The following is a 110,877-nucleotide window of genomic DNA, read 5'->3' as shown; positions in this document are numbered from 1 at the left end:
CAATTTAAAACCACTTCCATCTATATATGTCCAAACCTATCATTATTATAGTGAAAAGCATAATATTGCATAAGATACTTAATACAAAATATTTTTCAAAGTTGTTATTACCAAATATATCATTCCTAAATTTGAAAATAAAAGATCTCATACAAAAACATTTAATATAAAGTAATTTCAGAGTCATTATTGTAATATGTCTTTCATATTTTTTCAGGGACTAGGCATCTTAGCTCCTAGGTCTCTTCCCTGGATTCATTTTTCGAATTCATCCTACATTTCAAGAATAAGAATTAGGCAACGAAATAAAAACCATAACAAGACACACAAATGAAAAAAAAAAAAATCAGAAAACAATAAAAGTATTTACTAAGTTTATCTAACATACATAATAAGAGTAAATAGCCAAATTGGTCCCCGAAAGATAGCCCATTCTTCAAACGAGTCCCCGTAAGAAAAAGATAATAAAATTTGTCCCCAAAAAATTTAAAATTGGTAAAGTTAGTCCTTCCGTCAGTTGGATGATGACGTGGAGGGCTAATGCCACGTGTCACAATATGATTGGTTGACATGTCAGATCGGTGACACGTGGTGGCACTTGACATGTAAAAAAGTTATTTATAATCAAAATAGTCCTTGAAAGTTCAGACGTAAGTCATTTTCATCTCTAAAATTTTAAAAATTAATCAAATTAATCCTTATATAATTTTTTTTATTTTTTCTTGATAATATTAAATTTAAAATATTTTTTTATACTACTAATTTTAATAGAAATGTAATTGACAATAAAAAAATTAGTAATTGTATATTTTCTTCTTAAAAATTTGTTCAATAAAATTATCTCTCTCCTCTAATTCTTGTCAAAATCTCTCTTATTCTTTTCTATTCTAAAACCTTTTTCTTACATTATTACATTTTGCTGGAATATATATAATCAAAATTGAAATGTATGTATTTGTTACCCTAAATAAAGTTATATGCTCAAAATAAAAATTTATGTATGTTAACCTAAACAAATTTAATAAAAATTTATACATCTTTTTTTTCATTACGTTATTACTTTCATTTAGATTAACATACATAAATTTTGATTTTGAGCATATAACTTTGTTTAGGTTATATATATATATATATTCCAACAAAATGTAATAATGTAAGAAAAAGGTTTTATAATAGAAAAGAATAGAGAGATTTTGACAAGAATTAAAGGAGAGATATAATTTTATTGAACAAATTTTTAAGAAGAAAAGATACAATTACTAATTTTTTGATTGTCAATTACATTTCTATTAAAATTAGTAGTATCAAAAAATATTTTAAATTTAATATTATCAAGAAAAAATAAAAAAATTATATAAGGACTAATTTAATTAATTTTTAAAATTTTAGGGATGAAAATGACTTACGTCTGAACTTTCAAGGACTATTTTGATTATAAATAACTTTTTTACATGTCAAGTGCCATGTGACATGCCACGTGTCATTGACCTGACACGTGGCATGCCACGTGTCACCGATCTGACATGTCAACCAATCATATTGTGACACGTGGCATTAGCCCTCCACGTCATCATATGCCACGTGGCACTTAACGTGACACGTCATCATCCAACTGACGGAATGACTAACTTTACTAATTTTAAATTTTTCGGGACAAATTTTATTATCTTTTTCTTACGGGGACTCGTTTGAAGAATAGACTATCTTTCGGGGACCAATTTGGCTATATACTCTACATAATAATTGGCCCCAAACAAGACTAGAAAGAGTTTCCTAGTAACATGTTAGTGTCATTGTTGGTAGGAGAATTTTTTTCTAAAATAGATATTTTATTTATTGATATAAATAGTTTGAACCCAATTTACATTTTCATATCCTATTAAATATGACAAAAAAAAAAATTTTAATCACGTAGGAGTACGTAGTAATCAACATGTATTTTTGTACAAAAGCCATTTGGGGCTCTATGGATTATTAGTAGACAAATAAATATAAAATACAAATGCTTGTTTTGTGTGTGATTCATAACTAACCAATTGATAAGATCAATGACAACAAGGTCAAAGTCTCTTTTGTTTTAAGCATTTTAAAAGAATGTAGTGGAAACTGTTGTTTTATTTCTAAAAATGTTGCTAAAATTTGTACATAATTTTCTCTACTTTCAAACAAAAGCAAAAGGATCAGCGGGTGGAGGTCCCAATTCGGGATCAGGGAGCATTACCCTGTTGGGCTCATACAAATTCACCTCTTCTCCAAACAGAGGTGCATATACATGTTCCACGTTATCAAACACTACCACTCCTATGCCATTTTTTCCGAAGGTACTGTTCCAGCTATTAAGGTATCGAAATATTTCTAATTCCATATTAAATCCAATAATCAAAACCGCATAGTAGCTCACAGTTTCATTTGATCTTCCTTTGCTGGAATAGATCAGACTTTCATGGTCAAAACTGTGGAAGTCACCATATATTCTAAGGAGCCAATATACTTATTTTATTTATTGATATAGATAATTTGAACCCAATTTACATTTTTATATCCTATTAAATATGATAAAAAAATTTAAACACGTAGGAGTACGTGGGAGTACGTGAATAGAAAAATAATAAGATTGAAAGTTGAATATTTTTTGTATCCATTACAAATTTAAAAATAAATTTTAAAAAAATTGTATGTACTCTTAATTATTAAAATTTTGGTGATTATTTTAATAGTAATTTTTTTGTTGCTTATATTTTGTTTGTCTCAATGAAAAAATAAGAACATGCTACTAAAATGGATTGGATGAAGAAAATATCTATGATTATAAATAATCTTTATTCTCTAACAAATAACAAGTGAAAGATTATTTAAATAAAAAAATTTTATATATATACATTCACATAAGAATTCCTGAATCATCAACAAAATTACTATATAAGTCATAAAAAGTACATAAAAAATTTTAGACTTAACTGTAGAAGGAGCATCTTTAGACACAGCCTCCCAAGAGACATGACTAAGAAAAATAAAAAAAACAAGCTTGTAAAAGCATATTATTCTGGTTTTTTTCATAATAACCAAATTTAAAATCTTATAATCAGCTTTCAAAAAAAAAATAAAGGTAAAGATCAATAAAAAATATTTTTTAAATAAAAATAATATACTTTGAGAAAATCAATAAATTAAGTACTTTATTATCTAGAATTTTTGTTGTAATAATTCATAATTAATACATGATAAAAATGCCTCTGTTTTAAACATAATAAATTCTTAAACATAATTGATTTTTTGTTTTGTGATATAAAACAATTACAAAAAAAAGTAGTTATAGAAAAACAAATTGATTCATTAATATTAATATACTTAAATAAAATAGCGTGTAAAGATGTACTCTCTCAGTTGGCACATAAGTACGTGAACAGATTATAAATTTACTAACAGAGAAAATAGTTATACAAAAACAAATTGACTAATTAATATTAATATTAATATATTTAAATAAAATAGCTTGTGAGAATGTACTCACCCAATTGGCACATGAGTAGGAGCCTTAGAAAACTTGTGCAAGACAGTAGTTACCATAAGTTCCTTCCAACTAAGGGGACCAGAAGTCCGCATCAAACAAAAAAAAAAGCATATTGTCATAGTAAATTTTAGAAGGTTAAATTTAACAGTATTTATATAATTTTTTGGAGTATTTGAGAATGCTCTAGATGGTTTCAGAATGTTCTAGAATGTTCTAGAAAGTCCCGGAATATTCTAGAAAGTTCTAGAAGACTCTAGAAGGTCATAGAGTATTCTAGAAGAGTGTAGATATATATAGAAGTATAAAGAGTGGTATGGAATAATCTAGAAACATTTAGAAAGTTGTGATAGGATAGATATTTGTAAAGAAGGTTCTGGATGATTAATCTGGACCGTTGATTAGATTTAATCCTAACTATCCATTGAGGAGGTGGATGACTATAAATAGGGGTGAGAGTTAGAATTTGTGTATGGGTGAATCATTTGTAACAAACACTTGTGCAATAAAGTGTTCTTTCCACCAAAGCTTCCTTTCTCTTGTGTTCTCTTGTGTTCTTAGATTTCTTATTAAGTATTGAGGGTGAGGCTGACTTGGTCTTAGCTCAAGAGGTTGAGTAAGTTTGAGTGCCAGCACGGTAGCGTTGGAGTGTGTCCAAGGCCGTAACAATTTGGTATCAGAGCCTGGTTCAAGAGGGAGCACAAGTCGCTTATGGGTATGGCTTCTAGTATCACCATGGAGCATGTTGAGTCTCAAAGGGGAAAGAATGCTATTCCTTCTCAATAGGGAGGCAAGAAGGTCCGTTTTTCAAGAGAGAGTTTCTGTGTTGGAGAATGTTCTATCCTCTATGGATGAGCGTTTCCAAAGGATAGAACATGATAAGGGGACCCTTGAGGCTCACGTGTTAGGAGAACTAGATGCTTTCAAAGAAAGCATGCTCCAAATCGAAGATAAGCTTGAGAATTCCTTAAAGCTATTTGAGGAAGTTCGAGTTTAGTTCGAGGAGGCAAAATCTCGACCAACCATTATAAGGGAGACGACAAAGATTGATCTCCCCAAGCCAAAGGTGTTCAAGGGCGTAAGGGACGCTCGCGAGGTGGAGAACTTCCTATGGCAAATGGAGAGGTACTTCAAAGGCCAAGGGGTGGTCGAAGAAGCAATAAAGGTACGCACTGCAACTCTCTACCTTTCTGATAATGCTACTTTGTGGTGGAGGAGAAAGTGCGTAGATATGGAAAATGGTACTTACAACATAGGCACATGGGAAGATTTCAAAAGGGAGTTGAAAAGACAATTCTTCCCTGAGAATGTGGTTTATGAAGCAAGGAAGAAGTTGAGGGAGTTGAAGCACAAGAGTACGATTAGCGACTACGTAAAGGAGTTCACTACTTTCACGCTTCAAATCCCCAACTTAGCATCAGAGGATGCATTGTTCTTCTTCATTGGTGGACTCCAACCTTGGACAAAGCAAGAACTACAAAGAAGGAATGTTAAGGATGTCGATGATGCCATCATGGTGGCCGAATCACTCACTGAGTATTATAGGGGAGACTCTAAACCCAAGTCTTCCTCCAAGCCTAGTTCTGCTAAGGTGGGGGAGACAAGGGGAAGAATTTCTCAACCAAGAAGGAAGAAAAATACTCTTCAAAGAAAGAGTACGAAGAAAAGAAGAAGGCTTTCGTGCCCAAAGGAGGATGCTTCGTGTGCAAGGGACCACACCAAATGAAGGATTGTCCCAAGTTAGGGACTTTGACATCTATCGCCGAGGAACGAGAAGCTCAAACTCAAGTAACTGAGTGTGTTGGATCTATCCAACACATAAATGCTGTGAAGGACAAAGAGGCAAGCACTGCAGAAAAGAAAGGATTGATGTATGTCAAAGCCTTTATCAATGAAAAACTTGTCATGGCTATGATCGACACTGGTGCTACACACAACTTCATCACGCCTGATGAAGCAAAGAGGCTTGGGTTGAAGATCACAGAAAAGAATGGCTAGTTCAAACCCGTGAATACCAATGGTGAACCCCTTAAGGGAGTAGCAAAAGGGGTTGAGATGACTCTTGGTTCTTAGAAGGGCCTTGTGGATTTCTCAATAGCACCCATGGACGATTTTAAAATAGTCATCGGGCTCGATTTGCAAAGAAATGCAAATATAATACCTATGCCATACTACGATGTAGTATGCGTCATGGAGAAAGGGTCTCCATGCATGGTCCCTACAGTCTTTAAAGTTAGCAGAACACCGATACTTTCTGCTATGCAACTCAAGAAAGGGTTCAAGAAGGGAGAGATTACATATTTGACTCTATTACAAGAGGAGTCAACATCCGAAAGAGAAGACTCCCTCCCAAAATTAAGGAATTCCTTGAAGAAAATAAGGATATGATGCCTCCCGAGTTGCCAAAACAACTACCACCTAGGAGGAAGGTGCACCACAATATTGAATTGGAGTCAGGAGCAAAACCGTCCGCCTCAACACCGTATAGGATGGCACCGCCAGAACTCGAGGAGTTGAAGAAGCAACTCAAGGATTTGTTAGATGCTGGGTTCATCCGTCCATCGAAGGCACCTTATGGCGCACCAGTCTTGTTCCAAAAAAAGCATGATGGTTCATTGAGACTATGCATCAACTATCGAGCACTTAACAAAGTAACCATCAAGAACAAATACCCTATTCCTTTGATAGCCGAGCTGTTTGATCAACTTGGTAGAGCCAAGTGGTTCTCAAAACTGGATTTGAGGTTAGGATATCACCAAGTGAGAATTGCTGATGGTGATGAGCCTAAGACCACGTGTGTCACGAGGTATGGATCGTATGAGCGGTTGGTGATGCCTTTTAGCTTGACCAATGCTCTTGCGACCTTCTGTACCTTGATGAACGAGATCTTTCGACCTTACCTTGATCGGTTTGTAGTGGTGTGCTTAGATGACATTGTTGTCTATAGCAATAACTTAGAGGAACATGTAGAACACTTACAAACCATGTTTAAGATCTTGCGAGAGAATATGCTATTGGAGGGGTGATGCAAGAAGGACATCCGAGTGTAATGCTTAGCTCAAGAAGTTGAGTAAGTCTGAGTGCCGATACTGTAACGTTGGAGTGTGTCCAAATCCATGACAATATGCCTTAAAATCCGAAAACAATTACTACTTTAGAATTCTGAAAATATACAACAAAGTAACAAACTTACAATAAAAGATACATTCACAATAACAAATTAAAACTTGAGAATTTATATCAATAAAAGCTTCAAACTTGCAATGAATCTAATGTAAACAAATAATTCAGGAGTACATGGTTAATAGGTCAAAAAAACTAAAACTATATTTCTTTAAATATTCATCGAAAGATTTGTAATTAAACAGTAGCAAAATGAGAGAAAGAAAGAAAGAAAATACAAGTAATGTGACGTTTTTCATAAAAATTAACGTCAAATCTTTAATTCCATGATAAACACAGATGCCAAGGATCAATATATTTTATTATTGTTTTCGATAAGCAAAATGACAAGCTCAACATAAAGGGAACAAATATCCTGAATCAAACCCTAAAAATGAAGTAAGTAACACAAGAAAATCACATAATAAAACATTAACGCAAGAAAAGCACTAAAATCATATTTCTCTATGAAAGGAAAAAACTATCTTTAGATGCATATTCAAACATGCATGGTTAGATCACTTACTCGTCTTCTCCTTAATGCAGAAGCTAAATCTTAACCTCTCTTTTATTTAATATTCTTATGCCTCCACTCATCACTTATTTTTTTTTATTAACCAACCACTAAAGTTGTTTTTATAGGCATACTCTAGGTTTTGGAGTGGTTACTAAAAACCCACCAAAATCTCTTATTTAAATTTCAAATAAGATTTAAAAAAAAAGGTTAAAGATAAGATTAAAACAGTTAAGTTAGTTATAAGTGAACGCCATTATAGGTGGACCTACAACACCCAACACTCTAAAATACTCGCTGAAAGATTTCAACAAGGATGCAAATTACAGACTGAAAGGAATCATGCAATATCCAGGAATCAACATGTATTTTTGTACAAAAGCCACTTTGGGCTCCATGAATAATTAGTAGACAAATAAATATCAGCTTGTATGTTCTGATATTAGGACAGAGAAAAAGGAAATCAGAAAACGAACCAAGGAGTGTCTCTTTGATCATGCAATATCGATGTAAACATAAACAAATAAGGAGCGATCAGACAATATCAAAGGTTGTTCTTGTTTTACTTAGAAGAATAAGACCCTTTCAAGTTATAATGGAAACAGCATTTTTACTCATTTATTATATTTGAAAAACAATACACTTTTATCCATATCCTCAATCTCAGATACAACTTACACAATACTGCAAGTTTCTTCCAAAAAAGAATAGAAACAGAAAGAATATATGTAGGAAAAAAACAAAAACCAGTGGAGGCATCACCAAAATCCAAAGCCTTCTCACAAACTCAAACAACCAACAAAGGGGGGATCAAAAGAATTCCATCACCATAGCCACCAAGTAGGCTTTTTTAAGTTGTGGAATGTTGCAGTTGTAAACTTTCAATCAAATTTATGTGACTACATCAGCTGCATTTTCTTTCTCCCGTGGCAAACTGTAATCACAATTTAAAACCACCTATAATTGTCTGTACCCCAAGACAGTTCTTCCCACCACCCTGCCACCATTGTTCCTTCCTACTCCTCTGCTACCTTCACCATTGATAGCATTAGCAGTGGCAGAAGTGAAATTCCTGAGTTCATCCATAGTTGCATAACTCTTTCTTGCCATCAAAATCCCACCACCCTTCTTCTTCTCCCCTGCATTTGCTGATTTACTCCCTCTCGAACTCGACGATAACACCCCACCTGAATTGTACAAATACAAATACCAGAATTGAATAAGAGTATAAGACACAATAACACAATACCCAGAAACTCAAACATAGCAATTTGATGAAAAGATTTGGTCTTTCAAAGAGAGCTATCAGTATATTATAGAACACACCTTTGGAGTAGTAACTCTTTGATGGCGGTGTAAGCTCCATTACTGAAGGTAATGCATTCACTGGTTTCCGATTCTCCTTCCTCAAGACAGCAGAGAAATCAGGAACAGATTGAGCAAGAGCGGAAGCAGAAACAGAGGAACCTTTTCTCAAACCACTCTGAAACTTGACCTGTTTTCTTGGTGGGGTTGGTAGTTGTTTGGGTTCAAGTTCCTCACTTTCCTCTTCCTCTCGCTCTTGTTGCCTCGGGTACTTCATTCTAAGCTTCCTTTCTCTGAGTTCAGCGTATGCTTCGTATCTGGGTCCTCTCTCCATGTCCTCCATGATGATGAAGCTCTGTGTTGTGAGACTCATGGGGAGAACAGAGTGGTTCAAGATCGAAACAGAGTTGTTATTGTTATTGGGATTGAGGATGAGAGAGATTGGGTCAAGGGCGTGGAAGAGAGAATCGAGAGAAGGATTTGGTTGATGATGGTGGGTTTGTAACGTTTGTTTAAGAGAGACGTTGCTCTTTGCTATTGTTGCCATTGCTGTTTTCTTTTGTTCTCTCAGATTGGTTTATTTGATTAGGAAATGAAGAAATAAAAAATAATGCTTTGCTTTTATTAATGAATATAATATTTGATTCTGTAACGGTCTAATAAATTTATAAATCTATCTAGGCCAAGAGAGAGAGAAAGGAGGGGTTTTTCACTTTTTCAGTTTTTCTTATTAACGTTGCAAATGGGATTGGGAAAGGGTCCCATTTGTTGTTGCATTGAAGAGTCAAACTTCTATGGTTTACATTGGATTCTATATTTACTACTTAATTAATTAATATCATTATTACCAATTATTGCTACTAGATGGGAGATAATAATGATTTATGAACACGTGGTAAAAATACTAGGTCTTAAAACTTTATAATGAAATTGGAGGCATGAAATTTTTATTCATTTATGGGTTTTATTTGTTTGTTTTTTAAGTCATGTGTGTCTATTAACTCTTTTTATTAGTAAATCATTGTTGTTAAATTAAGGAAAAAAAAACCTTCTAGTTCGTGCTTTTTGTGTTGATTGTTTTACTTTTACATACAGGCTACCAATTCTGTGAACTGGTCCTAGCAGCAACTAATTTTTCTCACCATGAAGCTCAACTATCTGCTTGAGCCAGAATATAAACAACAGTGTGCTTTACAAATTTACATCTCAGCATGTGTTATTTGTATAAAATTGCTACCAAGCATACACTTCATGAATTTCATCTCTCCCCAAATTTTGTGGTTCAGTTGAGAATAATACTACATAGCTATTATTTGTTCATTTCTATAATTTATGAAAAATTAAACCTTATGGTACTTGTATTTTTGCCCTAAGTTGAATCTATAGACATGGTTATTAAACCCATTTAACACTAGGGTCCTCACTGCTTCAACTCCTTGATCCAATGAACTATCAATCTGTCAAAAACATATAATATTTTCATCAAAATTCAATCAAGGAAGGGAAAAAAAGGAAAATAAGTTGCGACAAATAATAAAATAATCACACAACTTCGAGGATTTTACTCCTCGAACTGCATCTTGTAGGTTAGATCTGTCCAAATTTGTTAGGATCCATCTATAGTCTATTAGCCAAACAAGTTCTAAACTGTTCTCAAACTGATAGAATATATTAACTATCATAACATGAGTGTAATGTGCAAAGTATTTACAAATATAAGAAGAAAAGTGTAATGCAACAATAAAAGAACTAAACCAAATCATGCTAGGTTGAAAGCCAGGAAGTATAACCTGTTTTCGCTCCAGTGAACTGAACTTCTGCAGAAGAAAAGCTTTCACATCCATACTTCCAGGAGGATTTCCAATTCCTATAAACACAATTTTAAACATACTACTAATGGATAAACTAGATACCATAGCAAGTCATCAACTGAAAGCAGATATATGGGAAGGAACTAACCTATGGAAAGCCGAGGAAACCCGTGGGAACCATCCAAATGGCCCATTACATTTTTCAACCTGTAACAATCTAACACTTGTTATGCATGATTTCCAATCACAAGACATAAAACACAGAAATATTTTACAATTTCCCAAATATATCATGATTCATTTCAGTCCATTATTGTCAATTAGTTTAAAGATGCTTGTTAATAATTAAGTAATATTGAATCATATTTATCTGATGCACGAAAAATCATCATGATCACAAATTTATAAACCATGTAATGAAACAATTCAACAAGCATTACCCATTGTGGTAACCATGTCCTCCTTTAGGTTGAAGCCTTAAAACACCATTTGGAAGACTCATTTCATCATAAACCTACACAAAATTTCCAGTAACTTTTAAGGAACTTGTAAATTGTCATCATTGACTACAACTAGAAGTAAGGTTAGAAAACATACTACTAAAATATGACGAAGGGGTACTTGATAATATGCAGCAAGAGGCCCAACCTTTAGGAATATTAGAAGTAAGAAAAATTAGGAAAATAAATGAGAAAAAAGGGGTAACAATTCATAAGTCATTTGTATGAATGTGAGACACAAAAGATGTAATACCAACGTATACAAAAAAGTAGTAAATCAGATATATTGTTGACTTGAGTTATTACCAATTTCACTAAGTGTGCATGTATGTATCATAGAAAATCTAGCAATTATGTGATGAAATGAAACTAACCGATTCACCACTAAAGTTCATGTATGTTTGAGGCTTTGCAAGCAAAATTGGTACATCTCCTATAGAACCTATACAAGATAACAGAAGAAAAGGCAAATCAATGCTAAAGTTACCAAGATAAATGAAGCCGATAAATTTGGAGGAGGAAAAGAGGGGGAAAATATTAATAAGAATAAAATCATTGCTGGGCGATGATTTACCTATTCCAATCAATGCCTTAGACTGTATTGTGTTCATCCGAATCCCTTCTGCTTTAGAAATGTTATCGATTACTTCAAATCCCACCTAACAGATAGGGAAAAAAAACAAACAAAAGATTCACACATCAAACCATGAGAAGATTATTGTGCTTAAGAACTTTCAAGAACTGCGTGGTGAATAACTAATTACATTGTGCCTAGTTCCATGGTATTTACTTCCAGGGTTACCCAGGCCTACAACAAGCCAAGGAGTATACTCCACTTTAGTAGCTCCATTCTTTGACTCTGGTACCGAGCGAACCGAAAACCTCACTCTAACCAAAGCCTTTGTTGAATCACGAGGACAATGAAGGTTCCTGGGACAGCTCAAACAAAAGCCAGGGGCAGGCGATGCTGCATGCAACATCGATATACTGAAAAAATCAAAGAAATGATACACAATGAATAAGAAACATGAAGTCCTTATGTTACTCTCAAAAAACAGCACTTAATTATCTTGAAATCATTCTAAGCTTAAATCCAAATTATGAATAGTACATAAACAAAGAAGAAAGACACAATATACCACCCAAAAAAAATGCTTTTTTTTCTTTTTTTTTTTGCAATTATACTTCTGAAATAAAAGGAACAAGAACACAGCACTCCTTAATTAGTGCATCTTTGCAAGTCCTGTTGCAGGACCATAATACTATCTATTGAACTATGAAGAAGAAGAGCTAACCCATCCACACAGTAGTTGGCCTCACGGGAAATGTATTCTACCCTTACAACCCATTCTCGTATTAAGCATTTCATCAAACACGTATAAAGCACGGCACAAACTCAAACAAGCTTCAAAAGAAAAACACATTAACTACTCTTGGAATCGTATAATCTCTCATGTCTCATCACACAGCATCAACAAGACTCTCATAGCAAGCAAAACGGCGGCGAAACATCCAAGACTTACAGCGAGGGAAGCAGAGGCAAAGAGGCAGAGGTGAACGGATTGTGAAGGTTGGAAGAAGCAGAGCGGAAGAAGGCGGCAGAGGAGAACAGAAGTGCGCTGTTATCTCCGTCGCCGGCGGTGTTGCCGTCGCCGATACTAGTTGGAGAGTGGTGGTGGTGGGTGCTTGTCTGCTTGATAATGGATAGTGGAAAAGGATGATATTTTTATTTTTTAACGTAATGGGCTCAGTTTTTTGTACTAAGCCTTGAGGTTGAATTGGGCCTTAAATTTTTAAGTATTGGCCCATTCTTTTATTTACTGTAAATGTAAATTGGGCCTCGAATATCGAGGCCTAAAGATACAAAAGATGAGTTGACGTCTGTAACATAACATGATATCTCAGCATATGCACAACGTGAATTTCTTGTTCAATCTATTATCCCACATAAGAAGACAAAAGTTTAGGCTAATTTTTTTTGAAATAGACAAACATGACCTGTTATTTATTGGTGTAGAAAAGTCGAGTGCTTTTTACTTTTGTTAATGTGGATATAAAAAATTTGAAGATCATATTTCATAATAAATTTTTACAAATTCACAAATCTAACCTTTAGATTTGTAATTTTAAAATAATAAAAAATTTATTAACACAAATCTGATCTTTTAAATTTATGATTTTAAAAAATATAAAAAATTATAAACACAAATTTAACTTTTAAATTTTTTTTTAAATATAAAATTTGATAATTAGATTTTTTCTACTTCTCTTTTACAATTTTATAATGCATTCTTTATTTATGATACAATAAAACACATATTTTTTTCAAATATTAAAAAGAAAAAGTAAAAATTTTATCATAATAAATAATTCTTGTATAAAAAAATTAAACAATAAATCATTTCGTTTTATTTTAGTTGTAATTTAATGTTGTAGTTATGTACTTAATTATGTTATTTTAAAGAAAAATACTAGAAAGTTAGTAGAATTTATTATTTTTTGTCAATAGTTAGTCATTAAAATTTAAAGTGTAAATTAAAAATATTTTTTAAGATTATTAGACTAAAAAAATTATAATAATAATAAAAAATAATAACTTCAGCTAATTTTCTAGTATTTTTCATATTTAAATACATATACTCTTTTTTCTTTAATTATTCAATATGGAATATTTATTTATGTCGCCATAAAAAATTAGGCTTTTTTATTAAAATAAATAAAAGGAAAAAATTTTAATTCCCTAATTACGCATGTCTAAAAATAATTTCAAGAATACAAAGTCTCATGCCATGTAAATCACCCACGAAATGAGTTTGTATACCAATTCAAGGGAGCCGCCCACGAAATGGGCCACGGATCCAATACACGCACCACGAAATGGGCACCTCAAGTATAGCGTCCGCGGATTGTTGCAACTCTAGGGTGGTACTCTCTTATTTCACTTAATAAAACAAGTTGCAAAGCTACACAATCCTAGTGACAGCATCTGAAGGAATAAAAGCTTCTAGTTCTTCTAACTGTTAAGTATTAACATTTAAATCATCTCTTAAAGAGGGAAGAAAAAAAGCGTTGAAGCTGCTGCGAGGAGTGATGGCGAATTACATACTGGGCTGACCCAAAGCTTCTGTTAGTGTAGTGAACATTTGATCAGTAATGTTGTGCTTATTATGTGAACTATCTTTCTTTAAATAGAGAATATTAAGGTTTGATCTTATGTTAGATTTTGGAAAGTTGAACTTCCATCATGGAAATAACAAGGAATTGCTAGTTATATAACTTAGTTCTGATCTCACTGTAAAAGCAAATCAATTTCATTTGGTGGCTCCTTGATGATGATGATTCCAAGATTTATAATATTACATTATTACCTAATACCTTCTGTTTTGTTGAGGTATATATGATTGGACTGTTCTGATTGTGAATTATAAATATGCTAACTGTCAAGTTCTTAAGTATGAATTGTAATTTTGACTAATTAAAATGAGGTATTATATTTAGGTACATTTGTTTGTTTGTTTGGAATTTTAACTGGAATCCTCCCCAAGTTAGAATTCGTTTTTGCAAAGGTTCAGACTAGTGCTTCACGCTTGTTTGACACTCCTATCTGCCCTTGTCGCACTGCCACTGTTTATAAGAGAAGTGGCATAATATTAGTATTGAGTGAAATAAGAGAGTGCCCAAAGAGACTAGGTTCCATACTACGATTCGCGCAGTTGCATCAATTCGCGGACGCTGTACCTGAGCCCTGAGGTGTTTATTTCGTGGCTGCTGTCCGTGTATTGGATCCGTGGCCCATTTCGTGGGCGGCTCTCCTGAATTGGTATGCAAACCCATTTTGTGAGTGATTTATATGACATGAAACTAGGTATTCTTGAAATTATTTTCAGGCATGCTTAATTAGGGAATTAAAGTTTTTTTCTTATTTATTTTAATAAAAAAGCCTAAAAAACTAAGGGAGTACAAGTAATCAATTTTCACAAGGGAATGTTTCTTCTTTGTGTGATTATGTCTAACTTTTTCTTTTTCTGTCTCAAAATTATTAGCCTTAAAGAGTTTATTTAGTATGCAAATGCAACCAACGCAAATGACAAATCAACCATCAATTATGACTTTATTTTCTCCAGCTGAAACTTGAATATTAATAATGAAAATGTCTTCCCTCTTCAGCTGAAACTTGAATTAAAGATTACAGCAAAATGGACAAATATTGGGTTGAATTTAATACTATATTTAGCTAGAAATGGAAGAATAATTCATATAGAAGCTAGTAATTTATGTTTGATATTAAAAAATGCAGCAAAAAACTTTCATAATTTATTACTTAACGAAAATGTACATACATGAGAGAATGGTGAATTCTGTGGTGGTTTGGATAAGATGGGTAAGGATGACCAAAGTTTGACTGACTAATGATGTGCAGACACTTGGCAATACGGGAATCTGAGCATTGTGATTGTGTAAAGTGCGGTAACTTTGAATTGTTTACCGCAAGGACAGTTTGGGAATTTTGCCTATCAAAAATTTATTTCTGCAACCTGGGCTAAGGCTTGATGGACAAAAACTAGTATCTTTAAAAATTATTGTTTGTCCAAAAAAAGGGAGGAAAATGAATGTATCTCATTTTTTAATAGAAGAATAGAAATGGAATTTTTTTTGGGTCAACGGCTATGTCCATTAACCCTATTCGGATACCCCAAACCCACCCACCCACCCACCCATTCCCCAATCCTCATCCCTTCTTCAAATTCCCTGGTTCCCTTCCCCTACTACTAGTATAAATATGGATATGTATTTTTTTTTTGTTAAAAAATTGAATTGATTGAGTTGAGAGTAACATGTGCATCACGGTGGGTTTATTGTCATAGTGGAGTTTTTACCTTCAGGATTGGTGATCACATAGGTTCACTATAGTGGGGTTATTAACCTTCATGACGATTGGTGACTCAAATGGTTCTACGCCATCTTCGTTCTCTATTAAGCTCTCATTCATCGTCATCTTAAGCTCATCTTGGGGTAGGCATTTACTCGATAAGTTACATTGTTTTATATTATTTGGTTCTTGGTTATTTTTGCCTTTTTGGAGTTTTCTTTTGAAACCAGAGTCTAATTTAAGCATTCTTACGGTGTTATTAATCTGTAGAAAACTGAATCGATTGTGTTGAGAATGAGGGGTGCATCATAGTGGGTTCACCATAGTAGGGTTGTTACTGAAGAAAATTTCATTCTCTAAGCTGTTCAATGTTGATGGTTTGATGAACCAAAATGGATTAAGAGAGGGAGAAAAATAAGTTCTTCTATTGTTGAAGAGAATAAAAAATCTCCTTAGAAAAAATTTGTTGAGTTATTACACCTTCTATACTATGTATTCCTTATGTACTCTTACTAACAAATAATTATAATGGTAAACCTATTATTGAAAAAAAATAATCTAGGTAATACCCTCGGCAAGTTAGAATTGTGTAAATCTAAATGTGAGGGAGAGAGAAAGAAAAGGAAGGCTAAGAGTTATTATAGGAAAGTTTTATTTCTATCCGTTGAAATTATAGCATATAATCACTATATAAACGTTTGTAGAATTTCAATTCAATCATCATCAACAATAACAACTACATTCATATCTTCTTTTCATATTATTATTATTATTATTTTATTTTATTTCCTTTTCTCTTTAGTAATTATATAGCGAGTGCATTATTGTGAGTAGTGTTCAATTTCATATTACTTTGTAGCTATTAGAAGTCAAAATTCTGCTGCAAACTCAACAATTGGTATCAAGAGCCAACGTTATATTATTCATTATTTGAGTGGTAAAATTCAATTTTGAATATAATGGCTTCTACTAGTAGTAATGTTAAAGTAGGCAAATATGAAATCGAGAAGTTCAATGAAAAAATGATTTTTCCTATTGGAGGATACAGATGAAAAATCTGCTTATATCACAAAAATTACACAAGGCACTGGCAGGAAAAGAGAAAAAGCCGGAGGAAATGAAAGATGAGGATTGGGAAGAATTATATCTTGAGGCGCGGGCTGCAATAATCTTATGCCTTGAGAGGGATGTTGCTGTTTTGGTAAATGAAGAAGCAGCTGCAGCAGGCGTTTGGTTAAAGTTAGAGAGTAACTTCATGACGAAGACTCTAACTAATAGGATCTACTTAAAATCCAAATTGTATACATGCAAGATGGAGGAAGACACCTCAATCCAAGAATATATCAATAAGTTTGATAGGATTATATCAAACTTAAAGGATATAGATGTCAAGGTTGATGATGAAGATCAGGCACTCATATTGTTATTTTCATTACCAAAGTCCTATGAAAATCTAGTACAGACATTGATGCTGGTGGATGACACTCTGACCATGGATGAGACGAGGGCATCACTTTTAGCAGATGATCTACGTAAGGTTGCTACAAGTGTAATGTCATCCTCAAATGGAAGAGAGTATAATGATCAAGCACAAGGATTGTTCACAGCTAGAGGAAGGACTAATGAAAGAGGAAAAGGTAATAAGCGTGGAAAGTCAAGGCCAAAATCTAGACCTCACACGGAGAGAACATGCTTTAAATATGGTGAGCCTGGACATTTCAAAGCAAATTGTCCAAATAAAAGGATAACTTTCAAGAAACAGAACAATGACAACCCAAAAGAAAAGCAAGAAGCAAGCTACGTCTCAAATGATGAGAAAGATTGTTACTCTGTGACAGAACAATCTTATGAAATCTTCGATAAGTGGATTCTTGATTCAGGAGCATCTCACTATATGTGCCCAAATAGGAAGTGGTTTACTACCTATCAAAGCATAAATGGTGGCACAGTTTTAATGGGCAATGATCATGCTTGTAAAACTGTGGGGTTGGGTACTGTAAGAATCAAGATGCATGATGGTGTCGTAAGAACCTTAAAGGATGTGAGACATATTCCAGACTTGCGAAAAAATCTGATCTCCATAGGTTTGTTGGAGAAAAATGGTTGCAAAATAGTTGCAGAAAATGGGGTACTGAAAGTTGTTCGTGGTTCTTTGGTAGTGATGAAAGGAGTTCGTCACGGTAATCTTTATTCTCTTTTGGGGACAACGGTTATAGGTGAGTTAGCAGTTGGAATCAGTGAAAGTAGAGATCAAACAGATTGTACGAGAATATGGCACATGCGGCTTGGACATATGTCAGAGAAAGGTCTATCATTGCTTTGTGGACAAGGTTTGCTGAAGAATATGAAGAAACCACAAATGGAATTTTGTGAGCATTGCGTGTATGGAAAGGCACATAGGGTGAAGTTTTCTACAAGCAAGCACAAAAGCAGAGGGTTGTTAGACTACGTGCATACTAATATTTGGGGCATTGCTAAAGTTACTTCCAAGGGTGGTTCCAGGTATTTTGTTACTTTTGTTGATGATTATTCCAGGTATGTTTGGATTTACTTCCTCAAACATAAGAATGAGGTATTCGACACTTTTAAGCGGTGGAGAGCAATGGTTGAAAATTGAATGGGTAGGAAGTTGAAAACTCTACGATCAGATAATGGCACAGAGTACACGGATGGAGCTTTCAAGGAGTTCTGTGATCGAGAAGGCATTGCAAGACACTGGACAGTTAGAGAAACACCACAACAGAATGGAGTCGCCGAATGAATGAATCGTACGCTACTTGAGAAGGCAAGGTGTATGCGCTCTAATTCCGGGTTAGGCAGAGAATGGTAGGTAGAATCGGTTGCTACAGCTTGCTACATAATGAATCGATCCCCACATTCATCTCTAGATGGAAACACACCTTATAAGGTATGGTCAGGGGAACATGCAGATTACGAGAAACTCAGAATCTTTGGATGCACAACCTATTATCATGTCAAAGATAATAAGCTTGATGATAGAGCTAAGAAGGCAATCTTTTTGGGGTATCCAAGAGGGGTTCAAGGCTATCGCCTTTGGAGTGTAAATGATTCTAAGTTTGTAATTAGCAGAGATGTTACCTTTGATGAACGATCTATGGTAGCTTTGTCTAAAGATGTGGTGCCAGATGATGGTGATGTTGGAAAAACTTCAAATACTCAAGTAGTGGAGATAGAGTCTAAATACCAATAAATAGACTCTAATAATGTTCAGGTGGAGCATCCTAATGCTTCTCGAGATGACGCAAAGGATGAACTTGATCGTGAGGAAATTCAGCAAGAAAATGCACATGCATTACAACAGCAGCAGTAGGATTCTTTGGCATCTACTAGGCCAAAGAGGAATTATAAATTTGTTCAGAAGTTCGGGTCAAACAAGCCTTTGAGACATTATGGGCAGCAAAACTTGGTAGATTATGCACTCTCAGTGGGGGATGATGAGCCGGTCACCTTCAAACATGCTATCAAAGACAAAGATAGAGAGAGTTGGTTGGTCGCTATGGAGGAAGAGATGCAATCTCTTCATAAGAACAAGACATGGGATGTGGTTCCATTGCCCGTGGGAAAGATTGCAATTGGTTGTAAGTGGGTGTATAAAAGAAAAGAAGATCCTACTAAGTCAGATGGTACAAGATTCAAAGCTAGGTTAGTAGCAAAGGATTTGCACAGAAAGAAGGTGTTGATTATAATGAGATATTTTCTCCAGTGGTGAAACACACTTCCATACGGGTGCTTTTAAGTCTTGTCGCTCATGGTGATCTTGAATTGGAACAACTAGACGTGAAGACTGCATTCTTGCACGGTGACTTAGAGGAAGAAATCTATATGTATCAACTTGAGGGTTTCAAGGTTGAGGGTAAAGAAAGTCAGGTATGTCGCTTAAGGAAATCGCTATATGGATTGAAACAATCTCCTCGGCAATGGTATAAGCGATTTGACTCCTTTATGTTAAAATAAGGTTTTTCCAGAAGTAATTATGATTGTTGTGTATATATTCGTACGCTTCCTGGAGGTGATTATATTTATCTTCTATTGTATGTGGATGACATGCTTATTGCCTCTAAGAGCAAGGTGGAGATAGATATGTTAAAGGTTCAACTTGATAAAGAATATGAAACAAAAGATTTGGGTGCTGCACGGAAAATATTAGGCATGGAAATTAAAAGAGAGAGATCAAGCTGAAAATTGTTCTTGAGCCAGAGCGGGTACATTGAGCGTGTTATTGAAAGATTTGAAATGAAAAATGCTAAATCGGTGGTAACGCCGTTGGCTCCACATTTTAGGCTCTCTGGTAAACAATCTCCCACAACAGCAGAAGATAAGTCTTACATGGAAAATGTACCTTATACTAGTGCAGTCGGTAGCCTAATGTATGCTATGGTATGTACACGCCCAGATATTTCACAAGCAGTCAATGTTGTTAGCAGGTTCATGGCAAACCGGGTAAGGCACACTGGGAAGTAGTCAAGTGGATATTAAGATACTTGAAGGGTATCATTGACACATGTTTATGCTTTAGTGGAAAATCATGTCAAATCAGTGGCTTTGTTGATTCTGATTATGCTGGTGATCTAGATAGAAGACGTTCTACGACTGGTTATGTATATAAAATACATGGTGCTCCGGTTAGTTGGCGATCGATGTTACAAGCTACAGTGGCACTATCTACTACAGAAGCTGAGTACATAGCAGTAGCAGAAGGGGTGAAAGAAGCATTGTGGCTAAGAGGTCTTCTAGATGATTTGGGGTTGAAGCAAGATTGCGTGGATCTAAATTGTGATAGTCAAAGTGCAATTTATTTGGCTAAAAATCAGGTTCATCATGCTCGTACCAAGCATATTGATGTTAGATATCACTTCGTGCGTGATGTTATGGAGAAAGGTGACATTTCTCTTGTAAAAGTACACACGGATGAAAATCCCGCTGACATGTTGACTAAAGTGGTATCAGGAAGCAAGTTCCAACACTGTTTGAAATTGCTCAATATTGTTCCATGTTAGGCAGTCATTGTCAAATGATGCAACCGAATACGAATACCATTCTTTGATCGTCCAAAATTTGTGTAGATTTCAAATTATGAACGAGGTGGAGAATTGTGAGGGAGAGAGAAAGAAAAGGAAGGCTAAGAAAAGGAAGGCTAAGAGTTATTATAGGAAAATTTTATTTCTATCCGTTGAAATTATAGCATATAACCAATATATAAACGTTTGTAGAATTTCAATTCAATCATCATCAACAATAACAACTACATTCACATCTTCTTTTCATATTATTATTTTATTTCCTTTTCTCTTTAGTAATTATATAGTGAGTGCATTATTGTGAGTAGTGTTCAATTTCATATTACTTTGTAGCTATTAGAAGTCAAAATTCCGCTGCAAACTCAACACTAAACAATCCTAACTTGAAAACATTAGCAAGAAAAGGACCCGGTGGCAGAGTTTTGGTAAGAAAATCAGCAAGTTGATCATTGGAACGAACTGGCATAAGATGAATGAGACTAGACAAATGCTTTTCACGAACAATGTGGCAGTCCACTTCAATATGTTTAGTTCTTTTATGAAAGATGGGATTATTGGCAATGTGAATGGCTGACTGGTTTTCACATAATAGAGTAATAGATTTTTGAAGCGGCAAACCAATGAAATCCATTAAAAAAGATAACCAACTAGCTTCACAAGTAGCAACAGCAAGAGACCTATATTCAACTTCTGCAGAGGACTTGGCAATGGTGGTTTATTTCTTACTCTTCCAGCTAATGAGAGAGTTCCCAAGTATGAAGCAATAACCGGAAACGGAGCAACGAGTATCGGCACAGGTAGCCCAGTCAGTGTTGGCAAATCCAGTGAGATGCAGATTAGAAGTAGAAGAGAAGAAGAGACCAGTTGCAGGTCGGCCTTTTAAATATCGGAGTATGCGAAAAGCAGCCTGTAGGTGAGAAGTAGTTGCACAATCCAAAAATTGGCTCAAACGTCCCACAGCATAAGAGATATTGGGTCTAGTGTTTGTGAGGTAAAGGAGTCGGCCGATAAGTTGTCTGTAAACAGTGTTGTCTGTTAAAATGGTACCTTATTCCTTTGAGAGTTTTTGACTATAATCAAATGGGGGTAGAGAGAGGCTTGCAATCTAGATAACCAAAATCCCTGAGAAGGTCCATGGGGTACTTCCGCTGATAAATGTGAATTTCAGAGTTAAAGCGTGCTACTTCCATTCCCAAGAAGTATTTGAGATCACCAAGATCCTTTATTTTGAATTTGTCATCCAAATTTGGCTTGATGGAATTGATTTCACCAATGTCATTCCTGGTTAAAAATAAGTCATCAACATATACTAGAATGACAGTGAAGCTTTCAGATTGTTTCTTGATGAAGAGTGAATGATCATAAAAAAACTGCTTATAACCAGCATCCACAAGAGTCTGAGTGAGCTTAATGTTCCATTACCTGCTTGCTTGCTTAAGCCCATATAGAGACTTTTGCAATTTATAAACCAAATCTGGTTGTGATACAGCCAAACCAGGTGGTATCTTCATATAAATTTCCTTGTCCAAATCTTCATGAAGGAACGCAGTATTGACGTCCAGCTGTTTCAAATGCCATTTCTTTGCTGTTGCTAATGCTAACATTACTCGTAGGGTAGTCATTTTGACAACTGGACTAAAAGTATCACCATAATCTACTACTTGCACTTGAGTGAATCCTTTTGCAACTAGCCTCGCTTTGTGCCTCTCTATGGTGCCATCGAGATTGAATTTTACCCGAAAAACCCATTGGCAACCTACAGCCTTCTTGTCTTTTGGGAGTTCAGTGAGACACCAAGTTCTATTTTGATTTAGAGCTTTCAATTCATCTTGTATTGTATTTTTCCAACATTCATGTGCAGCAGCTTCCTCATAAGTGCTAGGTTCTTGATTTGAGGTGATGGCTAGAGAAAGTGACTTATATTTTGGGGTTAGTTTTTCATATGACAAGTGTTGTGAGATAGGATATAAAGAGTTAGAGTTGGCAAAGTTGCTAGAGTGAGCTGTGTGGGTTGTCATACAATGATAGTCATTCAAATAAGCAGGCGATTTCTTGACTCTTTCAGACTTTCTAGTAATGCAGTCATGTGTGATGTCAGAGTGTTGTGATGCAGGTGCATTGTTAGTGTGTGGTGTGGTAATGGGTGCAATAGTGTGTGAGGAAATTGGTGAGTGCATTGAGTTGAGAAATGTTCATTTGAATATGTGAGTGTGGTATGTGTGGGTGATTGCAAATGATGTGTGAATGGTGTATCATATTGAAAAAGGTTCAATGCATTGTGGAGTACTAGTGGGTACCACAGAAATATCAGTGCTAGTGGAATGTAAAAAATGGAAAATGAGTTTCATAAAAAGTTACATTTTTTGATATGAAAATTTTCTTTGATTTTAAATCAACAAGTCGAAAACCTTTTGTTCCTAATTTAAAACCAAGAAAAGCTGTTTTTCTGCCTCTTGGGTCTAATTTTGTTCTTGAATTTGTTAATGTGGAGGCATATGCAAGAGAACCAAATACTTTTAAATATGAAATGTCAGGTAAGTTACCATACAAAAGCTTGTAAGAACTAGCATTATACAGGTTAGTGTTGGGCAGCCTATTAATTAGGTGAATGGTGTGAGCAACTACGTATTGCCAAAAATAATGTGAAATTCCTTATTGAAATAATAGTGTTCTAACAACACCTAAAATATGCTGGTATTTTCTCTCTACAATCCCGTTTTGCTTTGGTGTTTCTACACAAGAAGTTTGATATAAAATTCCAGTTGATGCCAAAAAAATGATTTTAGAGTGCACTCTGTCCCGTTGTCAGTCCTTATACATTTAACTTGTTTTTCAAATTGTACTCTGACAAAATTCACAAAATTAATAACCAATTGTGATGCTTCAGATTTGGTTTTCATAAAAAAAATCCAAGTGAATATGCTCTTGCCATCCACCACAGTACAAAAGTACCTATGTCCTTCATTGGAAAGGACAGAAATAGGACCCCAGATATCCATCCATATGAACTAAGTCAAAACAATCTTTTATTTTAGTTGTACTAAGATTAAAAGATAATTTCTTTTGTTTTGCAAAATGACATGAATCACAAGAAAGTTTTGAAGTAATACAATCTATAAAAGGATAATACTTCTTCAAAAAAATCAATTTATGCATGGGTATGTGTCCTAATCTAAGATGCCAAATGTTGTTGTGCCCTAAGTTGTTCAAACAGTGATATTAATGGTTTGCCCACAAGGGATTAAGAGATGGAGAAAAATAAGTTCTTCTCATTGTTGAAGAGAATGAAAAATTCCCTTAAAAAATATTTGTTGAGTTATTACACCTTATATACTATGTACTCTTTATGTACTCTCACTAACAAATAATTATAATGGTAAATCTATTATTGATAAAAAAATAATCTAGGTAACAGTTATCCTCACCCGTGGAGAAATATTGTTAAAAGAAATTTTTCATTTCATATATACCCGTGGGCTTGTTTATGGCTCACTTAGAATTTATGCGGACTATTTTAGTTTTGACCACGAACATAGAGTATATTCTAGTACATCGCAACGTAATGAGATTCCAGGCTTTCACTCAGTTTTAATTACAGGTATAATGTAGAAGAGAAAAGTTTTAGTTACCTTGACAGTTATGGGCCATCTTTTGGTAGGAATGGATTTGGATTAGTTAACTTTGATTCAGTTATTCAGATATTTACCCCTTTATTTGGGGTCGAGGTAAATTCATATGACCCTACAAGAATATTGCTGCCAAATCCCAACTTGGGACCACCACTCGAAGAATGAACCGATGCAGTTTTCTTTTTTGTTAAATAGCTATGTTAAATGCTCTTTTTTTGTTGTTTGATTTTCATTGTATATATCTAATCCCCTAACTTGCTTTATGGAGAAGTTGTGAAATAGCTGTGCTAATGCTCTCTTTTTTGTCATTTGATTTTCATTGTATATATCCAATTAAACTATGCATCCAATTTCATTGTTACCTAATTTATTTCTTTATTAATAATATTAATAATAGGCTTATCATTGTAATTATTTGTTAGTGAGAGTACATAAAGAGTACATAGTATATAAGGTGTAATAACTCAACAAATATTTTCTAAGAAAATTTTTCATTCTCTTCAACAGAGAAGAACTTATTTTTCTCCTTAAACAAATATGTACTCTTTATGTACTATAACTAACAAATAATTATAATGGTAAGTCTATTATTGATAAAAAAAATAATTTAGGTAACAGTATAAAATCTAATAGCAAAAACTATACAAATAAACAAATTAAAATAAAATAATATATAAAATTATAAATAATACGACAAAAAAATATTCTAATATAAATCTGAAAAAATACGACATCAACAAGAAACTTAAAAAAGTTATAATAATCAACAAGAAGAAATTTAATAAATCCAATAAGAAACAATTATTATTTGAACAACCATTAACAATACATAAGAAAACTTGAGTCACCAATCTTGGTGAGGGTAACTGTTATTTTTATTAATAATAGGCTTACCATTGTAATTATTTATTAGTGAAAGTACATAAAGAGTACATAGTATATAAGATGTCTTCATTCTCTATTTCTGTATTAGGCTCTCATTGTGCCTTCGTTCTCTATTTCAGTATTAAAATGATGAAAGAGAGTTTAATACAAAAATAGAGAACGAATGCACAATAAGAGCCTAATAGAAAAATAGAGAACGAAGGCTCAGAATCATTTGTCACCAATCCTCGTAAAAGGTAATAACTCCACTATGGTGAGAACCCACGCACCTCTTACTCTCAACTTTTTAATCAAAAAGTAAAATAACCAAAAAGTTACATATGCATATTTATATTAGTAGGAGAAGGGAAACTTTCAGAAGTTGGGCGATGTGGGACTAACTCCACCACCTCTTTAAAATGCCCTTCGATGTAGGGCCAACTCCATCACTTCTTCATGCAATAATAGGCTTATCATTATAATTATTTGTTAGTGAGAGTACATAAAGAGTACATATTTATTTAGGGAGAAAAATAAGTTCTTCTCATTATTGAAGAGAATGAAAAATTTCCTTAAAAAATATTGGTTGAGTTAATAACCCGGTGAGAACCTACGCATCTCTTATTCTCAACTTTTTAATCAAAAAGTAAAATAGCCAAAAAGTCTACCTCTTACTCTCAATTTTTTAATCAAAAAGTAAAATAATCAAAAAATTACATATGAACAACCATTAATACATAAGAAAGATATTTAACTATTGCTCTAAAAATAACCAGAACTAAATAAAAAAATTTATTTATGATATAATTACATTAATTAACCTATTTTTTCTTTTTTACTCTTTAAGTATCCTGTATGCAACACGCTTTACTTGCTTCGGTGGAAGCAAGAATTAACATATGGAGGCTCCAACATCAGCCTCCACTTCTAAAATGTATGATGTCTGTGACGAATTTTATCTACAAGTACAGTAGAATGTGTTCTACATGGAATGTAGATTCAAATCGTGGATTGCCTGTTCACTATGGATTAAATGCTTTGGTTACATACAAACTTTTATGTATTAAAGAAGGTGAAACACCTGTTTTTCAGGTATTGAAATTTTAATTTTTATATTTATTTTTTTTGTCCATTTTATTTATAATAATATCTATATTTTTTTTTCAGCCTAACATTGAATCCGGGCTTGGTGGACTGTTGGTTTTATATGATAAAAAATTAGTGGATATGCGAGAAATATTGTTAAAAGAAATTTTTCATTTCATATATACCTGTGGGCTTGTTTATGGCTCACTTAGGATTTATGCGGACTATTTTAGTTTTGACTACGAACATAGAGTATATTCTAGTACATCGCAACGTAATGAGATTCCAGGCTTTCACTCAGTTTTAATTACAAGTATAATGTAGAAGAGAAAAGTTTTAGTTACCTTAACAGTTATGGGCCATCTTTTGGTAGGAATAGATTTGGATTAGTTAACTTTGATTCAGTTATTCAGATATTTACCCCTTTATTTGGGGTCGAGGTAAATTCATATGACCCTACAAGAGTATTGCTAACTTGGGACCACCACCCGAGGAATGAACTGATGCAGTTTTCTTTTTTGTTAAATAGCTATGTTAAATGCTCTTTTTTTGTTGTTTGATTTTCATTGTATATATCCAATCCCCTAACTTGCTTTATGGAGGAGTTGTGAAATAGCTATGCTAATGCTCTCTTTTTTGTCATTTGATTTTCATTGTATATATCCAATTAAACTATGCATCCAATTTCATTGTATATATCGAATCCCCTAACTGCTTTATGGAGGAGGAAAGTTCGCAAAAGAATAAACAAAGACAAAAATAATAATCAACAATAATAATGAGTCATGAGTTTGTTGGTGACTTGGCATTTATCCACATAACTTTTATAATATTTATAGAAATCTAAAATCTATAATCTATAATAATTGCTTATTTGTGAGTTTTTTTATTTTATTTATTTTAAAAAGAAAGCTGAAAATAACTTTCATTTAAATTCTGGGATGGAGCTTTAAAAGAAGTTAGCACACCTTTTTTTTCGTTTGAATAAGAATAGATGAGCTAAAGAAATAAAAAATTGATAGGACCTTGTCCCCACATTTTGTATTATCCTTCTCCTCATCTAATGAAATTCTTTTTTTTTTTTTAATAAAAAAAATTGTTTTAGAACTGAAGATGGGGAAGGGCTATAAATGTAACATGTTCTATATTCCAAAATAATGTTAATTGATCCATGGATATTTTCCTTTTACCAACTTGTTACTTTTCAGGGCATATCTTTGAGTCAATTTTCTTTATCTATCAAAGACTAATACTGTTTTTCCTCTTATTTTTATTCCATGTTGCACCATGTGCTGCTAAAAGTTTTGCCAAAATGAGAGGTGAGGTTACCCCTTTTGAAGTTCATACTATGGTACAGTTTTTCAGCTATCAATGATGATTTAATATATTTATCATGCAAATTATGCTTGCCGACTATGATTCCCCCCCCCCCCTGTTTTGCCTGTTAAGCTATAATGATCATCTATTTGATGAGTATTTGCATGATTTATCACAGGCATAATTGTGATGGCAGAAGTGGATGTGCCTGGTCATGCAGAATCATGGTATAAAAACATTTTCTGATACCTTAAGTGCAGCTTGATAGTATGATAGTAATTGGCTTTATTATTGTTACACAGTAAGAGCATTGAATTTCATATACTTTTTATAGCTCATTGTAATTACTTCAAGTTTTGAAAGACAATAGTTTACCATAGAGAAGTTGATGATTATAGTTTGAAAAATGCAATATATAATTACATTAAGTCCTTCATCGGAAAATTAGATGTTGATTGACGGTATTTAGCTCAATGTATCCTCGAAGCAGTGCTATGGTTTGACATTGAATTCACAATTTTGTTTGTCATAGTGAGGAGTTGCTAAGTTTTTTTCCCCTTCCATATTTGCTTGGTCAGATTGTTACCTTGAAATCAAGAAGACAAAAGCCACATGTTAAGCATATTTTTGGCTTCATGAACATTAAGTACCTCCATAGTAGTGCTTGATGACATTCTTAAACTAGCTGTTACCTTATAGTTGAAATAGTTCAATTAATTATAATTTGTTCTGGTTTTTTGTTACTTCTTAATTTGTTCTTGATGGTTACCTTGTTAAGTGCTCGATAGTCGATGCACAGTCTCAATGAACCATCATGTTTCTTTTGGAATAAGACTGGTGCGCCATAAGGTGCCTTCGATGGACGGATGAACCCAGCATCTAGCAAATCCTTGAGTTGCTTCTTCAACTCCTCGAGTTCTGGCGGTACCATCCTATAAGGTGTTGAAGCGGGCGGCTTTGCTCCTGACTCCAATTCAATCTTATGGTCCACCTTCCTCCTAGGTGGTAGTTGTTTTGGCAACTCGGGAGGCATCACATCCTTATTTTTTTCAAGGACTTCCTTGATTTTGGGAGGAACGTCTTCTCTTTCGGATATTGACTCCTCTTGTAATAGAGCCAAATATGTAATCTCTCCCTTCCTGAACCCTTTCTTGAGTTGCATAGCAGAAAGTATCGGTGGTCCGCCAACTTTAGAGACTGTAGGGACCATGCATGGAGACCCTTTCTCCATGACGCATACTACGTCGTAGTATGGCATATGTATTATATTTGCCTTCCTTTGCAAATCGAGCCCGATTACTATTTTAAAATCGTCCATGGGTGCTACTGAGAAATCCACAAGGCCCTTCCAAGAACCAAGAGTCATCTCTGCCCCTTTTGCTACTCCCTTAAGGGGTTCACCCTTGGTATTCACGGGTTTGAACCAACCATTCTTTTCGGTGATCTTCAACCCAAGCCTTTTTGCTTCATCAGGCGTGATAAAGTTGTGTGTAGCACCAGTGTCGATCATAGCCATGACGGGTTTTTCATTGATAAAGGCCTTAACATACATCAAGCCTTTCTTTTCTACGGTGCTTTCCTCTTTGCCCTTCACAGAATTCATGAGTTGGATAGATCAAACACACTCGTTTACTTGAGTTTGGGCCTCTCGTTCCTCGGTGATAGATGCCAGAGTCCCTAGCTTGGGGCAGTCCTTCATTTGGTGTGGTCCCTTGCACACGAAGCATCCTCCTTTGGGCACGAAAGCCTTCTTCTTTTCCTCGTACTTTTTCTTTGAAGAGTATTTTTCTTCCTTCTTGATTGAGAAACTCTTCCCCTTGTCTCCCCCACCTTTAGTAGAACTAGGCTTGGAGGAAGACTTGGGTTTTAGAGTCTCCCCTATGATACTCAATGAGTGATTCGGCCACCACGATGGCCTCGTCGACATCTTTAACATTCCTTCTTTTTAGTTCTTGCTTTGCCCAAGGTTGGAGTCCATTAATGAAGAAGAACAATGCATCCTCTGATGCTAAGTTGGGGATTTGAAGCGTGAGAGTAGTGAACTCCTTTACGTAGTCACTAATTGTACTCTTGTGCTTCAACTCCCTCAACTTCTTCATTGCTTCATAAACCACATTCTCAGTGAAGAATTGTCTTTTCAATTCCCTTTTGAAATCTTCCCATGTGGCTATGTTGCAAGTACCCTTCTCCATATATACGCATTTTCTCCTCCACCACAAAGTAGCATTATCAGAAAGGTATAGAGCTGTAGTGCGTACCTTTATTGCTTCTTCGACCACCCCTTGACCTTCGAAGTACCTCTCCATTTGCCATAGGAAGTTTTCAACCTCGCGAGCGTCCCTTACACCCTTGAACTCCTTTGGCTTGGGGAGATCAATCTTTGTCGTCTTCCTTAAAATGGTTGGTCGAGATTTTGCCTCCTCGAACCAAACTCGAACTTCCTCAAATAGCTTTAAGGAATTCTCAAGCTTCTCTTTGATTTGGAGCATGTTTTCTTTGAAAGCATCTAGTTCTCCTAACTCGTGAGCCTCGAGGGGCTCCTTATCATGTTCTATCATTTGGAAACGCTCATCCATAGAGGATAGAACATTCTCCAACACAGAAACTCTCTCTTCTAAGAAGTTAGAGTCCTTACCTCTAGGCTCACTTGAAGAACAGACCTTCTTGCCTCCCCATTGAGAAGGAATAGCATTCCTTCCCCTTTGAGACTCAACATGCTCTATGGTGATACTAGAAGCCATACCCACAACCCACTTGTGCTCCCTCTCGAATCTTGCTTTGATGACAAATTGTCACGGCCTTGGACACACTTCAACACTACCGTGCTAGTACTCGGACTTACTCAACCTCTTGAACTAAGACCAAATCAGCCTAACTCTCAATATTTAGCAAGAAAGCTAAGAATACAAGAGAACACAAGAGAAAGGAAGCTTTGGTGGAATAACACTTTATTGCTCGAGTGTTTGTTACAAATGATTTACACACATTCCCACTAACTCTCACCTCCTATTTATAGCCATCCACCTCCTCAATGGATGGTTAAAATTAAATCTAATCAACGGCCTAGATTAATCATCTAGAACCTTCTTTACAAATATTCATCATACCACAACTTTCTAAATACTTCTAGATTCTTTCATACTACTCTTTATACTCCTATATACATCCACACTCTTCTATAATACTCTATGGCCTTCCAGAGTATTCTAGAACCTTTTAGAGTATTCCGGGACCTTCTAAGACATTCTAGAACGTTTCGGAACCATCTAGAGCATTCTCAAAGACTCTAAAAAACTTTACAAACACTGTTAAATTTAGCTTTCTAAAATTTACCGTGACAAAATACACAACGTGAGTTTCAATCTATTATCCCACATAAGAAGACAAAAGTTTAGGCTAACTTTTTTTTTTTTTTGAAATAGACAAACATGACCTGTTTTTTATTGGTGTAGAGAAGTTGAGTGTTTTTTACTTTTGTTAATGTAGATATAAGAATTTTGAAGATCATATTTCATAATAAATTTTACAAAATAATAAAAAAATTTATTAATACAAATCTGATCTTTAGATTTATGATTTTAAAAAAATAAAAAATTATAAACATAAATTTGATTTTCATATTTTTTTTTAATTTAAAATTTGATAATCAAATTTTTTCTACTTTTCTTTTACAATTTTATGATACATTCTTTATTTTTATGATACAATAAAACACTCATTTTTATCAAATATTAAAAATAAAAAGTAAAAATATCGTCATAAATAATTCTTGTATAAAAAAATTAAACAATAAATCATTTTATTTTATTTTAGTTGTAATTTAACGTTGTAGTTATGTACTTAATTATGTTATATTTAAATAAAAATGTTAGAGAATTAGTAGAATTTATTATTTTTCATTTTTTGTCAATAGTTAGTCATCAAAATTTAAAGTATAGACTAAAAATATATTATAAGATTATTAAACTAAAAAAATTAGATTAATAACTAAAAATAATAATAAAAAATAATAACCTCAGCTAATTCTCTAGTATATTTCATATTTAAATGCATATACTCTTTTTTCTTTAATTATTCAATATAGAATATTTATTTATGTCGGCATAAAAAACTAAGGGAGTACAAGTAATCAATTTCACAAGAGAATGTTTCTTTGTGTGATTATGTCTAACTTTTCTATTTTTTCTGTCTCAAAATTATTAGCCTTAAAAGAGTTGACTTTTAGTTATGGAAATGAGTTCACTTTCAAAAAGCATCTATGGCTTCTTTTTTTCCTATAGTAGTTTGCAAATGCAAGCAAAGCAAATGACAAATCAACCATCAATTATGCCTTTAGTTCGAAATGGAAGAATAATTCATATAGAAACTAGTATTTCATGTTTGATATTAAAAAATGCAGCAAAAATTTATCATAATTTATTACTTAACGAAAATGTACATACATGAGAGAATCTATATACTACATCATGTTGGAGATTAACGTTAAAATTTTCAACTCACAGATTATAAACTAAGATGCAAATTCAATCTTAATCCTTGTTCAGTACTATTAAGTTGACCACCACCACGGTTACCATTACTGTCAAGACTATCAAATCTTGACAGATATTGGTAACGGTGGTGGTGTAACAAATTTGTTGTGATCATGTGAGATTCTTCAAAGTAGATTTCGTCGTCACCACCACCACCATAGACACGACTTACAGGGGGAGCCATGGCTCCTCCTGAATGGTATGCATTATCACCAAAGCTGGTGGGTGTGCCACCACCACTTGTATAATAGAACCATGAAGATGCCTGAGAAGAAGGTTGTGGCGGCGGCACACCGGCACCACCACCAACAGCTAGAAGATGTGGCACCTGTGATGATGACATGATTGTGCTTTGAAAGTGTGAAGCAACAAAGCCACGTGCAGCTTGCATTTGAGCACGTTTCAGGAGCTGCCTCTCTTTCTTGTGTGCATTTTGGTGCCCACCAAGTGCTTGTGAATTTGCAAACTCTCTACAACAATACTGGCACTCATATTTTCTTGCATCCCTTGATGATGATGGTGATGAGTTATTAAAAGGGTCATCAAAAGAACAATTATCTTGTTCAGATTTCTGTGGTGGTGATGGTGATTGATTCATCAAACATGGTTGTTCTTTTTTATGAGTAGTAGTAGTAGTAGTGTTTTGATCTTTATTTGAGATCTTGTGATGAATGTTGATGCCAAAGAGCTTCAAAGATGGTGGGGTGGTAGGGGTGTTTGTGTTGGAATTTGCATGGTATTCAACAACTTCAGCCATATATGATCAATGAAGAAAGAGAGAAATTAATTAAAGCTACCAAGCAAAAAGATAGATATGCACCAAAGTTTATGTGATTTAGTGAATATGTGTGTGTGTGTGATTGAGGTATATAGAAAGTAGCTGTTGGGTGTGGTGGTCTTTATAAAAGAACAGTTTGAAAAGCATGCTAGGAAACAGGAAAACATAATCATATGAAAGCTAAACTAGAGTTTGTTGGGAAAATTCAAAATAAAGGGGAGAAGAAATAAAAAAAGGTATCAGATTTTGTTTAATAATGGAGAGAAGCAAAGTGTACCTTAATATTATTGCATTTTGTTTTTCAATTTTTTTTATTGTTCACGATATCTCCCAACTCGACAGGTTAAAGATTAATTCGTTGCGGATCGGATCTCTATTTAAAGGTCTGCTGCTGGTTAATAGATTGTTGCATGCACAAGGAGGAATTCGAACATCCGACACTTGCTTAAGCGAACGAACAAGGTGATTATTCGATTAACTCAAGTTGATTTTTTAGAATTTTATTTAATAATGTGCAAGGAGGAATGGTTGGACGATGATCAAAAGAGCGGAAAAAAATCAACTTAAAAATTAATAATTTAATGTGTCATTCTAAAATAAAAATTTTGAAAACGATATTTTAGTAGTTCGTTTTGGTATTTTTCAATGATGATTTTGAGTTGTGGGAACACATACTGTAGCTATAATGTTTATTATTATGTTATTAATTAGGTTTATATAAAACACATAACTGATGAATAAGTTTAAGTGCATCATGATACCTTAGATTTAATTTCTTAAAAAGATACAAATTGTATGTCTTGCTTTTGATTTTAATTTCTTTTGGATTTTAGCAGAAAGAAGAGAAGCTCAATCTTACAATGAAGTCCTAAAATTGGTCATTGGTATAAAACCAAGGGAATACTAGAAAAATAAATATAAGTCTAATTATAACTGAGGGCGGTTTACAGATAAAACAAAAGGGTATCTGCTTCTTTGGTTTAAAATGCTAGATACGTTTGTAATCTAGCTGAAGAACATATGTGTATATATAATAATATATATTATCATCTCTGAATTATTGGGCCAAAATAATAGATCAGCTCAATTAGATAAAGTGGGGGGTTTTGTATAATATTAGCTTAAATACATGAAATCCTAGCTGGCGTGTGATATAATATATTGCAACATATATATAACTCTTGGTAACTTTTCTTAGAAAAAATAAAAAAAATATTTCTTTTTAAATAAAAGATTTTGGATCAGTAATTTTTAATATTTTTAGTTATTATTTATTTAGTATAAATATCAAATTATTTTTAATAAATAAATTTTAGAATTAAGTACGATTTTAGTTTTTAAGGTATAGGTTAAAAAAAATTTTTGTTCCTAACCTTTTTTTGCATATAAAATTATTTTTAAGATTTAAAATCAAGTTTTAAAATCATTCTTTTAACTTAAATATTAAAATTTTGAACCAAATTATCAATAATAAAAAAATTATAAAAAAAAAAAGAATATTTCTGCTCCTGTGAAAGAGAAGGAAAAGAGAAAAGGAAGCTGTCCACGATCTAATTCTAAAAAATATAAATGTAAATTATATTGATTTATATGTACAAATTTTGATAAATATAAATGTAAATTATATAATTTTTGTGTGTAAAATTTCGATAAATATAAATATAAATTATTACTAATTAATTATTGATAAAAAATAATAATATTTACTGATAATATAATATTATATTACTCTTAAATGATTAATTGTTTGTATTAGATAAAAACTTATTTGTGACGATTTGTGACAAGTAAAAGAATAGTTCACAAGATGAAAAACCATGTTAGAGATATTAAGTACTACCTAATCATGGTTAATAAGTGAGGAATTAAGTCAAACATTGAGAGAGAAGGGAGTTATATATAGATTATTGAAATGACCATGCTCTAATAAGTTTATGTGGATTGAAGGTCCACACAATGACGTGTGGTGAATTGGTAGCTATCTCAATTCTCAAGCATGTTTGCGTGATTGACGTTGAGTTCGCCATTAATTATTAAGACAAAATCTATACGAATCTTACTAACTTCCACCACTTGGGTTCAATGTATTAGGATCATCTCATCAGCATTCCACATGCTCAATAGAATTGTGTACTAGATCATGTATAACATGGAACTAATGTTGCACGTGATCACAATTATATATATATTGAGTGATTGAGATGAGAAACTTTTCTTTAATTTTTCCTCAATTGACAACAAATCATGCATATATATTAACATGGTATAAGAACACATAATTAGCATAACACATGCTATGCAACTATTGCTTCTTTTTTTTTTTTTTCTAAAGTTAAGGGTGAGACTCGAATTCGATATTTTTAAATAAAGAAGGAAGATTATGCTATTTGAGTTATAATTCGTTAGCACTATTGTTATTATTATTAATCTATAAATTTTGTTAACTTGTATTTTACAGACATAAATTAAAGGTGAATGCTATTCTACCATCTCTAAAGTAATATGTAAGTTACCTCTCTGATGTGTTATATTTTAATTGGATGTTTCTTTTATACATTCTCTACTCATTCGTCGTCGTTGCGCCTCCCAAGCATCACAATCTCATTGGGTGTCTTATTTTCTCTTCCCAAATCATTCTTTCAGAAAAGGTACTCCAACTCTCTTTAATTACATTTATTCCACCGCATTGTACTCTTTCATCGTCGTCGTTACGCCTCCCAAGCATCACCGTCTCATTGGTGTCTTGTTTTCTCTTCCCAATTACTCCTCCCCACTCTTTTGTCATCGTCGTTGTGCCTCTTAAGTATTACCGTTTTATTGGGTGTTCCATTTTCTTCGTCTGTCAGATCGTCACCGTCTTCCAAGATATTATTAACTCTCATGAGATTAAAGTAACTCAAGTTAAAATAAACACCCAATTAAAATATGATACATCAGAGAGGGAATAACTTATCATCAAAAAATAATTTATAAAAATAAATTTTTTCATATTTTTATTACATTAAATACGTAAAAATATTTAAAAATTTTATTATTATATTTTCAAAATATATCTGTAAAATACAAGTTAGTTAAATCCTTGATTAATTGTTATTTATTATAATAATAGCTGAGCGGCGCTTGTATGTTCTGTAGGAGTACAATGGAAAATTAATCTTTCACATTTGTCTTATATAGATTTTGGATTATCTACTAAGTGATGGAGCTTTCAAATTGAGGTGGAAAAAAAAAATTAAAGTGTTGCGAAGTCCAGATCAAGTGAATGTACGTAGAGAAAGTATATGAAGGTGTTCATCATGGAGAAGCAAATTGATGGAATATCAATTATTGAGGTAATATAACTATATAAAATGATCACATACACCTCTTACAATTAAAACGTTATGCAATTGTTTTGCTATATATGTTTAATTTTTGTCCCCTCCTCTTATTATTATCCCTTCTCACCGCATTATTTATATACCTCAGCTCATAGAGAAATTAAATTCAATGAATATGTCCAACTATAAAATAGTTTCATTGCGAATGTTTGCATAATTGCATATACATATAATGTGAAATAATGTGTGGATTCACATTTTTCATCCACCATTGGTTGATTCAGCGTAAACTTAGTTATAATCATTTTTCGGTGATTAAAAAAAGAAGATAATAGTTTTATGACATTTATCTTAATATAACTATTGTTATACAGAAATATTACTTGTACATTATTAAAATTAACCACTAAAATTAGTTATTATGTATTTGAATATAAATATATATATTATTTAATTTATTGTTAGTATATATTTTATATTGTAATATATCTTTTATATTAATTTTAGTGACCAATTTTAATGTAAATCTATTATTGTATATTGTATTAACATAATATAATTTTTTTTTTACATGGAGACTCCCATTATTCTATATATATCTACTATATAAATTGTCTGTTGGTTAGTGTTCGTTGTAAAAGATTAATTATAATAATAGTTAGAGATATAATATTTCATATATTTTTTCTTTTTAATATTTACTTACAAATGTTTATATACTTTATATCATTATTTTTAGATATACATGAACGAGGTGCATTATAACTTATAAGTCTTAATTATATTTTTTAAGGATAAAATCTGTGTATAGAGTTTATAAATATAATGTATCTCTTATTTTTTAGTTAATTTTTAGATTTGAGTTAGATCTATTTAATTTTAATTTTAATATGGTCTAAAAAAAAGAATTTATATTTTTTTTTGTATAATTTATATTTCAACATATAATCTACACTTATGACTAATTTAATCAATATGTTTACTTCTATTTATTTAAATTATTTTCAAAAGTAATTTTTCAAATGTTTTTCTACATGTGTAATGTTTATTATATTTATACAAACATGTTCAACTATTCATGAGAGTGTGGTGTCAGACTGTCAGATGATGTCTAACTTTCATTGCCCATAATGACAAAAGATTAGCTAGGAGTAGAGAAATATATATAATTAGGATATTTTGTTGTGAACAAGCTTGTCCCTCTTGCATTGCATATATATACTTGCCAACAAGATTATTGCTTTATTCAACCACCTAAAACATAACTACATTACATGAAGAATTTGCAATTTGGGAGACAATGATTGAAATTCACTCATCATACAGTTTAACCCTTCAGGTATGTGGTCCATTATGCTATTATTATATTTTATATTGACAATCAATTATTTTTGTGCAATATATACATACTGTGTGATTGTAATTATTTATCATTATTGTTGATTCTAAATTGAGTAAAGTATTATTTTTGTTTCCAACATTTAAAATAAATTTTAAAATTCTCTCTAACATTTAAAGATATTAATTGTGTTAATTAAGATTTTGTTAAAATTATTTCTTATTTCTTATTCATAATCTTGGAAGTAATGTAATTGGTTAAGGAAATTTCCAAGTGATAGACTGTAAAGTGGGAAATAGTATTCAAGCGCACATGGCAATAATTAATGACATATATATCATATGCATATGCATCATTTCACAAATGAAAAGTCAGTGAAAGGAATAGGAATAACATCCATGACACAAAGTCATTATTAACAGTAAGAAACATTTTGATAGGATTAGTATTGATCTAGTCGAATTAGAGAATTATGTTATAAATATGAGTATGATATAATAATGTAGGAGATGTATGATGTAATTAGAAATTCTACTTTTTTTTCTTTGACTCTAATTTTAGAAATTTATGTTCTATTCTCTCTGATTATCTCTAATTCTCTCTAGTTCTTAATACAATTTTGTATCAAATGATGCAGGTTGCCTGAACAAGCATCTTGGTCCGTTCTTGATAAATTAAATCCAAACATTGCAAACTAGTTTGAAATTGATCCCAAATTGAGTCCGGTGAACCACCATGAGAATTTGGCATGATGTTCATAATGAAAGCACCATTTGATATGAATTTGTATCAAGAATAGAGAGAAATATAGATAATCAGAGAGAATAAAAGAAAAATTTCTAAAATTAGGACCAAAGAAAAAAAATAGAATTTCTAATTACATCATGCATCTCCTACGTTATTATATCATACTCTTATTTATAGTATAATTCTCTAATTAGATTAGCGCAATACTAATCCTATCACATTTTAAGTGTTTCGTGATTCTAAGTTATGTTTTTAAATATTAATCTCAATTATAAAATTAGTTTTATCCATTGATTTCAATAATAAAATATATACATTATTAAAATCAATGATTAGAAATACTAAAACACGTGAAATCATAAAATATTTGAAACATTTCTTAAATTGTATATATTGCTGTTTTTATTAATTACCATCTCCAAGAGACACGATTGCGTTATATGATTATAATCTCTAGTTCCACCTTGCTAGTGAACTCTTATTCAATGATCAATGTTAGAGAAATAATAAAAAAAATTCTTTTATTTAACTTAATATTTATAATTTTATATATATAACATATATAATTATATATTTATTACATCTAAAATTATTTATTTATTTTAGTAATAATTAAAGAGTACAAAATAACAAACAGATATTTTGAGTTGATTTTTATAATTTTCTAAATACTTTTGTTATTCAATAATCAATATTTCATGGCTAGGATTATTATTATTATTATTATTATTATTATTATTATTATTATTATTATTATTATTTCACTTTTTTTTGTAGCTTAATAATTAGTAGCCATGAAGCGTTTAATAGCACCAAGTAAATTTTAGGGGATTTGGTGTAGCTGGCGCAAATGAATAATTATCCTAAATCTCCCCAATATTATTCCATTAATTGTAAGTTTTTATATTATTTTATCTTTTTTTGGGTAGAGTAAACTTCAAGTTTATTAAATGAAGTCACCCTAATAATATAAATCCTAGTCTTAGCTTGGACTAAGGAAAACATAAAACTAAAGAGTAAGTAAAGAATAATGCAATTAATTTAGGTGTATATGCCTTCGTATAAGACGAAAATTTGTGACGCAAAGCCTAGGTTATGCTCTAGAAGGTCAAGACTAGTAGCTAGTTAAATAAAAGCTTTTCATGTCATGAGAAAGGTTTATTTGTGCCGATTAGGCACTTAGTTTTTGGATAATTAATTAAGTCAGCAATTTAAATCCTTCAATAATATATAATAAACCAATTACATGCTTTTACACAGAGACAAATGGACGGCTTTGGGGATCTTGTATTAAAATGAACAAGTTATGTCTTAGACTAATCCTCTGTTTAATTTAATAGTATTGCTACTCTAGCTAGTTGATTCTCCAAATATCAGATTAATTTGATGAATGATCTTATAATAAAATTAGAGTGCCAATATTTCAAGTTAGTAAATGATAGCTTCTGCCAACATCTTTGGTTTGTAAGCCTTATTTGGAGAGAAGTAATCACAGTAGAAACCATTGCAAGTGTTAATCTGCAATAAAAGTCAACACAAATATTAATACATTATCAGCAAAAAATTGGATTTACATGAAAATACAAATGTTAATTATTTCTCTCAATAATGGAATATCATGTTTTGACTTATTTCACCATAGATAATCATGCTAATTTCACCAAGTCTGATGACACCTCAACATTATAATGAGAATAGTATTGAAATGACATAAAAGGTAAATCACAGCCATGCAAAAATGAAGCATAGTTCATTCTCATAATTCATAAACTCCAGTTTTGTGTCCGACCAAAATTTGAAAATGACAAATGTTTATAGAATATGAACATTTTTAAAGAAAGTAACAATAATTTTGTTAGATTAGATGGTACTCAAGGATGTCTTTTCAACTTTTTAAAAGAAAACATAAAAGATACTCATTTTATCAGGGTAGTAGTTTACTGTGCTGGCTGCAATTCTTTGGTTGTCCTTTGTTTCTCAATGCTTGTCTTCTAAAGAGTAAAGACTGTTTAATCTTGCAAGGACTGATAAAAGTCAATTAATCTTTCATTATCAACATGTCAAATTTGTTAACATGTCAGGTTTTGTGAAGCTGAATAGCTGAATAACTATTAACTAACTGAGAACATTTAATTGTTTAGAAACATGTGTATCGTGTGAAATAGTTGCTTATTATTGCAACAAGCAAGAATTGCATTTTTAAATATTTAATATAATCTAATTTAAATGATATTGGTGTTTAGTATTTGGGTAAAGTACTAAATTGGTGTCCTATGCTTGGGTGTAATCCTGTTTTGGTTCTTAAAGTTTAAAGTGTCCTATTTGAATCCAAAAAAGTTTCATTTAGTTTCAATGTAATCTTACCGTAAGATCAAAGTTAAATAATTAATGAAATGTCCAATGTCCTATATGGCAGTAGTACAAGAATAATGTCGATAATCTAGAGAATAAATGTATAAATTCCAGAGACACAAAATCAACTGTGGATGCATCAATATATTTATTTATTATTTTCTTACAATTTAAATGAAATATTTTTTATAGAATTAATGAGAATGAAATAATTTATTATTATTATTATTATTTGGAGTACATAAGAGTACACAAAAACATTAAATTTTATGTACTTTTAAATAGTTGAGACACTAATTTTTTATATTTTTATTTTTATTTAATTTTCAAAATTTAATTTTTATTTTTTTAAATCTTTTTTTATATTTGTTTATTTTTTGTGATAAGAGTAACCTATTTTTTTAGATTATATATTATTTATTTGGATTTTGATAAATTTTTTAGAGTAATTTTTTACTACTTCTAAGAACTGGTATGCTAATTCAATGAGTACATTATCACAAACTATTCTATTTAAATATGTTAATATTAATTATTCAATTTATTTTTTATATCTTATTTTGTCTCTAATTATTTTATACTATAGAATTAAGAATCAATTATATTTAAAATCATTCTTATCGTGTATTGACACTGGAATATTAATGAAAATATATTTGTCATGTTTTTGTGGTGTTAGAGTTAACAACTTCACAACGAATTAAGGGGGAGGAAAAGCCACAGATCGAATAGTCGCATATACCTTTAATACCAATGAAATTATGATATGCACAAAAAAATCGTGGTCTGATGCTTTTGGAGTTCAAACCTCACCGGAAAGGTGAAAATTAAGGTTAAAATATGAATGACATAGTAACAAATATTGAAAAGTCAAAATTAGGACCGTTTCACAGAAAACAATATGATCTTAGATATCATACTTTATCTAATTTGAACGAAAAAACAAAAGATTTTGTGTTACCCAACTCTGTTTAGACAGAGCCACATCAGATTGGACCCACAAGAACCACAAATATTGAGTACACAGCAATCTGCTCTCTCCGCCAACCGTAGAAATCGTTATCCCAAAATCTCATCCACTCCCTCTCATTCCCTCCACTCATTCCTCACTTGATAAACCATAGCAAATTGAGCATCTCATGAACACACAAGGAGAGGATAACACCAATCTCAACATAAACCAACCAAACCAATACACCACAACCCTCTTTCTCTAGCTCTCTTTCTGCTGTTGTAATCTACTTACACTGCAGAAGCCCCAAAAGGTACTCCATCTGCGACAATGTCTTGTTCCAATCTCACTATGTTGGTGTCCTCAAAACCTTCTCTTTCTGATGCCTCCAACCTCTCTTTCCGTTCTGTTCTCAACCCTTTTCAGCTCCCTTCACAAAACTCACCCTCATGCAGCCTCTCACGTTCTTCTGTCACCCCAGTACAGTGTGGTCTCAGAGAGCTCAGAACCCGCATTGAATCTGTCAAGAACACACAGAAGATCACAGAAGCAATGAAGCTTGTTGCAGCCGCTAAAGTCAGAAGGGCTCAAGAAGCTGTTGTTAATGGAAGACCCTTCTCAGAGACTCTTGTTGAGGTCCTCTACAACATCAACGAGCAGCTCCAAACTGAGGACATTGATGTCCCTCTCACAAAAGTTAGGCCAGTGAAGAAGGTAGCACTGGTTGTGTGCACTGGTGATAGAGGTCTCTGTGGTGGTTTCAACAATAACATCATCAAGAAAGCCGAGGCAAGAATTGCTCAATTGAAGGATCTTGGTCTTGACTACACTATCATTAGTGTTGGCAAGAAGGGTAACTCTTACTTCCTCCGTAGACCTTACATACCAGTTGATCGGTTTCTAGAAGGAGGATCGCTCCCAACTGCGAAAGAAGCTCAGGCAATTGCTGATGATGCCTTCTCGCTGTTTATCAGTGAAGAGGTTGACAAAGTAGAACTCTTGTACACAAAGTTTGTGTCATTGGTGAAATCAGATCCTGTGATTCATACCTTACTTCCACTGTCGCCAAAGGGAGAGATTTGTGACATCAATGGAAACTGTGTTGATGCTGCTGATGATGAGTTCTTCAGGCTAACAACAAAGGAAGGAAAGCTAACTGTAGAGAGGGATGCTGTGAGGACAAAGACAGAAGACTATTCACCAATTTTGGAGTTTGAGCAAGATCCTGTTCAGATCCTTGATGCTCTCTTGCCGCTTTATCTCAACAGCCAAGTCTTGAGAGCACTTCAAGAATCACTTGCAAGTGAGCTTGCTGCTAGAATGAGTGCAATGAGTAGTGCAACTGATAATGCTGTTGAGTTGAAGAAGAACTTATCCATTGTCTACAATAGGGAACGTCAGGCTAAGATCACAGGTGAAATTCTTGAGATTGTTGCTGGTGCCAATGCTCTTCAATAGGTTACTTTTGGCATCATCATCATCATTATCCATGGTTGGATTTATTTGTAGGTGTCCAATATCATAAAAGGGTGTTGTCGCTCCCCTTTATTACATTCTAATGTTCTTATTTATGACCGTTATGAAACTATGCGATTTTTACACTTCTGAAATATAAAAAACTAGGAGTCTCAAAGGGAAACCTTTTATTTTTTTTTTGTCAAGTTTTTTCCCTCCTTTTCATCTCACAAATGATGTATGTAATAATAGATCTATATATCATGTCACTGTTTTGGAAGTTGTATCTAAAAATTTATCATTTATATACTTTATTGTGGCTTTCACAATGACTAATTACTGATTTAGGTATTCTCATTGTTATATACAAGATATTCGAGCAACTTTTATTTAGATGTTTATGTTAGAGAATTACGAGATCTGTGACCTCGAGAATTCTGATGAATTCTAAAAGAAAGACAAATAATTAAAGGAAGAAAAAGCTCAAAAACAAAAACTATTGATAATGATAAATATTTTTTTATTTAATTTATTTTGCTAGCATGTACTAATTTTGTATGGAGACAATTAATTAAGACATTATTATTTCATATTTATGAGAGTATACGAGAGTACACATATATAACTATATTGATTTTTTACATTTTTATTTTTATTTAATTTTTAAAATTTACTTTTAATTTTTGCAAATCTTTAGTTATATCTGTTTATTTTTTTAATAAGAGTGTCCTATTTTTTAATTTATATATTATTTCTTTGGAGTACATTATCATAAAATAATTTTATTTAATTATGTTATATTAATTATTCAATTTATTTTATACTATAAAAAATCAATTATATTTAAAAAGCATGTGTTGAGAGAAAAAGATATTAATAAAAATTAACTGCATATATCAAAATCAGCTATAAAATATTTATATTCGTAGTTGATTTTAACATGTATGTACATAATATTTTTTTTTATTGCAAATCAATCCATACCTTAAAATGTATAAGTTATCCGAATCATTTCTGTAATAGATAGAAGCAACATAAGTTTTAGTAGAAGATTATTGTAATAAAGAAGTTTAAAAAACTGCTTGATGAATAACTAATTATATTGTGCTTAGTTCCATAGTATTTAATCACCTCTAGAGCTACACCAAGCCTAAAACAAGAGAAGGAGTATACTCCACTTTCTAACTCCAAAAACCCCACTTTAGTAGCTCCAACCAAAAACCTTGTTTTAACTGACGTCTTTGTCAAACCACGATGCTGCATGCAAAAACAAAAATACATAATGAATAAGAATCATGATGTCCTAGTGATGTTATTCACAAAAACGAGCACTTAATTATCTTATCTATAATCTAATTCATGATAAGCTTAAAATCAAATTACGAATAGTAAATAAACAAAGAAGAAAAGAAAGAATAGGTTCTCACAATTAAAACTTGAACAGAGTTACTGAATTATCTATCAACATAAAACAATAAACAATAAACAAAGGTACACTGTATAACTAGAATTAGTGTCACACATGACCATAGCAACCACATAACTAGAAAAATAACAAGTGAAATGTTGTTTTTGAATTGATAAACTTGATTTAAAATATTAGAATACCACTAGATTTTATTGTTTTTAGTTAATAGTTGACAGTTAATCAATAATATTTAAAAGTGTGAACTAAAAAAAATGTTATTATATTACTAAACTAAAAAAATTAGATTAATGACTAAAAATACTGATAAAAAACAAAAAAAATTTATTAGTTCTTGAGTTTTTCTTATTCTCTTATTGATCAAACTATAATATTTTATTGTGAGACATTATTATTCTACTTTGTTTCAGAATTCAAACAAAAGTAATTTCAACATAAAATCTATTCTTATCTAACTAACAAAAAGATTAAAATGCAAAAGAAAAAAGACCCTGAGCCCGCCTTCAGCCAAAACTTTGGTCCAATACATGTAGTGTGCTTCATTTAGACCATATTTATTTTAAAGTGGTTACTATCATAAAAATTTTATAATTGTCTTCATATGAAAATGTTTCTTTTTTACTATTAGATAATGAATTATAAAGTTTGATTTTGATATATTTACAAGTGTTATTTAGTTTAAAGTGTGGCTAAATAAACAAAATACACTTTTAACACAATAATTTTTATAAAAAGATGTTTTTAACATTTTCATTTGAGTAGGCACCTTATTTTAATGGATGGATTTTTATTTTCTATTTTCTATTCGGTAACTGAAAGAACGAAAATTTTTTTACCCTTTACCGCGGTAATTTCCGGTTCTATCTTACAATAGTGTTAGCAACTTAGCATTGTCCTAGATTCGTTTAACGGTTTTGTTGGTAAGTAACTGGATTTGTTGCTATTCTGTTTTTTATTTTTTATTTTTTTTTTATTTCCACCAAAAATTGATGCGTTTATGAGCTTTGACTTTCCGGGGATTGGAAATAAAGTCGTAGATATTATGCAAGCTTCAACCTTTGGCTTCAAAGTAAAAGCTTTTGAGGGTTTCACAAACAAAGGGTCTTGTTTGGTTTTGCCGAATGAGTAGTAACAGTAGAACCAGTTGCTGGGGTTTGAGGCCTGGTTCGAGCACAATGGAAACTGAGCTCAGCACTGCAAGAAGGGGTTTTGCAGCAGGAATTTTTGGCTCTTCTGCTAAGCCTAGATCAATAAGGGCTCAAGCTTCTTCTGGTTTTTCTTCTATTGCTGATTCATGCCTTTGATTTGTTTGGTTTATTAGATATATTCTGAGATTTCTATAAAGTTAATCAATGATATGTGAACTATGAAGTGGTTGATTTTGATTTGCATATACACATGTATCTTGGTTATACCTGATTTTCATTTTCATAGCTAGACTGCTTACTTCATATCTGATTTTGGTGTTGAATTGCAGCGAAGTTTTTCTATTTAGACCCTTTTTGTCTATGTGAATGTATACTCATGTAGGAATCTTTGAGAGATTTCCTTACTAGGACTCATTTCTTTGCTTCTTGATTAATTCTAGCAGAATGTTAGATCAATGATTATGGTCAACCGAAAAATATAGTTTGGCTATGTAATTTTCGAAGTACAATTAGGCATTTTGCAAAACCATGTTGTGTTAATCTGTAGTATTATCCATTATAGCTGCTTTTTGTTACATCCCTTGATTTGATGGGTCTTAATATCATAATATCCAGAATTTGCATATTGTGAAGGAGTTTATGCCTCTCAAAAAAGTTTCTTACTGAAGTTGCATTGCAGATGAAGATGTTGAAGATCTTCTCCCTGCTAATAATGTTCCTGGAAAATCTTCTGGGACCGTCTTGCCCTTTGTTGGTGTTGCTTGCCTTGGAGCCACTTTATTCGGTTATCATCTTGGGTATGGATTTTCATATTCATTTTACTCTGCTGATAACTGGATTTATACTGCAGCATATCTAGAATCTGTATTGCCATCAAAGTTATATGAGTGATTTGCACTATATCTTAATTGAGTGATTTTCATATTCATTATTCTTTTCCCATTTGGAAAACTTTGACAATGCCCTGTTTCTTGTAGGGTGGTAAATGGAGCTCTTGAGTACCTGGCCAAGGATCTTGGTATTACTGAGAACACTGTACTACAAGGTGCACCTTTTTTTTTCATAGTTGCAAATTAATCTAGTCTATTTGATCTTATGAGAAAAGAAAGCTGTAAATGTTTATGAAATACAATTTTCTTATTCTTTACCTCAGGCATTTTAAGTTTTATGTTCATGGAAAGTTTTCTGTTAATGTTACTTATAAACACATTGAACTGAGAAAAACCTTCCGTTTTTGTATGGTATGGAGTGTAATTTAATTATTTGTTGCTTTTGCATTTTTGTGCAAAACCATTATTTATGTCCCACTATCTATAAAATTTTTGTTTCTAAAAGTTCCAGTTTCACTTGAAAATGCTCCAACAAGATTTTCATGACTATAAAATCCATCAACAGGATGGATTGTCAGCTCTCTACTTGCTGGCGCCACTGTGGGTTCATTCACTGGTGGAGCATTGGCTGACAAATTCGGCCGAACTAGGACCTTTCAGTTAGATGCAATTCCACTAGCAGTTGGAGCATTTCTTTGGTCAATCAGTTGTCCTTGAGTTCAAGGTTTGATCTTTTATGTTTTTTTGAAATGATGCTGAACATCACAAATTACAGTGCTACAGCTCAAAGCATTCAGACGATGATTGTTGGCCGCTTACTAGCTGGTATAGGAATCGGTGTTACATCTGCAATTGTACCATTATACATATCTGAGGTGGTGGTGCTATAAATTATTTTAACATTTCTGATTTGTTTTATATATTTTATATTGACTGCTTAGGTGATTCCTTACAATGAACAGATTTCTCCAACTGAAATTCGCGGTGCGCTTGGATCTGTTAATCAACTTTTTATATGTATTGGGATTCTTGCAGCATTAGTAGCCGGTTTGCCTCTGGCAGGAAATCCTATATGGTATTGAGCTATTTATTTTTCTTCTGAATACAAATATCAAATAGAGATAGTAACATATATATGATTGTTAACCTTGAAATTTTGTTGTATAGTTGATGGAAGCCTTTAAATTTTTTGTTAAACTGTGAATCCAATGTTTGTTAACATGCATCCTCTTCTCCTTCTCTCTTCATTCAATTCCATAAGGTGGCGGACAATGTTTGGAATTTCGGTTGTTCCATCTGTTCTGTTAGCACTAGGAATGGCAGTTTCTCCGGAAAGTCCTAGATGGCTCTTTCAGGTTGTCCTGCAATTCCACAATCATTGACATGAATGGTTTCCTTAATGTTTCTAAGTAGGTTGATATTGTAGAATCATAGTATTTATGTTTGGCAATTGCAACAAGTTTCTTGTAGGTTTTGTGAGTGACTTGCATTTATTTTTTTACAGCAAGGGAAAATATCTGATGCGGAGAAAGCAATTAAAACACTTTATGGAAAAGAAAGAGTTGCTTCGGTTATGCATGACTTAACAGCAGCAAGTCAAGGTTCTTCTGAACCTGAAGCAAGGTGGTTTGATCTTTTTAGTAGCAGGTATCGGAAAGGTATTCAATAATTTAAGAATAATTCCATATTCCATTAACCAGGAGAAATAAAAAATCTAGTATAAGATTGGTTTCAAATTTTTAGTTTACTCTGAAATTGATTGATGCTTTGTGAATTGGTGCTGCAGTTGTCAGTGTTGGAGCAGCACTTTTCTTGTTCCAGCAGTTTGCTGGAATTAATGCCGTGGTGTATTATTCGACTTCTGTTTTCCGCAGTGCTGGAATTGCTTCTGACATTGCAGCAAGTGCCCTTGTTGGTGCTTCAAATGTCTTCGGTTAGTATCATTATTTTTGTCCTGAAAAAATGTATAATGTGAACAAAGGTGAAGTTATTTCCTGCTGGTGTTTGATTTTGTTGCAGGCACTGTAATCGCTTCATCCTTGATGGACAAACAAGGAAGGAAAAGTCTCCTTATCACAAGTTTTACCGGAATGGTAATAGTTTTTCTCATCTTATATCTGTCTAAGGCCTAATGCATAAGATTTTGAACCTCAGGTTGAATTCTTTTCACTTTTCAGTCACAAATGCCTTTCAACTTGCTACTTCTCAATGAATGATTGTAAAGGTCTAGTTGACTTTTCTGATAGTTTATTTTAGTTTTATGCATATAACCTATTCATGATCTTATGCTAAACAATGCATGAAACATCATTGGTGTTTTCTTTCCTAGGCTGTTTCTATGTTGCTTCTTTCTCTGTCTTTCACTTGGAGTGTCCTTGCACCATATTCTGGTACCCTTGCAGTGCTTGGAACTGTCGCGTAAGTATTATTAATTTCGTTCGACAAAAGACTACTTTATAGTTCATATTATTCCTTTTTCCCTGTTTCTTTTAACAATGATCAATGAACCTTAAACAGCTATGTGTTATCCTTTTCTCTTGGTGCTGGTCCTGTGCCTGCTCTTCTTCTACCTGAGATATTTGCCTCGAGAATTAGAGCTAAAGCGATCTCTTTGTCGTTAGGCACACATTGGGTAAGTAACTTTGCTATGGAAGATTATATCAACTTCAATCACTCTCTTTATGTTGCTGTCAAAATTTTGAATTTTCTTTTCACATTTTTGTTCAGAGGCTAAAAATGCATGTCTAAAAACCTTAGTGTAGTAAGTGAGAGTTTAAACCAATAATCACATGGCTAAGTTGACAAAATGATGAATGAAACAGAACAAGTTTTTTCTATGTACTCTAATTACTTCACCTTGCTGTGTTGAGCTTTTTAGTTGAAAAAAAAAAAAAAAAACAGAACAAGTTTTCTCTATGAATTTTTCAAATTATTCCTTACTATATTTAAAGCTAAAAACAAGATGAAACTGCATAAGAAGCCATGCCAAACTCAATCACATAGTTCTCTTGTGCTTGATTCCAGGGACGGTTCTACGTGTACACTGTTGTGGGGCAAACGCCCCCACTATTATTTGAAATTTTGTTGAGTAGTACATGATAATAATATTTATTTACCCCCATTAAATTATTAAATTTGACCCCACAATAATTTTTTATTCAACTTTTGGTACTTAATCGTCACTTTAAAAATTTTATATTAGAAATTCGTTAGAATAATCAATTCTCAAATTTAAACGAAATTAGTGTTCTTTTTTAAAAATCAACACAAAAGAATATTATTTATCTTATTTTCAAATTAGCTTTAATTTTTGCATAGCAACTGTATTAATTGAAAGAACTTTTTTAACTATAAATATCAATAAGAGTTGACTTCTAATTGTGTAGGGAAGTGCATTTCTAAATAATTATTTAGTAATATATATAAAAAGAGAGAAATTTTGATGGTAATGTTAAGAGAAACATTATTTAATTTTTTAAAATATAAAACCTAAAACAATAGAATTTTAAATTATATATTATTATTTAAATTACTATTTTAGTATTGTAATTTATATATTAGATATTTTGAAGGCTAATCATATTTTACAATAATGAAATATAATAATAACAATAATCATGTTATATGTACATAAAAAATAATTATTTGTATAAAATATATATTAAAATATAAAATACACATTAAAAATAAGTTAAACAATACATGTATTTATACACAGATATATAATGGTTAATAGATAATTTAATATTTAATTTTTTATATACACATGTTATTTTTATTATAAAATTTATTATGATGTTATATAAATTTTGCCCCCACTACTAAAATTTTCTGGATCCGTCACTGCTTGATTCTATTTATTATCTTAAAAATACAAGAACCATAAAAAAGGTTTTCCTTATTAATGCTAATGATGGATTTTTTTTTGTCTTCTTCCCTTATCAGATCTCCAACTTTGTGATTGGACTGTATTTCCTAAGTGTTGTAAACAAGTTTGGAATCAGCAGTGTGTACTTGGGGTTCTCAACTGTGTGTATTCTTGCTGTATTGTACGTATCTGGTAATGTTGTGGAAACAAAGGGTCGTTCATTAGAAGAAATAGAACGTGCTCTTAGCCCTGCATCTTAATAACATCCTTATCAAATGCATATGCATTATCCTAAGTAGACTTTGACTTTAGATGCGGTTATTGTATCTATCTTATGTTGAGTTAACTTTGAAATATAATCTATAGTTATATATGGCATAATTCTGTATTTATTAATTATTATATGGAGCACAAATGATAGGAAAAAAGGCTAGCAATGCAAGTGTTATTTAAAAGTAGGTTTAATTATTCTGTCGATCCCTATAGTTTCACCGAATTTTTAATTAGGTTCCTATACTATATCAGATTTTGCAACTAAAATTCCTACTGTGACAAAAACATTGAAATTTTAACGAAATATTTTGTTAAACTATATAGACTATTCAGTCAAGTATTAGGCATATTCGTTTTATTTAACAGAATATTCTGTTAATTTCAGCGTTTTTGTCATGTTAAGAACTTAATTACAAAATTTGAAATGGTATAGGAACTCAATTGAAAAGGAAAAAAGTATAGGGACCTAATTAAAAATTCAGTAAAATTATAGGAACCGACAAAATAATTACACCTTAAAAGTATAATGCTAAAGAAATTTTTTTTTTTTGCTAACATTAGCTAATTTTTATAAAATTATTTGTTTATCTTAAATTCTAGACCTTAAATTATAAATCTTTAATCTTAAATCATAAATTATAAACCTAAATAGTAAAATTGACTAAAAGTTGATTCTCTGTATTTTTTTATTTATATTTATATTAATATAAAAAATAGACAAATTAAGAAAAGACGTAAGATTTTATTTTGATTCACGTCAAACTTACCATAATGTTTAGATATTTCTAAGGCAAATCAAAATGGAATAAATAAATAAATAAATAAATAAATAAATAAATAAATAATATTATTGACTTGATATCTATAATTAATATTGCGACGAGTGGTTAGTTATTAATTTTTTTTTCTTCGTCTTAAAATCATGTATATATATGCCAACAATTCGAGTCCAATAATTTAATCCTCACACAACTGATTATGAAATTTTAATATTGAAGAAAATCTATTGATCTTTCTGGTTGATCTCTCTCGATAATTATCACATGGAGCGAAACCCACCATATCATTATTTTCTCTTCATTATCCTTGGCATATCACTAGCAACAATGGCACCATTATTATTCACAACATTTATGTCATCACCACCTTCATTAGAATTACCAACAAATTATTCACAACCGTTAGATGTAACTACATCACATAATTTCACCAAAGTGTGTGATTTGAATACACCAACAATCATGCACAACATGGACGATGAAGAGTTGTTCCTCAAAGCAAGTATGGTCCAAGGAATCCAAGATTATTTTCCTAAGAACAAAACTAATAATAATATTGTTCCAAAGGTAGCATTCATGTTCTTGGTGAGAGGTGCATTGCCCTTAGCACCATTGTGGGAGAGCTTCTTCAAAGGACACAAAGAGTTCTACTCCATTTACTTGCATCAACATCCTTCTTTCAATGAAACCTTGCCTCCAGATTCTGTTTTCTTTGGAAGAAAAATCCCTAGCAAGGTTAGTTTTTTTTTTTTTTTTAATATTTGCATGCATTAAATTATAGAGGAACAACGTTTTTTTTTTAACAATGTAAATAATAAATAAAAAAAATAATTTTCATTTTAAAATTTAAATTTTGAATTAATTAAATATAATCTTAGTTAATGGGCCTGAAATACAATTTATTGTTCACGTTGTTTGCATCTCTTATTGTTCACCTAGCTGTTTGATTGTTTCTAAGATCCTTGTACCTATTGTTTTTCTTACATCATTAAAGAATGAATTTAATTAATATGTATTCTAAAAATACATATTAAAATTATTATTATTAGTTGAAATCTTTAAATATTTTATTTAATAATATTAAAAACTTAAATTTATATATATGGATAACCTTAAATGGCATATATTATCATTATTGTTCATTGACCACATTATAACTATTGGTTTCGATTTTTATTCCCATTAAATTAAACGGATTCACATAATTAATGGATTGCATCAATATAAAACATTATTATTGGTGGTGTTGCTTTTGTTACGCTTGGAAATTAATTATCCAAAAAAAATTGAGGGTCAAAAATTTTAATTTATATTAATTTATCTTGACTAATATTTTTAGCCAATATTTTAAAATTTTTAATACAATAGTCGAATATTATATTTTTAGTCAATATTTTTAAATATTATTAATTAATTATTTGTTAAAAATAATAAATTGTACTAGTAATAATATAGTATTGTTCTAAAATTATATATTGCAATACTTGTTTATTTGTACAACTAAGTAATATTTAAATTTTATAAAACATTACTGTTATATAATAAATTAAATTAGTAAAAAACAAGAATATAAAATTAGAGAAAATTATTATTTATATATAGTCTTTCGTAGTTAGAATCTGATCAAACAATAGTGATTCTTTTTTGAGTGAATAGCTCATCCGATCCCTGACAATTACCTCAAAAGGAGAACGAGGTTCTCAAGAAAAAAATACACCAAATTCGGCCTCTGATCTTTTTTTTTTGGACTGATTAGTCCTTGTATCAAAAAAAATATTGACTTTTTTTGGCACAAAGGCCTCGTTGTCCTTTCGAAGTAATTATCAGGAACCAGGTTTATTTTTTTTTTTTTGTCAAGAGCCTCGTTGTCTTTCGAGGTAATTATCACTAGCTATTTTGAGTTTTTCTCTTCTGTTTTACTAACAGTTAGTCTCTACTTTAATCATAAATAAATTTTAATAAAGTATTTAAGATTATTTCAATTAATAAAATAACAAGAAATAAATAAAAATCATTATTAAAGATAGTTATATCTTTTATAAAAATTTATATATTCAAACAAAATTAATTAGACACTTTTTTTTTGTTTGAATGTGTGGCAGCCAACTTCATGGGGCTTGTCATCACTTGTAGATGCTGAGAGGCGTCTTCTTGCTAATGCACTTCTTGATTCATCCAACCAACGCTTTATTCTTCTCTCAGAATCATGCATTCCATTGTTTGGTTTCAAAGCAATCTACGACTATTAATTTATATTAATTTATATTGACTAATATTTTTAGTCAATATTTTAAAATTTTTAATAAGTAGTCTAATATTATATTTTTAGTCAATATTTTTAAATATTATTAATTAATTATTTGTTAAAAATAATAAATTGTGCTACTCATATAGTATTATTTTAAAATTATATATTGCAATACTTGTTTATTTGTACAAATAAATAATATTTAAATTTTATAAAACTTACTGTTATATAATAAATTAAAGTTAGTGAAAAACAAGAATATGAAATTAGAAAAAATTATTATTTATATATAGTCTTTTGTAATTAGAATGGTCAAATAAAAGTGATTCTTCTTGACTAATAGTCAGTCTCTACTTTAATCATAAATAAATTTTAATAAAGTATTTAAGATTATTTCTATTAATAAAATAACAAGAAATAAATAAAAATCATTATTAAAGATAGTTATATCTTGAGAAAATGACAAATCGATCCCTGACTTTTTGGTTTGCGGATATTTAAGTCCCTAAGAATTTAAAAATACATTTAACTCTCTGACCTCTTGAAAATCTGGACACATCGATCCCTTGGTCTAATTTATTCCATTTTAAAAACTATTTCACGTGTGCATCCATATCAACCAGGTCAGTACAACGAAAGTCATGTTTAATTTTTCTGTTGGGTCTGACAGACCCATCACCCAAGTGAACACGAAGGATCAATATGTCTAGGTTTTAAAAAGGTCAAGGACTTAAATGTATTTTCAAATCCTTGAGGACTTAAATGTCCACGGATCAAAAGGTCAATGACTTATTTGTCATTTTCTCTTATATCTTTTATAGAAATTTATATCGGTGAAAACTCAGGTGCAGTCAACTTCACATGAAATTGATAGTTGAGAGTCGTTAATCATTTAACAACTCTTAGTTATCAACCTCACGTGAATTTACACCATTTATATATTCAAACAAAATTAATTAAACACTTTTTTTTTTTGTTTGAATGTGTGGCAGCCAACTTCATGGGGCTTGTCATCACTTGTAGATGCTGAGAGGCGTCTTCTTGCTAATGCACTTCTTGATTCATCCAACCAACGCTTTGTTCTTCTCTCAGAATCATGCATTCCATTGTTTGGTTTCAAAGCAATCTATGACTATCTCATGAACACAAACCTTAGCTTCTTAGAATCATATGATATGTCTGGAAGACCGGGAACCGGAAGATACCATCCAAAAATGTGGCCAATCGTTAACATAACAAATTTCCGAAAGGGGTCTCAATGGTTTGAAGTGAAGCGTGACATTGCAATTGAAATAGTGAAAGACACTAAGTACATCCCTTTGTTTAAGAAGTATTGTGTTCCACTTCCACATGGGATATGCTTTTGTGATGAACATTATTTGCCCACACTTTTGCAAATGTTGCACTACAAGATGAACGCAAAACGTAGCATCACTTGGGTGGATTGGTCAATTGCTGAAGGCCCTCACCCAAGAGAAATTGGTTCAAGTAGTTATAACATTACTTATGAGTTTTTGAACAAAATTAGGTTTGGATCAAAGTGTGTTTACAATGGGAACATCACCAACATGTGTTTCCTCTTTGCTAGAAAGTTTCTTCCAAGTGCATTAGAGCCTTTGCTTAGGGTGTCTCCTTTGTTGTTTGGTATTGATCCTTAATTAGTTAACATATAATTCTATATATAGTAGTTTATTTATCATCTTATAATTTCGTTTTTTCTATTAAATAATGAATTGAGTAAAGTTGCGTATGTGATTTTTTTCAAAAATATCTCTAAAGTTTAATTATATTCAATTTTGTCACTAATGTTTTTTATTTGTATCAAAATTATTCCTAAATGTTAATTCCATATGAAATGTTGGGGACAAAATTGAAAACATTTAGGGATAGTTTTAAAACAAATCGAAAACGTTAAGGACAAAATTAAATAAATCGAAAACCGTAAGGATAAAATTAAAATTAAACTATTAGGGATATTTTTGAAAAAAAATTACAAACCTTAGAGATAGAAAATATATTTTACTCTAATGAAATTTAATTTTGATGTAGTAACAGTATAATATTCAGTTATATAATATTAGCAATAATAACTGTTACGAGGATTACCTGAAACATTGATTTGGGCCTGAACATGAGGTCCAGATCTCTTTATATGGCAGCGTCCGACTTGTACTTGTAAGAGACTCCGATGCTTAAGTTAGCAAGGACTTTAAGCAAGTTTTTAGTAAATATACCTAAGAGATGTCCATGTATTTATTGTAGAATAGATAACGACTTTTTGAATAGTTCCACCTTTGTTGGTAGATAACAATTTCTTTTATTTTAGAAATTTGTTAGAATACTTATTTGAATAAGTAAAACTGGTCCTTCTTATCGTGTCTGATTTCTTAAGAGGTCAGGTAGGTGGAAGATTAGACAATATCTATAAATTAAGTTTTATTTATTTTGAGTCTGACTAAATTATGAGTCAATGCATAAACAATAACTCTTGATAATTTTTTAAATAAATATATATTTATTACATCAAAATTCAACTCTAAACATATTTATATATGAAATATGTATGGTCCAAATAGTCTTAAAATATTACACCCAAACAAGTGATATAGCCTATGAAGCAGAACCTAGGATCTGTTTCATTATGTAGTCAACAAGTACATCCTAGTAACAATTTCTAAACCGCTAAATTAACCATGCAGAATTTCAAGATTCTGCTTCAATTTCAACTAACCACAACCAAACCAAATAGGAACTCTCTAAAGTCACTAGTTTAATTTATAACATAGTCAAATGCATGGAAATTAACAACACTCCCTATATTATAATAATACTACAGAGTAGTCATCATTGTTATTAACTTATTATTGATATCTATATATTTATATAGCATTTATTAGCCTGTGCCTAAATACCATTAAGTCCTCCATAGCATTAACATCATATCAAACTTGATCATTATCTTTCATTTCCATCTCTGAAGGGAAATTGGTTTTGTTGCCATCACAATCATGGTGTGCAGTGTGCACTGTGATTCCCCATTCTGGTTGTTGCTCTGGAATATTGTTCTCAATTTTGCTATTTGCATTCTTGTATATGAGGTATAAGGCCATTTGAGCGAAACCAAACAAAAATCCTAGCACATTAGGAAGCTGAAAAAAATAGATCAAATAACATAATTGTTACTCTTTATTTATAAAATATTGTATTTACAAAATACTGTCTCAATTCATCCTATTTCATCAGATCCGGGATGGGATATGGTTCCGAAGGATGAACTGGACAGTTCCAATAAAATTTCATTTTTGAACAAAAATCCGATAGACTAATTTAAAGGAGGGCCCCATTGGCGTGCATCCATCCAGTAGGAATTGAACCTACGAATTCGCCAATTATGAATGATATATTATTTAATTTCTTACCATGATGTAATAATCCTTGTCGAAGAGTCCATAGAAAAACCACATGGTAGCACAGAGGGTAAGAAACAAGGACAAAGAAAATGGCATGTACTCTACACTTTTGGTCTTCATCACCCTCCTCTGCAATTCATGCAAGAAGATGCTAATAAAAAATGTATAATGTTTATTGAAAGTGAAAGTGTTGAAGATTAATAATTGAATATGAAAATATGTATATAAAGTTACCATGATACTTAAGGGTGCAGCAAACACTGCAATGTTGAAAATGGCGCAAATCCAACCAACTGCATGAACACGTTTGTCCCCTCTCACAATGAAGGTGGTGATTATCATGGTTATGCCAAGACCAGCCACGTCAGCACCAAGCATCATCCACAAGGTAGAAATCTGTACAATAATTCATCAAATGTGTTTGAAATTAGAAACAAATGTATAAAATATCTAATAATGTGAAAACTCGCGTGCAGTTGTTGAGAATTGTTATATAATTTAACATGTTTGATTAATGGTGGAAACTTATTAGGTACAGTCGACTTCACATGAAGTTGATAGCTGAGAGCCGTTAGATGAAAATTTAGTTAAATCAGCCAAATCATCTAACAGCTCTCAACTATCAACTTCACGTGAAGTTGACTGCACCTGAGTTTTCACCTTAAATTATTATCTAACGACTCTTGATTATGAATTTTGCATGAAAATAACTCTACGTGAGTCTTTAACAAATATATAAATATTAAAGTCGTAATAATAAATGTTTCACCTTGTGCTTCCTGGGAGCATATATAATATACATGAGAAGGTATGCAACTTCTATAACACATCCAATACAGTTGATGGTGATGATCAAAATTGCATTGGTCTTAAGGTAACCATAATATAACAGTAACATTGCACTTAGAAGTGCAACTACATATGGAATTGATTGAAATCCTTCAGATGATTTGTTCTTGTATATTGTATAGAAGGTTGGCCTGCATTAGAAATTTAATTAAACACACACAAATATATATACAAGTTTCTAGTGATATTCACATTAATATAATTTGTAATATTGTATTGTTTTAGAATGGACTTACAAGGGTGCTAAGAACACCATGAATGAGACAATGTTACCTATGATAAGAACAAAACAGAGGGAATCAGTAAATAATAACGAAATAATATAATTACTATATGCATTACCCTTATAATTTTGTGATGTAAACCTTTTTGAGAATAACATATTGAAAAAGTACAAAACAAAGATTTCTAGCCTTTTTGCTAGAGACTACCCTATTGGAATAAAAAATAGAAAGAGTAATAATAACTAGAGAATATGATATTATTAATTGTTAGATGATTAGTCAGATATATTAAATTATCTAATAATTTACAATACTATTTTCATGTGAAGATGTCATTATGAAAATATCTGTCTAATAACTAAATATAACATATTCAAGACAATATCAAAGTTGAAAATAGTTAGAATAATAATCAAATAAAAAAAATGTATGTAATTCTATATGGAATAAAAGTAGTACTATAAATCTAATTAATGTACCTAGGAGACCAAAAATGAAGACCAACTCATGATCAGATAATGAAAACATTTTTAAATTAGTGAAGTTTTTTTTTTTTTTTTTGAAGCAAAGTTTGAGGGGAAGTTTGTGCCGTTAATATAGTTATGAGTAGGACAATATTTTTTTTTGCTTCAAACTAAGGTTTGCCACATCCCATATATATATAGTGGAGAGAAGATAGGTTCTAAAAATTATTGTTGCCTACCATGGACCACACCACTTTTTTTTAACACCTTTTCATTATCATATGATTCACATCCCATGAAGAATTCCATCTTTCAAGAGCACTAATTAATATAAGTTTATCAACCAAAAAGACAATACCATACATTGCATGATACACACATTTGATCAATATTATCATGTTGGCAACTTGTGACATTGTCCATCTTAGATTGGCCTAGTTTTTTCTTATGATCTAACTCAAAAAATTAAAACTTCTACTCCTTTATTTTAAGAGCAAATGGTAAATTGTTAGCCACATCTTTGGAGTTATAATAATAAGGGTGTGAATTAATAACCAGAAATTAAAGCATATGTTTTAACTAATGGCCAATTGGCCATGTAACGTGAAAAGATTACCCTTTATTGCTTTATATACTTCCTACGTAAACAACTACAACATAATTTGATGACTACGACATTAAAGATTATTATATATAACATGACGATAAAAAGTTACATTACTTATTATCTTTATCCATTTTATTGAACAATTTCATGCAAGAACCGAACATGGGTGAGCTACTTCTTTTACCGCTATACTGCGGCACTTGTATGCCACTTATATTCTTTTATCATTAAGTCAAGAATATTATAATTTACAAGAAGAATTTTTCTAATTAGTGTTTGTTAATGATTATGTACTAAAAATATAAACTTTTTTTTTTTACATAAATAATTTTAAGAATGACCTATAAACATGGTCAAACAAGAGTCAAGTTCTTCCTAAAGATATTGGGTAAAAGAATGGAACCCAAAATAGCACGTTGAGGAATTGAATTTCTCTTCGGTGAGAACTAAATTGGTAGAAGTTGATTAGTTGGATTTAGAGTATAAAGAGCGTCATTTAGTTGAAACAAAACAAAACTAGATGTCTCTTCACTGATGTCACATACTATGAGCTTTAGTTTAACTTGTGGAAATCAACTTTTTTCATCGAACAGTTGAAAAAATTGAAATGACGGGAATACCAAAAAATATTTAGGATAAAAGGAGTAGGTCTGATATCAGACTATAACCATTGGACAATAGATTTCTTTTTCACTATGATATTACACTATAAAAGGACCTCAAGCCACCTCTTTAAAGGACTTTCTACCTTTTTCTCATTTTCTGAAGCTGAGAAGCTAAAAATCCCATCTTTTTCTCTCCCCAAAATTCCTCTCATTGTTCTTCATTTCATTCATCACCTTCACGAGTAAAAACTGGCATTCAGGTGTTCCATAAAAACACTCGACAACCATTAACCAATCCCTATCCACTTTAAACAAAGCTCATTCATCATCTTGTGACATTAAAGGAGGTCTTGACACTTGTTCTCAACCTCTATTTCTCATCATTAGTTTTTGTATTGCTTATTTGTCATTAATAGAAGTATTTTTTCTCACAAATTTATTTATCCCGAATCTCTCATCTTAATTATTATTTTTCACTTAATCTATTTTTCACGAAAATCATCCGAATCAGTTAACAATTCAGTTAAATTTTGTATTAAAAATTTAATAAAAAATTCAATGCATTGATTGCAGTAAAATTAAATGTTAAGAAAATTTTATTTGTATACTTCTTAACCGGTTAATAAACCTTCATAAAGATACTATTCAAATTCTTTTTCTTTTCCAATAAAGAGAAAAAATAATAGTAGCATCTACGTAGCTTATATTTTTTTCATAACATGATTGCTTTATTACAGTAAAAAATCAACCAAAATCATTTCTCATGATTGTTTAGTGTTATTAGCTGAAAAAAAGTTGGCTCCCTAACAACATTACTCTATCTTAATTAGTTTAATTAGTATGTGGCCAAAATTATGTCTTTAATTGCAATCTAACTCCTTGAAGGAGTATTTATCTTAATCGTAATTCAGTTTCCAAATCACTCTTAAGGTTCAATAATTCCAAGGAGGTATGTACACCAACCAAGGGAAGGAATGTCATAACTTTTGTATAGGATTTTTTTTTTTAGGATTCACCAAAATTTAAACTGATATTATGTTATGAAATCATTTATTCTAAAAGTTTAAACAAATAAATTAAAAACCACATGTGACTCGATGTGCCTACCACCACTTTAATTTTTGTCATGTCAATCAAACATTAAAATTAATCCTAAAATACCAAAAACCAAGATAAGAAAAGAGAACAGCGTCATCATTATATTCTCCTTGTTAGAATAAAAGGATTGGGTTCCTTCTAAGGGCGTTCCAAATTGTTTGGCTATTTCTGGCCATAGTATTCAATTATTTGGTCACTTTAACTTCCACTTTATTTGCACACATGTTGTTCCTAGATCTTTTTCTTCTTCATGACACACATTCCAATAAGTTCTATATTATCAGAATTGAATCTATAGGTTATTACGAAACCTCAACATAGAGGAAATACGAGACAAAGAGGATATCATATCCTATGAATTCAAGAATATGATGACATCTAATACTATATTCATTATTAATTAATCTCATGAAATCTTATTCTTGATCAAAGATCGAATATTCTATCTTTATTTTATGTCTTTTAATTTAATTTATATTTTTTTAATAACTGTCCCACTATGTTACCAATAGCATATTTGTCAATTTCTGCCAACTCTTATTTATAACTGTGTTTCATGGAAGTGTCTTCGTGGATGTGTCTAATAAAAATATCTTTTTTATGGTTGTGTTTAATAGAAGTGTCTTTATAAATATATTTTCTGGATGTGTCTCTTTATGTATGTATTTAAAATATAATAATTAATTATTGTTGACAATAAATTGGCAGATAATATGTTGGTACCCTATATTTTTCCTTTTAATAAAATCGGTCCCGCTACGTTACCAATAGCATGTCTGCCAACTTCTGCCAACTCTTATTTATAAGAGTGTTTCATGGAAGTGTCTTCGTGGATGTGTCTAATAAAAATGTCTTTTTTTATGGTTGTGTTTAATAGAAGTATCTTTATAGATATATTTTCTGAATGTGTCTCTTTATATATGTATTTAAAATATGATAATTAATTATTGTTGGCAATAAATTGTCAGATAATATGTTGGTACCCTATATTTTTTCTAATAAAATATTAGTATTAACTGAGTGAAACTTTGTACGTATTATTAGTTATATATTCACTTAGAATAATTGAGCAATATGAATTTTGTGTTGCTCTCTTCCAAATATTTTCTCACATTCTAACTTGTCTATTAAGATTAGGTCTCAAATTTTTGTTTTACGTTTTAGTTTCGGTAGCAAATATAAAGTCTTAATTGTGATTTTTGTATATATTATTTAGGTATATCTATAATAAAATATGCAACAAATGGTAGACGAATATTAATATAAGTAGTTACACATACATGAATAATTTTTTGATGGTGAAATCTTACACGAAATTAAATACTTATAACTATTTTCACGTAAAATATAAGTTTAAATATTAATATGTGTTTTAAAAGAAAAATATATGATCATTATTAGGTTAGGCCAATATAAAAGAAAAAGAAATTGCTTAATTATGGTTCATAAAAGTGAATAAAATATTTTTCAATTAAACATATTATTATATATAACATATCAATAATTTTTTAAATTTACACTTTCATGTGAAAATCATTTTAAATAATTTTGTAAGTTTTTAAATTTTTATTTATTTTTAATTTTATACCAACATTCAACATGCCAATCCTTCAGTGATGGATTGGCTATGAATATGAAAGCAAGACGGAAATTCACATAAAATTATTTTTATGTAAAATTAATAATTTAAAATTAAGACAAATAATGCATATAAATTAACTAGAGGTTGGTTTTACACAATTTTACCAAAGATAAAAATGTAACAAAGTTCTACCAAGAGCATTTTTTTATATAATTCGAATTAGAGCTACTCGAATTACACAATTCATAGTAATTCGAATCACACTGATTCGAATTACACACACTAATACACACTGATTTGAATAACCCTGATTCAAATTACACACACTAACACATACTAGTTCGAATTAGCATCATTCGAACTAGTCCACAATTTCGTGTACATAGTAATTCGAAACAGGCTGTTTCGAATTACCTCCTATTTTGGCTGCCATTGGTAATTCGAATTCTACTCATTCGAATTACATAGCCCTTGCCTATATAAAGAGTTCGAAGTAACCTCATTCGAACCACTATTCTAAATCCATGCCCCACCAAATTCATGAGAAAAGGACTCCCGTACGACTCCAACAAAGGCTTGAGCAGAATATTTAGTCGATGGGGAATAATCCAAACCGACTTTATCGTTTGGATGGAGTAGCCCATATAGCTAGTGTTATTAATGAAGATGTTAGTGCGAACTTGTTCTTTTAAAATAGGAGTGAATCAGTTATTTTTTTTTATATATTTTTACCTTTGGTGTTTTAGAATGGTAGTCGTTATGTACCGTTGCTAAGTTAGATAGGATTGCTATACAAGTGGTTTTGTTAGTGAATGATGTTAGTGGTTTTTATATTCTGGTACATTCTGTATGCAGCCCCAACGATGTATTTCGAGCATGCGACAGCAGCAGGGTATGCGTTTGGATGAGAGGTATGTTCCGTACTTGCAGATGGTTGGCTTATACCATCTTACAAGGCTGAACGAGAGATGGTTCATACTAGACGAGCCCTTGGTCAGTGCGTTCATTGAGCGCTGGCATCCGGAGACGCACACGTTTCATATGTCATTCGAGAAGTGCACTATTACACTGCAGGACGCGGCGTATCAGTTAAGACTGCCGATCGATGGACATTATGTTAGTGGTTGCCTGACAGATTTTCAGACGTACGTCGAGGGTGGTCAGCCAGCTTGGGTGTGGTTCCAGGAGTTGCTGGGTGTGTTACCTCCTGCGAACCAAATCCAGAAGTTTGCAGTGAACTGCAGCTAGTTTCAGGAGACATTTGGAGAGCTTCCTGAGGGAGCCGATGAGCCCACTGTTAGAAGGTATGCCCGGGCCTATATCATAATGCTATTAGGGACTCAGCTATTTGCCGATAAGTTCGGCAACCACTGCACATTCACATTAGGTGGCTCCCATACTCAGAGGATCTTTATCAGTGAACTTCACACCAGAGCGTGTTTTTCTCTTAATGGACCCTTTATAATGCACCAACACTACAAAACTCTCATCACTAGCCATTTTGTCTCACTCTAATAAGAGGAATTCACGTTCACACCATACTTATACACGTCCGAGGCTTCATAATTCGAAACAGCCAATTTCGAATTATATATGTATAATTCAAATCAGCTAAATTCGAACTGCATAACGAATAGCTCACCGTATAATTCGAATTAGTTTGGTTTGAACTACCTAACATGCATAGTTTGAATTGATCAGCTTCGAGTTACCCTCCCTCATAATTCGAACAACCTTGATTCGAATTATTTCTGTTTATAATTCGATCGAGTTAGATTGATTCGAATTATATAGAGATATACTTTTGGTTGATCCATGTCTCATTTTTAGGTTTAGTTGAATCATGTAATTTCTCCTCCCATCTGATTTAATACTGCGATTTGGCCTTAAAATTATTATCTCATAATTTAATTAAATATATTAAATTTTTTTACCATCCCTTTCACATATTTAAAGAGAACTACATATGAATATTCTTTGAATGCAAATATCAGTCTTCTCCTCTCAATATTTTACACGTACACCCTCCAAAAATAGAAAGAAAAAGAAGAATGGCAAAAAAACAATAGAGAAAGACGGTAATGGAATACATCAATTATAGAATGGTGTTAATGATTGCATGAAAGAATTATCATCAAAAGCAATATTCACCACATGATCAAACATGACGTGACAATTGATATGACTAGTCATGCATGCTGCCAAATCAAACGTGCCAGTACTAACCACTGTTTGGATTACACGTGTAACAAATTGGCCACAATTCACTCACCGTTGGCACGTACCAATGAATCCAAAGCAAAAGCTACTTTTATTGTTTAATGGATCGAAATTGGGTGCAGCCTTATTAGGGTTTTCAAAAGAGAATTGAGTTGTTTTTAGCTCAATTTGCAGTTATGTGCCCATGTTAATGCATGATTGGATCCCCAACACGTGTGTTGCAAATAAATAAATAAAAATAAAATAAAAACTTTTTGACACAATTCCCAAAGATATCTGCCTATATTAGGATTTTATAATTTTACTATTAGGTTTGGCTAATTTATGCCTTAAAGGCATACCTTAAAATTGCTAGTAATAGAAAATTGTAAATAATGTATTTTAATAAATGCATAAAAAAAATTAAAAATTAAAAATTTTTATCATTTTTTATAAAAAAAACAATAAATAATTTTATTATATATTTTAAAACATAAGTTAGTTAAATCTTTTACTATTTGTTTTTCTACATTTTCTTAATGAATATAATAAGATAAAAAAAGCTTAGTTTAGAACTAGTTCGTTGGTAAAAGAAATGAAATAACGAAAAAAATTTGTTACGATCGGAGTGGAGTTAGAAATATTTTTAGAAGGGGTGAACATAAAAAATATAAGTTAAAAAGAGAGAAAAATTAATAATTAAAAGATAGTTAAACTAAAAAATTGAAAGTTTGAGAGGGACCATTATCCCCTTTTTCATGAATATGACTCCGCCACTTACATCTATGCTGATAGAAATATATCAAGGGAACAAAATTTCTAAAAATTAACAGAATTTATTGTTTTTAGTTATTAATATAATTTTTTAATTTAATAATTTAATAATATATTTTTAATTCATATTTTTAAATATTAATAACTAAAATTAGTACTAATAATAACTTAATTTTATACCGACTAATAGATTGGAATAATTTCCATGAAGAAAGAATATCGGCGATATTCTAATAGTGCCATAGTGGGATGAGTATAGATTCAATAGAAGAAAAAATAATCTAGTAATTAAATTTAAATTCTTAATGGCAATTTAAGTTGTTTTTTTCCTCTAAAAGAGAAAAAAAAAACAAATATTTTGAAATTAAAAACAAAATTTAATGATATATAAATTAAAACCGAAGCAAAATATAATAGCCACATTCTGAATAAGTACCATAAAATTAGGTGGGCTTGCAATTTGAGTAACACTTGTGTTAAACTACGATAGAGACTGTTAATTAATTAATTAATTAATGTGGTGCCAAAGCTGGGTTTAATAGTTATTATAACTACGCGTAGCATTATTAATAATTTAGATATTCTATGACTCAAGTTAAAGACATTCTTAAAAAGTCATTGTAAGGGGAAAAAATGGAAAGAAGAAAAAGAAAGAAAAAGAAAAAAAAAAGAAAGAAAAGAAAAAAAAGAAAAGAAAAGAAAAGAAAGCATGTGTACTCAACAGTAATAACCAATCCTTCATTTATTTTCATTAAAAATATTGGTTAGCATTTTCCATTTTATAAACGATTAAGATATTTGTGTCTTTATAAGAAAAACTATGATTTTATGTCTTTATTGTAGTAATCTGATTGATTATTTCTTATAGTTAGCACAACCAAAGAAACTTTATAAATTAAATTCTGACCTTAAGCCTATTAAAAATTTAAAAATCATAATTTTTCTGAATAAAAAAATTTCTCCAAACCAACATATATTTATTACAACAAAATTAAACTCTAAACATAGATATATGAAATATGTATGGTCAAAATAGTCTTAAAATATTACACCCAAACAAGTCATATAGCCTATGAAACAGAATCTAGGATCTGTTGCATTATGTAGACAACAACTACATCTTAATAACAATTTTTAAATAGATTATGTTATGTATACAGTAAAATTAATCATTAAAATCAGTTACTAATAATATAAAATATATATTAAAATATAAATATATATTAAAAATAAATTAAATTTCATATGTATTTATATACAAATATATTAGTAACTGATTTTAATATACGAACAAGATCTTCATTTTTAAATTGCTAAATTGACCATGGAGAACTTGAAGATTCTGCTTGAATTGCAACTAATAACCACAACCAAACCAAATAGGAACTCTCTAAAGTCACTAGTTTAATTTAATACATAGTCAAATGCATGGAAATTAACAACACTCCCTATATTATAATGTTATTATTGATATTTATATATTTATATAGCATTTATTAGCCTGTGCCTAAATACCATTAAGTCTTCCATAGCATTAACATCATATCAAACTTGATCATTATTATTAGTAACAACCCAGACCATCTTCTAGTACGATATGTCCGCTTTGGTACTTTTGTGTTTGATGATAGGAATAATAGCTGAAGTCCCCACATTTACTCGTCAAAACACGTTATGTTAGAGAGAGATATCCACACCTTTATAAAGCATGCTTCATTCTCCTCCCCAACTAATATAGGACCTTATACATTATTGTTCTCAATTTTGTTATTTGCATTCTTGTATATGAGGTATAAGGCCATTTGAGCGAAACCAAACAAAAATTCAAGCACATTAGGAGAAGCTGAAAAAATAGATCAAACAACAGAATTTATAGTCTTTATTTATAAAGTATTTCATATCTATTTATTGTTATATATATATTTTATCCAATAAGAATTAATATTATTAACTACGATAAATAATTAACCCATTCTATCCAATAATTATTAGACATGTCACAAAGAGTAACTTATTCTTTATTTTAGAGAATGTGAGATAAAATTCGATATAAATATAGGAAAAGTCTAGGGGACCAGCAATTTTATCAAATTCTAGCCAGCATGTAACCAGAAAAAAAAAATGAACTATTAGATGAAATCTCACACCAATCTCATACCATTAAAATCATCATTGATGACTATTTGATGGTTACAAATCACAAAAGTTACTGGCCTACTCCTCGTAAATATATATCACAACCTAAAGCTACAAATGAATTAAATCATTATTGTTAATTACTTGTTGTTCTCTTCTTCATAGAATCATATCTATATATCTCTCTTCTTTTGTATTGTGTTGTGGCTTCCATGGACGATGAAAGTGGCTACTTTCAACTTTTTGTGGAGGACGGTAACTTCTACAATCGCATTCTGCTCGGAACCCTATTGCCGGAGCAGTTGTGGGTCCCACTACCCCACTTCTTCCAAACATGGCTGCGCAACTACATCGGAGGACTCCTTATGTACTTCATCCCCGGCTTCTTTTGGAGCTTCTATATTTATCATTGGAAAAATAACGTTTATGTCCCTAGAGGTGAAGAATATATATATATATATTACCTAGAAATGCTTTATCCCCTAATTTTACTTCTTCTACTTTTATCTTTATCTATCTCTTCTTTTTGAATCTTTAATTAGAATCTACATTTTATATTACTAGATTTCCATTTTAATATATAATTCTCCTATGTTTTCTTTTATTTTCTATTTTTTTATATATAATTTGTATGCACTTTATGTATAAAATAACTTATATATATATTGGTGCAATGTGCATCGATCATTGGCAAATTTTTACATAATGTATAATGAATAATTAACATTTTTTCTGAATATTTTATAGTCTTTAATTTTAATTTAATTTTTAATTTACATAGATCATGAACATTTTTTTTTTCAAAAAATAGAGAGGCTCGAACCCACGTCCTTTAAATGAGTATGAAAAAAAATATGTCATTTAAGTTATAACTCATTGACTACTGGCTAGATCAAGAACATATTTGATAGTCAAAATTAATGTTAGGAAAGGTATGGGAAACAATGTAATATTTGTACAATGCGTACAATGGAGGTTTTGGGAGTATTAGAGATATAACCATTAGTGTTACTTTTTTCCATCAGCGTAATCTTTTGGGATAAGTGGTATCATGACATGGTATTAGAGCTCTAGATCCGAAAAGTCAAGAGTTTGATTCTTGGTGAACCCCAAAATCAGCTTAAGTTTTTGGGATGAGTGGTTTTATAACATGAGATGTTCTATAACATTCTATTTATTTTTCATTTCTTTTTTAATAACAATTTTTTTTCTTTTTTGTTTCACAACATTTGGATCTTAATTATCTGTTTCAGAAGCCATTCCATCTAGCGAAGCCATGCTAATGCAAATACAAGTTTCAATGAAAGCATTGCCATGGTATACTTTGCTTCCAACAATTGAAGAATACATAACAGAAGGTGGCTGGACAAGGTGTTTTCCAAGAGTGCATTATGTTGGTTGGCTTCATTATGTTGTTTATGTTGCACTCTATCTTATTCTTGTAGAGTTTGGAATTTATTGGATGCACAAATTGCTTCATGACATTAAACCACTTTACAAACATCTTCATGCTCCTCATCACATCTACAACAACAAACACAACATTCTCTCCCCATTTGCCGGTGAGTCATCATAAACTAATGGTGAACACTCAAGTGAAGTCGACTTCATGTGAAGTTGATACTGAGAGCCGTTAAATGATTTGACTGATTTGACTGAATTTTCATCTAACGGCTCTCAGGTATCAACTTCGCCTGAAGTCGACTGCACTTGAGTTTCCACCTAAACTAATATAGAACAAAAACATGCATAATATTAAATGGTGACTATACACTTTAAAATATTATTTTCATGGCAAAGATAATAATTAAAATATAAACATAAATTATATTAAATAATTTAGTCAAATGTATCGAATTTTCTAACCATTTTTAATAATGATCTTTCCATAATCATAATATTAAATGATTTAGTTTTAATTTGTATTTAGTTCTAAACATTTTTTTATTAACTACGTGTATATATATCAAAATTAATTACTAATATAAAATATATATTAAAATATAAATACTTATTAAAAATAAGTTACGTTAAATAACATATATATTTATATATTATATATTATATAATGACTAATTTTGGTATAAATAATATTTTTTATATACATATGTTACCAGAAGTTAATTTTTATATATTTTTTAAAAGAAAATTAGAGACCATAATTTTTCTATTTCTCTATTTTTATACTTGTATACCATGTCAAACTCTATCTTAATTGGTTTATGAAATGTGTATATAATATGAGTTTGGATGACTTTTTAAATAATAATTTTAAAATTAATTATTTTTGTGTATATAAATTAATTTATACTAACTGTAGGTGAAAATTAATTAAATTCATATGAACTCAAATTAATTAACAACTTTGTTTTGTGAATGTATATGTATGTGTTAGGGTTGGCGTTGCACCCACTTGATGGGATATTGCAGGCATTACCATATAGCATTGCTCTGTTCATTGTGCCTATGCATTTTTCAACACATTTAGTGATCTTGTTCATGGAAGGCATTTGGACAGCAAGCAGTCATGATTGCATTAATGCAAAATTTTGGCCTATAATGGGTTCTGGTTATCACACTGTTCATCACGTGACATATCGCCATAACTATGGCCACTTCACTATATGGATGGATTGGATGTTTGGGACTCTTGTTGAACCTGATGATCATAATATAAGGAAGATTAATCTATCTAATAATTAATAGAGAAAAGGATAAATAGGTCCCTGACCTTTTGTTCCACGGACATTTTCGTTCTTAACTATTGAAAATTACTTTTAAGTCCCTGACCTTCACAAAACTTGGACGGATCAGTCCCTCCGTCCAAATGCCTCCGTCAGGGACTGATCTGTCCAAATGTCTCCGTTAGAAACTGATCTGTCCAAATTTTGTGAAGGTCAGAGACTTAAAAGTATTTTTCAATGGTTAGAGACGAAAATGTCCGCGGAACAAAAGGTCAGGACCTATTTGTCCTTTTCTCTAATTAATAAGATGAAATTTGATGACATGCACACTTGATTGCTTATATATACGCGTGGTTCCTAATTACTTGTTTCTAATAAAGTCTAATATATATATATATGTTGGGTTCCTTTAAAATTATGTTATGCTACTCTTCATATGGTGATAATACAATAAGTTGTTAGATTGTGTATGGTAATAAGCTTTAATTTGTATATCTATATCTATATATGTTGTAATAATGATAACCGATACGAAATTTTTTATCCTAAAAATTTAAATTAAAATATATTTTTTATTATATTTATCTTTATTTTGGTCATAAATATTTTAATATTATATTATAAAATTATTATTTATATCAAAATATTAAAATAATAAAAAATAATATAAATGATCATATTTCTAATAATATCTATTTTGATTATAGTTAATTATTAAACTACTTTTCTACTTTAGCTTATGATAACAATAAAGAAGTTTAGCGACCCACAAATTCAACTCAACAAAATACATAAATTCAGTTACAATTTTAGTCTTTATTATTTTATTTTATCTTTATTTATTCTTATTTTATCTTTATTTATTTTTATCTTTCGTAAGCTAATATTCTATATATATTTAGTTTTACCTTCGTATTATACAATTCAATCAATCAACACTATTCTTCATATTTTTTTTCTTATTCTTTCATAGTTTTATTATTAATATAATAGATTATTTATTTTAAACAATCAATAAAATATATAGGAATATTGTTGCTATAAATATCATTTAATCCAAAATAATATAGTATATAGGATAAAAAATTATTTAACGCAAAATATTAAGAGACTATCAGAATTTATTATTTTTTATTATTATTTAATTATTAACTAAATATTTTTACTTTAGTAATCTAATAATATATTTTGTTTTATACTTTTAAATATTAATAATTAATTAATAACAAAAAAATAATAAATTCTCATGGCTCTTGACTTTAACAAATAAACCTAAACACTTATTTTTAAAAACAAAATAAAAATAAAAGGAGTTCCCGATATAAGACAAAGTAAATAAAGTACTCAAAAGCTCATTAATGTAAGCATGTGACTCTAGGCAAAGTTGCTAGTGAGATGTTGGATATTTGAGACATCAAATCTGCAAAGCTAAGATGCTCTCATAGACTATTATTGAATATGAGAGGACCTTTCACTCCCGTACCAGTAAATAATAGTGCATGCACGACTATATATACTTTACTTTGGAGCATTATTTAGGTAACTAATTTTTCTTGTATTCTAAGTGGAACCGATTAAGGTCTATTATTAACGTGCGATATATCATATATAATGCATGCAAGTTAGTAAAATATCTCATCAGGTTGCTAACTTGAGGAACATACATGATCGTGAACGCTGTGACACAGTGATTATCATCATTATCGGACGAAAATATCTTTTGACAAAATATTCTCCAAGTTTCCAATAATTTGCACGCTTATGAATGATTCACCTAGCTAAGTATTTTTGCATAATGCATATGGTATGAAATGAATTACTCTTCTTGTTGGAGATAGAAAGTTTAAAACAAGAAATGTATTAAGTTAAAGACTCACGTGGGTTTATTTTTACCTAAAATTGATAGTTAAAATTAATTAGATGATAATTTAATTAAATATATTAAAATTTTTAATAATTTTTAATAATTAATTTCATAGACAATGCATGTAAGTTTTTCCCATGTATTAAGTCTATCACATGAGACAAATTAAAGTACGAAAATACCTTAGCCTATATGTTTAGTTATGAATACGGAATAAAATAAAACATTGAAAATAAAATATAAAAGACAAAAATACAAAAATTAATATTTTTGTATTTTATTTAGTGATAAATTAATTATAAAAAATAAATTATAAAAATCTAATTTAATATATTTTGTTCACACAAAAACTTTAAAAACAAAAACATAATGTTAAAAAATATAATTATAAAAAATTAATAGAAATAATAAAAAAAATAAATTATATCCCTTATTAGTATTTTTGTATCTTTTTTTTATCAAAAACGATATAAAAATATACTAATTTAATATTTTTAAACACAATATCTATATTCATATTTTATCTATTAAATATAATTTTGTGTCTCATTAATGAAATCAATTTTGTGGGTGGTGGACTTGTGATTTGGTCTCTACTGTTCATATGGATTTCATTATCAGCATGATTTTGCATTTTTAACGTGGGCCGTATTCTATTTATTTGTCCAAAAATCAAAGAACATGGTCCGTTCTTTTTTATTCTTAATATCTAAGTTGGTCTATCAATACCAAAAAAGAAACAAATAAAAATACACGTATGGTCCATTTTTTTTTATTCTTAATATATACTTAAAAAATTAAAATAAAATATATGTCCCAAATTTGAGCCTATATCTGATATTTAGAATGCACACCCTAATTTATTATTGTAAGATATTTCTTTTATACGTGTTAATAATTATATTTGGATATTAGTTATAAGCATACAAAGTATATTAAATTTTATAGACACAAATAAAAACAATAATTTATTTTGTTTTATAATATCTATCATATTTATAATTTTAAATATTTATCTCATTTATAATATTTAAATAATATTAAATTTTAAATTATAATCTTAAATTGAACAATTTTAACAAAAAAGAGTATAATATTAATTTAATTTTACCTTTATAAATTTTAATACAAAAATAATTAAATATTTAATACTATTCACATAATTTTCATCATTATTAAGTTTTTTTCCTTTGATCGATTTGTTTTTGTTTCACAAATGTTAGGCCTAAACATAATAATAGGATATGATGAATTGAATTAAAAAAATAAAGATTTATATACAGTTGTTTTTATGTAAAGTTAATAGTTAAAAATTATTAGATAATAATTTAATCAAATTTATTAATTATCTAATAATTTTTAAATATAAATTTCACATAAAAATAAGTATATCCTAGTTTTAAAAAAAAATATCATAACGTCTTCTAAATGAATAGGTGAAAACTCATGTGCACTTAACTTTATGTGAAGATAATTGAAAACCGTTAAATAAAAATTTAGTCAAATCATTCAAATTATTTAATGATTTTAGCTATTAATTTCATGTGAAGTTGACTACACATGAGTTTTCACCAAACCAATAACGATAAAGTTTTGAAAATTGGTTCGAATCGATCGGTTGAAACGAGAACCGTTAGTGGTAGCATTCGACTAATGGGTAAAACCGTTTTATTCAAAAACCAGTCTCAAATTGTTAAACCGGCCGATCGAACGAACCGGAATCCGGTTGGTTTTGAAAAAAAAGAAGGAGAAACCAAAAAGTGCTGAGTCCTAACTTCCCTGACCCTCAGCTCGGTGGCCTCTCAACTCCAGAAGACCAGAACCTTGCTTCGAACGCAGCAGAGAGGAAGTTGCAACCTCCATCTCATCGCCGTTCTTCAACCTGTCCAGCCACCACCGCCATCGGCGCTGTTCCAGCGTCGTCGATTCCGTCGCGTGTTCGAGCCTCCGTTCAGCCGCCATTCCTCTGCGCTCCAGCCCTTGTCTTCCAGCCTCTGTTCACCCTCGGTTTCGTCGCGTGTTCGAGCCCTCTGTTCAGCCATCTCCGTCAAGGTTTACAGCTCCAGCTCCCTCTCCCTCCTCTGTTGATTTTCAGAACATGTGAAAGCCAAGGTAATTTCTTTTCCTTCTTCTTTCTTGTATTAATTGTTCAGTTACTGTTTTAATTTGTTGTTGTTTTAATTAGTAGGATGCTGTTCTAGTTCTTGTTTTCGTTGTTGGATTGCTGTATTAACTTGTTCTGTTAGCTTGTTTTGATTATTAACTTGTTCTTATTAACTTGTTAATTTGATAAATGGTTGTTGTGGTGCTGTTCTTGACCTTGTGAATTAGGATTGTTAGGTTGTTTTGCTGGTCTTGATATTTTGATAACTTATTAATTTCATAAAGAGAAAGTCTAATCTCACACCATTAAAAACACTATTAATGGCCAATTGATGGTTACAAAATATAAAAGTTGCTGGCCCCCTAGCACCCCTCTTTGATAAATTGATGTGGTTTGTTGTTCCTCATCTTGATCTTATTATTATTATTTTGATCTTAGTTTATGTTGTTGATCTCAATTCATTGTTTTTGTCATCGAGTTGTGTTTACTAAACTTTTTTTATTGACTAAATGATAGTATCAATCAATTTAATATATTTTTCTCGTCATTGGTTGCATTTTTTTTATCTTAGTTTATGTTTTTGTGAATTTTGATGATTGATCACAAATTTTGATGTTGTCATTTTATGTTTGGTTGTTTCTTTTGTTATTTGACTTTTAAGATTGTATTTGGATAAAATTATAATACTGTGGGTGGTTGATCAGTTGATGTAATACTTTTAATTTGAATGATATTTTAAAGTTTATATTAGATTATTATGTTTTAGTGTGTTTATTTATATTTTAATATTTTATTTATTATTTTATTATAAAACAGTTATTTGATATTTCAGTTAAAACGGTTGAACCAATAAATCAGTAAACCTGTAGCTACAGTGGTTTGATGAGCGGTTCGGTTTTCAGAACCTCGGGTTAACCAAAGAAATAAAAATCTTGAGCTCACTTCTATTACATGGCACTGTTGTGACTGAGAAAACTTGTCAACACTGAATCATGTTCTTCCTTTCACTTCATCCTCAGCTATCTCTCAACTCATCAACGCATTCATACTCTTACCCTTGCATTTCCTCTTCATTCAACAACAACAATCAGAATCAGCACCACCATCCCAATTCCATTCCAATCCCCAAAGACCCCAACAATTCTCATTCTGATGCTTCCTCCATCACCATCAAAGTGAAAGCTCCAACACCTCCATGGATGAAGGGTCCCCTTCTTCTCCAACCCCACGACATCCTTGACCTCTCTAAGCCCAAAAACAAGAGGCTCAGCAAGCGCCACATGGATAAAGAAGAAGAAGAATCTGAGCGTGTTGATAAGGCCCTCCATAGGAAAGAGGTCAGAGGGAAGAAAGTCATGAAGAGAATTGCCAGAAGCATTGAGATGCTTAGGAGAAATCGTAATTCAGCTGAGACCCAATTAAGTTCTTCTGCAAAAGAAGAAAGCTTTGGAGGGTATTTGGAGAAATTGGAGGAGAATGTTATGGTTAGGAGCAAGGAGAGAATGCCTTGGGAGAGGAATGTGTCTGTGATGGATTCTTCAGCAAAATATGAAAACTTTGATGGGTATTTTGGTAAATTGAAGGAGAATGGTGATGATGATGATGATGAGAAGGTTAGGAGGTGTAAGAGGAGAATGCCATGGGAGAAGGATGAGAAGAGTGTTTTATTTGTGAGGTTGAAGAAGGAAAAGCCTGTGACTGCTGCTGATTTAACTCTTGATAAAGTGCTTCTCAAGAGGCTTAGAAGCGAGGCTGCAAAGATGAGAATTTGGGTGAAGGTTAAGAAACTTGGTGTTACACAAGATGTTGTGGATGAAATCAAAAGGACTTGGAGGAACAATGAGCTTGCCATGCTTAAATTTGACATCCCCTTATGCAAGAATATGGATAGAGCCCGAGAAATTGTCGAGGTTGGGCTCTTGTCCTTAACTGTTGTCTTTACTTGTATATGCTTGTATAAAATGGAGTATAATTTTTGAATCTTCTGGTAGAATATTCAGTCTTCCATGTTAAATTGATTTCAATGATCATATTGCTGGATGTTAGAAACATTGTGTTAGCATGTTTTGCTTTGACATGACTGATAATGATAGCAAAGATGGGTTATCTGGGCCAAGCTCCCTGCTCTGAAGTTTTTCCTTTTCTTGGTTTGGCAGTTGTTTTAGTTTAGTAGAATTTCCAATTTTGAGAGTTGAAGATTTGAACCAGATTTTGATATGAGCAAGTTTCACTAACAAGAAATTACTGACTTCTTATATTTCAAGCGAATGTGCTATAGTATTGATATACAAAAGCAGGAAATTTCTATTATACTTGTAATAATTGTATGAATCTTCTAGTATTAATGATTCTTGTTTTGACTTTTGGATAATTAGTTCTGTTATATATTATGCATGGTTCATTTTGAGCATCGATGTTATCTGATGGCTACATTAGTGTTTGTCCTGTGTGGATAGTTGAAGACTGGTGGCTTGGTTGTCTGGAGTAGGAAGGATACTCTTGTTGTATACCGAGGATGCAATTATCAGTTGACTTCTACAAGTGCTCCAAAGGTTTATCCTCGCTATATTCGTGGACAAACTAAAAATCCTTATGAAACAAACATGGTGGAGTCAGTTAAATCCAACAATACTAATGACATGCCAAGCCGGAATGGTAACGATAATGATTCCGCATCAACTTGCATTCAAGAAGTGAATTGCAGTGGATCATTGTATGAGAGGGAGACTGATAGATTATTGGATGGCTTAGGACCTCGGTTCGTCGACTGGTGGTATCCCAAGCCACTTCCGGTAGATGCTGATCTACTTTCAGAAACGGTTCCTGGATTTAAGCCTTCATTTAGGCTATGTCCACCTTATTCAAGTGCAAAAATTACTGATTATGAGTTAACATACTTCAGGAAGCTTGCAAAACCTTTGCCAGTCCATTTTGTCCTTGGTACGCTCCTGCATGTTGCCGGTTTATGGTCAATGATTTATTTTAATGTCCATGAAAATTCTTCAACAGTGTGAGGAGCTATGTTCTGTTTTATACCTTGGATTCTTAATCAAGCCACCTCATCAATGTCAATTTAGATAGAACACCTAAATACATTAGTTCTTGATGCTATTTGAGTAATTACTCATACATGGAAAAGCAGTGTCTGTAATAAGAAGTAATTGCTTGAAGATTGATGAATCAAATCAATATATGTATATGAAAATCATAATAAGTTGTCTGTCAACTAATAATAGCTTTATTAGGCTATATTCAGAACTACTTTCAAGGTTATCCTTTTATGCATAAGGTCAATTAAATAATTGTCTGTTTAATATGAAGGAAGGAACAGAAGACTTCAAGGCTTAGCTGCTGCTATCCTGAAGTTGTGGGAGAAGAGTCTTATTGCAAAAATTGCTATCAAGTTTGGGGTTCCAAATACTGACAATGAATCGATGGCCAATGAATTGAAGGCAAGTTTGATAGACAATCTATTGTTCAATATATGCAAGTTTCAAGACAATCTATGTTGAGCTTAAGTCATTGATATTATGCATATAAGGCTTTAGTTGTTCTCTCTCCCAATATAATGGGAAGGGCTGTAATTCAATTTAGCTAAAATCATCCCTTACAGTCTTACACCATCTTTTTTTTTAAGAAAAATAATTTGATGATTAGCTTCTATATATACTTAGTATTTGATAGTGGTGGATGGGACACTGGACTATCCTTTAACATCTTGTATATTAATTGGTTTGTATTAGAAACAAATGTGTATAACTTTGATATCTGCAATGCAGCTTCTAACCGGGGGAGTTCTGTTGTTGCGTAACAAGTATTACATAATTCTCTACAGGGGAAATGATTTCCTTCCTAGCAATGTTGCATCTTTGGTAGAAAAGAGAGAATTGGAACTTAAAAGTTACCAATTTCACGAAGAAGTTGCACGAATGAGAGCAAATGAAGCCATTTCTTTTAGTGATTACGCACAACAAGAAACAAGTACAAGTGGAAGTTTAACAGAATTTGAGGAAATTCAAACGATGCTTAAGGATGTAAAGAAAGTCAAGGCAGATTTAAATATTCAACTGGAAGCAGAAATATATAGATTGGAGAGGCAATTGAAAGAGCAACAGCGCAAAGCTTTCATTGTGAGATTTCATTTTGTTGACTTTCTTTCCTTTTTCATTTATCTACTGGCACTTCTATAATTAATTTATGGATTCTGCAGCTTAACAAGAAAATAGAGAGATCGGCTGCAGAACTAGCAAAGTTAGATGCCGCATGGACTCCTGCAGAGAAGGACGCAGACATAGAAATCATGACTGATGAGGAGAGACAATGTTTCCGAAATATAGGATTGAAGATGAGTGGTTTGTTAGTGCTTGGTAAACAAAATTTCACCCCCACGGCCACACCGGTCTCATTTCACCGGAAAAGCTTCATTATTTTTTTCGTTAAGAATTTATGCTAAACAAAAAATACAGGTAGGCGTGGAATTTTTGATGGCGTATTGGAAGGCCTACACCAGCACTGGAAACACAGAGAAGTTGTGAAGGTCATCACCAAGCAGAGACTAATCAGTCGGGTCATCTACACTGCGAAAATGCTGGAAACTGAGAGTGGTGGAATCTTAGTTTCAGTTGACAAACTCAAAGAGGGCCATGCAATCATTATCTACCGTGGTAAAAACTATCGACGGCCTTCAGAAAAGGTAGCGAAAAATCTCCTAACCAAAAGAAAAGCATTGCAAAGATCTCTTGAAATGCAGAGACTTGGAGTAAGATTTCTTTCTTTAGCATCTCATTAATCTCCTAGTTTTCTTTGGGAAATTCACACCGAAATCCTTTATATATTTTTTTTCTTTCCCATTGTTTGTATTCCTTTTTTTCATTTAGAGTGGTGTGCTTTCTGTTGTTTCAGTCACTGAAATTTTTCGCTCATCAGAGACAGCAGACTATCTCCGATTTGAAGCTAAAACTGGTAAATAAGAGTAATTATTCTTGAAATTTGCATTAATGTATGGCAGTATTAACAGTTAATTTCGTCTAGGTGTCTTTTCCATTTAAGTGTCTGTACAATGACATTATTATTTATAGGGTGAACTGCAGCAGAGAAAGGAACCTGAGCAGCTTGAAACGGACAATTAATGCGTGCATATGTATGACATGCATGATCCTGCAACTACTCTAGTTGTCTGCTCAATTGATGGTATCAAAAAGTAATATAATAAGAAACCCAACATGCATCAGCCATCGGTATATTTCTCATCTATGGTTTTCTGCTCAATAGTATTGCTAAAATAGAGAGTAATATATGCCTCCTTCCTTAACACATCTTTCTTACACTCTTCCATTCTTTTTCTAAAACACACACTCCCCTCTCTTATGCAACGTCCCGTTTGTTCTGCTGTCTGGAACAGTTGAAACATCTGGGTGGTGTGCTTTGGAGGGAGAGGGAAAGGAAAAGGAAAAGGGAATGAAGCATCTGCAGAGATGAACATCGATTGCAGAGTTCAGTTTTTTCCTTTCTGCAGATTATGTTCTAAATGACTGATTAACCCTTTGTAACCGTATGTTTGAAATTTCAAGTTTCAAAAGAGCAGGATTTAAACTTTGAACTTTGAGGTGTAAATTTTATACTGCAAAGCCTTCTCTGATCCTTTCCCTTCCTTTCCCTTCCATTCCCTTCCAAAGTCATAGTTTTGATTTAAAGCATCATCAATAATACTTGACGTTGTTTTTAGTATAGTTTGCAAGGTTCTACCAAGTAACCACACCACACAATATCAAGATTTAGATCACTATGTGTATGAGAGCAAGACTTGAAAGTGTATAAAGTATATGAAAAATTTTCAAGTGTACTAAGTATATCGGTGTTTCAATAATTTTAACCGTTAATTTTAGTTATAAAAAATATATAATATATATTAATTAAAATCAACAGTTAAGATTACTGAAAGAAAAAGTATAGGTAGACAATGAAAATACTAAACAATGTGAACAATGGATATGTCAGATGTTCAATTCAATAGATATGTAGATGATTATGTTTATTATTTTTAATTGGATGGTTATTTCTTTTGAATCAATTTACTCATGCATAGTTAACAATGGCTGTTCAATTCACTAAGTGTGCAGATGGTTATCCTAATGTTAAGGTTTAAGAGATAATTTAGGGGTGGAGTGTTTTTTTATTTTATTGGGTCAATTCTAAAAACCATTGTTCACATTGTTTACAAAAGTCATTGTCTACCTAACAAAACCCTGAAAGGAAATATCGATATTTTGCGGTGTTGCTAGGTAGACAAGACCTTTGTGAACAATGAGTTTTAGAATTGGCCCAAGTGAAAAAACACTCCACCCTCCAAATTACCCCCTAAACCCTAATATATAACCATCCAATTAAAAATCAACATAATCATCTGCATATCTATTGAATTGAACATCCGACATATATTACTAGTAACTACTCAATCAAACTAGCCGCATAAGTATTAGGCTAATCATTCGCATACCTAGTGAACTGAACATCTGGCTTATTATTTATTGGTGACTACATGTGAATGAGAGGAATTGTCGTTGGTGAATGACAACGAGGCATCACAAAGCGGTTCATTCAAGTTGGACCCCATTTACGTACATGTGACGGTTATGCACGTATGAAAATGTAGCGACATAGACAACACTACCGGGCACGGTGAGGCTGCGATGGGGCCTGCACGGCCAGCAGCGGGTGGGCAGCAGGAAGGAGGATGCACGAGGCTGGTGCGGCACGATCTCACATTGCAACGGAGCGCAAACGGGACGAGGAGAGGCTAGGCGGCATTGGCGGGGTGGCGTCGGACCGGACTTGTCTCCCATTAATCACCGATGACTCAATCCTGTTATTCCTTCTTCTTGTCGAAGCAATATTGTGAAAATACCTTGTAGTCCTATCCATCTCCTCATCATGCCGAGATCTAGACATTTGTTTCCAGTGAATATCCTGCCTAACATACCACTTCTCACAGCACCTTACTAACGCGCTTCTCGTTGCCTCCGTTGTACCATCATAACGTCCATTCTTGACCATATCATCCACCTTCTTTGTCTCTTCCTTAAACTTATTTATCTTCTCAGTGATATCCTCGAAATGCTGCTTATGTCATCTACCCGGTGGTACTGACAACGCTTTCATCTTATCTAAGAACTGTCCATCTCCTAATTTCCTCCACTCTTCCTTCACCATTCTCAAAAACTCTTCATGTGTGAACCACGAGTCCAAGCTACGAAACGGTCTAGGGTCTTCAAATTATCTTCTGTCTTCCACTATCAATGGGCAGTGATCTGGTAACCCTCTTGGTCTTCCCTTCAGTCGCGTCTCCGGGTACATATCAAGCCAGCCCACACTAACCAATGTCTTGTCAATACGACTGCACGACTGTTCTCTAAACCATATATACTTGTGATCATTAAGCGTCAAATCAACTAACTCCAAATCATCCATCCATCTTCTGAAGTCATTGACAGACGTTGGCAAACTATTCGCTTATTTCCTTTCTTCCAAATGCAAAATTTCATTGAAATTTCTCAAAAAACAGAACAGTACCTGACACAACCCTACAAGATAACTCAACTCTTTCCATATAGAAATCTTCTCAACCCTCACATGTAGTCTGTATACCAAACAAATAGTACAATGAAAATTATCCTTAGCTATCACCCCTTCTACACACAACCACATATCCTCTTTATAACAATTAATCAATTTAAAAATTAATTCATCCTATATTAACAACAACTCCTATATTACATCGAACTTAGACACCACCTCCTTTTTTGTTTCTATCAAACTTAACATGTCCAACTTAAATTTATTTTTTAAATTTTTTATCATACAAAATTTTTCAACTTCTCCTAATTCCCTAACATTCCAAAAGTTTAAAATCATTTAACAAATTTATTACACACTTAAAATATTTTTTCCACCTCTTTTTCCTTAAAAACTAAAAATTCACAAACGTAATCTAGAATGTGTTACGCGTGACTTGCCTTAATTTTAACCATTAAACAACACTAATCTTTTTTCTCTAATTAAATTTGTTTTACAAATAATAATGGCAATTCAGTATGAGTCCCTTTCGTAGTCAACAAGGTTGTGTGTAAACACAATTAGATTATGACAAAAAAAAAAGGTAATTTCCTGGTCAAGATGAATCATATCATGTTTTGTGCGTTTCCTTTCTCTTTTTGACGAATAACTAATGGGACAAACAAGAACAGTGAAACGCCAAAAAATTTCCAACTTCTCTTTTATTATACCCCTTTTCCACTCTGTGCCAATTTTTTTGTATGAAAAAAAATTAGTTAAACAACATAAATATTTATATAAAAATATGTTGATATACATATTTTTATAAAAATTTGTGTGATAAACAAAGAGTAAAAATGTTCGCTTAAGTTATTATATTATTTTTTTAAATCAAATCAATTTTTTTATATCATTAATTCTAAACACTATAATTCATTTCCAATTCAATTAATTTCAAATCAAACAAAATCAATTACAAAAATAGTTTTTTTCCAAACACATCTTATACTTTTCCTCAAAAATAGTTTTTTCTATCCTTCAATTTTTTCATGATGATGACTACTTTTTTTGTTATGAAGAAATAATTTTTAATGATATTGATATTTGTTAAGAAAAAAAGTACCAAACTAGGTTGAATATTTAAATTCCTATATACACCTATTTATTATGTTTTATCTATACTCTATATATAAGTCAAAATAAACTCTACAACACGTTCAAGTCTTGATTATTATCCTTTTCTTTGAAATTTCATTGAGTCCATTAGGCCACGCATTTTTCGTGTCTTGTATTATCCCTTCAATCAGGGACGGAACTAAGTAGTATAATGAGGGGGCATTTGTCCCCACTCTTATTTTAATTTTTTTTTTAAAATATACATATATAATTTATAATATGCTTCTATTTAAATTTTAAATGACTCAATTACAAATAAACTTAGTCTAATTATTTAAAATTTTAAACTCACTTTATTTTTTTATTATTTTAACTATTAATTAACCTAATTAAATTTAATCTTTTTTTATTTTTAAATTCCAACCGTCATCATTCTTTTATTCTCTTAAATTATTTTCTTAGTTTCAACCTTCTTTTTTCATTCCTTTTTTAGTGGTTATCTTTTCTTCATTAAAAGATAAATTTTAAATTCTCTATTTTTTTTATATAACTCTCTGTGACTCTATGTATTTTTTTATTTCATTGTTTATTTTTTTGATATTTTCATTTACAAATTTTAATAAAAACAATTATAGTTTAAGTATTAATCAAATTTTTCATTCTCTTCATAAATTTATATATTTTATTTTATTCTCAATTTAGTGATTCTTATTATTTATTTGTTTATCTTTCGTTCTATTTTATTATATAATTATGTTGCATATAAATTTCTAAAGTTAATTGATCAATTTACTAATTTAGAATATATATTTTTTATTTATAGAAATAATAATAAAAAATATTTAAAAAAAATCTTTCGTTTTATTTTATTATATGTAATTTTTATTTTTATTTTGTATTCAAATAATTAATGTACACTTTTATTTTTAAAATTTGGATTAATATATTTTTTTATAGTAATGTATATTATTTTTGCCCTCTAACATAAATTTTGAGTCTGTCACTGCCTTCAATCTTGCTTAAATATCTTATTATTTTACAAAATTAAATAGTTAGTATTTAGTTTAAAAATATAAAATTAATAAATTTTAAATCGACAAAAAATTGTAGACGCTATAGAATTAGTCATATAATAAATTCATTTCAAATTTCAGCAATGCAGAGAGTTATATTGACTTATTACTCTATGAATTCACATCAATTTCTTATTTATCTTATTCATGCTCTTTATTGTTTGGACATTGATGTTATAAAAGTAAGCTAAGACAATGAAAAGAGCAACCAGCATCAGCGATCCGAACATTTTGCACCTAAGCTTTTTTTTTTTTATCTGTTCACCATCAATATAACTGGTTTCTCCTTAGCTTTACCATCAATGGAAGATACACAACACATGCAATTGACTATTTCCCTGCACAAACAAGTTTCCCTCCATCTTTTATACTTATAGCGATAACGTATGTATTTTTGTGCTGCACATTTATTTCTCTTATGTTCCACCACAAACGTAACTTTCATAGGAAAAAAACATTTTTCAATTAAAAAAAAACAAACATGATAAATACAATGTGGCCTCAAAATGATAATGCATATGGGTGTTCATGGATCCGATCATATCCGTATTCGATCCGCGTTAAATATCCGTATCCGATCCGCATATTGATTGGATCGGATAGGATCCGATCCGCACCCTTTAAGAATCGGATCGTGGATATCTGCTTTATATCTGTGTATCCGATCCGCAGATCCGCACAATAATAATTAAAAAATAAAATAAATATATATATGTTTGGTATTATATTTATTTGTTTGTATGTTTTAGTTAGTAATTATTATTTATATATTGTATTATTTTATTTTTATTATTTAGGAAAAGTTTGATTAAAAATATTTTAGAAATAAATAAGTTTAAAAGTGTGAAAGAAATATTTTTAGTAAATTTTTTATATAGAAATATGATTAAAAAGAAAATGTTCAATTATGTGGGATATATCCGATCCTAACATTTGCGAATCAGATTTGACACTAAAAAATGCATATATGATATCCGATTCGATAGAAATTATGCGGATCGAATTAAATTTTCGGTTATTTTCGATCCAATCTGCGTACACCCCTAATAATGCATACTTTTGAGGTGACTTTAGTAGGAGAAATAAAATAAAATACAGGTCAATTGTGGCGAACAATGTGGCCTCAAAGACTTAGAATTTTGGCATTCGAAAATGATTCAGGTGGACCCCAGAAACAAATTTGCTTTAAGAAAAATTCATTATTATTGTTACTTAAATACATTTACATAAAAAACATTTATAATTTTTTAGATAATATTTAAATAATATTATAAATAAAAAATTAGTTATGATTAAGTTTTATATAATGTTTAAATAAAGAATTACTTACTGACAGAGAAAAGTTCTTCTCTTGCAAGCTATTTAGCAAAAGAAAAATGGTATTATGACAAAATGAAGTAGTGTATAGATATTAAATATAAAGATGATAATGTGAATGAGTGCAAAATGAATGAGATTTAACAATGCTATTGATAATAATAGTATTAGTATCTATTTTTAATATATAAAAGTAGAAACATAAGTTTATTTATATTATTTTTTAAACTTATTTGATAAAATTTTAGAATTAACTACTCAATTTTTGTCAAATTATCTATTATTTTTAAATCAGCAAAAAAAAAGTACAAAAAATAATACAATAATTATCAATGACAATAATTAGAAATTAATAGTGTCTAACTAAATTTGTAACTTACAAAGATATTAAATTTATATTCCTATATTTATTATATCTTACCGTTATAAATACAAGAAATTTATAACTCCAATAATTATTTTATTAATTTTTATAAATAACTCATTCAATGTAATAAACATCCATATTACAAATGTCATAATAATATTATTAATCATAATAAATTTTACGTTACAAATATTTAAATTCCATACTATTTTAACTACTTATATAAATCTCTTATCACTATTCCTTCAAATTACATCAAATTTAGCACAAAAAATTTATTTCGAACTACACAACATCTCAAACTTACTCAATGGAGATAATTATGTTGAATATGAAAAGTGTACGAAAAAAGCATATGAAAAAGGAGATAACTACATTTGTAGCACATGTAATCAAACACCGCACAATATCCAACAATAAGGTAACTCTATATACTTTTCATAATCCCATCTATCATATTATTAGTTACTAACCCAATACTTATTTTAGGTTCAAAATTCAATTAAAGGTTTCAGATCAAAGTAGTACAACAACTTTTGTACTATTTGATGCGAAGCAAAAAAATTGTTGGGTACAACTGCTTCAAATCTATGGCACTCCAAAAAAGTAATGACATGGAAAAATTTGTGCAACCTCACTTATATTTGAAGTTAATGTAAATGATTTTAATCTTAAAGAAAGTTCTCAACAATACACTGTTACCAAGATATTTGTTCCAACCAAAAACACTAAATTTCAACACCCATTTGTTACCAAGACATTTGTTCCAACCAAAAACACTAAATTTCAACACCCATTACAACAAATAAAACAGGTAATACAAAAAAAAATCACTTATTTTAGACATTATTTTTATTTTTAATTTAAATTATTCATTGATTATAGGAACCAATTTCGCCAACACTAATATCGTCGGACGAAGATCACATACCCATCAAGAGATTAAGGAGAAAGAAAATTATACAAATTCAAGACACATCTTCAGAAAAAGAACATACTTGCAAAGATGGAACAAACAACACAATAAAAAATGCATATAATTCAATAATTCATAAAGAACATGTCTTCACAAGAACTTACACAGAAAGAAGAAAGTAACAACTCTAATAACAACCAATAAAAAAAAAGGAGGACGAGCGCTACATAAGAAGACTAAGTTCATCAACTAAAATAAATGCAAAAATCAAACCACCAAATAAAAATATCACTTTGTACATACAACTCTAATATTCAAATCTTTTATACTACAAATTATTTTAACTAAAATATCTTTTAAATTTAACTTTTGTTTACACATTTAATTTAATTCTACAAAACATAACAATTTTTAATATTTATTATATACTATCATTAATTTACCGTCTCGCGGGAGTCTCGTTCTAGTATAAGTTAAATCAAAATTTTTTTTTGTTGGCAAATAGAATTTGTATTAGTTGAAGTTTGGAGTTGTTTCATTCATTATTATATGTTTTGGTGGTGGATGTGTATGATTGAGCATCGAGGTAGTGAAAGTTAAAACAATTGTTTGTTCTTTGTTGATCATTTTATAGGCGTGTGTGTTGTGGATTATTATTGAAGCCATAGATGGCATACCTGAAATCAAGATCCAAAAATGACATTATTAGTTTGTGCATGCTTCTGCTTTGCTTGGGTTGTGTTGAGTCCAACGATGGTGAAGGTGCATACATGTTGAAGCTTATGAATGCACTCAAACCCCCTGGCTGGTCCAACAAGAAGCCAGTTTGCCAGTGGACTGGGGTGTATTGCGACTATCAAAGTGGAAGGATTGAAGAGATCGATCTCAGTTCAAAGTCGCTGACGGGAACAGTTCCTGCAGGCCTCAACGACTCCCTCTCCCAACTCACAGAACTCGATCTCTCCCAGAATAATCTGAGTGGTCCTGTTCCCTCTCTCGCCAACCTCTCCTTCCTCCAATACGTATACCTCGGCTACAACAACTTCACCTCCATTCCTCATGGTTGCTTCCATGGTCTTACTAGTTTGCAGATCTTGAGATTGAGAAACAATATCAACCTCCCACCATGGAACTTTCCTACCGATTTGACTGCTCACTCCTCCCAACTCCGTTCCCTCTACCTCTCTTCTACGAATCTCATGGCCTCCTTACCAAACATATCCCATTCCTTCCCAACTCTGCGATATCTTGATCTCTCTAACAACAACCTCTCCTCCATCCCTGAGGGTTGCTTCCACAATCTAACCAGTTTCCGTGGCCTCTCTTTGGCCAACAATACCAACCTCCTACCATGGACCTTCCCCCTCTACTTGACTCGTTCCTCATTGCAACTCTCCTACCTCTTACTCGAGGCTACGAATCTTATGGGATCCCTACCGAACTTGTCTCATTTCTTCCCCAACTTGATTACTGTTTCTCTATCCAACAACCACCTTACCTCCATCCCCCAAGGTTGCTTTCAGGGTCTACCCTATTTGAGGCAGCTGAAGTTGGGAAACAACACCAACCTCGCACCATGGACCTTCCCAAACTTGACTCAGTCCACAGGACTGGAAGAGCTCAATCTTGTTGCTACAAATGTCATGGGCCCTCTACCAGAAATATTTGACTCCTTGACAAGTTTGGAGACTGTTGTTCTCTCCAACAACAGCCTCACTGGTGTCTTGCCGGAGTCTTTTGGAAGGTCCAAGATTGCCACCTTGCATCTCAACAACCAGAAGGATGAGGGGTTGTCAGGTCCAATTGATGTCCTCTCAAACATGCTCGACTTATCTCAAGTGTGGCTTCAGGGGAACTCGTTTACAGGACCTATTCCTGACATGTCTCGTTGCACTGCTTTACAAGATTTACAACTTGCCCACAATCAATTAACAGGTGTGGTCCCAGATTCTCTCATCGTTCTTCCAAAGTTAGAAGATTTTTATTTGGACTATAACTTTTTGCAAGGTCCTCTACCAAATATTATTACCTTCAGTCTTTTTGAAACGTCGAATCTAGGTGTTAACACCACAAATGGTTTCTGTCACAAAGATCCAGGACCTTGTGATCACAAAGTGACCATTTTGCTTGAAATTGCTGCGAAATTCAAGTATCCAATTCTGTTGGCACGTTCATGGAGAGGAAATAATGCCTGTAAAAACTGGAGTTTCATTACATGTGATGACAAAAATAAGATTAGAATGGTCAATTTATCAAATCTAAAATTGACGGGCACAATCTCACCTGTATTTGCCAATTTAACTAATTTGCGGGAATTGTATTTGGATGGGAATAATTTGACGGGTGAAATACCTGAAGGATTGACAACATTGCATGAACTTGAGGTTGTGAATGTCTCTAACAATCACCTTGCTGGAAATATTCCCAAATTCTCACCAAAGGTCAACTTTATTGCCACAGGCAATGATTTTCTTGTGCTTCCTTCTAATGGTTCCGACCATACACCAAGGCCAATCCCAACTGCTTTGATTACAGGTACTTCCACCGACCTTCACATGTACCATATAAGAATCTTTTGAGAAAAGCTTTAGTTTCAAATTATTGTTTTTAGTTTTTTAATTTAATAAAAAATCAATACTACAAATTATCTTTTAGAAATTTGCAAATAAAATTATATTTAACGGTTACTAGTTGCGTTTTTCTATGGTTTTTAACTTTGGTATTATTGTCATGTGTCTAACTTGATGTGAGAACTCAATTACAGTCAACTAATTGAGATTCATTAAATGAAAATTTAGTCAAATCAATTAAATTATTTAACGATTTTTAATTATTAACTTTACATGAAATTGACTTGATGTGAGAACTCAAGTACAATCACTTAAGTTTCTATCCTAACTTGATATTGTGGTATTTTGTTCTCAAATTTCATGTTAGTATTCTGTCCATCTTCAAAATTTTATTTAGTAAACAATAAAGAAAGATGGTCTCGTTAGTTACCGAGATAATAAACATAAAAGTACTTGAATATTTCAAAAATTTAAAATAATAAATCCGAAATTTATATGGATTGATATTGGCTAATTGTTAGTATTTTTTAGATTTATCCAAAAAAGAAAGAGATAAAACAAGACTTAGCTTGTCGTTTATTTTTATGTCTATACTACTTCCTTCTACTTAATAATAATAATAATAATAATAATAATAATAATAATAATAATTCCTTCCTTCCTTCCTTCAAGTTATTCATACTTATTGTGGCTATTCTTCTAAAGATCCAAGTTAGTGTATGTAATTGTTCTCCATTTTTTGCATATGTATACAGTTATATCGATAGCTAGTGCTGGAGTTATTATGATCCTTGTTCTGGTTATTTACAACCGCAAGAGGTGTCTTAATTTAATCTATGGGATTATCTTCAAGACAACATACAATGATCACCACATTGAGGATTTTATAAAAGGTTATGAATTTTTGGCACCAAAGCGATTTAGTTATTCCGAAGTGAAAAGAATGACAAATTTATTTCGTGATAAACTAGGACAAGGTGGATATGGCACCGTATACAAAGCACGTTTAACTAATGGTCGTCAAGTTGCAGTGAAGATATTAACTGAGTCTAAGGGAAATGGAGAAGAATTCATAAATGAAGTTGCTAGTATTAGTAGGACATCTCATGTGAATATTGTCTCACTCTTAGGATTTTGTTATGATCAAGGCAAAAGAGCACTTATTTATGAATTCATGTCTAATGGTTCTCTAGATAGATACATCTACAAAGCAGAATCTTCTAAGGCTTTTTGTAGTTTGGATTGGAGTATTTTGCATAACATTGCAATTGGTATTGCTCAAGGGTTAGAATACTTGCATCAAGGATGCACAACAAAAATTTTGCATCTTGATATAAAACCTGAAAATATTCTTCTAGATGAACATTTCTGTCTAAAAATCTCAGATTTTGGACTAGCTCGAATCTGTCAAAAGAAAGAGAGTAATGTATCTATTTTAGGCACAAGAGGAACTCCAGGTTACATTGCACCAGAAATCTTTAGTCGAGCATATGGTAGAATTTCTGATAAATCTGATGTATATAGTTATGGTATGTTGATTCTTGAGATGTTCGGAAAAAGAAACAACTTCAACAATAAAGAATCACATCGCAGTGAAATGTATTTTCCTGACTGGATATATGAGGATCTTGACCAAGGTAATATTTTTGGTAGACATTCCGATATCTCAGATGAAGATAATGATATGATAAAGAAGATTATATTAGTAAGTTTGTGGTGTATTCAACCAAATCCATCACATAGGCCATCAATGAATAAAGTTGTAGAAATGTTACATGGAGAACTTGAGTCTGTGCCATTTCCTCCAAAGCCTGTGATGTATTCTCCTGAAAGGTCTCTGTTAAAAACTTTAGATATATCTTCCGGTAGTAAACTTGAGACAATTTCAATAACTACAGAGGAGAGTAGTTTCACACGAGATCAATAAGAATGTCTCATGTTAATATGATTGTAAAATATCTTATACTTTTTGTATTTGAATGCAGCTAAACATTTTTTAATGTTATTCTCATATAGACCTAAAATATATATGTTGATGATTTATATTATGGTGATTCTGAGTGATTAAAACTAGATCCATGCATCATGAGATAAAACATTATTAGTTGTTGCTTCTGAAGTGTCTAAATATCGCACATATGAAATCATATCCTATTGAACAAGCAATTAATTAAAAACAGCTACATGCCTCTGTCCTATTAAATCAAAGTTCTTTGTTGATTAAACTTTGCTATTATCAAGCAAACAAGAAAGATCAGAAGGATTGTATTAAGATAAGAAATGTTATATACAAAATTTAGATCAAGAAAACATATATACCTAGCTACCTCTTAAAAGATACTTAAAGTAAATGATACATTATTTATTGTAGTACATTTGATCGATTTGCCCCAGTAAAATAGTCAAGTATCCAAGTTGTTAAAATATAAAAATAATGTTATATATTTTTAAATTATTACAAATAAATTATACATACAACAGAAGTTTATTAATAATAATCCAATCGCAGAAATTTTTAGTTCACGCTAATATTTGAATTTGTTCAGAATCAAGTACTTAATAAATAATGTGTGTGCGTGTCTTTTTTAAAATAATATGTATCTTATTTTCTATAATATGTTAATTTCAATTGGTTGATATTTTAATCTAATTACTAATTATATTAATAATTTAAATTATTTAAATTTAACTAAAATTAATATTTTAACCATAATAAAAATAATTTATATTTAACTTATTATTTTTAGAAGAAATCATTGTATAATTTTTAAAATATTAATAAACAAATTCCCTTCCCAAATATTCTTTACTAAGGAAGTTGTCGGAATAATTACAATGGAAGAAGTTATTGAAGAATTATTCAGGTTTACTAACTTAAACAATATTAATTCTAATTAGCAATTAATTAGGCCCTATAGTTAGGACAAAGCATAGGAAACCTGAACCAGTATAAAGAGTAATTAGGTACAGTTTGAAGAGTTTCTGGAAGTTTGATTTGATCAGAAAAAATGGCCAAATAAAAAAAAAAGGAATGATCCTTCTTAAGCAAAAGAAATAATTCATCATTCATATATATAAAAAAATGTTATTATATTTATATTATTGGGTGCGATATCATATTTAAAAGTACATCTTCTTTTAGTTTGATGATCTCGTAATAACAAGGTGTAGACTCTAATTTTGGCTTTATTATTATCTAATTTTGGCGACGATGAAGGATTCAGATCTAACAATGATGTTAACATAAAGTGAAAGCCATGAAAGAAAAAAGGCGTTATGAACATAAATCAATAAAGGCAAGAACATATAAGAGTTGTTTTTCTTTGTTTCGTTCGACGAAGAAGAAGATTTGGGTAAGAAGGGTTTAGTTCTTAATATTCTAAAAAAATTATATAATGAGTCATTTAAACAATAAGTTAATTACAAATTATTTTTATTATGGTTAAAATATTAATTTTGGTAAAATTTAAACAACTCAATTTATTAGTATAGTTACTAATTAGATTAATTAAAATATCAATTAATCAGAAATTGACACATTATAGAAGATAAATCTGATGTATATAATTATGGTATGTTAATTCTTGAGATATTTGAGTAAAAAAAGAACTTCAACCATAAAAAATCGCATCGAAGTGAAATGTATTTTTTTTATTGGATATATAAAGATCTTAACTGAGGTAATATTTTGATAAACACTCAAATATTTCAGAAAATAAAATAAAATGATATGATAAAAAAAATTATATTAAAAGTTTATGGTATATTCAACCAAATTTATTGCACAAGTCATCAGTGAGTAAAATTGTGGAAAATTACACGGAGAATTTGGGTCAATGTCGTTTCCTCCAAAACTTGTGATGTATTTTTCGACGAGTAAACATGAGACAATTTTAATCACAGAAGAAAGTCTCGTATGAAATCATTTATAAATGTCTCGTCATTATGATTGTAAAATATTCCATACTCTTCTTGTACTTGAGTACAGCTTAGCATTAGCATATTTAATGTTATATCTCATATAACCATATATATATATATATATATATACAGAAAACTAAAAAAATAGTCTGAAGTTGTTTGATTTAATATTTATTAATTATTTTTTTATTAGCAAATATTTTTGATATATACATATATTAATTATTATTGATGATAGATATATATTATGATGATTCTATCTGAGTGATTAAAGCTAGATTCATGCATTATGACACTTGCAGTAATAGTTAAGATTTAATAATTTTTAATTATCAATTTCATTACTGGATCTCGAGTTTTCGCCATACTTTAAACACTTATGGATTGAGTTACAAAATAATGAACATCTCTCATACTATCTAGAATAACCATCCGAGTACTAGCAATAATAAACATCTTCCCAAAAGTTTAAACTAATTTTGGGATTCACCAAAACTCGAACTCTTGACCTTTTGAATCTAGCGCTCTAATACCATGCATTATACCACTCATCCCAAAAGATTCAGCTAATGAGAAAAGGTAACACTAATGATTATATCTCTAATACTCTCTAAACTTCCATTGTACACATTGTATAAATATTCCATTGGCTCCTCATACTTTCCCATTCCATATTTAGTAAGATTCTTTTTCCTCTAGGTTCTAGCTATCTGATGATAATTGACCAGGGACTAACAGCACACTAACCCACCAAGAAACAAAAGCACCGACATCATTGATAGTGATGTGATATTAATAAGTGAACTACTGAAGGAATCCAATGAACGTAATATCTCTTGTTGATGAATTTCCTAAAAGTATTTATTAAGAAAATAAAATAAATGAAATTTCTTGTTGAAAACAAATTTTTCTTAAAAGAGATGAGAATAGGTTAACTTTCAAATTTTTTTATATATTGAATACGTCAAAGAGTTTAAATTTGTTAGTGTATTTACCTTTTTTACAAATATACAGTATTCAATAGTAAATTGAATAAGTTTTTTATTTAAAAAATTCAGAATTTTTTAGGTAATTCTAAATCTCTAAACAAACATACCGTAAAACCAAAAAAAAAAAAAAGGAAGAGAGACTCGCTAACAAACACGTATGGTTGAATTTTTAGACGGGGCATGAACGGGTCAATAATGTATGGCTTAATAATAATTATATTTCCCGTCAACTAACCCGAAAAAAAAAAACAATAATTATATTTGGTGTACGTTAAAATCAATCGTGAAAATTAATTATAATAGTGCATGCATGACTCTATGGTTTACTTTGGAGAATTTAGGTAACTAATTTTTCTTGTATTCTAACTGGAGCCGATCAAGATCTATTATTATCGTGCGATATATCATATATAATAATGCATGCAAATTGTAAAATATCTCTCCAGGTTGCTAATTTGAGAAATATTATCGTGAACTCTGTGACAGACAGTGATTATCATCGGACAAAAAATATCTTGTGACAATATTTTTAACATTCTCAATAATTGATACGTTTATAAATGGTTAACCTAGCTAAGTAATTTTGCATAATGCATATGGCGTCAATTATTTTTTTGTGAGTTAAATTTTAAAATAGTTTATGAGATTCACATATTGTAGAAATTTATTCCTTAATTTATTAATTACATTGTTTATGTCTCCGACTTTGTTAAAAATACATCACAGTCGTCTCTCTCTATATTTCTGGCCAATTTGCCTACCGCCGACAGTGACATGGCGCTGAGATGCCACACTGAGTGCGACGTTGGCATGTCAATTTTAGTACTAAAAAGAAAACTTGATGGTACGACATCGTTTGAGAAATGTTGAGAGTAGTCAAAACCCAAATAACGCATTTGTAATCACTTCATCTTCCTCTTCTTCTTCTGAACACCAATACTCCGCGCTATAAAATCCTCAGTCCTAGCTACTGTCTAGGGCTTGAAGGGTGAAAATATTCGGCTTTGTAGAGTTCGCTGACACCGTGATAGTTGTGTGCGATCATTGTCGCTGACAGAAGGAGAAAGAGTTCATTGCGAACACATGAAGGTAGGTCTGAATTGGAAAAAAAAATAATGCTTTTCAAGTTAAAGTTATGCGTCATTATCTCTGTTTAGTGAAAATTTGATATAGGTTGATGAAAGTTTAAAGTTTTTCATTCTTTGCTAGGGTTTTTGTGGGCAATAAATGAATTTTTTACATTAGATGTGTTTTTTTATAAGAAACTATTACAAGAAGTTTGGGTATGACAACATAATTTAGTGCTGGTGGATGCCTCCGGGGAGGAGCTTAGATAGTGGATTGAGGGCTCTTACAAGTGATGATGAGTTAAGGAAGATGTGCTTTCATGCACAGAGGAATGATGGAGTTATTGATGTGTACTTTGAGCATAGGGTGTCCACACCAGAGTTGCTAATAGGAAAGGAAGTTGTGATATGACTTGATGATGATGAAAAAGAATATCCTTGTGAGGGGGACTTGGTGAGCAAGAAGAACACAAGTGAGGTCCCAAAGCTGATGCTAACACCTTCAATCCAACTACAAAATCGAATCCAGAACCTGTTTCATTCCCCAACCCAAGCCATACTGATACTAAAGCAAACCCAAGCCCTATCCCCAATTCTATTCCAAACCCTCCTGAAATCATCCCTGACCCTATTCGAAATCCTATTGATGCTAACACAACCCCTAATCCAAATCTTACTAAGACTTATGTCAAACCCATTCTTAAGCCCAAATCTAACCTGAAGTCCAAGTCCAAGTCAAAGCCAAACCCTGCATCCATCTACAAACCAAAACTTATCCAAAAGCCCATTCAAAAGCCCAAACCAAATCTGAAGTCCAAACTGAAAGAGACTACCAAGAGTAGCTCCATAGAAGGCAAAAGCAAATCAAATTTGAAGTCGAAACTTCAGTTCTTATCTAGGAGAATTACAAGATCTCAAGCTGTTAGAACATATGGAAAGTCTGCTAATAAGGGAAGGAAGTTCTTCATGTTGATTTAACTGTGAATAATGACTATGGTGATGATGATAGTTCAGAGGATAGTTCATTTAAGCTAATGCAAGAAGATGACTCTAGTAGTGAAGACAATGCAAATATTTCCAAACCAAGAAATAAGAAGCTTAGAAATAGCAAGAAAAGTGCATCTGCTGTGGCTAAGAGAAAAGAGAAAATAATGCAACCGGATGATGCTTTGGTTGAGGATATGTCAGATGGAAAGGTGGATTTGGGGTTTGTGGAAACTCTAGGAATTGATAATGTGTATGAAGAACTTGACCCAAGTGCAGAATCTGATGGTGCTAATTCTTGGCACTCAGAAGAAATAAAGACTCCTCCTAATTTTGAGGATGAGCTACAATTTGATGAGGACTCAGATGAATTCCCAATCTTTAGAAATGGTGCAAGATTCGGTGAGCTATAGCTCCAAGTAGTAATAAAGTTTAACACCAAGTATGACTTTAGAGAGGCTGTAAGAGAGTATACTATTCAAGAGGGCAGGAGGATTAAATTCAAGAAAAATGATAATATTAGATGCATGACTGTTTGCAAGGTGAAAGAGCGTGCTCGGGTTGTCTATGCCTAAAGGGACTATGACAACTCATGTTGGTAAATCAAAACTTTCAATGACAATTATACATGTGCGAGGGAGAACACCAATAGAGCAACAAATAAGGCTTGGCTGGCTAGTAAATTAGTCAAAAAGTTTAAGATATACCCTAATTTCAAGCAATGCGAAACTGCTATGTACTTCAGGATAAAGTGTGATCTTATGCTGAATAGAAATTCCATTGCAAAGGCCTTGGCAGATGCAAGGAATGTGGTATATGGGGATGAGAAGGCATAGTATGCAATGCTTAGGGACTATGCTGAAACTTTACTAAAGACCAATCTTGGATCTATAGTGTAGATTTGTGTCAATCCTCAACCAAATGGAGAGGTTACATTTGATAAGATATACATCTGTTTGACTAGTTGCAAGATGGGGTTCAAGGCAGGTGGTCGTCCCTTGATTGGCCTTGATGGGACATTTCTGAAGACCCAATTTGGAGGTTAGATATTGTCTGCTATGGCGCAAGATGCCAATTATCACATTTATGTGATTGCTTGGGCTATAGTTGAAATAAAAAATATAGACACTTGGAAATGGTTCTCAGAGATGCTTCATGATCTTGGAGACTACAAGACTCACGAATGGTGCTTTATTTCTGATATGAAAAAGGTTATTATCCTTTTCCTTTGCTTTTAATATTATATACATGTCTGATGTGTTTTTATTGTTTTGGAGAAATGGTAGTAATCTTGAAATAGCATAGTTATTCATTTCTTGTTGGATCTTTTGTATTGCACTTCTTTTGTTCCTTTAATGTTTGCTACTCAATCATGTTTATCAGTTTAAGTAATTATGCATTATGCATTCTGCTATTATGAAATTAGATGATTTTTAATAATTTTCCTTTACAGTAACTACTCCTCAAAACAGGGCACATTACTTAAAAAAAAGCAACTCTAACTTACTTTCATTCATCCATTAACATATTACATACAACATTGTCAGAACTTTAAAGTCATAACTAACATAACAACTACAGTGAAAAAAATCAGTATGCCTAAGAATTGGACTATACATTTTTGGGTCCTCACTTCCGTTTCCAATTTTTCAATCCTCCAAGCTAAATTGACCTTCACTTGTTCATTGTCATTTGTAGTAGCATCCAGTCTTTCTTTATGTTCCTCTTCTTCTTCTACATCACCAGTCCAGACCAAAAATTCACACTTTCCCCCTACTTTGTGTATAAAGTATGGTTAGGAGTGAAGAACATAAAACCACTTAGAAAATTTTCTTAAGAGAAACTCACATTGTAATTGGGACAACCAAAGAAGGGCTTATCTGGGTTGGTATTTGTTTCGGATCACCGAAGCACAGGGCGGCAGCCGCACCCACAATGCTCTGGCACTCGTGACGGTCTGCTCTGACTTTGAATTCTCGTCGTTGATCATGTAGAGCTTCCTTGACCCTGGCTCGCACATCCAATCATGATTTTAGTTTTAATTTCAAAGAGTAACAACAAAGAGGCAGGAGAAGAACGTTCCTGAGCAAAGAGAAGAAGATGAAGAGTGATGACGATGTCATGCTAGAAATTAAGGTTAAAAATAGATAGAGGGACCACAATGAGTCAAACAGTTTCAATTCTCACCATAACGATCTCACTGACAGCGGCAGATAAATTAGTCGGAGATGTGGAGAGGGATGACTGTGGTGCATTTTTAATAAAGTCCGGGACATAAACAGTGTAATTGGTAAGTTAGGGAACAAAATCGATGCAACCCATGAATCTCAGGGACCACTTTGGAATTTAATTCCACTTCTTGTTGGAGATAAAAAGTTTAAAACAAGAAATGTATTAATCCTATCACATAATATGGAAGTACCTCAATTCTCATTAATGTAGCCAATTTTGTGGGTTGTGGACTCATAGTTTGGTCTTTTCTCCTTCATGTGAGGTTCAATATCAGAATGATTTTGCATTTTTAACTTGGGCCTATTCTATTCATTTGTCCAAAAATTAAAGAAAATGGATAGTTTTTCTTATTCTTAGTATGTACGTATGGTCCATCGATTCCAAAAAAGAAGAAAAATAAAGAAAAACATACATATGATCGAGGATTTTTTTAAAACAAATTAAATAAATATTTTATTTACGAAAATAAACATTTTGCAATCTTTTTACAAAATTGTATCGTATGACTTATTTCTTTTACCGTGTAAACAAAAATAATTATCTACGTATTTTGTTTACACTATAAATGAAATAAAACTGATATGCTGAGATGTGTTTGTTTCATTTACAGTGTAAACAAAATACGTAGATAATTATTTCGTTTACACTATAAACGAAATACGTGAAATATTATGACGTTTACAGTGTAAACGAAATACGTTATGACAAATTTTCAACAGCTATAAAAGAATGTGCAACCCTTTGTATTCTTCACAACAAATTTACTACTTCTTCTAAACCTTTTTTCTTTCGCAAATTAGCCATAATGTCTAGTAGTATTGGATATTTGATTGTACGTGTGTATTCCAGTTGCCTTATGAGAAATGGTGATAATGAGGTCATTCTTGAGTGTGAGAATTCTGTTTTGTTGCATACATAGTGAGTTGCCTCGTTGTCGAAGCTAAAGAGTCTGATATTGAGTAACGTTGCTGGTAGTGGGAGAAAAGAGATCGGACGGGTAGGGTATAAGCTGCTAGCACTGATCTAAAATTGAGTTTTTCGATTTCGTCTGTTTTGCTTGCAAGGCGACGAACATATGCGGCTGATATTTGACATCCATGGAAGAATCATGGCCGAACAAGTGATGAAGCTTTCTGTAGAGGTTGGTGATATTGGTGGCGGTAGATCTGGGTAGTCGGACTTTGTGCAAGATGATCCATGTCTTGCACCACCACCGATCCATGTTGCTAGTCCGTTGGATGACATGGATGTTGACGGTGAATATGACGAGCAGTATGTTGCGGATAGCAACGAGAGCGATTTGTTAGAAGATGATGACGAGGAAGAGTTTGTGATGGAGACTTCGGTGGATCCATCATGTCGGTATCTTCTACCTGCCCCACACCCAATTCCAGCGTTGTCGTTGGTACCCAGTCACTATCATAGAAAAATATATTTTCCAATATGGGTGAAGACGATTACAACTTAGACGGTGGTCTGGAGTTCAGGGTGGGCCACAGATTCAAAAGCAGAGATACAATACTACAGTGGGTGAAGACTTACAGCATTCGCAGAAGTGTAAAGTACCAAGTTCTGGAGTCAAATCGATTAAAGTACCATGTGTGTTACCGACAACACGAAGTAGGATGTCTTTGGAGTCTCCGAGTTGCTCTCCGACAAAATCTCGGATATTGGTAAGTTTAACCGTGATCTATATTCTCAGTTATTACTTTTATGGTTGATGTACATGTGAAACATGGTTGTTTTACTTCTTTAGGAAGGTCCGAAGGGTGACAGGTGCGCACACGTGTTTAGCACCCACCATGTCTCAGGACCACCGGCAGTTGGACAGTAGTCTCATCTGCCGTGTCATCCTCCCATTGATATAATCCAACCCGTCCGTGAGGATATCTACCCTACAGGGTGCAGTTAGGCAAAGCTATTACTTCAAATCCTCATACAAGAAGGTGTGAATGGCAAAGCAAAAGGCAATTGTGCATATATACGGTGATTGGAAGGAGCCATACAACAAGGTGTCGAGGTTACTGTAAGCACTGCAGAGTTGTTGTCCTGGAATAGTATGTGAGATCAGTGTTGTACCGTACTATGATGGTCACCTTTTGGTGCATGAATGCAGTATGTTTGACAAGGTATTTTGGGCCTTCCTTACTTGTGTGGAAGCTTTCAAGAACTGTAATCCATTCGTATCCATCGATAGCACAGGACGAGAACAGAAACATCCTTCCCGTTGCCTTTGCATTTGTTAAGTCCGAGACGTCGGAGTCATGGTCTTTCTTCCTTACCAATATGAGGCGACATGCCATGCCACAGGAAGGCCTTTTGATTATTTCTGACAGATCTTAAGCGATAAAAGCTGCACTGTAAAAGACATTAATGGTTGGCATCCTCCTAGAGCATTTCATGCTTACTGTGTACGGCACATGACGGTAAAATTCATGTCTCATTTCAAATCTGCCGAAGGAAAGAGGTATTTGATTAATGTTGCCTACAGTCCAAGTAAGGCCGGGTACGATTGGTACATGGATGGACCGAGGACATTGTCTCGGGAGATGGCTGACTGGGCCGGTTGGTTTAACAAGGAGATCTGGCTACAACACTGCGACAGCAGCTGCCGATTTGGTTATATAACAGCAAACCTCTTCGAGTGCATAAATGCAGTACTTAAAAGTATACGGTATTTACCAATTTCAGCGATCGTGCGTTGCACGTACGAGAGACTGAAGCAATTGTTCATCAGGAAGGGACAGGAGGGACATGCACAATTATTGGCAGGTAATCAGTTTTCACAGTGGTTTATAACTGCTATTGAAAAGAACAGAGACGAAATTTTGAAGATGTGCATAACCTATTGTGACAGACGGGCTTCAGTGTTCCTGGTTGAGGAGTTAGAGTCTTTTGATGGTTGGTCACAAGGCTCGTTTTGAGTTCGATTAACTGCTAGCATGTTAACTGTGGGATTTTCCAGTCACTCCACTTCCTATGTTGTCATGCGCTTGCTGGCCGTGTTGCTGCCAGTGTGAAATGGGGTTCATACGTCCATCCGATGTACAGACAAGAGGGGGTATATAGGGTGTATGAGAAGGAGTTTCCGTCGATCCCAGATGAGAAATTCTGGCCAGAGTGGTATATATGGGGTGCAACTCCATCCTAACCTTGCCATGCACTGGAAGGCTTCTAGGAGACCTATTTCTACCAGGTTTCGTAATGAGATGGACGAGGTAGAGCACCAAGAGAAGAAGTGTGGCCTTTGTAGGCAGATTGGCCATACCAAAAGAAGTTGTCCTAATAATCCGATGGACGATGCTTAGATCATGCATTTAGATTGGTTCACGTTTGTAGTATCTTTATCAAATATGTAATTGTTTAGGTTTAAATTGGTTCACCTTTGTAGTTTCTTCATCAAATATATAAATATAATGACAATTGAAATATGAATATAAATATAAACAATCAGCTAAATATAAATATAAATATAAAGATAAATAAATCGCTGAATACAATAACATAACATAGATAGTGTCATCACGTACATCACATAAAAGTAAATACACATCGACAAAACAAAATAACAACGACAATAAGAACCATCATCTATGGTGGTCACCTGGCATATGCAGCCGATGTCTGGTGCCACAAGGAGGGGGTCGTGCCTGTCGTTGTGGTCTACTGGGTCGTGGCTTTGCTGGAGGGTGTGTGGTAGGATGGGGTCATGGGATGAACAGCAGACAGTGGCTAGTACTAAAGCACATATGGTGGAGGTACTGGTAGTGCAGGAGGACTCATGGATGCCGTCATCATAGACCGTAATCTCGAGAAAGGAGAGTTGCGCACTAATAACCGAGTGGAAAGTGTGTGCCATATAAAGTGTCAGAACCCGGCAATATGAGCAAGATCCATACAGTCGTGGTCGAGGGGGCTGATGGCTGTAATCCGGGCTGACCGAAGCTATGCTCCTTACCTGTTTGAAATTGCCCGACGATGATTATTTGGCTATGATTATTTGCTAATGGATTATATATAATAGAAGTTATTAATAATCTAATTAACCGAGCTAATTAAGCATTAGCTTGCATTTACAGTTTCCATGTTAATGTTCAGCGCATTTGCTATACTTGAAAGAGATTTCAAGTTCACGATATGAATTTATTCAATACTAATACTTAATAAATACTTGTGTATCTCATACGATGACTTGTGTTTCAGATATATATTTTTTAGCTTTATTCATGCCATCATGTCTTCTTTTGTCTCTATTATGACGTGAATACTTTTACATGTCCTTCCAACATCACTTGACTGGTGAGTTAAGTTTTAAAGTAGTTTTTGATGTTGCACTCGAGTCTCAAAATAATCTCTAAAATTAATAATTATTCAATTTTATCTTCAAAATTATACTCCGAAATTCATAGTAGTCCTTGAAGCATTTTTCGTTTATCAGAACCTTAAAATTTGAAATAATGTCGTTTTGAACAAAAAAAAAAAAAAGAAGAAAAAAGCATAAGGTAAATCCCTCGATTCGAAAAATAAAAAATAAAAAAGATAGAAGAAGCTTAGCATAGAACTCACTCCCCCTCCGCCCCCACATTCCCAATTTGTTCCCTTCCTCTTCCCCATCCCTATTCCCATCCCTATCTCCAACCCCTTTCCCTCCCCAAACCTTCCCCTTCTCCTTTTCCATCCCCAACCTATCCCCTTTCCCTCTCCCAATCCTTCTTCTTCCCCTTTTACTTCCCTAACCTGATGTCCTTCTCCTTCCCCTTCCTTCTCTGCTTCTCCAACCTGAAGTTCTTCCCCTTTTCCTTCTCTTTTCTAATCTGATGTCCTCCCCTTCCCCAACCATTAACTCACACTCACAAGAGCTCTCCTCAACCTTTGCTGCTGCCATCTCTCGCTGGCCTCCGTTTCAGTGCCGCATCGCTCATCTCCCATTCCAACTTGGTCTCTCACACTCAAATACAGTAGAGGCAGAGGCACAAAGCCTTAACCTTCTCTGTCATCGTTGCACCGCTCGCCAGCCTTCGCCTTGTTGCCATGCCGCTCGTCAGCCTCCATCTCTACTCGGTCTCCCTCTTCTCTCTTCTGACACGGTTCTCTCTCTTAGCCATGGTGATTTTTTTTAATTTTTTAGTTATTCAATCATTGTTCTTGAATATGCTGGGTGATTGATGTTGCTGGTCCTATTTTAATATAACAATGGTTAATTTTAGTTGTTTTTTATTATGTAATTATTACTTTTTTTTTATTGTTACTATTTTTTGTACTTGTTGCTGTTTAGGTTGATTGATGCTTGCTATTTAAGTTGATTGATCTTTTCTAATTAATGTTGATTTTTTTTTTGTGATATTTTGTATTAGTTTTTATTTTTGTGATTTGTTGAAGAAGAAGAAGAACAAAGTTGAAGAAGAAGAAGAAAGAGATTTTTTTTTTTAAATATAAAACGACGACGTTTTTTTACGTATCTTTTTTTTCTTTTTTTTTAAATGACGTTGTTTTAAAGTTTCGATAAATAAAAAAAGTTTCAGGGACTACTATGAATATTAGAGTATAACTTCGAAGATAAATTTAAATAATTATTAACTTCAAAAATTACTTTAATATTTGAATATAACTTCAAAAATTATTTTGAGACTTAATTCCGTGAGGCTCATGAAACTTTAATTTTATATACTTTAAACGCTTACCAAGCTGTTTATACCACTAATAGCACTTTGAGTTTTTTTTTTTTTTTTTAATAATTGTGGACTTGTGTATGTATTATTTCGCCCAGTTCAAATAATGCAAATGGTGGGGCTGACATAGTGATTATATTCTATATTATCAAGATTTTCTTTTCTCTTGGTTCTAGCTATCTGATGATAATTGATCAGGGGCAAATAGTACAGTTACCCACCAAGAAACAAGAACTATGATAATGATGTGTGATATTAATTACTGAACTGAAGGAATCTAATGAACATTCTAACTAATTTATTATCTCTTGTTGACCCGGGGTCAATTGAAGAAGACCGTAGCCAGATACAAAGTCATGATACAATATTTTTGTTAATGAATTTTCTAAAAATACTTATTAAGAGAATAAAATAAATGAAACTTCTTGTTGAAATTTTTTTTTAAGAGATGATGAGAATAACTTAACTTTCAATTCTTTTGTATATTGAATACGTTAAAGAATTTAATTTTTTTTAGTATATTTACCCTTTTAAAAAATATATATAGTATTCATTAGTAAACTAGAATAACTGAATAAGATTTTTTATTTAAAAAATTTCTAATTTTTCAGATAATTCAAAGTCTCTAACAAACATACCGTTAATCAAAAAAAAAAAAAAAAAAGAGAGTTGCTAACAAACACGTATTATTGAATGAATCTTAGACGGGACATGCACGGGTCAACATATGGCCTAATTAATAATTGAAAGCGTCTTTGTAAAGGCAGTAAGGCACAACAAAAATAATATTCTACATCATTTTTCGATGGAAACTTACACAGTTGTTTTTAAATAAATTAATAATTAAAAATTATTAAATAATAATTGAATCAAATATGTATTAAATTATGGAGAATATTAGATAAACAATGACCATCTTGAACAACATGAACAATCACCAATTAAATAAAAATACACTACACTTTTAAATTAACTATTTAAATCTTAATATTAAAATAATCATTCGTACACCTAGTAAAATAAATATCCGATATATCTATTGTTCACATCGTTTAATATTTTCATTATCTACTTATATTTTTTTTAAATTATTTATAAGTTTTTATCTATTAATTTTATACCAAGACAACTGTATATAAATTTTCTATTACTTTTTTCATCTCTAAATCATAGTATTATTGAGCTGGTTTTAGAGAATAATGAAACTATGTAATTAATGACACAAACAAAAAAAAAAGAAACTATGTAATTAATGAATATATAAATGAATAATGTTAGAAGATCGATAGTTTTAGTTTAAAAAAATGAGTATTACTTTAAATGTAATATTAAATAAAAAGAAGTATTAATCACGTAAAATTTCTTCTACATAAATTGCAGTGAATTGTAAAGTTTTACTCTGCATATAATTAGTTACCTAATTCGTCCAACACGTTGTGAGTCACTATTACATATTGAGCCACAAAAACATGTCATGTATTTCCTTTTCTATTTTTGTGTCTAAAAGAGGATGGATCCTCTCAATTTTTTTTAACAATTGAGGAAGTAAAATGTAATTTCTTATTATTAATTTTATAAGTGGAATAAAAAATAAATATAAGAGAGAGGATAATAAAATATTAAAAATTACACTTTATACTTTCAATTTTTTTTAACAATTGAGAGGTTCTATTTACTGTCTAAAGCACGGGATGTATGAGTTTTGGTATATTGTTGTGTTTTTCAAAAAGCAACTAATTATTTTTTACTCTTAAAAATTGTACAATTATAAAATTTAATTTTTATGCACTGAAATATAAAAGGAAATTTATACAAAAAAATCAATAGCATATTATTGTGACATTAGTAATTTAGTATAAAATGAACTTACAAAATACTAAGAGTCTATTTAGGAAACTCTAGAATTAACTTTTTTTAATTTTTGACTTATGAAAAGTAGTAGTATTAATGTTTGGTGCAATTTTCAAAATCAAATTACAACTTTCTAAAAAGTTATTTAAGAGCTTATAGAGAAGTTAAAAAAAATGACTTCTCTCATAATACTTCTACTTTTCATCACATTTCTATAAAATAAGCATTTTTAGAGTTAAAAATACAAATACAAAATAACTTATTTATAAATTACTTTTAACAGAGTCATTTATTGTTTAAATTATTTTATCAAAAAGAGCTTAATTAAGTTGGTTACCCAAACTGACCTAAATAACTTTTAAAATGATCCTCTCTCAATTCCCATGACTTTGTGGCACTTATAAGCTAGTCACACAGGCTAAGGGAAACAACAGAAAAGACATTGTTGATTTGTGAAAGCATGGCTTACTTCAAGTCCACCACCAAATTCAGAAGAACTACTCCTCCATTGAGTTTCACTACACTACTTTTGCTGTTCTTTCCTTTCATTTGCGCGTTCATGGCAAGGGAACGATCCATGTAAAGGTTGGAATTTCATTACATGCGATGATGGAAGTAAGATCAAAACCGTGAACTTCACTAAGCAGAATTTCAGGGGGACTATCTCCCCTGCATTCGGGAATTTGACTAATTTGCAGCGGTTATATCTCGATGGGAATGATTTGACGGGTTCAATACCTGAGAGTTTGACAACTTTGCATGAACTTGAGGTTGTGGATGTCTCTCACAACAACCTAACGGGAAATGTTCCAAATTTCTCACCTAAGGTCAAGTTTAATGCTATGGGCAATGATTTTCTTGTGCCTTTTCGAGGAAATGGAACAGCTCCATCTCCTTATTCAACTGGAATGACAGCTAAAACTTCACCTTCAACTCCGTGGATTGCAGGTATATTCATTACCGTTGCCATATCTAAGTTGAGCAATTACACCAATTAAATTTATGAAAAATGTTATACCTCCATGTTTCTTTTAAGGAGGCCACTTACATAAAGACACAAAAAATGTCTTTTTTTAAAGACATTCATACGTGGCATAATATGATTGGACATTTTTATTAAACCGGTTAATAAGCTATTTTTTAATAATTCAAAATAAAATCGGTTTATTAGAGAAAAATAATAAACCTAATTATCCGTATTATAATTATTAGATTCGGTTTATTCGATCAATTTACACAATATAAACTGAATTATATTTGAATTTTTTATAAAAAGACAAATATATCCTTAATTTTTTATTTTACAAATATTTAAATCTCTAATAATTTAAAAATACAATTAAATCCCTATTAAAAAAAATTCTAACACTAACCCCTTATCCTGCCCAAGTCCAAATTCAAGCCTAACGGTGAAATGGTGAAATAATTTGCAGCCTCTTGAGATTCTCCCAAACTCACTCGATCATGCTCAAACCTGGAAAGAAGGGATGTTCTCGGTAATACAATTCATCAATTCCCAGATTCAAAGTCGCAATCTTTGGAGAATTTACAGGAACTTACAGCAGGTAAAGTGGCTGCTAATCTTGAAAGCCCCAGGTCTGTGATGACTCACTGCAGTGCTGATAGATTTATGTTGAGAAGGCATTCCTCAAGCCAAGTTCTTCCTTCTGGAAGTAAGAGACTCTGGTGAAAGATGTTTCTCTGGAGCCATAGGAACATACATAGACCTATTTCAAGCAAATCAACACAGGTGAATCCTGGTGTGGCTGTAACGCACAATCCATACGGGTACTCTTCCGACACCCTTGAACCGAAGCACAAGCAGTCACCAGGAAATGTGGAATGGTAAGTAGTATTGTATTCCATTCATTACGATTAATCACACGAAACCTTACCAGTTACCAATTACGAACGTGAGTGTGATTCAGAAGATAGACGAGAGGATATTTCGGTTGAGTAAGAACAAGGCTTCTTCGAAATCTGCAGCTGATACAAGATTTGAGTTCTGATTCTCTCATTTTAAGGCTCTTCAGGTAATTTAATTTAATTTTTATTTTTCCCTTATTCTTCCATTTACGTATGCTAATGCAATAGTGTGTGAAGTAGAGTTCTGTTTTTTTTTTTTTTTTTTCACGTTAGGTTAATACGCTTTGTATTTTCGCAATTGTTGATTCGCGGTGATGAACTGATTATGCGTTTGGTGCGGAATTTGCAATGCAAGCCTCAGAATCTTAGATCCTACTATTGTAATTTAGAAACAGCGAAAACTAGTGCTTTATTTGTTGAATTTTATCAAAGAAGAGGAAATTTATTATGTGAAGAAGCTTAGTATTTTGGAAATGGATGATAATTAATTAAGGTGAACTAAAGTGAAGTTGTTCTGTTTAGCTATAATATAGAATCCTTGAGACTTGAATGTTTTATCAAATGCAAGGGTGTTCTAAGAGGCGGCGCAGAGGTGGCAGTGAAGCGAATATCACAAGAGAATGACGGCGTGAGAGAGTTCCTAGCAGAAATTTCAAGCCTTGGAAGATTGAAGCAGAGAAACTTGGTTGCTCTGAGAGGATGGTGCAAGAAAGACATGGAAAATTTCTTGTTAGTTTATGAATACATGGATAATGGGAGTTTGGATAAGAGAGTGTTTTGTGATGAGAGCATGATGCTGAACTGTGAAGAGAGAATAAGAAATATCAAAGGTGTGGCCTTTGCTGTGTTGTATTTGCATGAAGGTTGGGAAGAACAAGTTCTGCATAGGGACATCAAAGCCAGCAATGTGTTACTTGATAAGGATATGAATGGAAAGCTTGGAGATTTTGGATTAGCAAGAATGCATAGCCATGGCCAAGTTGCTAGCACAACAAAGTTGGTTGGAACAGTTGGTTACATGGCTCCAGAAGTGATCAAGACTGGACAAGCCTCGACTCGCACGGATGTGTACATGTTTGGAATCTTGATTTTAGAGGTCGTGTGGAAGGAGGCCTATGGAAGAAGGTAAGCCACCTCTTGTGGAGCTTGTGTGGGGACTAATGGTTAAAGGGGAACTAATGAATGCACTTGATGAGAGGTTAAGTGCTAAAGGAGACTTCAATCTGCAACAAGTTGAGAAGGTTCTTCAGTTGGGATTGTTGTGTGCATACCCTGAACCAAAATCAAGACCAAACATGAGACAAGTTGTGAGTATTTTAGAAGGGAACAATGAGGGAGGAGAAGAATCAGAGAATGAGAATGCGGATACTTGTTTGCTTCTAAAGTTGAAATCTGGGGATATTTTTTCTGAGTATTCTAATTATTTTAGCTATTCAACACACCCAACATTTGAAGATATTCGCCAGTCTAATACTTCTTCAATGTCTCTTACTTGGTCTAAATCTGTAGTTGAGGGTAGATGAATCTTTTCCCATCAATGCAATTATGGAGATGATGTGTTTAGGTGATGAATTTTTTGATCCATTTTATCACATTATATATTGATGTAAATAATGTATCAGAGCATAAATGAATTGATGAACATATGATTGTGATCTAGTAATTCTTTTTAAACTCCTTGATTATATTATTGAGGACATTTTCATAGAAGAAATCCGGCTGTCAATTTTTTTTCATATTACATGATGAGGAATGTTTAGCCTTTCTTTGGTTAACGTAAAGAAGCAAAATAAGCACAATGTTTTATTTATTTATTTATTTATTTATTTTTATGATGTCTTAAGATTGCTGTTAGGTGAAAATTTTTGCTTAGTCTGCACCTAATAAGCTAAAGAAAAGAAAGATACACATTACATAACCAAGAAAAAGAAAACGTGATCATTCATCATTCATTCAACTTGAGATTTGTCAACAAACTACTCATATATAAACCTTAGACAAGTATTATATCAATTTCTAGTTTTTCTATGGTCTTCATTGTATTTTGTTTTCTCTTGAATGACAATACGTAAATTAATTAGTTTTTTTTTTTTTAAAAAAGTCTTATTATCTAGTCCATGTCAAATGGTTTAAATATCAGAAGGCCACATTCCATAATATTGAATGACTACAAGTGACATGTTAAAAGTAAGCAAAGATGATTTATCTTTAAGTTCTAAAGTAGTTGTAATCAAGGGGGGAAATGTCTAAATCACCAAAATTATACTCTTTTTATCCAAATTTTGCTGCTAAAAAAGTTGTATGTTGATTTTAGAATTGTTTTCAATAGTAATTCAGTGTGCGGGGAAATAAAGGAAATAGATGGTTCTGTTAATAATAACAAATGCTGATTTTCTTGTTTGTAGGTACCCAAGGGATGGGAAGCTATTTGTTAATGTTGTTTCGGTAGAAAGTGGTAAAGCTATTGCAAAGTCAAGCAAGGTGCTGGTGCAAAATGGGAGTTGTCAGTGGTCAGATAAACACATTGAAATTATAAACACATAATAAAGTCATAAAAAAGTTAATTACAATTAAAGACTTTGTTGGCATTATCCATTGAAGCTGTACTCTCTGATTTTTTACAATGAAGCAAAGCTACAGATTTGTACTTGATTGATTCTCCTATACATATCTCTAAATGTATTTACACAGCATGACTCAAAACCACGACGAAACAAAGCCTCCTTCTAAGCAATGGGTTTGTCAAAAAGCTTAACATCCATGTTCACATTCTAATACTTCTTTCCTCCTATTTGCTATCATAAACCAGGTTCATGAGCCCAAAAAGCATCTGAATCCGGACAAAAGAGAGAAAAATCGTGGATTTCTCTATTTGCTATGTGCCAATTGACAAAGCGAGCTTGTATCGACTTGAACAGAAAAAGGATGACCGGAAAAAGACAGCATTTATCATCTTCCCTGCAAGATCATATCCAAACTTGAAAACAAGGACCAACATAAAATATACTAGAAGCAAAGCAGAAAGCCCATCTAAAAGCAGTTTCTCAAAGGAATAAATAAATGGAGTTATTAAAATTTTTCTTCTTTCATCACAAAGACAGTGCTTTATCTGTGATAACTCAAAACTCCAGGAACA

At 31.8% G+C, this 110,877-nt stretch overlaps 10 protein-coding genes and 3 long non-coding RNA genes across 16 annotated transcripts; 9 read left to right on the top strand and 4 right to left on the bottom strand.

Annotated features, from left to right (window-relative positions):
- Positions 1-7,774: 7,774 nt before the first annotated feature.
- Positions 7,775-9,252, bottom strand: LOC112798238 (uncharacterized). The gene is made up of 2 exons (XM_025841470.3): positions 8,511-9,252; positions 7,775-8,371 (listed from the first exon to the last, which is right to left on the bottom strand). Exons 1-2 carry the CDS (start codon positions 9,034-9,036, stop codon positions 8,142-8,144), a joined length of 756 nt encoding a protein of 251 aa, XP_025697255.1. The 5' UTR covers positions 9,037-9,252; the 3' UTR covers positions 7,775-8,141.
- Positions 9,253-9,621: 369 nt separating this feature from the next.
- On the bottom strand, positions 9,622-12,632 carry LOC112798239 (chloroplastic group IIB intron splicing facilitator CRS2-B, chloroplastic-like). The gene is made up of 9 exons (XM_025841471.2): positions 12,324-12,632; positions 11,565-11,787; positions 11,375-11,459; positions 11,175-11,242; positions 10,898-10,948; positions 10,741-10,814; positions 10,449-10,507; positions 10,280-10,356; positions 9,622-9,946 (listed from the first exon to the last, which is right to left on the bottom strand). The coding sequence occupies exons 2-9, from the start codon at positions 11,778-11,780 to the stop codon at positions 9,830-9,832; spliced, it is 747 nt and encodes a 248-aa protein (XP_025697256.1). The 5' UTR covers positions 11,781-11,787; positions 12,324-12,632; the 3' UTR covers positions 9,622-9,829.
- Positions 12,633-27,178: 14,546 nt separating this feature from the next.
- Positions 27,179-33,594, top strand: LOC140178505 (uncharacterized). The gene is made up of 3 exons (XR_011871675.1): positions 27,179-27,607; positions 27,784-27,832; positions 33,258-33,594. It is a non-coding gene; the product is annotated as an uncharacterized lncRNA (long non-coding RNA).
- Positions 32,000-33,143, bottom strand: LOC112798237 (uncharacterized). Its single transcript, XM_025841469.3, has one exon. It carries the CDS (start codon positions 32,892-32,894, stop codon positions 32,109-32,111), a length of 786 nt encoding a protein of 261 aa, XP_025697254.1. The 5' UTR covers positions 32,895-33,143; the 3' UTR covers positions 32,000-32,108.
- Positions 33,595-36,095: 2,501 nt separating the features above from the next.
- On the top strand, positions 36,096-38,471 carry LOC140178914 (uncharacterized). Its single transcript, XR_011871905.1, has 3 exons — positions 36,096-36,247; positions 37,516-37,574; positions 38,212-38,471. It is a non-coding gene; the product is annotated as an uncharacterized lncRNA (long non-coding RNA).
- Positions 38,472-41,571: 3,100 nt separating this feature from the next.
- LOC112798236 (ATP synthase gamma chain, chloroplastic) lies at positions 41,572-43,416 on the top strand. The gene has a single exon (XM_025841468.3). The coding sequence runs from the start codon at positions 41,956-41,958 to the stop codon at positions 43,081-43,083; it is 1,128 nt and encodes a 375-aa protein (XP_025697253.1). The 5' UTR covers positions 41,572-41,955; the 3' UTR covers positions 43,084-43,416.
- A 1,979-nt stretch (positions 43,417-45,395) lies between these two features.
- LOC112798235 (plastidic glucose transporter 4-like) lies at positions 45,396-50,751 on the top strand. Its single transcript, XM_025841467.3, has 13 exons — positions 45,396-45,778; positions 46,334-46,451; positions 46,632-46,699; positions 47,050-47,182; positions 47,260-47,359; positions 47,447-47,559; positions 47,746-47,839; positions 47,989-48,142; positions 48,271-48,417; positions 48,504-48,577; positions 48,814-48,902; positions 49,002-49,116; positions 50,430-50,751. The coding sequence occupies exons 1-13, from the start codon at positions 45,628-45,630 to the stop codon at positions 50,610-50,612; spliced, it is 1,539 nt and encodes a 512-aa protein (XP_025697252.1). The 5' UTR covers positions 45,396-45,627; the 3' UTR covers positions 50,613-50,751.
- An 841-nt stretch (positions 50,752-51,592) lies between these two features.
- LOC112794516 (glycosyltransferase BC10-like) lies at positions 51,593-55,310 on the top strand. The gene is made up of 2 exons (XM_025836515.3): positions 51,593-52,139; positions 54,645-55,310. The coding sequence occupies exons 1-2, from the start codon at positions 51,669-51,671 to the stop codon at positions 55,308-55,310; spliced, it is 1,137 nt and encodes a 378-aa protein (XP_025692300.1). The 5' UTR covers positions 51,593-51,668.
- Positions 55,311-56,181: 871 nt separating this feature from the next.
- Positions 56,182-58,752, bottom strand: LOC112798234 (bidirectional sugar transporter NEC1-like). Its single transcript, XM_025841466.2, has 6 exons — positions 58,615-58,752; positions 58,148-58,184; positions 57,832-58,042; positions 57,297-57,458; positions 57,072-57,191; positions 56,182-56,801 (listed from the first exon to the last, which is right to left on the bottom strand). The coding sequence occupies exons 1-6, from the start codon at positions 58,661-58,663 to the stop codon at positions 56,595-56,597; spliced, it is 786 nt and encodes a 261-aa protein (XP_025697251.1). The 5' UTR covers positions 58,664-58,752; the 3' UTR covers positions 56,182-56,594.
- An 8,989-nt stretch (positions 58,753-67,741) lies between these two features.
- LOC112794515 (delta(7)-sterol-C5(6)-desaturase-like) lies at positions 67,742-70,517 on the top strand. The gene is made up of 3 exons (XM_025836514.3): positions 67,742-68,038; positions 68,854-69,162; positions 69,996-70,517. Exons 1-3 carry the CDS (start codon positions 67,813-67,815, stop codon positions 70,301-70,303), a joined length of 843 nt encoding a protein of 280 aa, XP_025692299.1. The 5' UTR covers positions 67,742-67,812; the 3' UTR covers positions 70,304-70,517.
- A 3,392-nt stretch (positions 70,518-73,909) lies between these two features.
- LOC112798233 (chloroplastic group IIA intron splicing facilitator CRS1, chloroplastic) lies at positions 73,910-80,101 on the top strand. Of its 2 annotated transcripts, XR_003199954.3 has the most exons (10): positions 73,910-74,260; positions 75,085-76,162; positions 76,709-77,192; positions 77,574-77,704; positions 78,032-78,382; positions 78,463-78,619; positions 78,719-79,011; positions 79,155-79,214; positions 79,331-79,489; positions 79,654-80,101. XR_003199954.3 is itself a non-coding variant. In XM_025841464.3 (9 exons), the coding sequence occupies exons 2-9, from the start codon at positions 75,245-75,247 to the stop codon at positions 79,379-79,381; spliced, it is 2,445 nt and encodes an 814-aa protein (XP_025697249.2). In that variant the 5' UTR covers positions 73,910-74,260; positions 75,085-75,244; the 3' UTR covers positions 79,382-80,101. The 2 variants fall into 2 exon arrangements, 1 of the variants encoding a protein (XP_025697249.2); XM_025841464.3 differs by having other exon boundaries at positions 79,331-80,101.
- Positions 80,102-83,529: 3,428 nt separating this feature from the next.
- LOC112798231 (uncharacterized) lies at positions 83,530-91,210 on the top strand. 3 transcript variants are annotated; one of them, XM_025841463.3, is made up of 3 exons: positions 83,530-88,527; positions 89,053-89,127; positions 89,918-91,210. In XM_025841463.3, the coding sequence occupies exons 1-3, from the start codon at positions 87,261-87,263 to the stop codon at positions 91,087-91,089; spliced, it is 2,514 nt and encodes an 837-aa protein (XP_025697248.1). In that variant the 5' UTR covers positions 83,530-87,260; the 3' UTR covers positions 91,090-91,210. The 3 variants fall into 3 exon arrangements, with proteins under 3 accessions (XP_025697248.1, XP_025697247.1, XP_025697245.1); XM_025841462.3 differs by having other exon boundaries at positions 87,261-88,527; positions 88,684-89,127; XM_025841460.3 differs by having other exon boundaries at positions 87,261-89,127.
- Positions 91,211-107,584: 16,374 nt separating this feature from the next.
- LOC112798230 (uncharacterized) lies at positions 107,585-110,316 on the top strand. Its single transcript, XR_003199953.3, has 3 exons — positions 107,585-107,720; positions 107,804-107,908; positions 110,147-110,316. It is a non-coding gene; the product is annotated as an uncharacterized lncRNA (long non-coding RNA).
- Positions 110,317-110,877: the final 561 nt, after the last annotated feature.

The sequence above is a fragment of the Arachis hypogaea genome, chromosome 14, assembly GCF_003086295.3.
Source record: "Arachis hypogaea cultivar Tifrunner chromosome 14, arahy.Tifrunner.gnm2.J5K5, whole genome shotgun sequence".
Classification (NCBI taxonomy): Eukaryota; Viridiplantae; Streptophyta; class Magnoliopsida; order Fabales; family Fabaceae; genus Arachis; species Arachis hypogaea.
The sequence above is the reverse complement of the archived record's forward strand: the minus strand, read 5'-3'. Positions and strand labels throughout refer to the sequence as shown.

Excerpts from the sequence above, each read along its gene's own strand:
- LOC112798233 (XM_025841464.3), top strand. The coding sequence starts at position 75,245 with ATGTTCTTCCTTTCACTTCATCCTCAGCTATCTCTCAACTCATCAACG. Across the intron at positions 76,163-76,708 it reads GAGCCCGAGAAATTGTCGAG|TTGAAGACTGGTGGCTTGGT; the intron begins GTTGGGCTCTTG and ends CTGTGTGGATAG. Across the intron at positions 78,383-78,462 it reads AACAGCGCAAAGCTTTCATT|CTTAACAAGAAAATAGAGAG; the intron begins GTGAGATTTCAT and ends TGGATTCTGCAG.
- LOC112794515 (XM_025836514.3), top strand. The coding sequence starts at position 67,813 with ATGGACGATGAAAGTGGCTACTTTCAACTTTTTGTGGAGGACGGTAAC. Across the intron at positions 68,039-68,853 it reads TAACGTTTATGTCCCTAGAG|AAGCCATTCCATCTAGCGAA; the intron begins GTGAAGAATATA and ends TATCTGTTTCAG. Across the intron at positions 69,163-69,995 it reads CATTCTCTCCCCATTTGCCG|GGTTGGCGTTGCACCCACTT; the intron begins GTGAGTCATCAT and ends TGTATGTGTTAG.
- LOC112794516 (XM_025836515.3), top strand. The coding sequence starts at position 51,669 with ATGGAGCGAAACCCACCATATCATTATTTTCTCTTCATTATCCTTGGC. Across the intron at positions 52,140-54,644 it reads GAAGAAAAATCCCTAGCAAG|CCAACTTCATGGGGCTTGTC; the intron begins GTTAGTTTTTTT and ends AATGTGTGGCAG.
- LOC112798237 (XM_025841469.3), bottom strand. The coding sequence starts at position 32,894 with ATGGCTGAAGTTGTTGAATACCATGCAAATTCCAACACAAACACCCCT.
- LOC112798238 (XM_025841470.3), bottom strand. The coding sequence starts at position 9,036 with ATGGCAACAATAGCAAAGAGCAACGTCTCTCTTAAACAAACGTTACAA. Across the intron at positions 8,372-8,510 it reads AAAGAGTTACTACTCCAAAG|GTGGGGTGTTATCGTCGAGT; the intron begins GTGTGTTCTATA and ends TGTACAATTCAG.
- LOC112798234 (XM_025841466.2), bottom strand. The coding sequence starts at position 58,663 with ATGTTTTCATTATCTGATCATGAGTTGGTCTTCATTTTTGGTCTCCTA. Across the intron at positions 57,459-57,831 it reads ATGCTCCCAGGAAGCACAAG|ATTTCTACCTTGTGGATGAT; the intron begins GTGAAACATTTA and ends ATTATTGTACAG. Across the intron at positions 57,192-57,296 it reads CTGCACCCTTAAGTATCATG|AGGAGGGTGATGAAGACCAA; the intron begins GTAACTTTATAT and ends CATGAATTGCAG.
- LOC112798239 (XM_025841471.2), bottom strand. The coding sequence starts at position 11,780 with ATGTTGCATGCAGCATCGCCTGCCCCTGGCTTTTGTTTGAGCTGTCCC. Across the intron at positions 11,460-11,564 it reads ACCATGGAACTAGGCACAAT|GTGGGATTTGAAGTAATCGA; the intron begins GTAATTAGTTAT and ends CCTATCTGTTAG. Across the intron at positions 11,243-11,374 it reads TAAGGCATTGATTGGAATAG|GTTCTATAGGAGATGTACCA; the intron begins GTAAATCATCGC and ends TATCTTGTATAG.
- LOC112798231 (XM_025841460.3), top strand. The coding sequence starts at position 87,261 with ATGGCATACCTGAAATCAAGATCCAAAAATGACATTATTAGTTTGTGC. Across the intron at positions 89,128-89,917 it reads CCCAACTGCTTTGATTACAG|TTATATCGATAGCTAGTGCT; the intron begins GTACTTCCACCG and ends ATATGTATACAG.
- LOC112798235 (XM_025841467.3), top strand. The coding sequence starts at position 45,628 with ATGAGTAGTAACAGTAGAACCAGTTGCTGGGGTTTGAGGCCTGGTTCG. Across the intron at positions 48,143-48,270 it reads TAGTAGCAGGTATCGGAAAG|TTGTCAGTGTTGGAGCAGCA; the intron begins GTATTCAATAAT and ends TTGGTGCTGCAG. Across the intron at positions 48,418-48,503 it reads TGGTGCTTCAAATGTCTTCG|GCACTGTAATCGCTTCATCC; the intron begins GTTAGTATCATT and ends ATTTTGTTGCAG.
- LOC112798236 (XM_025841468.3), top strand. The coding sequence starts at position 41,956 with ATGTCTTGTTCCAATCTCACTATGTTGGTGTCCTCAAAACCTTCTCTT.